Here is a 144,179-nt window from a genome sequence, read left to right as displayed (position 1 = left end):
TGGATTAGGTTGAGTTAGAGGTTTGGCTCCACTTGACTCGGCTCGAACCGCTAGCTCGACTCGATAGCTTTGGCAAACAAGCCATGCTTCAATGTTGAGCTCAAGGGTGAGCTTGAGGTCGAGTATAGCATGGACAAGTCAAGCCCAGCTTGGCCCACCTCGACTCGACTTGGCTTGGCTCAATGTACAGCCATAATGACTCTAGAGTGGGCAACGTTTAAAAATTGGAGATAATTCTTTAGCTGTACAGGTGGCATGGTTTTACAGTAATCACAACCGTCCAAATCGCTGAACCAAGTGTGGATGGAGTATAACTAAAAAATGACAAAGAGAAGATTATTAACCATGCACCTCATTTTTTTACTTTGAATTTGGACCACTCACTGCTTACTTTTAATAATTTATTTGATGTCCATTAATTGGATGGTCAAGATTACTTGACCTTGTGGTTCTAGAGATTTGCTTAATCTCACAATTTGGATGGTCTGGATAGTTGTACATCACTCTCACGTGTAAGGAGAATGAATGGGCGATCAGCCTATTTTTGGAGAAGGACAATCTTCATTGAGGGGCCTACCTTTTCATGGTACCGATGTCCTCCATAAATGACACAGTAACGCGAGCCATGGTACCGTTGCATGTAGGTGATCAGTTCTCTTTTTAAAATGTTGAAATATCAATATTGTATTATGAGCTTTGCTAAGCCCACATGCATGTGCAATACAGCTTGAGTACATGCCATATATTTGCCAGCATGGCACAATAGATCTGAGATCCAGTCCATCCATCAGAACAGAAACACAATAATAATAACTTAATTCAAGAATCCGATTGGTCCACGTGTTATGTGGGCCACAATTTGTAAAAAAAAAAAAGTACAGCTCTGAAAAACCTGGTTGAAGTTTTCTAACCCATCCGTTGTTTCCAAATTGAGGCCCACATACTCATTGGACTAGATTTTATTTTGAAGAAAAAAACATATACAAAGTAGGACCAACCTGATGGATGGATGAGATCTAGCATGTATGTGCCATGCTGGAATATGTGTGGCATGTACACGAGTTCAATTGCATGTGTGTGTGCGCTTAGCAAGCTCTACGATTTGCTATCATTTTCTACTATCAATATAGAATTTCAGAAGATACAAATCATACCAAACTCAAATGAATAATTTTAAAAGCTTCTCACCATCCGATTGAAATTATCATATGAATAATTTTGGAACCTCAATCAGGCTACATATGAGAAAGATATTGGGCATACAAGATTAATCAACAATTTCAGTGAAATTTGATTTAAACATCTGAAGTTATTTACTATTCCAGCCCAAGTTTCATACACATTCAAAACTCATGTGGGCCCCACCAATTAAATGCTTTTATATGTTTTAGGGATGTCTTCACATAGTTTTAGATGCTATGGCCCACCCGAGTTTCGTATACAACTGATTTTTGGACTCAAAGGGGACACATCAAATGCATGGTGTTGATGTTCTACACACATCATGGTGGGGCGCACACAGATTAACCTCATGGGAAGTTCCCATGAGGTGACCTTATAGTACCATTTCACTATTTTAGGTAACTCCTTCATGGGTGTTAGTACTCTAACCGTGTAGGGCCCACCTTGATATATTTTATGTATATCAACACCGTCTATATATTTTTTCATCATATTTTAGGATGTAATTTCAAATCATAAGAACTAAATAATCTTAGGTAGGCCATACCAATCAAAACAATATGATGAATAACCATTAAAAACCTTTTGAAGGCCATAAAAGTTTTGGATCAGGTAGGGGCTTCCCGTGGTGGGTAGTCCTACGGGCCTGAGTATCTGGCCCAAAACTGACCCAAGTTTGCAGCCACACCACGACCAGTACAGGGGCCCGATGGCCATGAAAATTTACAAGATGGTCCTCCCATAGGTGGACCACGAGTCCTCAAAATTTTGTGATTTTTGGACGATCAGAAGTATTTTAATTAATTTAATTAAATCAGACCATTAAGAAAATCTGGTGAATCGGGACACCTGGACGTGGTGAGCCATTCCAGCACTTGTCACGGTGTACACAGGGCTCCATTGGCCCCAAAAATTTGTAGGTGAGTCCCACCATGGGTGGAACACCTCTCTGTAAATTTTCATGATTTTAGGATACTCAGAAGTATTTAAATTAATTTAAAGAATACAATCTATCCAGGGTGAAATATTGCTGGAATATAACTGTCCTGAATTTGGGCCATCCAATGGGTGGGTTCTGGGCCTCCAAAATTCCTGAGATTTGGACCCAAGGTCCCTCATCAAGCCTAAAACAAGTTGGCATCCATAAATATGGCCCACCTTCTTAGAAATTATTTTTTTAATATTATTTTTATGGGACTATGCTGCTGGATTGCACAGCAGAAATTTCTGGCAGTCCAGTATGTTGGCCCACCCTTTTGGATGCCCAAATAGGATTCCTTGGCCCTGAAATTTTGTGGATAGGTCCTACTATGGGTGGGACACCTCCCTACAAAAATTTAGGATTTTTGGGATAGTAAAAATATTTTATTTAACTCATACAATTTATGGACAGCAAGGTCCAGATTTTTATTTTCCTGCTGCAGCAATGCTGCTGTCCCTGACTTTAGCACCCCATTTGAGTGGGCCCAGGTCTATGTAAGTTTGGAAAAAATACAAGGCCAACCTTCCTATACAAGTATACATTAAGGTGGGGTCCACCAAGGTGGCCCAGCATTTCAAAATCAGGCTGATATTTATGAGTTTCCAGCAAACAGTGTAGCTGGACAGTCCAGAAAAATCTGGACCGTCCACCCTCCTTGGCCCACCCTTTTGGGTGATCAAATAGGGACATTTGAAGCTGAGGTTTAGCATACTTTTAGGTGGGGTCCATACCTCAAAGAGAAGTCTAAGAAATCAGGAAAAATGAGACCACAAACAAGGCCTACAACACATACATTACAGCATAAAAAAAAATTCCAGCAATCTGGACAGCAACATGTTGCTGTCTAGATCAGCCCCAAAATTTAATAAATGGGAAATAAATCATAGATTCCATAAGGTGGGTTCCACCCTGATGTGTCACACAACTCCTAGGCCCAGCACCTCCCCAAGAAAATTCATAAAATCAGGCCCAAAGGCTTTCCAAATCAAGCAGCAAAACTAGGCAGCACAGTTGGGCCTGGGTGTCCAACAACTTGGGCCTGGATGTCCCAAAATTTAAAAATTCTGGTTGCATGGCACATCAGGTGGGCCACATAAATTACATCCAAACCATAGAAAGTGGAGAAGAGAGGAATAAAGGAAATCTCATCAAGATGGGGTCCATGGAGAATGGCCCCATCAAGATCACATGCATGCAAGTGATGGCTAAAATAAACCTTATCCAAGGAGTGGTGGACCTTCACCATTGATGTGGTGAGTCCTACACTCTCCATATGAAGCAACAAAAGATCTATGACAATAAGAATCATGCAATTTATCCTACATGCTCACCCACTTGTTGGATCTTCAAGATTCTTCAACCACCATGCTCCTTAAGCTACAAGGAAGGAGGTTCAATGGTGATGATGGATCTTTGATGGTTAGATCTAGGGGAGAAGAAGATGATAGAGGGCTGGAAAAATTCAGCAATGGAGGACATTTGCAAAGAGGAGAAGAGAGAAATGAAGAAAGAGAGAGGGAGATGAGAGAGTTTCTAAGGTTGAAATGATTGCTTTCTTAGAAAAAGATGAATTTTTGAAAAGAGAAATAATCATTGCTCATGGGATAAGGTGGCTCATCATTGCCTAGAGAAGCCAATCTCATCATGGTTTTCTTGAGAAAAGAAGTCATTATTGCTAGCCTAAAGGTGGCTTACATTGGGAATAGTGCACATGGGGAAATGTGCAATCAGGTGGGTCCCACCAAAAATGCAATCAACGGTCCAAATAATGCGCGGCCCATAACTTTTGATGGACATGCCGGATTTACGCATGAGACGCGGCACTGGAATCGCGGCGACGATGCGGTCGGAATAGCATAGGTCTTGGGTCAATCCGAGTTGGGTCTACATGACCAAACTCGAGGGTGACCGCAATCACTATCCGAAGGTCGCGGGTCGTTGAAATTTGACCGGTAGGACCGCGGGACCAAAATACACGAGATGCATACTCACACACACACATGCAAACATGTGAACTCGGGTCAGGTCTCACAGTTACCCTCCATTAAAACATTCATAATTATTTTTTGGGCCCACCGAGATGTGGTCCACAAATCCAGCCCATCCATTATGTGTGTGCCACTTGGATGAGGGGTCATACCAAGTTTCAGACGCATCCAAATTTCAGGTGGGCCCCACCAAGTGCTTTTATATGTTTTAGGCATTTCTTCACATGATTTTAGATGGTATGGCCCACCGGAGTTCCATATACGGCTGATTTTTAGGATATCCCATAATTTAGAGGGGACCCATTAAATGCATGGTGTTGATGTTTGACACATGTCATGGTGGGGCCCACATAGCTTGACCTCATGGAGACGACATGGATTAAACACAAAGGTCAAGCTGTGTGGGCCCCACCATGACATGTGTCAAACATCAACACCGTGCATTTGATGGGCCCCCTTTAAATTATGGGATATCCTAAAAATCAGCCGTATACGAAACTTAGGTGGGCCATACCATCTAAAATCATGTGAAGAATTGCCTAAAACATATAAAAGCACTTGGTGGGGCCCACCTGAAATTTTTATGCATACGAAACTTGGTCTGACTCCTCATCTAAGTGGGATACACATAATGGATGGGCTAGATTTGTGAACCACATCTCGGTGGGCCTAACTAATTGTTATGAATATTTTAATGGAGGGTAACCCCTCTCAACTTTTGTTTGTTGACTTGATTTTTAAGCCCTAGGCCCACCATAGAATGGTGCATCTGACTAACGGGGTAGATGTGGGCCCACTTTGATTTATATATTATATATCCATATGATCCATTTGTTTCCCTTACCATACCATGTCTCTCTTTTTTTCTACCCCAACCGCTGCCTACACGGCTGCACCCAACAATCCAACACGCTACCCGCCAGTCACCATCTTTGCCCCTCTATCTCTCTCTTTCTCTCATTCTCCCGGTCTCTTCGAGGCTCCAAGCCAACCTGCGCCCAATCCCGACTCGGCCTGATCTCTCCGAAGTAGGTGTTTAACTTGTTTTTTTATTTATTTAACTTGTATATTTATATGATTGTAGATTTATTTTAGATTTATGGTTGGGGAGCTAGGTTGGGTCAGGTTGGGGTTTGGATCGGGTTGGGAGGGCTGGATTAGTTTGAGTTAGAGGTTTGGCTCCACTTGACTCGGCTCGAACCGCTAACTCGACTCGATAGCTTTGGCAAACAGGCCATGCTTCAATGTTGAGCTCAAGGGTGAGCTTGAGGTCGAGTATAGCATGGACAAGTCAAGCCCAGCTTGGCCCACCTCGACTCGACTTGGCTTGGCTCAATGTACAGCCATAATAACTCTAGAGTGGGCAACGTTTAAAAATTGGAGATAATTCTTTAGCTGTACAGGTGGCATGGTTTTACAGTAATCACAACCGTCCAAATCGCTGAACCAAGTGTGGATGGAGTATAACTGAAAAATGACAAAGAGAAGATTATTCACCATGCACCTCATTTTTTTACTTTGAATTTGGACCACTCACTGCTTACTTTTAATAATTTATTTGATGTCCATTAATTGGATGGTCAAGATTACTTGACCTTGTGGTTCTAGAGATTTGCTTAATCTCACAATTTGGATGGTCTGGATAGTTGTACATCACTGTCACGTGTAAGGAGAATGAATGGGCGATCAGCCTATTTTTGGAGAAGGACAATCTTCATTGAGGGGCCTACCTTTTCATGGTACCGATGTCCTCCATAAATGACACAGTAACGCGAGCCATGGTATCGTTGCATGTAGGTGATCAGTTCTCTTTTTAAAATGTTGAAATATCAATATTGTATTATGAGCTTTGCTAAGCCCACATGCATGTGCAATACAGCTCGAGTACATGCCATATATTTGCCACCATGGCACAATAGATCTGAGATCCAGTCCATCCATCAGAACAGAAACACAATAATAATAACTTAATTCAAGAATCCGATTGGTCCACGTGTTATGTGGGCCACAATTTGTAAAAAAAAAAAAAAGTACAGCTCTGAAAAACCTGGTTGAAGTTTTCTAACCCATCCGTTGTTTCTAAATTGAGGCCCACATACTCATTGGACTAGATTTTATTTTGAAGAAAAAAACATATACAAAGTAGGACCAACCTGATGGATGGATGAGATCTAGCATGTATGTGCCATGCTGGCATATGTGTGGCATGTACACGAGTTCAATTGCATGTGTGTGTGCGCTTAGCAAGCTCTACGATTTGCTATCATTTTCTACTATCAATATAGAATTTCAGAAGATGCAAATCATACCAAACTCAAATGAATAATTTTAAAAGCTTCTCACCATCCGATTGAAATTATCATATGAATAATTTTGGAACCTCAATCAGGCTACATATGAGAAAGATATTGGGCATACAAGATTAATCAACAATTTCAGTGAAATTTGATTTAAACATCTGAAGTTATTTACTATTCCAGCCCAAGTTTCATACACATTCAAAACTCATGTGGGCCCCACCAATTAAATGCTTTTATATGTTTTAGGGATGTCTTCACATAGTTTTAGATGCTATGGCCCACCCGAGTTTCGTATACAACTGATTTTTGGACTCAAAGGGGACACATCAAATGCATGGTGTTGATGTTCTACACACATCATGGTGGGGCACACACAGATTAACCTCATGGGAAGTTCCCATGAGGTGACCTTATAGTACCATTTTACTATTTTAGGTAACTCCTTCATGGGTGTTACTCTAACTGTGTAGGGCCTACCTTGATATATTTTATGTATATCGACACCGTCCATATATTTTTCCATCATATTTTAGGATGTAATTTCAAATCATAAGAACTAAATAATCTTAGGTGGGCCATACCAATCAAAACAATATGATGAATAACCATTAAAAACCTTTTGAAGGCCATAAAAGTTTTGGATCAATTTGATCTTTGTAGTTTACCTTCATCTAGATCTTCTTTACATTATCAACAAGTTCGATTGCGAATAAACATTACTAAAACCTTATGATGGGCTCTTTATAATTTTTAATGGTGAGGTGCTATATTATCATTCTTTCCAGTGGTGTGGTCCACTTAAGATTTAAATCTACACAATTTTTTATACCCAGCCCAAAAATGGGTTGAAGAAACGTATGGGCGCAAGGATATACAACACATCATCAAAATCTCACTTTTGTTATCTAACTTTTCAATTTTTCTTGTCAAAATACAAAATCTAGTTTTCTTTTTTTAAAAATATATTTTTTTACAATTTAATGATTTTTTTTCACAATTTTGTTTAATTTTTTAAATTTTCTTTTTCAAAATATCATTTTTTATCGAAATCTCACTTTTGTTATCCAACTATTCAAATTTTCTTACCAAAATACAAAATCTAGTTTTCTTTTTTAAAAAATATATTTTTTAACAATTTGTTAATTTTTTCACAATTTTGTTTAATTTTTAAAATCTTCTTTTTCAAAATATCATTTTTTTAATCTCACTTTTGTTATATAACTTTTCAATTTTTCTTGTCAAAATACAAAATCTAGTTTTCTTTTTTAAAAAATATATTTTTTCACAATTTTGTTTAATTTTTTAAATTTTCTTTTTCAAAATATCATTTTTTTATCAATTTTTTTTTCAAAATTATCAACATTTTTTTTTTCAAAATTTAAATTTTTCTAAAACATAGTTAATTATTTTTCTAATCTTTTCAACTATTTTTTTTTCGAAATTCATAATTTTTTTGAGGCTCATGAATTTTGAGCAGAGCATTAGACCGTCTCTAATAGAAATAGTCTTTAACAGTCTCTAATAGAGACGGTCTCTGACAGTCTCTAATAGAGACGGTCTTTAACAGGGCTAGAAGACGGCTAAGGACCGTCTCTAATAGAGACAGTCTTTGGCAGTCTCATATTACAAGTAAAAGACGGCCAATGACCGTCTCAGATGACCGCATATAAGATGGTCCAAGATCGTCTTAAATGATTTGTGGACGTTCAACATCTTAAGACAATATTAGGGACTGTTAAGAGCCGTCTAAAATTTCAACCATCTCTAAACCATCTTTAAACCAAAGAATTTTAGAGACGGTCCTGGACCGTCTCAAAATCCGTCCTTTTTTTCCATTTTTCACGTAGTGTACCAGTGGTTGGCAGGCTACTGTACACACAGTGAAGACAGAACTTTGTCCCACATCGGAAGCATCGTTCGATGTTGTGGTGGCTATAAGTTGGATTCCTTAACTTTCGTGATGCGTTTTAAATTAGTGAGCTTCGGCAAAGCAATCTCTATCACCCCTTGTCGTAGACGGAAGGATATGCAGTATCAGGTTTGGTGTATCCTCTGTTTAGAGCCTATCTTGATATTTGGACTAGATCTATCGTCCTTCTGCGGACCCCCATCATTCGTATGCATGTTGTGAGGGATGATTGATTAAAGCATATGTCATTGGGCTGAGATGTTTATGGGACTCCTTGTGAGATGGAGTTGCCCCCACATGATCGCGATACGCGCAAGTTTGATGCATGGCCTAGATACGGCTGACGGTATTCGTGGACTCATCAGGATTTGCATATTGCATTGCATCCTCAATATATGATATTTAGCTATCTCCGCATTGCATAACTAATCTACATTGCTTCCTCAGTATATGATATTGGCTTATTATGTTTTTACATCGCATAGCCTAGATAAGGCTGATGATATTTATGGACTTACCAACATGTTTCCGCATTGCTCTAATATTGTATACTTAGCACCTGCGTTGCGCGCACACTTACACCATCCTCTAAGCTTTCTATAAGCTTATGCACGATAGATGCGTGCATGTGGCGTTAGGTCGCAGCAGCGTTGAGCTTGGAGTGTGCAGCTATCTTCTGGGTAAATAAATATGGATCATCCCAAAAGAACTTCCGAACCTCGGAGAAGAACTTTTTCTTATCTTGCGCAGTCTAATATGTCGACGTGAAACCTGTGGCAAGATAATCAGCAATTATATCAAACCAAGGTGAATGGGAGACTTTGAATAATTGTTCATCAGGGAACATGTCATTTATATGTGTCATCTTAAGGGGAATCAGATAAATCAAGACGGGAAAGATGGTTAGCCACTACGTTCTCTACTCCCTTTTTATCTTTTATTTCCAAATCAAATTCTTAAAGTAGGAGGATTCATCTTATCTAGCGAGGCTTAGCATCATTTTTAGAAAGAAGATACTAGAGCACCGCATGATCTGTGTAAATGGCAATCTTGTATCCGATCAAGTAGGACCTAAATTTGTCCAAAGTGAACACTACGGCTAAGAGTTCCTTTTCTGTGGTCGAGTAGTTCACTTGAGCAGGATTGAGAGTTCTACATGCATAATGAATAACATAGGGCTTCTTTTCTTTTCTCTAGCCTAAAATCGACCCAAGAGCATAGTCGGACGCATCGCACATAAGTTCAAAAGGAAGGCTCCAGTCGGGTGGCTATATGATAGGTGCAGTGGTTAACATGCCCTTGAGCTTAGTAAAAGCTTCTTAGCATTGCTCAGTTCACTCGTATGATGCATCCTTTTGAAGTAGATTACATAGAGAACGAGAGAGGTGACTAAAGTCCTTTATGAATCTTCTGTAAAACCCGACGTGTCTTAGGAAGGAACGCACATCTCGTATGTTCTTAGGTGGAGGTAGGTTAGAGATAAGATCAATTTTAGCCTTATCTACCTTAATTCTCTTAGACAAGATGATGTGTCCAAGGACAATTCTCTTACGAACCATGAAGTGGCATTTTTCCCAATTCAGTACCAAGTTCTTTTCCTCACATCGCTTCAGCACATTTTTAAATTTTTCAAACATTCGCTAAAGGATGGACCAAAGACCGAGAAGTCTTCCATGAAGACCTCTAAATATTGCCCCACCATATTAGAAAAAATACTCAACATACATCGCTGAAAAGTGGTGGGGGCATTACATAGCCCGAACGGCATCCTTCTGTAAGCAAAGGTGTCGTAAGGACATGTAAATGTGGTCTTTTTCTAATCTTTAAGGGCTATCTTGATCTGATTGTAGCCCGGATAACCGTCGAGGAAGAAATAGTGAGAATGATGTTCACAACCCCAAGTGTAGGGTCACGATGTATTAATAATCTCGGAGAGGCCGAGGTCAAATCCATAGGGACTAATCTCATGTGTATTCTGAATTTAACTAGAACTAAAACTAGAAGAAGATGTGATTCTAAATCTGAATTAATTGAGAGGGTAATTGTGATTTAAGTAATTAAAACAAACAAATTCAAAGGTGGTAACTAGGGTTTCCAAGGTTCTACTTGTAAAGATCAGGGAAATCTATGCTTGATTCAATGACACAACTGAAATTAGAGTCCGATCTTATCCAGTTGGAAGATATCTCAGTAAAACCAAATCTGAAATTCCTTTTACCTAATTCTCAATGGATGAGAGTTGTGATAATTGGAAGAGATTCCATCACCAAACTATGCCCATGGGATGATGGCTAACAATAGGATTAAATCAGGAAAAAAAAGATACTCAAAGCTATTGCAAATCTAGTGTAATTTGAGTCACAATAAACTATCAAGAACTAAAAGTATTCCTTTAAAATCAAACTAAAATCAAAGAAGGTTCAACATAAACATGAATCAAAGTAAAAGAAACATTCCATCATGCTACAAGCTTCACTCTTAGCCCTAGCTAAGAGGTTTAGCCAACCATAAACATGATTAAACTAAAATCTCTTACAAAAAGCATAAAAACAAATAAGGAAAAGGAAAAAAAAATCTTGGCGATAGCTTCTCCATGCTTTTGCTCCACTCCTCAAACCCTAAAAGATGCCTAGGGATGCCCTAGGAACTCCGATTTATAGTTGTGCATCACCTCTTTCCGCACCTGTCACACCCCTAAACTCAGAAACCGAGCTCATAAAATTTTCAATTACCGAATCCGGTGCCGACAGCCTCCGTAGTACCCCATTCTCGACTCCTGGCACCCATATACTAGGTTCCGATCTTGGGGTCCTACAAGGAGGATTTTTAATATAATTTTTTTCAACATAACCACAAGCATAACCCACAAACAATAACCAGAACACTATCAAAAAATTCACTATGATAAAAAACTTTAAGTACAATGCGCATAAAGAGAAATACAATGATAATAATATCAAAACTCCAAAAGCTTTGCAGTACGCTCCTGCTTTAGCTCAGCTACGGCCTAGCATCACCTGCACGCATCAATCGTGCATAAGCTTATAGAAAGTTTAGAGGGTGGTGTACATGTGTGTATAATATAAGCGTGGTCAGGATGCAATATCATAGTAATGCGGAAACATACTGGCAAGTCCATGAATGCTAACAGCCATACCAAGGCTATGCAATGAAAGGCATGAATGCTATCGACGATATCAAGGCTATGCGATGCAAGGCATGAATGCTATCGGCCATACCAAGGCTATGCGATGCAAGGCCTACATGGCCAATGTCATATGCGAGATGCAACTCAAGCATACCAGTCCTCCTCAGGGACTACATATCAGTACAACTCATCTCTAGAATATATAACACCGGGGTCTAGTACACTATATACCAGATTGCCTCCCACTAGTTGTGCAACCATGCAAGTGAAAGAGACCTCGCTATTCACCTACTAATATTAGCCCGGCATATTGATAGCGGACCCATTTATGAGCTGGTCAAACTCAGCCTAGTTATGCCCCTAAACCCTCAGGCGGATAAGGCCACACCCCCTTCCAACCGACCACAACATAGTGGGAGATACGGCCTACTAGTATACGGCCCTCGTGCGCTCATGTATCCACTCGGTCTCGATATTGGAGTCATCCTTTAGTACCATCGGGTTTAGGAATTTTCACCCAGGGACATCTATGGCGCCCAGATGCTAGTAACAGTATTTCTGGTGTCCAATCCTGCCATCCACAATATGCCTATGGAGGGTATGACCCTAATGTCGCTAAGGCGTATAGAAATCATATCACACAAATGCGAGATGCACGAATCATACTATTCAGTCATGCAGCAATCATGCGCGTACCGAGGGCTCATGTGGGCCAATTCCGCTTATCAAGGAGTCCCATAAATAATCTGCCCAATGGCATATGCGATGATCAATTACTCCTCATATCAAGCATACATATGATGGGCATGGGCATGAATCATGGAACTATACTAAGCATACTTGTACAATGATGATGTACTCTCCTCATATCAAGGTTAGGCCTAGGTGGCCTACCTATATTTCTAAGGATCTCGAACGGGCTTCCTTCTCTATACTATCATATAGCCCGCTAGATTCCCTAGGGGGCCTAAATAAGTTCCAGATGAATTCCAAGATTAAAATAATCCTACTAGCAACCAATAGGGGCCCAATAGGTTGGGTTAGCCCAATATGAATAAATGGTTCATGCAAACATCAATGGGGCCCAATGATTTGGTTTAACCCACTTAGAGAATGATAAGAATGGGTCTAATAAAGGCCTAAGGGACGGTCACAATGTGGACATGTAACCATCATTACCCATCAATATGGACATTCAACCAACATTGCTCCCAAGGAGTGGCCCACATAGAGCCAAACATATAGTGGGGCCCATGGCCTCACATACAACATAACGGGCCTCACACAAGAGCCCAATATAAATCACAATAGGCCTCACACAAGGGCCTAATATACTTCTCAATGGACCTCATCATATGGGCCTCATATACATCACATCAGGCCTCACCATATGGGCCTCATATACATCAAATTGGGCCTCACACATGGGCCACATATACATCACATCGGGCCTCATTATATGGGCCTCATATAATCACATCAAGCCTCATCATATGTGTCATAAATACATCACATTGGGCCTCATCAAATGGGCCGCAAATACATCACATTGGGCCTCATTCAAAGGCCTCATATACATCACTATGCGAAGTCCACGGGCTGGACGGCGCTGATAAAACACGTATATTAAAGCGGCCCCTAAGGCTGGACGGTGTGGATACAAAAAATATACATCTAGATGGGCCTCACCCATCCAGCAAATGGACGGTGTGGATATACAATACATTAAGGTGAGCCCCACGTCCCATGTGGACGGCTTCGATCAAACATGTACATCATGATGGGCCCACGTCCAGCCCATCTGGACGGACGGGATGGATATAACCCATACATCGAGGGGGTCCCATGGAGGAACGGTGTGTGTACAACACATACATATAAGGTGAGCCCCACCATCACATGTGCAACACGTATGGGGTGGGTCCCACACGTCCAGCCAACAGATGGACAGCGTGGCTGAAATACATACATCATTGTGGGGGCCACGAACGGATGGTGTGGATAGACCACAATATCAAGGTGGCCCCATGTGGACGACGTGGATGCAGGGCACATACATCAAAGGTGGGGTCCACGTCCAGCGGGATGGTGGGGACCCCACACGTGTAGCTGGGTCCCACCGTCCAGCAAGTGGACGGACGGCTGGGATACACATACCTCATGATCAACCACAGAACTTGCTGATGTCAAAACAGCAGCTATATAACTGGGTTAGCCAACAAATAGACGGTTTGGATTAACAGATACATCACGGTGGAGTCCCACCGTCCTGGGATGGACGGTGGACAGTGTGTATCATCAACGTGGGGTCCACATCCCACCCCTAGACGGTCGAACAGGGTGGTTAAAACAGATATATCATGTGGGACCCACCGTCCTGCTGCTAGATAGTGGAGTCTCCACGCACCGCGCATGCATACAAGTGTGGCCCACAACTTAGATTAAAGCTGATATTTGTGTTTCCACTTCACCAGGCCCTATCCAGACGGACAAGCAGTGGGCCTGCCGTTGGATGGGCAACAAGGTGGGCCCCACAGTCGGACGGCATGGATTTAGAATACATACATCACAACGGTGTCCATCAGGGTGGGCCACGCACATCATTACCATCAAAAAAATGAGAAAGAGAGAAAGAGAAAGAGAAGGAGATGTGTGGAGGGGAGGGGCTCCACCACTATGAGCCTTCCCTATCTTATAATGCATACATCAAATGGGTCCCACCGAATGTGGGCCCTCAAATCCTCAAATCTATGGTGGAAATCCTATATCACCCACTGATTTCACTCCTTCTTGGCTCCTTGGAATGCCAAGCTCATTGGCTTCCTCTTTGATGGTGGATGATGAAGATTGAAGGGTGGAGATGAGAGTTTAGGGGGTAGGAAGTGGGCCACACTAGGCTCTCCTCTTGGAAATGCTTGGACGGTTGGTCTCCTTGGATTGCTTGGAATGGGTAGGGAAGTGGGATGGGATGGAATGATGGATGGGAGAAAGGGATGGTGTGGTGTAAGAAAGGGATGGGTGGAGAGAAAGAGTTGACTTTGGGAAGGCTTGTGTAAGACAGGGATGGGTTGGGTATGGGTTTATTTGACTTGGTGAAGAGAGAGGTATGGGTGAGTGTGAAATTGCGGTAATGATCACTTTAGTTGAAGTAGGAATATGCCAATATGTCCTAGAGAGGGATGAATAGGACTTTTTAATATTTTATGACAATTTAAAATCCTATCACTCTAATCCTAAAAGCAAGCATACATTAAGATTACTGAAGAGTAACTCTACTGGCTTCCAAGCCCAGTAGAGGATCCAATCATAAAACTATTTGAGAGATAAACAATATACAAATCAGTTTATGATGGATATGACTGTGGGTGTGAGGCATGATCTTAGATAGTCAAGTATGAAAGTATTTAAGAAAATCATATAAGTAATGGAAGACAATGGCAATCTCAAACACAGTCATTTTTATAGTGGTTCGACTACTTGTCTACTCCACTTTCGGCAAACGCACTTAACCCTTGAGTGTATCGAATCTCACTAAGGAGGTTTTACAACAGGTTTACCTCAAAATGGAGGTTTTAAGTCAGGTTCACCTCTAACCAGTACAACCTACACTTAGGCTGACACAATGTGTCTACACAACACTGTTTATGCTCTTATGAGCAAGGGTCAACACACAGCACCCGACTTTTAGGCCCTCACTAGCCAAGGATTCACACAAGGAACCTAATGGAGGTTTCACAACAGGTTCACCTCTAACCGAAGGTTTTAAATAGGTTCACCTCTAACCAGTTTATGCTCTCCATAGAGCAAGGGTCCTCTCAAAGCACCTCCACGTACACTCCCACCGAAGACCTCCTACGAAGACTTGCAAGGGGTGAGAAACACCTTTAACCTAATCCTAGAAAGGAATGATCACAAGGGTCCTCTGGACTCTAATGACTTGCAGATAAGCAGATAAGTCTCTTTCAGTACGTTGTTAAAGATCACCTCATTGATGATGAAGAATCTCCATCTTCCTTAATCCACAACTTAGAAGATGTACCAATACATGGCGAAGGGTTGGGTCAAGGTTATAATGGAATCCTACTCTATTAAATGTTTTCCTTTAAGGGAGATAGAGCGATTCCAATCATCTATGCATTCAAGGCATCTCAGCTTAATGATTTGCCATTAAGATGGTAGCTGTAAGATCCTTGAATGCGGAAGTTCATTCCCCAATCCACTCTATTGAATGTCAATGATGAGGGTGGATTAGAGGATGAACTCCCATGAGAGAAAAAGGCTTGGGGTATATGATCTAAGGTTAAACACACAAAAGCACTCGCTCTTTTTCTCTAAGCAACAACCAAGGGCATGCTCGCATTAAATAGGCAGAAAGTTTCAACGGATATAAAATGGTCACATTTTTTATAGAGTTCGATATCATCGAGCAGGGCAGATATCATCGAGCATATACTCTCGAAAACATCGACTGGCCGCTGGATAACACAAACTCAAATGTCAAATGCTTTTAAAAGCTTTTGCTAGCTGGTCGAGGAAATTAAACATGCGTCGATGTCATTGGACTTCAAACTCTGATTTTATCTGCAAGAGGTTCAATTCCTCAACATTTGAAAATGTGAGAGACTTGTCTTTGAAGGTTTTTTAGGAAATAGATATGATCGAGCTTCACTCGATATCATTAGAATTTGAATATCGATGATATCGAGGGCAATGTCGATTCATCGATAATTCCAAGGAATTTTCCTATAAGCTTGTTGGACAGTTTCTATCCACTTTCGATGACATTGACCATGCCTCGATATGATCGATATTTGAATATCGATTTTATCGTGTGACCCTCGAACCAAGAAAAAATATCCTAAAAAACTTGCTGGATGTAAATTGTCCAAATCTGATATCAATGAAGGGCTTCTGATATCATCGAGATTTGAATTCCGAGGATATCGAGAAGCTCTTCACTATATCAAAGATTACATGATTTGCCTTAGCAGAACTTTGGACACAACAGACCTGATGTTGATTTTATCGAGTCTACTCGATGGACTCGAGATTCAAATTTCAATGATATCAAACCCTCTATCGATACATCGATAATTCTGTCTAGATATCTTTGTGGTTGCTGGACATCTTATGTCCTCATTTCGATAATATCGAGTGAGCTTCGAGGACATAGACAACAAGGTTCGATTTCATCGAACCACTTGTCGATAAATCGACAAAGGCAAAAAACTTAGAGATTTTTCTAAGTTTGAAAAAAGTTTTCTAACCATAATCCCTTAGGGTGTTCTAACCAATTTTAAGGGTTTTAATTACCTGGTGTTTTGGGACATGGGATGTGAGGCTCAAGATTTACCTATGACGAGTTCAGGCACACATCCAGTTGAGGCAGATGCTTGATCAATCTTCCTATGGGGCTCTTCTGCCTAGCTAACTTAACGTACACACTAATTGACAAACCAGGGCACTTTCAGAGTGATGGGTTATACTTGACTTGCACTTAATTAATTGATGTTATGTTTGGATAGAGATTCTCTCGGGATTCGTAATGCGCAGCGTTTCTTTGAAATAAAATACGAGCCTACAACTCCTGGCCTGGGTATCGCATCGGTGCGCAAGACGTGGCGCTAGAACCACGGTGACGGCGTAGTCACAATGGTACAAGTTTTGAGTCGAGTCGACTAAGATATACGAGATGCGACTTAAGGTCACGTGAAACGCTGTCTATAGGTCGCGGGTTACCGAAATTCGACGGGGAGGATTGTGGGAGTCTAAGGAATGGTACGACTATGATACAGGCCTTACAACTCTTGCTTCCTAATAAAAATTTTATCCTCAAAATTTACTATCATAAAGAATAAAACAAGAAGGAAGAGAAAACATGGGATCGCATATATAGATATATCGATCAATACAATACAAAGCATAATTAATTTATAAAAAGATGGGGATAGCACTCTCTAATCTCAGCCTCGGGCTCCCAAGACACCTCACCAGAACTATGATGACCCCACTGCACCTTCACCAAAGGGATGACATTGGTCCGAAGGACCTGCTCCTTCCGATCAAGGATACAGACTAGCTACTCAATGTAGGAAGCATCCTCACGGACCTCAAGAGGCTACCAATCAATCACGGGAACAGTGCCTGACCCACAATTCCGCAACATCAAAATATGGAAAATGTTGTGAATGCCAAATAACTCTGATGGTAAGGCAAGCCTATAGGCCATGGCGCCAATGCACCCAGTGATCTCAAAAGGTCTAATAAACCTCAGGGCAAGCTTGCCCTTCGCTTTAAATTGAATCAAGCCCTTCATGGGTGAAATCTTGAGATACACTCTATCCCCTAGTGTAAACTCCAAGGGATGACGCCGATGATCAATAAAACTCTTCTGCCGGCTCTAAGCTGTGCGCATCCTCTACCTAATGATATCGATAGCCTCTGACGTCTTCCGCACAAGCTTGGGACCTAAGAGACACTGCTCCCCAACCTCAGTCCAACAACTCAGTGATCTGCACGATCTGCCATATAATGCCTCAAAAGGATCCACGTTAATGGTCGCCTGATAGATGTTATTGTGTGCGAACTCAGCTAATCGCAAATGCTCATCTCAGCTACCTACGGAGTCAATCACGCAAGCTTTGAGAATATCCTCAAGGATTTTATTGATCCTCTTAGTCTGCTCATCTATCAGGGGATGATACGTAATGCTGAGCCGTAAGGCAGACCCCATCGCCCTCTAAAAGCTCCTTCAAAACTAAGACGTGAACCTCGAGTCTTGGTCAGAAATGATCGAAACTGGAACGTCGTACAGTCTCACAATCTCCTCGATGAATAATCTGGCAAGCCAGTCCAAATGCCAAGTCGCTCGAATCATGAGAAAATGTGCTGACTTCGTCAATCGATCCACAACAACCCAAATGGCATCATAACCGCAATGAGTCCTCAGCAAACCCATAATAAAATCTATGGATAGGTGCTCCCACTTCCACGTCGGGACGCTCAACGACTACAACGGACCAAGGGGTCTCTGATGATCAGCCTTGACACACTGGCACATGTCACACTCAACCATAAAACTGGCGATCTGGCACTTCATCCCCGCCAAAAAATATTGTCACCTTATTTCACAGTACATCTTCGTCGAGCCAGGGTGGATAGAAAACCGTGATCGATGTGTCTCGGTCATGAGATCTCTTCACAACTCTAGAACATCGAGGACACATAACTGGCCTCTGAAGCGAAGTCCACCATCAGAACCGATCTACCAATCTAACTGACTCTCAGATGCTGCCTCTGCCCGATAACTCTGAAACGACTCATCTGCCTGCTGAGCCTCAATCACCCTTGCGACAAGAGAGGGTTAACAAGCTCGATAACTGCATAATAGAATGCTATAAGCTAATCTTGAAGTCATATGCTGCCACATCCTCAAGCATCTTCCACTCCTAAATCATCATATGTGCCACCAGACCTCGTGGCTGACGGCTGATAACATCCACCACCACGTTCGCCTTGCCTGGGTGGTACCGAATATCAAAATCATAGTCCATCAGGAGCTCCATCCAACATCTCTGCCGCATTTCAACTCAAGGATGACTAGAATTTAGAGGATTTTGTCGCTAGACTTCGAGTCGAGGAATCTTTGACTAGTCGAGCAGGGGTCTTCGACTAGTCGAAGATGGGCTTAGACTACTCGAAGGATGTAGATTTTTTGGGTACTTTTTTTTCACTTCAAGTCTCTAATGTTCTTCATTCCTCACTTGGTTTTCTTGGATCTTTAGCATGTGAATTCTTCATTTTTGGTGTTCTAAGATCCAACCTTTTCTTTGGTGATTCTTGAGCATTATATCCATGCTTTTAGCATCCTTTTTAATCCAAGCTCCTAAATTCACCTTGCAACACAAACATGATTAAAATGAAACATTAAGCATTATCATGTTCATAAAATCAAGTAATAAATGGGGGATAATATGTAATTTTGACCCTTAATAAGTGACCAACTAGCCTTTTCAAAATTTGATCGATAAAGGGCAAAGGAAAGTGGTCCTTCCTTGTGATAGTATTCAACTTCATATAATCAATGCACATTCTCCAACCAGTAGTGATCCTAGTTGGCATGAATTCATTATTGGCATTAGTTACGATGATAATTCCAAACTTCTTGGGAACCACCTGAGTTGGACTCACCCATTGGTTATCAGATATTGGGTATATGATACCTACATCCAATAGCTTAAGAACCTCGACCTTAACCACTTCCTTCATGTTTGGATTTAATCTACATTGTGGTTGTTGTGAGGTCTCTGCATTATCATCTAGATGAATACGGTGAGTATAAATCAAAAGGTCAATTCCCCTTAGGTCCGCAATCGACCATCCAAGGGCTCCTTTTGTGCTCAATGAGAGTAGAGATGAGCATACTCTCCTATTCTTGCTCAAGGTAGGAAGAAATCACTACTGGGTATATCTCATCTTGACTTAAATAGACATATTTCAAATCAGAAGGCAGAGGTTTTAGGTCAAGCTTCGATGCCTTGAGGTTAGACGGTAGAGGCACTACATCAGTTTGGGGCAATTCTTCGAATTATGGCCTCCACTGGTTAACTTCAAGTACCAGCATGATATCTAGCATAGTCCCCATCTCCCTAATCATGTCATCATCAAAATCATAGGAGTGGGCAAGGCATGTCTCTAGAGGGTCAAAGGATAAGGTCATAAGTACTCTATTTTTCATGAAAGAATCAATCATATTAATATCATGGGAATCGTCTTCATCCTCTAACTATTTTCCTGTGTTGAAAAAGATATTCAACTCCAATGTCATATTGTCGAAAGACAAACTCATGACTCAATTCCTACAATTAATGATTGCGTTTGATGTAGCAAAGAATGGGAGACGAAGAATGACTAGAATTTGAGTGCTCATGTCTACGATGGGTTAAGTATCCAGGACAATAAAATCTATCGGCTAGTAGAATTTGTCAACCTAGACCAACACATCCTCAATTATCCCTCTCGATACTCGAACTGAGTGATCAGAAAGTTATAATGTGGTCTGGGTGGGTTTTAATTCGCCTAGACCTAGTTTTTCGTAAACCGAGTATGGGATCAGATTTATGCTCACTCCTAAATCAAGAAGTGCGTGCTCAATCCAGTAGTTCTCAAATACACAAGTGATGGTTGGGCTACCAGGATCCTTGTACTTTTGTGGCACATCTTGCTTTAAGATGGCACTTACCATTTCGGTTAAAAAGATTTTCTTTTGGATACTTTGCTATCTTTTGATTGTGCACAAGTCTTTTAGAAATTTGGCATATGAAAGTATTTGTTTAACCGCATCCAGTTGAGGGGTGTTGACCTTCACTTATTTCAGCACCTCTAGAATGTCCTGAGAGTTAGAGAGCGATTTTGGTGTAACCAACCATTGGGGAAATGGGGCAATCGGCTTGACTTGAAGTTTCGGTGCTAACTCTTGTGGAGTGTTGTTAGGTCTATCAGTTTCATCTACTTTTGGGTCCTTAGACTTCTCAGCCCTTACCGGAATAGATTTGTCAATTATCTTCCCACTCCTAAGAGTGGTGATAGACTTAGCTTGCTCAATTTGATTTGAAGAGCTTGGATCACTTATTTCGCATTGCGGTTTAGGATTGGAGAAAGGTTGAGCGGGAAGCATCCCCTCTCTATAAACGTAATATGTGAATCAATCTTTTGCATAAATTTTGTAAGTTCTCGTATTTCTTAAGTAAGCTCCTGATTTTTTGTGGAATTTTGAACCAGTTCCTCTTGAGATTTCTCTTGATTTGGAATTTGATTAAAGAAACATTGAGGGGTAGCAGTTTATCCATTCCTCCAACTGAAGTTTGGATGATTTCTCCAACTAGGATTGTATGTATTGGACGTAGGTCCATTGAAAGGTCTTTGGTAATTATTCACGGCATTGGATTGCTTATTCAATGCCTCTTGAAAGGTAGGTATTGTTGGACAATTTTCAGTTGTGTGAATGTTGCAAGCACAAATATCGTAAACAGTTTCCTTCACCTTATCCTTCTTTAGTTCATGGCCTCGAATTTCCTTATGAGATTAGCCACTTTAGCATTGATATCATCATCCTCTTTCAGAAGGTATAATCTGCCCCTCTCCTTTGATTGAGTGGGCCTAGAAATGGTGCTTAATTTTGGGAAGGTGTCCCATGATTATGCATTTTCAGCAAGTCTATCCAAGTAGTCCCATACATCATCAACATTTTTATTCATGAATTCCTCATTGCACATTGTCTCGACCAATTGGCACATGGAAGATGTCAGACCATTGTAGAAAAAGTGTGTAATACATCACGTGTTGTAAGTATGAACTGACAAGATCCTTGAACCACTCCCAGCATTAGAAGAATGTTTCAGCCTCCTTTTGGGCGAAGTTTATGATTGACTTTCTGAGGGTGTTCGTTTTATGATTTGGAAAAAAATTCTTTATAAACTCCCTTATCATGGCATTCCATTTGCTAATAGATTGGGGACGTAGTGAATGCAACCACGTCTTAGCTTTCTCTTGCAAAGAAAAAGGAAAGAGTTTTAATTTGATCGTGTCCTCAGACACATTAGGAAAATATAAAGTGGCTATAATCTCGTCAAACTCTTTCAAGTGCAAATATGGACTTTCAGATTCTAGTCCATGAAATTTTGAAAGTAGTTGGATCGCCCCTAGCTTAATATCCATATATGCCATATTTTCTGGAAAAAACATGTGTGAGGGCATGCTCACCCCCGTCAGTTGTAAATAGTTTCGTAAAGTACGAGGCGGGGGTGCTTGATGTACCTCATTCTCATCTTGGACTTCCTCAACCTGAGGTTGAGGTTGTCTTCCCGATTGATTGACTGGTTGATTGGCAGCCATCACTTCAATTGACTTTGAGGATCTCGAGTGGTGTCTAATCCTGTGATGGATAGATAACCGCTCAACTAATCCTCCTTCACTCAAAAGATGTCGAGTGTTGTCACGGACCTACTTGGCCATGAAACACTCTCAACCCTCAATTTCAGATTCCAACCTAAATCTAAAACAAAGAAGGAAAATAGAAATCTAGAAATAGAAAGAGAGAGGGAATTAGAAAGAAGTTACCAAATTAGAAGTTCCTAAATTAAGATCCTGCAGAACAAAAATAAATAAATAAATAAATAAGTTTCTAAAAATAGAAATTCTAAAATTAAAAAGTTTCTAAAAACAAATTAGGAAAGTAAACTAGTTTCTAAAAAGGAAAGTTTCTATAAAAAAAACGACCTAGTTTTTAAAAACAGAAAAATAGAAAGTTTCTAAAGAGAGGAAAAGTTGGTTTCTAAAATAATTCAAAAAAACCCTATCCTAAAAATAGAAAGTGGAAAAATCCTAATCTTAACCTAATTTCAAAACTAGTTAATCTATAAATAAAAAAACGTAACCGTTAGTCCCCGGCAACGGCACCAAAAACTTGTTCACAACCCCAAGTGTAGGGTCACAATGCAATAATAATCTTGATGAGACTGAGGTCGAATCCACAGGGACTGAACTTGTGTCTATTCTGAAAGTAATTAGAATCAAAACTAGGAGAAGATCTAACCTAAATCAGGAAAGTAGAGAGCAATTGTGAGATGATGAATTCAAAAACTTAAGAATTTAAAGGTGGGAACTAGGGTTTCTAAGGATTCACTTGTAGAGATAAGGGAGATCTATGCTTGATTCAAGGACACAACTGGAATCGGAGTCCCATCTTATATCCAATTGGAAGATATCTTAGTGAAACCAAATATGAACTTCATTTGACCTAATTCTCAATGGATTAGAGGTGTGAGAACTAGAAGTGATTCCATCACAAAACCATGCCTAGGAGACAAGGCAAACAACAGGATTTACCAATCCCACAACCAACATGAGAGAATTGTGAAAGTTATGAAGGATTCCATCATCCAACCATGCCCAAGGGACGATGATGAACAACAGTATTTCCTAATTTCACAATCTCAATACACGAAAAGAACATACTCAAAACCATTACAGATTTATTGTAATTTGAGTCACAACAAACCATTAAAAACTAAAAATATTTCTTAAATATCAAACTAGAATTAAAGATAGTTCAACTTAAATATGAATTAAAGAAATAGAAAACATCCCATCACGTTACAAGCTTCACCTCTTAGCCTTAGCTAAGAGGTTTATCCAACCATAGACATGATTGAACTAAAATCTCTTAAGAAAAGAATAAAAGTAACAAAATAAGAAAAACTCTTAGAAACGGCTTCTCCACACTTTTGCTCTACTCCTTAAACCCTAGAAGATGCCTAAGGATACCCTGGGGACTCTTATTTGTAGTTGTGCAACACCTCCTTTCGCACCGACTTGAAAAAATCCGGAAACCATCTCAAATTTACGCGGTCCGCGCAAAACCTACGTAACCCTCGACTGGTCGAGGATAGCCTTCAACTGGTTGAGAGTCTCCTTTGACTGGTCAAGGATGATAAGAATTTAGAGGATTTAGTCACTTGAGTTCGAGTCGAGGGATCTTCAACTAGTCCAACTGGAGCCTTCGACTGGTTGAAGATGGGCTTAGACTAGTCGAAAGATGCAGATTTTTAGGGTTCCTTTTCTTCACTTCAAGTCTTCAATGCTCTTCATTCCTCACTTGGTTTTCTTGGATCTTTCGCATGTGAATTCTTCATTCTTGGTCTCATAAGATCCATCCTTGGCTTTGTGATTCGTGAGTGTTAAATCCATGCTTTTAGCGTCCTTTTCAATCCATGCTCTTAAATTCACCTTGCAACACAAACATGATCAAAATAGAACATTAAACATTACCATGTTCATAAAACCAAGTAATAAATGGGGGATAATATGTAATATTTGACCCTTAACAATTACCTAGTCCGAATGACATCCTTTGGTAAGCAAAAGTGCCAAAGGGGATGTGAATGTTGTCTTTTCTAGATCTTCAAGGGTTATTTCTATCTAGTTGTAGTCTGAATATCCGTCAAGGAAGCAATAGTAAGAATGACCAGCTAGCCTTTCCAAAATTTGATTAATGAATAGAAAAGGAAAGTGGTCATTCCTTGTGATGGTATTCAACTTTCTATAGTCAATTCACATTCTCCAACCAGTAGTGACTCTAGTTGGCATGAGTTCATTGTCAACATTGGCTACAATGGTGATTCTGGACTTCTTAGGAACCACCTGAGTTGGACTCACCCATTGACTGTCAGATATAGGGTATATGATACCTACATCCAACAACGTAAGGACCTCTCTTTTAACCACTTCCTTCATATTTGGATTTAACCGACGTTGTGGTTGCTGGGAGGTCTTCGCATTATCCTCAACATGAATGCGGTGAGTATAAATCAAATGATCAATTCCCTTGAGGTCCGCAATCGACCATCCAAGGGCTCCTTTATGCTCAATGAGAGTAAAAATAAGCATACTTTCTTATTCTTTCTCAAGGTGGGAAGAAATCCCCACCGGGTATGTCTCATCTTAACCTAAGTAGACATATTTAAGATCAACAGGCAAAGGTTTTAGGTCAAACTTTGTTGCCCTGAGGTTAAACGGTAAAGGCACTACATCGGTTTGGGATAATTTCTCAAATTGTGGCCTCCACCGATTAATTTCAAGTATCAGTGTAGCATCAAGCAAGGCATTCATTGTTCACAACAAGGCATTCATTGTTCACAACTTTAAGTGTAGGGTTGCAATGTAGTAATAACTTGATGAGACCAAGGTCAAATCCACGGGACTAAACTTGTACGTATTCTGAAAGTAACTAGAAGTAGAACTAGAATAAGATCTAAACCTAACTCAGAAATAAAACAGAGTAATTGTGATTGGGATTTTAATAATCAAAAGGAAACTAGAGCGCTAAGGATCCACTTGTAGCTATCAGAATGTTATCTCACTTGATTCAACAAACACAATTGGAATTAGAGTCCTATCCTATCCAATTGGAAGATGAAGCAATTAAACCAAATCTGAACTTTTCATTGACCTAGTCACACATGAAAGAGTATTATGGTGATTGGAAGGGATTTCATCACCCTACCATGCCCAGGAGACAATGGTGAATAACAGGATTTACCAATCTCACAACCTCATAATGGAAAAGAAGATATTCAAAGCTATCACAGCATCTATTGTAATTTGAGTCACAATAAATCATAGAAAACTAAAAATATTCCTTAAATTCAAACTAGAAACAATGAGGTTCAACATAAGTAAGAATCAAAGCAAGATAATCATCCCAACATGCTACAAGCTTCACCTCTTAGCCCTAGCTAAGAGGTTTACCCAACCATAGGCATGATTGAAACTAAATATCCTAAATAAAACATTAAAAATAAATAAGGAAGAAAGAAAATATCTTGGGAGCCTGATCCACCCTTTGGCTTTGTTTCTTAAAACCTAATTCTTATTTAGAACTCCTCAAAGAACCCATATATATAGCCTTTGTTCAACCGTCTTTGAAAACTGCTTCAAATTTACGCACTTTGGCGTAACGCCTTTGATGTCATCGAACAGCCTTCGATGTCATTGAACATAACTCGAATAAGGAAATCGCGCCTTTTTGCACTGCGTAACACCTTTCGCAATGCGTAACTCTTCATGTCATCGAACATACCTTCGATGTCATCGAAGGGTGTTCGAGTAATCGAGAATGTGTCTAGAGTGCTCCAGCGAGTTGCTCCAAAAATCTGTAAAAATCTCGATGTCATTGAACTACCTTTAATGTCATCGAGCAGGTCTTCGAGTAATCGAATAGGGCTTTAATGTCAACGAAAACTACATCCAATTTGTCCAGCAACCAAACTTGATTTTCATGTAATTCTTCAATGTCATTAACCCGTGTTCGATGTCATCAAACACTGGCTTCAATGTCATCGATCGGCGGTCGATGACATAGACAGTGAAGTTCAGATTCTGTGAATTTCTGCACTTTGCACTTTTGACTTCCTTCCTTCTCCCCCTGGTATCCTTGACTCTTGGGGTCTTGAAATCTTCAATCTTGGTCTCCTAAGATTCATCCCTTGCCTTGGTAATTCTTAAGCATCAAATCCATGCTTTTAACATTCTTTTCAATCCAAGCTCTCAGATTCACCTCACAATACAAACATGTATAAAATATACCCATTAAACATTATTATGTTCATAAAACCAAGATATAAACAGGGGTAAATATGCAATATTTGACACTAAATGTAAGAACCCGTCTATTCTGTATGACTTTTTATGCTTATGAACACGATGATCGACGCCCTTAGCTAGACCTGGATTGGTCATTTAAAGTACACACCCAACTGACCGAAACCCAAAGACCTCGAAATCAATCTCATATCGACCGCCCCATCACCGCGATCATGGAGGTACCACCCGTGCGTCTGTACGATACTCCGTTAGTGGGATACGCCGTGAAGAATCGTTGTTGTATCATGTGCGCATGGCGCCATGTACCCCATTCCACACATGTTCACAATATGTGCCATGCACACATGTACATGCCACACATGGGTGAGAGAATCTCTACCCATGTGTGTGATGTCACACACCCATACCTCCCCTCTCTAATGTGTTCCCCAGTGTCAACTTCTCTCCATTCCATACCCTATGTATGACATCATCACACCATGCCATCCCATGCTCCTTTAATCCACCATTAACTATAAATCACGAATTAATTGCCATAATCCTAGTCTAAGCTAACCAAGATCACATTAATTGAATCTAACCACATTTTAACCATTTCTCTACAAATAGTCCTTCATCCCTTAGCATTTCACCATTTTTTTTCTACACAAGGAGAGAGAGTGAGAGAGAGAGAGAGAGGAGTGATCTTGGTGGGCCATCAACTCCAATTTCATCCCTTTCATCCATCTCAACCGTACATCTAGTCCATTAAGGTGAGTACACCCCCCTCCACTCTTATGGTTTGTTCTCTTTTTAATTATTTGGATAATTAATAGTGGTGAAGATTTGATGATAATGATGTGATCAACGGTGTGGATGTATAGGAGAATACATATAAAAAGATGATTAATACTTGTGATGATATGATGATAATGATGTGATTAATGGCGTGGATGCATAAGAGGATTCAAAAAAAATATATAATAATAATAAAATAATTCATTATAGACTTTAAGTGAGACCCATTGATAGTGGCCCCACCAGAACCTTTGTATGCCATCCAAACCATCCAAAGTGTGGCCCATTGGGCTGGCCAAACACACACACTCACACCCATGCACACATGTGCACACCACACCACAAAAATAAGTAAATAAATAAAAAAAATTTAAAAAAAAAGAGAGAGAGGAGTGGACGTTGTTACTGCCAGCATCCAAAGGACGCTGCAGCAAGCAACGTCCCTGCTGCTATTTAAAAGAAAAGAAGGAAGGAGCTGTGGGACCACAGTAGGCCCCACCCATGAGGTATGTATTCAATCCACGCTGTCCATTCAATTTCCAAGCTCATTTTAGCCATGGCCCCGAAAAATGAAGCCAATCTGAATTTTTGGCGGGCCACATTGTAGAAAATAATGATATTAGGTGATATTAACTATTACGGCCCGCTGTAATGTTTCTATACACCGAAACATATCGAATATTAGACTCATTGGACCCGTCACGAGTCAAGGAACCCAGCAGGTGGAGTGGATAGTCATGATGTGCACCCCGCCTACAAAATACCATGAAATCAAAAAAATAAAAATAAAAAATAAAATAAAAACAATAGCACTTGACGTTGTTGCTGTCAGCGTCCAAATGACATTGTAGCAAGTAGCGTCCTGCTGGTGGACGCTGGGGGGAAGTGGGCCCCACCACAGGCCCCACCTTGATACATGTCAAGCATCTACACTGTGCATTTGATGGGTCCTATTTAAAAATGGGTCACCCCAAAAATCAGCCGTACACAAAACTCAGGTGGCCCACACCATTAAAAAAATAACAATAATAAATAAATTTTGAAGCTATCAGCAAGATTTGTGGGTCTGTTTTGTTCATGAGGTATGTCTTATATCCAAACCGTCTATCCATTTTGCGAGTTGTCTTAAGGCTTGAGAAGAAAAATAAGATAGATCTAATAATTAGGTGGTCAACACTACAAAGAGCAGCAGGGGATTGAACGTTTACCATTGAAATCCTTTTTGGGTCATAGAAGTTTTGGACCAATATGAAAAAAAAATTTCCTCTTAAATCAGGTCTTTGTGACCTTATGAACAAATTGGATGGAAAATAAACATTATGGTGGGCTCTGTGAATTGTTTAATGGTGAAATCATTATCTTCACTGCTATTTGTGGTGAGGTCTAGATAATCTTTGGTTATGATTCATTTTTGGATAATTCTCTAAAATGATCTCTAAATATAGATAAACAGTGTAGATATAATACATACATCACTTTGGGACCCATGTAACTTTGATCTTCTTGAACTGTTTGTACAACTCGGAGCTCAAGCATATAAAAACGCTTGTCGAGGTCCACTTAAAATTTGAATGCATCAGAAACTTGGACTGAACCCTCAACCAAGTGGGACATACATAATGGATGGACTGGATTTATAAACCACGTCCCGATTGCCCAACAAATGGTTATGAATGTTTTTGTAATGACCAGGAAAATTTTGTGCCTGAACCCGAGTACTACCTCTATTTTTCCTTAGTAGTTAATTGGGGTAATTAGCACTAAACTTGATTGCTTCTGAAATTTGCATCAAGCACTTTAAATTTGATCTGCATGACTCAAAATCTGTAGAATAGTTAGCGCTAGGTTACTCTAAAATCTGGGATCCATCGCTAAATCCAGTTGCACTTGGGAATTTTTGGAAGTTCTGGATCGGACCTGGACCGTGCGTCGTAAGTCCAATAGCGATGATCTTAGGCTGTATTGGTCACCATGTTGGACTTGGCCATCACCTCAAAAATCAAGTCCAGATGATGTTCTGGGTCGATTTGATTGAGTCTGGAGTGAAGAGTGTGAGAACGATGGAAATTAAAAGGTGATTTTGTGAAATCTGAGTCGTGTCGCTTGCATGATAATTTTAAGCAATCTGACCGTTGGATTCTGACCCAATTTCACCCTCTGATCAGGAAAGATGGCCCAGGCATATCATAATGCTTGTGGACCTAATCGAGTTTCGGTGACCGTTGAATTGAGTGTGGTTCGCCACGGCTAATCTGAAGATCCGATCGGTATAAAAACTCAGCTTGACCTCGATCCACCTTTCGTGGAAAAAGGCCCACTAGAAGTGCTCTGTTGGATCGAGAGAGGCCTATTTTGGTTATAACCTAAGTATACCTTGGCCCTGGGTTATTTTCATCAATATTAGGCCTATATATAGACCTTAAAACCCTAGCTCTCTTTTCCATACGAATTTCCTAACCCTAGCTAAGAAAGAGAGAGAGGAAAAGAGAGAAAGTGAGAGAGAAGTTGGTGAATCATCTTAGATTCTTTCCTGTTCTTCTTCATCCTTAAACCTTCATTTTTGAATCATTTTTCCGACGATTCAAAGTTCATCCTTGGGTAAGTTAACCTAACCCTAATCTATTTTAGAGCTTAGAATAGTCTGTGTTGTTGTAGCTCATTTCTATGCTTGTCTTAGGTTATCTAGTCGCCGTTGACGAAGACATCTCGTCTGAATCAGTTCGGTGTTCCATTTCTGGTTTAAGGTGCGGACTTTAATCGTATAGGTTATGGTTTTCAAGGCTTTCAATGTCAGCTAATGGTTTATTCTTGTTATGGAGGATATTTCACATGCCAAATGCTATGTTTATGTTGCGTTCCTGATATGCATGTGATATATTGAGAGTTGTGTATTCTATGTATATGTAGAAAGTACCGTATACGTATAAAATATGCACATGTGTTTACCATGATTATTTATCGTGTATTTATGCTAGATGTATGTGTGACAACTCCTTGGCAAAAGGAATTGTCCAAATGCATGTATTTCAACATACGGCATGTATGTTGTATTATATATTCTAAGTGTTTGTAGAAATGTCTGAATGATCTAAAGTGTAATATATCAACCTAATTGCGGGCGTTGAGAAGCGATTCTCAACACTCCTATTGATGTGTATGATTTACCACATGCAAGTTACATTCCTTGTTGTTTAATTTCAAGTTTTACTTATGTGAAAATCCATGTTGAGTTGATATTCTTCAAATACTTATGTACCACATGATTTGAGTTGTTGTTCCATTACTATTCTAAATTGTCGATATAAATATCTATTGTAGTGGAATGTGTTTGGGACTATGGAATAGTCCAGGAAATCGGTAATCGGCCTTGAGATTGTGGCTGAGGTTGCTTTCACCATAAAGGACGTGTTTGACGAACTTGAGTCGTATTAGAGTTGTCGGCAGTGGTTTGGCCACGCGGAGTGTTAGCGCACTCTATGTCGTTCAACCCAACGTGCGCTCGTGCTAGTCGAGTTCGTCAAGTAACCCAATTGTCCGATGTATGTTCACCATGTATGGACGCCATTGTTTGAATCTAGGGTACCAAACTTACCAGTGCAATTCCTGTAAACCGTTGTACCTTGATCCACTAAGACTCATGAGCCGGACATGGTGGTATGGGACACCGTGGTCGAGCTGTTGGCCTACACTAGGGTGACGAGCCTCCCCGTAGTGATCAGTGAGCAACCAAACTCATGAGCCGATTATGGTGGTATGAGACACTATATTTGTGCTGTCGGCCTACATTGATTGGTGACGAGCCCTTTGTAGTGACCTCGAGCATGCTTGGATACCGCATTGAGGTGACGAGCCTTATTGTAGTAACGAAGGTATGATAGGCGTGCATTGATTGGTGGCGAGCCCTTTGCAACGACCTAAAACCATATGATCGTATGAGATGCCTAGGACTGACGACCCTAGAATGGATCACTGTTTGGATGGTGATATGAGAAAGGTACCTTAGCTTCCCAATCCTGCTGTATGAAAAGGACTAATAACAACTTGGTAATCATGTTCATGCACCGCATTTGCATGTGCTTTGTAGACATAGTGCACTTTGAGGTGATGTCATGCGTAACGTAAGATGAAGACGTTGAGGGTGTACGCGTGAGGGCACACATCATTCTACATACATCCTTACATTAACAAGAGTACTTAGGACATGTTTAATTATTTTGCTTTACCATTACTACTTGATTGAATTGATAACATGTTAACCTTTGCTTTATTGTTCCACTAAGTTGATCACTCATCCCCTCGTTCTGGGGCAGTGTTTAAACACCCACCAGACTCTGTCTTAGTTGCAGATGTTGATGCGACTTCTGAGGCTGAGCCGGAGTTCGATGATGATAAGGCTGCATTCTCTTTTATGCAGTTTTCAGATGGGTTCTAGTGAGCCTTGTTCTGATGCGCGGGATGCTGGGATTTCTTTTGGGATTAAATGATGTAATTTGATACTTGTAATTTTGTTAGTAACACTTGTAACACGACCTAGTATGTATATGTATTTCAGGGATTTGCACATGTACACATATATTTCTTTAAGTCTTCCGCTTGCGTTCTTCACTTATCCTTGAATTATATTTGCAGTTTGGCTTAATCTATTCCATGTTTTATGCACTCATATAGACAACATACATCCATCATTCAATATGTTGCATAAGTAATGTTTTGAAACTCGGGAGCTGAGTTATACTCAACCCCTGAATTTCAGGGCGTTACAGTTTTAATGGAGGGTAACCCTCTCAACTTTTGTATGTGGTGTGGCCCACATGAGCCACAGATTGACTTGATTTTACGCCAAGAGGCCCACGTAATGTCTACATCAGATCTGCACTTTACATTGTCTTTAATAGACCATTTTAGTACATGAGCCCAAAAAAAAAAATGATCCAAATTTTAGGTAGGCTGCACCACACGAATAGTAGAAATTGAACATTTGCCATTAAAGACTCCCTGTGGGTCTACCATGATGCATCTGATTTATTGAGTCCATACATCATCCTTAACCAACCCATTGCATGGTATGGTTTCAAAAATCAGGCTGATCCAAAGTCCACCTAGATTGTACCACCTAAAACAGTAAGGAACGAACTCTTATCACTAAAATTTTCCTAGGGCCGAGGTTAATGATGCAATGTATATCCATACCATCTATTAACTTCATCGGATTATTGGAGTGGATCCGAACTTCAGGTAGGTCACACATAACTCAACCTCATGTGAAATTCCCATGGACTCCACCACATAGGACCCATTGTGAATTCCATTGGTGTGTAGGCCCAAGAATGTTAAGGCCCATTTTAAGTGAATGCCACGTAGGCCCATCAGTGGTAGCCTTGTTTGGGCCAAGCACTGAGCCTCTTCGACAAGAGTTTGTAATCTCCATGTGTTGAATGTATAATGAACTGGAATTGTAATTTTTGAAGTAATGATGATTAATCCCTTAAATGGGCTGATTGTGGATAGCCCTTGATCACTTGGCACTTTGGTTAGAGTGCGGCCCCAAGTAATAGGATCATGTGACTTATGGGTAAACCCTTAAAAATGTTTAATTATAACAAATATGTAGACTCTAGTGGTGTGAGGGTGTGATATACCTGTTTGGCCCATTAATCATGTGGGTATTTGATGTATGTATAACCACCTAATCATAGGCAATGATGGAGTATATGTAGTATATGTAGTCATCTAACTGTATGAATGTGAAATACGTACAAGGCCACCTAACCGTATAAAATCAAGTGGCATTGATGGCCATTCAACAATGTAGGTTTGTGCTTATCGATATAGATACCGCCACTTGAATCACGTACGACTAAGTTGTACACTAGACCGAATGTGATGTTAGGGTTATGTTACCCAAGTTAATGCTATCAAGGTCCTGGATTCTATGCGATGTGATCTCTAAACCATAAATGGTAAGATGAAATGTGACTCTTGGTCCTTAACCATGCGACACCGAATATGAGTCATTAACTATGTGACGTGTGAAGTGGTTATAGTATAAGACTTATCATAATTGGTGTAGCCTTGTATTCATGTGTAGGATTATGATTGGTCAATTATGTTTGGATATTTCGAAATGTGGACACTAGATCATGATAGTAATCGTATACATACTAAACTATGTGAAATTGTGGTACTAGCCGCCTGACTATGTGAAAGTTTAAGTAAAGCGATTGCCCCATTAGTGTGGCCCATTGATGCAGTCCACTTGATGCATATGAGGCCCATTAGTGCGGCACATTGATGCAGCCCACTTGATGTATATGAGGCCCATTAGTGTTTATGGTATGTGTGTCGAGGCCCATATGATGTATTTACGGCCCATTTGACGAGGCCCGATGTGATGATTATGTGGCCCATGGGATGTGGCCCATTATGATGTATATTGAGGCTCATGGGTCGTAGCCCATTATGATGTATATTGAGGACCATGGGTCATGGCCCATGGTGATGTATATTAGGCCCGTGTATTTGGTCCGTCGTGATGTGTATTAGGCCCTTGAGTGAGGCCCAACGTGATATACATTAGGCTATTGTGTGAGGCTATTCGCCCACTATACGTTTGGCTCTATGTGGGTCACTCCTTGGAAGCGATGTTGGTTAAATGTCCACATTGATGGGCAATGATGGTTATATGTCCACATTGTGACCTTCCCTTAGGCCCTTTGTTAGGCCAATTATCGGTGTCGATTGTCAATACCGATTATGAGTATATGACAGCATAGCATTATATACATGCCCATACGCATCATCTGCATATTTATTATGAGATGTAGTTGACCATTACATATGTCATTGGGCAGATTATTATGAGACTCCTTGATAGGCGAAGATTGTCTCACATGAGCGCACGGTATGCGCAGGATTGATGCATGACTGGATTGTATGACTCATGCATCTGGCATTGTGTGTTGTGATTACTGTATGCCCTAACAACATCAGGGTCGTAGCCTCCACAGGTATATCGTGGATGGCCAGATGGGACACCGGAAATATGTTATTAGCATCAGGCTGCTATAGATGGCCCTGGGTGAAAATCTCTAAACCCTCTTGGTACTAGAGGACGCCCCAACGACGAGACCGAGTGGATATATATGAGCGCATGAGGGCCGTATACCAGTAGGTCACGTCTCTCACTGTGTCGTGATCGGTTGGGAAGGAGTGTGGCCTTACCCGCCTAAGTGAGTAGGCATAGCTAGGCTGAGTTTAACCAGCTCATGAATGGGTCCGCTATCGACGTGCCGGGTAGATATTGACTGACTCCTGGCTAGGCGAATGGTGAGGTCTCTTCCACTTTCCTAGTTGTGTGCTTGATGGGGCGGCAAGCTGGTTAGAGTGTACTAGACCCCGGTGATGACCCAGAGATGAACAGTACTGATATGTGGACTTATTAAGTAGGAGTTGCATACTCATTCATTCATTCATTCACTGTCCATTCGGGCTGGTGGTGCACAACTATTTGTTATGTGTACCTTCACAATGGCCAGGATTTTGGTTGGGGCACGCGACTAACTAAGATCAGAAGTTTACCACATTGAGTCTGACTATCCAAATTTAGGTATGGGACTGGTTTAGATAAAAGTCCTTTATGATGGACCCCAAAGCCTGCGATACTACATACTATCATCCCCACTTCATACTCCAGCATGGTTATTCCATTCACACCACATATTGCATTACATACGCAGCATATGACATTTTGGGTTACTGTGTTTCTGCATTTATATGGTCTAGATACGGCTAACAGTATTCGTGAACTTATCAAGAATTGTATATTGCATTGCATCCTCGGCATCTGATATTTGACTCTTTATGACTCCTCATTTGTATAGCTGATCTGTATTGCGTTCTCTGATATTGTATGACTCATGGACTTGTCAGTATTTCTACTTACTCTGATATCGTATGATTCATGATCTTGCTAGTATTTCCGATATTGTAAGATTATAGCATGACAATATGATGATGATGACATAATTACGGATGCGTGTAATACAGTTATGGCTGTGGTATAAGAGAAATGAAAATATGACTTAGTGATGCTAGTAGCATTGAATCGGAGTGTTCCTATGTTGCATATGCATTGCATTGGCATTGACATCATATTTTACATACTACACGTCTTTCACCATACATGATTTTTTTGTGGCATATTTATCTTGCTTGCATGTAGGACACACTGTACACGCAAGTGTACTCACTAGGCTTTTTGCCTAAGCTTCCTATTTCTCATTTTTTCTTAGGGCTGGAGTGTAACGACCTTGGAATTTTCTGTGCTAATCTTTCCTTAAGTAGTTGTTTTGGGGTAATTAGCGCCTTACTCGATTGCTTGTGAAATTCGCATCAATCACTTTAAATTGAATCTGCATGGCTCTAAACGTGTAGATTAGTGAGCGCTACGTTACTCTGAAATCTGGGATCCATCGCTAAATCCAGTTGTTCTGGGGAATTTTTGGAAGATCTGGATCGGACCTAGACCGCGCGTCGAAAGTCCGATGGCGATGATCTTGGACTTGGTCACCGAGTTGGGCTTGATCTTCACCTCGAAAATCAAGTCGATCGGATGTTTAGGTCGATTTGGTTGAGCTCGAGTGAAGAGTGTGAGAACGGTTGGAATTTAATAAGCTTTTTGTGAGTCGTGTCGCTTGCGCGACGATTTTAAGCATTCTGACCGTTGGATTCTGACCCAATTTCACCCTCTGATCAGGATAGTTGGCCCAGGCATATCCTAGTGCTTGTGGACCTGATCGAGTTTCCGTGACCATTGGATTGAGTGTGGTCCGCCACGGCTGATCTGAAGAGCCGGTCGGTATGAAAACTCTGCTTGACCTAGATCCATGGTCAAGGAGCTTAAGTCTGACCTTTCGTGGTTATAGGCCCACCAGAAGTGCTTCGTTGGATCGAGAAAGGTGTGCTTTGGTTATAACCTAAGTATACCTTGACCCTGGGGTTATTTCCATCATTTTAAGGCCTATATATAGTCCTTAAACCCTAGCTCTCATTTCCATACGAATTTTCTCTAACCCTAGCTTGGAAAGAGAGAGTTAGTGAGAGAGATTGGTTGGTGATTCATCTTGATTCTTCCTTGTTCTTCTTCACCTTTGAACCTTTACTTTGAATCGTTCCTCTGACAATTCTGAGTTCTTTTGGGGTAAGTTAACCTAACCCTAACCTGTGTTAGAGCTTAGATTAGACTTGGTGTTGTTGTATCTCATTTCTATCCTTATTTTAGGGTATTCTAGCGCCGTTGACGAAGACAACTCGTCTAAATCAGCTCGGCGGTTCTTTCTTCGCTTAAGGTGCGGACTTTAAGTGTATAGGTTATGGTTTTCAAGGCTTTCAATCCCAGTTAGTGATTTATTCTTGTTATGGATGAGATTTTACATGTCAAATGTTATGTTTACATTGCTTTCCTGATATCCATGTGCTATATTGAGATTTGTGTATTCTAAGTGTATTTATAAAGTACCGTATACGTATAAAATACGCACTTGTGTTTGCCATGATTATTTGTCATGTATGTATGCTAGATGCATGTATGACAACTCCTTGGTAAAAGGAATTGTCTAAGTGCATGTATTCCAACATACGTCATGTATGTTGTTCCTTGTATGCTAAGTGTTTGTAGAAATGCATGACTGATCTAAGTGTAACTAATTACACTAATTGTGGGCGTTGAGAAGTGATTCTCAATACTCCTATTGATGCGCATGTTTTCCTTTATGCAGTTACCTTTCAAGTTATTTAAATTCAAGCATCTCCTATGCTTACATTTATGTTAAGTTGATGTTCTTCAGGTGTGTATGTAACATGATTTGAGTTATTGTTCCATTACTATTTTACATTCCATATGAATATCTGTAGTAGTGTAGGATATTTGGGACTATGCCTTAGTCCAGGAGATCGGTAATTGACCCTATATTCGTGGTTGAGATTGCTTTCGCCACGTAGGATGTATTAGACAAACCCGAGCCGTATTAGAGTTGGCGGCAGTGGTTTGGCCACGCGGAGTGTTTGCGCACTCTATGTCGTTCAATTCAACGTGCGCTCGTGCTAGTCGAGTTCGTCAAGTAACCCGATTGTCCGATGTATGTTAACCATGTATGGACGCTACTGCTTGAATCTAGGGTACCGAACTTACCAGTGAAATCCTAATAACCATGGTACCTGATCCGCTAAGACTCATGAGCCGGACATGGTGGTATGGGACACCGTGGTCGAGCTGTCGGCCTACGCTGGGGTGACGAGCCTCCCCGTAGTGACCAGTGAGCAACTTAACTCGTGAGCCGATTATGGTGGTATGGGACACTATATTCGTACTGTCGGCCTACATTGATTGGTGACGAGCCCTTTGTAGTGACCTCGAGCATACCTGGATACCGCAAGGAGGTGACGAGCCGATCTGTGGTAGTAAGGGCATGAAAGGCGTACATTGATTGGTGACGAGCCCTTTGCTATGACCTTAAATATAAAATCGTATGAGATGTCTAGGATTGACGACCCTAGTATGGATCACTGTTTGGATGGTGACATGAGGAAGGTATCTTAGTTTCCCAATCCTGTTGTGTGAAATGGACTAATAACAACTTGGCAATCATATCCATGCACCGCATTTGCATGTGCTTTGTAGATGTGGCGCACTTTGAGGCGATGTCATGCGTAACGTAAGATGAAGACGCTGAGGGTGTACGTGTGAGGGCACGCATCATACCGCATTCATACTTGCATTAACAAGAGTACTTAGGATTTATTTAATTGTCCTGCTTTATCATTACTGTTTGATTGAACTGATAACATGTTAACCAGTGCCTTATTGTTCGACTGAGTTGATCACTCACTCCCACGTTTCTGGGGCGGTGTTACACACCCACCAGACTCTGTCTTAGGCCCTGATGTTGCAGATGTGGATGCGACGTCTGAGGCAGAGCGGGAGCTGGATGACGACGAGGCTGCCTTCTCCTATATGCAGTTTTCAGACGGGTTCTAGCGAGCCTCGGTCTGATGCGTGGGATTTCTGGGATATTTCTGGGGACTGAACTGATGTAATTTGATACTTATAATTTTGTTAAATAACACTTTTACACGATCTGGTTGTATATGTAATTCAGGGATTTACACTTGTACACATTTTACTATAAGTCTTCCGCTTGCTTTATTCACTTGTCCCTGAAGCATATCTGTGTTTTGGCTTAATCTATTCCATGTTTTATGCACTAATACAGTCAACATTCATTCATCATTAAATATGTTGCATAAGTGATGTTTTGGAACGCGGGAGCTGAGTTATGCTCGACCCTCGAATTTTAGGGCGTTACATGGAGTAGCTTGGAAGACATACTTGCCTAAGTGGATTTGGGAATGTTAACGTTGTGTACCTTTTGGAAAGCATTGTACTTGTAACTATCAAGATTTATAATGGAGAGGCTGCTTGGTAATTTGATCATGGATCTTCATGCTCAGGTATTAGTATATGCATATAAAAAAATTTAGTCAAAAATCTTCCTTGTGATGAGCTGAACTCAGGACTTGGTGTATGGAAGTCGAGTGTCGAATTCGATGTATCACGGAAGCTGTCCGTCCACGGATTTGAGGCATGACAGAAGATGGTATCAGAGCATAAGATTTAGGATCACTTACGAGCAAAGTCAGCAACTGGAAAACGTAGAAGAACCTAAATTAGGTCTCCCACCGTCATTGATCGAGAACCTAGATGCTATTAGTACCCCTGATTTGTATGAATTTAGAGACATGAATTTAAGATTCACAGTTTGAGAACCTAGTCAAAACAAGATCCTCTAGTTGAGAACATAGAGACTATACTTAGCACCCAACCATGTGGGAGATAGCTACGAGCAATTCTTGTGCGATAGATGATTGTATTGTATATGGTGATATGTATGTTTGAATTCCATGTTATGAGTTTGATAGTGTGCTTAGAACTAGAAATTTTGAGGATAAAATTTTTATTACGAGGGTATATTGTAAGACCCCGTCTATTCTGTACGACTTTCTATGCTTATGTACACAATGATCGACGCCCTTAGCTAGACCTGGATTGGCCGTTCAAAGTACACACCCAACTGACCGAAACCCAAATACCTCGAAACTTATCTCATATCGACCGCCCCGTCGCCGCGATCGTCGAGGTACTACCCGTTCGTCTGTACGATACTCCGTTAGTGGGATCGCCATGAAGAATCGTTGTTGTATCATGTGCACATGGCGCCATGTACCCCATTCCACACATGTGCATGATACATGCCATGCACACATGTATATGCCACACATGGGTGAGAGAATCTCTACCCATATGTGTGATGTCACACACCCATACCTCCCCTCTCTCATGTGCTCCCCAAATTCAACTTCGCTCCCTTCCATACCCTATGTATGACATCATCACATCATGCCATCTCATTCTCCTTTAATCCACCTCTTGAATTATGGTTCTTACTGCTGGAGCAGATCTGAGTGATCATGCCCCCTGTGGCTGGAAACCTTCAAGTTGATGCTCTTGTCCGTTTATCATGCCCATCGTTGGAGGAGCCGCTATCTGGGCCACGTTGTGTGTGAGAGTCACCATAGCTTCCCTAAGATTTCTACATTCTTCCATCAATGTTCTCTATGCTTATGCCATTTCATTCATATGGTCCTCCGTGGTCGGCATAGTTCCCTAATCTGTTCTAGCCATGTGTAGTGTAGCTTCTCTGCTTCCTGATGAAGCTATAGTCGGAGTGGGATAAGAATATGTTGATGTGATGGGGCTTATGAAGAGGGGAGTCCCGTTCGATTTTTTCGTACTTCCACTGCAACTGATTGATCGAGGTGATGCGGAAGTAGGTGATCCTACGAGTAGCGCCTTTCCTTTTTGCTCTTTTGTCCATCAGACTCTTGGAGCAATCAAAGCCGGGAAGTCACGTAATGCTAACTGCAGAACCGTTTGCCCGGGATATATTGCAGGAGGGGCTAATTCGGGATTCTTTTTTGTAGTGTTCTGTGTTATTGGTCCCCTGGCTCATGAGGAAGGTAGACTTGTTCTGAAGCTCCTCGCATTTTGAGCTCTCGTCCTTTGAGATGTCACGACAGTCCAGTTCTCATCATCTTCCAGTGCTCAAGGTGATGTAAACACGACTCCAACCATTGTTCGGGTTAAGTCATTTTTACTTACGGAAGACTGGGTTTTGCACCTTAGAGGTTGATCCGATGCATATTCCACTATGAATCCGATTGCAGTGAAATAAAAGTTTACCTTCTTCATTGAGTTTACCATTTGATTGTAGTTCACAATTTTATCTTCTTACCTTCAAAATAAGACAAGAAATTATAATTATTATTTAAATATCAATGTAATCTATCAGAGAGATGAAGGGGAGGAGTTCCCACTGAGAGTCACCATTTTGGCGTCAGGAAGACACCAAACTACAGTAAAAGTCCTTAAAACTTTCTCAATGTTAACATTAAATAAGATAATTCCCCAACAGAGTCGCCATTTTGTTTCGAACAAGAAACAAATGCATTCTATTTAGGAGATTATCTTATTCAAATATAACAAAGAGAGAGTACATCAAGAACTATCATTGTATTATTAATATTGAATTCATTTACAACCTCAAACATCCCTTGATTTTGAGATAGATTATTTAAGATACAGAAATTGACAGAGTTCGAATGTTGAATCTGGATGTCAAATTCGGCAGCACGTCAACTCATGATTTGAACATCTCTTTAAGAGGAATATTGTGCGGATCTGATCAGCTGATTTCTCTTTCTGAAGCTTGGACAGAAGAAGAACTGGAGCCTGATCATTTCGACAACATTTCGACCCCTTATCATTACTGACTGCATGGAGGTCTGGTTGCATGGACCCGCGCAACCAACATGGTTTGCAGGCGTCCACGCAAACCCGAGGCCTCTCTTCATTCCTACCTTCAGTCTTCTCCGCAGCTCTGCACTCCTTCTAAAATTCTTCAATCCTCTTGAATGAGAGGGAGAGGGGGGTATTTATAGACCTCCATACGTGCGAACTCTCGATCTTCGTGCCATGAGACCCACCTTTCATCCATTCTAACCATTTATGGACAACAAGTCCTGAAATCAGTTGCGTGAACCCGTGCAATTGGTATCACTGGTTGCGCGAACCCGCGCAACCAACATGGTTTGTACGAACCCACGTAAACCCCCTTAAAAGATACTCTTTCTTCTTCCTCTTTTGTTTCCTTCTTTCTTTTAATATTTATCTTCTTAATCTTCAATTCTTCCTTCTCTTTTCTATGCCTAAACAATGCACATCATGGTGGGCCACACACATCACAATTAGACCTTATATACATCACATTAGGCCTCACACAAGGGCCTCACATATATCTCAATGGGCCTTGCTCAAGGGCCTCATACACATCACAATGGGCCTCTCATGTACATCACATTGGGCCATATCTCATGGGCCTCAAATACATCTCAAAGGGCCACATCCCATGGGCCTTAAATGCGTCGCATCGGGCCTCACCCATGGGCCATACATACATAACATTGGGCCTCATGGGGCGGCCCATAATCCAGTAAAATAGATGGGCCACACGCACATCATATACCTCAAGGTGGGCCTACAAGATGGGCCTGAATACAATACACATCATGGTGGACTCCACGTCCCGTGGACTGTGTAGATATTCATTAACGTAGGGTCCACATCTAGCAACGGATGAACGGCTAGATGTAGGATACATGCATCAAGAGGCCCACCGTCCCCAGTAAATGGACGATGCGGATATAGAATATATGCATGAAGGTGGGCCCCACTCGTCCCAGCCTATGGACAGTGTGGATAAGACCCATGTAGCATGGTTGGCCCCACACGGCACCGCCCAGTGATGGACAATGTGAATATAGAGTACATACGTCAAGGTGGACCCCACCCACTGCCAGGAAAAATGGATGAACGGCGTTGATAAAATCCATACATCATGGTACCCCAGCACCGTCCTTTGCTGGACAATGTGGGAGCAACACATACATCAATGGGCGGGTCCCACAGATGAACAATGTAGATAAAACACATACACCATGATGAGGCCCCATAACTGCTGACGTCAAACAACAGCAATGGCTGCTGGGCCAGCCATCAAATGGACGACTTGGATATAAAACATACCTCACGGTGGGGCCTACAGAACGTGCTGACATAAATCAGTAGCTGGACAGCTGCGTGAGACCCATAGACCTTGCTGACGTCCCATACTGATGGACGGTAGAGATTAGGCCCACATAACTGCTGACGTCAATTACATCAGCTATATGGCTGTGTGAGGTACACTAGCCAATTCGTTTTCCACAGTAGGTGGGTCCCACGTGGGGCCCACCATAATATAATATAATATTATTATTATATTATATTATTAATATATTTACTATGTTTCCCTAGATAGTGGATAAAATACTTAAATCATGGTGGTCCCGAAATCTCGGCTTGACCTAGATCCATGGTCAATGAGCTTAAGTCCGACCTTTCGTGGTTATAGGCCCACCAAGTGCTTCGTTGGATCGAGAAAGGCGTGCTTTGGTTATAACCTAAGTATACCTTGACCACGGGTTATTTCCATCATTTTAAGGCCTATATATAGTCCTTAAACCCTAGATCTCATTTCCATACGAATTTTTCTCTAACCCTAGCTTGGAAAGAGAGTGGAAAAGAGAGAGAAAGTGAGAGAGATAAGTTGGTGAATCATCTTGATTTCTTCCTTGTTCTTCTTCATCTTGAACCTTCACTTTGAATCTTTCTTCTGACGGTTCTGAGTTCCTTTGGGGTAAGTTAACCTAACCCTAACCTGTGATAGAGCTTAGACTAGTCTTGGTGTTGTTGTATCTCATTTCTATCTTTGTTTTAGGGTATTCTATCGCCGTTGACGAAGACAACTCGTCTAAATCAGTCGGTGTTTCTTTTCTGGCTTAAGGTGCGGACTTTAAGTGTATAGGTTATGGTTTTCAAGGCTTTCAATCCCAGTTAGTAATTTATTCTTGCTATGGATGAGATTTCACATGCCAAATGTTGTGTTTACATTGCTTTCCTGATATGCATGTGCTATATGGAGATTTGTGTATTCTAAGTGTATTTATAAAGTACCGTATACGTATAAAATACGCACTTGTGTTTGCCATGATTATTTGTCGTGTATGTATGCTAGATGCATGTATGACGACTCCTTGATAAAAGGAATTGTCTAAGTGCATGTATTTCAACATGCGTCATGTAGGTTGTTTCATGTATGTTAAGTGTTTGTAGAAATGCATGAATGATCTAAGTGTAACTTATTACACTTGTTGCGGGCGTTGAGAAGTGATTCTCAATACTCCTATGGATGCGCATGTTTTCCTTTATGCAGTTACATTCCCAGTTATTTAAATTCAAGCATCTCCTATGCTTACATTTATGTTAAGTTGATATTCTTCAGATGTGTATGTACCATGATTTGAGCTGTTGATCCATTACTGCTTTACATTCCATATAAATATCTGTAGTAGTGTAACGTGTTTGGGACTATGCCTTAGTCCAGGAAATCCGTAATTGACCCTATGAATCGTGGTTGAGATTGCTTTCGCCACGTAAGACGTATTAGACGAACCCGAGTCGTATTAGAGTTGTCGGCAGTGGTTTGGCCACGCGGAGTGTTTGCGCACTCTATGTCGCTCAATTCGACGTGCGCTCGTGCTAGTCGAGTTCGTCAAGTAACCCGATTGTCCGATGTATGTTAACCATGTATGGACGCTACTGCTTGAATCTAGGGTACCGAACTTACCATGAAATCCTAATAACCATGGTACCGATCCGCTAAGAATCATGAGCCGGACATGGTGGTATGGGACACCGTGGTCGAGCCGTGGGCCTACACTGGGTGACGAGCCTCCCGTAGTGACCGGTGAGCAACTTAACTCGTGAGCCGATTATGGTGGTATGGGACACTATATTCGTCTTTGTCGGCCTACATTGATTGGTGACGAGCCCTTTGTAGTGACCTCGAGCATACCTGGATACCGCAAGGAGGTGACAAGCCGATCTGTGGTAGTAAAGGCATGAAAGGCGTGCATTGATTGGTGACGAGCCCTTTGCTACGACCTCAACTATATGATCGTATGAGATATCTAGGATTGACGACCCTAGTATGGATCACTGTTTGGATGGTGATATGAGGAAGGTATCTTAGCTTCCCAATCTGTTGTGTGAAATGGACTAAGAACAACTTGGTAATCATATCCATGCACCGCATTTGCATGTGCTTTGTAGATGTGGCGCACTTTGAGGCGATGTCATGCGTAACGTAAGATGAAGACGCTGAGGGTGTACGCGTGAGGGCACGCATCATATTGCATTCATACTTGCATTAACAAGAGTACTTAGGATTTAATTACTTATCCTGCTTTATCATTACTGTTTGATTGAATCGATAACATGTTAACGTGCCTTATTATTCCACCGAGTTGATCACTCACTCCCACGTTTCGGGCGGTGTTTCACACCCACCAGACTGTCTTAGGCCCCGATGTTGCAGATGTGGATCGACGGCGTCGAGGCAGAGCGAGCCGGATGACGACGAGGTCCGCCTTCTCCTATATGCGTTTTGACGGGTTCTAGCGAGCCTCGGTCTGATGCGCGGGATTTCTGGGATATATTTTGGGGACTGAAATGATGTAACTTGATACTTAAATTTTGATAAATAACACTTTTACACGATCTGGTTGTATATGTTATTCAGGGATTTACACTTGTACACATTTTACTATAAGTCTTCCGCTTGCTTCATTCACTTGTCCCTGAATCATATCTGTGTTTTGGCTTAATCTATTCCATGTTTTATGCACTAATACAGTCAACATACATTCATCATTAAATATGTTGCATAAGTGATGTTTTGGAACTCGGGAGCTGAGTTATGCTCGACCCCCGAATTTCAGGGCGTTACACAACTCAAATCTACAAGATGCGACTTAGGGTCGCACACAAACGCCATTACAGGTCGCAGGTTGCCGGAAATCGATGGGAAGGATCGTGGGAGTCTACAAAATAGTACAAACTAGGATACGGGCCTTACATAGACTGAGTGAAAGATATCTCGTTTCAACACTAAGGTCTTGGTATCGATTCCCTAGTGGGGGTGGCTAACAGTGAAGTGTGAACTGACAATGGGTGTACTAACAAGCTAACTAAAAAAAATTATTTAGGGTCAAATTCATCGGACACGAGTACGTATATGTTAATCTCCATAGGGAGCCTTTGATTGGATTGTACATAGGGCCTTGGATTAGGACAACTAGTGAATGTTGGTTAGCTAATAGAAAATCAAATAAGACTCCGCGGGAACCACCGACATAGGTGGAAATGTGTTCCTCCGACATGGGAGTGTACAACTAGGTTAGTGGTCAGCTTAGAAGAAACCATTGTAAAGTTTAAAGGTGAACCTAATTTAAAACCTCCAACTGTGAAATATCGGTACAGTCAAGGAGAGTGCGTTCACCAGGAGTGGAGTAGGCAAGTAATTGAACCACTATATATGCTTCTGTTTATCATTATGAATGTTTACAATTCTATTCATGCTTATGAGTTTAATTAGTAAAATTATATGTATGTTTGAATTAGATTATATGCTAGGTAGTAACTTATAAGCACACACAAGATCACTATCTCTCTATAAACTAGTTGTTTGTCTTATTGCACCTATTATAGTCTATGTGATTAGACCCACCATTTTGGCGTCAGGAAGACACCAAACTACAGTAAAAGTCCTTAAAACTTTCTCAATGTTAACATTAAATAAGATAATTCCCCAACAGAGTCGCCATTTTGTTTCGAACAAGAAACAAATGCATTCTATTTAGGAGATTATCTTATTCAAATATAACAGAGTGAGAGTACATCAAGAACTATCATTGTATTATTAATATTGAATTCATTTACAACCTCAAACATCCCTTGATTTTAAGATAGATTATTTAAGATACAAAAATTGACAGAGTTCGAATGTTGAATCTGGATGTCAAATTCGGCAGCACGTCGACTCATGATTTGAACATCTCTTTAAGAGGAATATTGTGCGGATCTGATCAGCTGATTTCTCTTTCTGAAGCTTGGACAGAAGAAGAACCGGAGCCTGATCATTTCGACAACATTTCGACCCCTTATCATTACTGACTGCATGGAGGTCTGGTTGCATGGACCCGCGCAACCAACATGGTTTGCAGGCGTCCACGCAAACCCGAGGCCTCTCTTCATTCCTACCTTCAGTCTTCTCCGCAGCTCTGCACTCCTTCTAAAATTCTTCAATCCTCTTGAATGAGAGGGGGAGGGGGGTATTTATAGACCTCCATACGTGCGAACTCTCAATCTTCGTGCCATGAGACCCACCTTTCATCCATTCTAACCATTTATGGACAACAAGTCCTGAAATCAGTTGCATGAACCCGTGCAATTGGTATCACTGGTTGCGCGAACCCGCGCAACCAACATGGTTTGTACGAACCCATGTAAACCCCCTTAAAAGATACTCTTTCTTCTTCCTCTTTTGTTTCCTTCTTTCTTTTAATATTTATCTTCTTAATCTTCAATTCTTCCTTCTCTTTTCTATGCCTAAACAATGCACATCATGGTGGGCCACACACATCACAATTAGACCTTATATACATCACATTAGGCCTCACACAAGGGCCTCACATATATCTCAATGGGCCTTGCTCAAGGGCCTCATACACATCACAATGGGCCTCTCATGTACATCACATTGGGCCATATCTCATGGGCCTCAAATACATCTCAAAGGGCCACATCCCATGGGCCTTAAATGCGTCGCATCGGGCCTCACCCATGGGCCATACATACATAACATTGGGCCTCATGGGGCGGCCCATAATCCAGTAAAATAGATGGGCCACACGCACATCATATACCTCAAGGTGGGCCTACAAGATGGGCCTGAATACAATACACATCATGGTGGACTCCACGTCCCGTGGACTGTGTAGATATTCATTAACGTAGGGTCCACGTCTAGCAACAGATGAACGGCTAGATGTAGGATACATGCATCAAGAGGCCCACCGTCCCCAGTAAATGGACGATGCGGATATAGAATATATGCATGAAGGTGGGCCCCACTCGTCCCAACCTATGGACAGTGTGGATAAGACCCATGTAGCATGGTTGGCCCCACACGGCACTGCCCAGTGATGGACAATGTGAATATAGAGTACATACGTCAAGGTGGACCCCACCCACTGCCAGCAAAAATGGATGAACGGCGTTGATAAAATCCATACATCATGGTACCCCAGCACCGTCCTTTGCTGGACAATGTGGGAGCAACACATACATCAATGGGCGGGTCCCACAGATGAACGATGTAGATAAAACACATACACCATGATGAGGCCCCATAACTGCTGACGTCAAACAACAACAATGGCTGCTGGGCCAGCCATCAAATGGACGACTTGGATATAAAACATACCTCACGGTGGGGCCTACAGAACGTGCTGACATAAATCAGTAGCTGGACAGCTGCGTGAGACCCATAGACCTTGCTGACGTCCCATACTGATGGACGGTAGAGATTAGGCCCACATAACTGCTGACGTCAATTACATCAGCTATATGGCTGTGTGAGGTACACTAGCCAATTCGTTTTCCACAGTAGGTGGGTCCCACGTGGGGCCCACCATAATATAATATAATATTATTATTATATTATATTATTAATATATTTACTATGTTTCCCTAGATAGTGGATAAAATACTTAAATCATGGTGGTCCCCTTAGATGGACGGTGTTGATAAAACACATATATTACTGTGGTCCCCACCGTCCAGATGGATGGTGGGAATAAAATACATATATCATCGTGGTCCCACGTGGATGGACCACACATGGATGGATGGTTTGGATATAACATTACCTCATGATCGGACCTACTGGACTTGCTGACGTCCAATACACAGCTATATAGCTGTGTGAGGTGCACTAGCCAATCCACCCACAAAGGTGGGTCCCACGTGGGGCCCATCATATGATATAATATATTATAATATATATATATATAATATCTATTTGTTTATATATATATATATATATATATAAATTAAAGAAAACAGTCCAGCGTCTAGGGGACTAGATGGTGCAGGCTACTACACATGCAGCAAGCCCTGTCGTCCATGATCCCACGGACGGTGTGGATCAAGTCCATACATCATGGTGGGGCCCACCAAGTTAAGATCTTTTCCCTTTATCCAGCCCTACCTGAAATGGACAGCAAGGTGGACCCCTATGAGGACAGCGGATCGGCCCACTTAAATGGACAGCGTGGATGAAATCTATACATCGGGGTGGGCCATCGATTAGGGAAAGAGAGAGAGGTAGAGAGAGAAAGAAAGAGAGAGGGATGTACGATGGAGGGACCCCGCCACTATGGGCCCTCCCTTCCATGCATTACAACATACATCAAGTGGGTCCATTACATATGGGCCCACTAATCAAAATCGACGGTGGAGATCCCTTCTCCACCAAAATGCAAGGTCTAGATGACCTTTACCTACTAGGAAAATAAACATCATGATGGGGTCCATAGAGAATGACCCCATCATGGGATGAACATATGAATTATGGTGGGCCATCGGCCACACCTAGGGTCCAAAGTGAGATCCATACCATCGATCGGTAGGCCCCACTTGGCCCAACATCGAAGTATAAATCTACTCCTACTAAAACACCCACCTTTAGATCTTCTTGGTCCGATGGAATGTCAAACTCATTAGCTCTCTCTTTGATGGAAGATGATGAGGATTGAAGGGCTAGGATGAGGGAGTTGGGGGTAGGGAGTGGGCCACACTTGGCTCTCTTTAGGAAGAGCTTAGACATCCACACTTGGTAGCTTGGAATGGGTGGAGAAAGAGAGAGAGAGAGAGAGAGAGAGAGAGAGAGAGAGGGTTGTAAGAGTGATGGATGGAGTGATGGGTGGAGTGACGGGTGCGAGTGACATGAGGATTGACTTAGGGGGGTTGCTTAACTTGGGGAGAAAGAAAGCATGGGCTAAAGATGGGATGTGTACTTAATTAATTGATTGATTGATGTGATAGATTAGGTTGAGCTTCTCTCAAAATTCGCAATGTGCGGCGTTTTCCTTAAAATAAACGGGGGCCCACAACTCATGGCTAGGTACCGCATCGGTGCGCAAGATACGGCGTTGGAACCACAACGATGGTGCGGTCGCAATGGTACAAGTCTCGGGTCGAGTCAACTCAAATCTACAAGATGCGACTTAGGGTCGCACACAAACGCCATTACAGGTCGCAGGTTGCCAGAAATCGATGGGAAGGATCGTGGGAGTCTACAAAATAGTACAAACTAGGATACGGGCCTTACATAGACTGAGTGAAAGATATCTCGTTTCAACACTGAGGTCTTGGTATCGATTCCCTAGTGGGGGTGGCTAACAGTGAAGTGTGAACTGACAATGGGTGTACTAACAAGCTAACTAAAAAAAATTATTTAGGGTCAAATTCATCGGACATGAGTACGTATATGTTAATCTCCATAGGGAGCCTCTGATTGGATTGTACATAGGGCCTTGGATTAGGACAACTAGTGAATGTTGGTTAGCTAATAGAAAATCAAATAAGACTCCGCGGGAACCACCGACATAGGTGGAAATGTGTTCCTCCGACATGGGAGTGTACAACTAGGTTAGTGGTCAGCTTAGAAGAAACCATTGTAAAGTTTAAAGGTGAACCTAATTTAAAACCTCCAACTGTGAAATATCGGTACACTCAAGGAGAGTGCGTTCACCAGAAGTGGAGTAGGCAAGTAATTGAACCACTATATATGCTTCTGTTTATCATTATGAATGTTTACAATTCTATTCATGCTTATGAGTTTAATTAGTAAAATTATATGTATGTTTGAATTAGATTATATGCTAGGTAGTAACTTATAAGCACACACAAGATCACTATCTCTCTATAAACTAGTTGTTTGTCTTGTTGCACCTATTATAGTCTATGTGATTAGACCCACTTGGCTTAGAAGCATAAGTGTTATTTGCCTTCTTAGTTTAAATTGGTAAATTATTTTAAGTAAGAATTTTTAAGCAGTCCTATTCACCCCTCCCTCTCTAGGACTTAGCCATAATTCTAAGCTTTGCTAAGCTTTTGCATGTTATGGTAGACAATTCATGCAGTTTTAGTATATTAGGGAAGGCCTCTAAGAAAGCACAAGTGTCACGCCCCAAACTCGAAAATCGGGCTCACAAAATTCCTGATCGTTGAATCCAGTGCCGACAGCCTCCGTAGTACCCCATTCTCGGCTCCCAGCGCGCAGGTGCCAGATTCTGATCCTGGGATCCTACAAGGAGGATTTTCCAATGTACATTTATCTTGTAAGAAGCATAACCACAAGTATACCCAAATTACAAGAACAACATTATCACCACATATCCACTAATATAATCATTTGAGTACAATGTTGAAATGGAAATACAATATAAAGATATCAAAGAAAACTCCAAAAGCTCCACCGCACGCTCCTGCCTCAGATCGGCTGCATCCTAACATCACCTGCACGCATCTATCGTGCATAAGCTTATAAAAAGCTTAGAGGGTGGTGAAAGTGTGTACGCAAGATAAGTGTCAAGCACACAAATACAACGCCATAAATCATACAATATCGGAATAAGAAGAAATACTTACAAGATCATGAATCATACGATATCAGAGTAAGTGAAAATATACCGATAAGTCCATGAGTCATACAATATCAGAATATGTAATGTAGATCGGCTATGCAAACGTAGAATCATAGAGAGTCAAATATCAGATGCCAAGGATGCAATGCAATATACAAATCCTGTTAAGTCCGTCTAGGCCATATAAGTACGGAAAACATATCAACCGAAAATGTCATATGCCTACAGATGCAAATGCGATGCGAATGAAATGACAAAGCTAGAGTGTGAGGTCGGGATGACAGTACATAGTATCATAGGCTACGGGGTCCATCACAAGGGACTTTTATCCAAACCAGTCCCATACCTAAATTTGGATAGTCAGACTCAATGTGATAAACTCCTGATCTCAGGTTAGTCGCACGCCCAACCGAAATCCTAGCCATGCAAAGGTACACGTAACAAATAGTTGCGCACCACCAGCCCGAGTGGATAGTGAATAAATGAATGAATGAGTATGCAATTCCTACTCAATAAGTCCACATATCAATATGGTTCCTCTCTGAAATCATCACCGGGGTCTAGTACACACCACACTTACTGCCGCCTCCCTAGGGGCATAACCCAGCAGGTGGAAGAAACCACACTATCCGCTTGACCAGTAGTCTGCCAATACCTACCCGGTTCATCGATAGCAGACTCATTTGCGAGCTGGTCAAACTCAACCTAGCTTACAGCCCCCTCACTCAGACAGATAATGCCACACCCCCTCCCAATGGACCACGACATAGTGGGAGATGCGGCTTACTGGTATTCAGCACTCGGGCACTCATGTATCTACTTGGTCTAGACATTGGGGCATCTCCTAGCCTCAAAGGTTTAAGTACTTTCACCCACGGACATCCAAAGTGCCCAGATGCTCGAATCAAATGTTTTTGATGTCCCATCTAGCCATCCATGACATGCCTGTGGAGGTCATGGCCCTGATGTCGCTAGGGCATACAACGATCATGTCACACATATGCGAGATGCATGAGTCACACCGTCTAGTCATGCAGTAATCTTGCACGTACCGTGCACTCATATGTGTAACTCCTATCAGTGAGTCCCATAAATAGTCTGCCCAATGGCATTTGCTATGATCAGTCACTACTCATATCAAGCATACATATGATAGGTATGGGCATGAGTCATGGAATTATACTAAGCATGTTATAAAGTGATGAACTATCCTCATAACAAAGATGGGCCTGGATGGCCTACACACAACAAGTATGGGCCTATCAATGGGCCCTAGAGAGAGTTATAATGTGGACATTTAACAAACATTATTCTTATAATGTGGACATCAAACCATCATTACTCCTAAGGCATAGCCCGTCATAAACATCATTACATAAACCATGGTGGAATCACACATTGTAATGGGCCTTATGTACATCTCATTGGGCCTTAACCCATGGGCCATCAAATACATCAAGTGGATTGCATCCACAGGCCGCACCAATGGGCCTCATATATATCGAGTTAGCCATATCAATGGGCCGCACCAGTGGGCCTCATATACATCAAGTGGACCGCGTCCATGAGCCACACCAATGGGCTTCATATACATCGATTGGGCTGCATCAATGGGCCACACTAATGGGCTTCATATACATCAATCGGGCTACATCAATGGGCTGCACTAATGGGCCTAATACATATCATAATGGGCCTTGTCCATAGGCCTTAAATTCAAGCAGGTGGGCCCCATCATATGGGCCTAAAATATAAATTACAGGTGGGCCTCAAATATACATCATAGTAGGGCCTCAAATGGGCTAGAAATATATCACAATGGGTCTTATCAAATGGGCCACAAATATATAACATGTGGGCCCTGCACGTAACCCTCAAATATATCAAGTCGAAAGATCATCTGGACCATACCACGGCTGGATTACACGGTGTGGCCCACCATGATGTATTTTGAGATCCAACCTATTCATAAATTAACATAGAGTTAGATGAAATGAAAACAAATATCAACTTAATTGGAAACTACTGTGGCCCTTAGAAATTTTGAACGGTGGATGTCATTGTCCCCGCTATTTCCAATGGTGGGGTCCGTGTGAACTATAGATCTGACTCATTCTTTTCTTATGCCATAAAATAATCTCTCAAAATGGTTGGAAGGTGTGGATATAACACATGCATCATGGTAGGGTCCACACACATGGCCCACCAACTAAATGGACGGTGTGCATTCACACCGTCTGGATGGACAGTTAGCGTGGATGGCATACATCACATGCTGCTGCTGCACTTCTATCTCAAACAGTAAAGGTGGGTCCCACGTAGGGCCCACCATAACGTTTATCTACCATCTAATCTATTGTTAAGGTCACACGGACCCGAATTGAAGAGGAAAGACAAATTTCATAATGATCCAAAACTTCTGTAACCCACACAGGGTCTCAATGGCAGATGCTCAATCCCACTGTTCCCTGCCGTGTGGGCCACTTGAGCTGAGTATACGGCTGATTTTTGGGGTGACCCACCAATTGCACAGTGTTGATGTTCTCACATATCACGGTGGGGCCCACGGCTGGGACTCGTGGTCCCTGCCCGTCCGTCCATAGCGCAGCAGGACACTACTACGCGTCCTCTGGACGTCAGCAGTAGTAACGTTTGTTGCTGTTTTATTTTTTTTAAATGTATTTTTGAGGTTTTTCGTAGGAATGTATTTTTGAGGTTTTTCGTAGGTGGGGTCCGCATCAGGTGAATCCACTCCACCCATTGGATTTCATGGCTCAAGACAGTCTAAATGAGCCCAATATTCGATGTGTTTTGGTGTGTAGAAACATTAAGGTGGGTCCTAACAGATGTAAATGGTAGAATCCACTGTTTTCTAAGCTATGGCCCGCCAGAGAATCAAATTGACTTCATTTTTCGGCTCAACTCCTAAAATGAGTTGGGAAATAGGATGGACGGTGTGGATTAGTCCCATACATCAAGGTGAGGCCTGCATGAGCGGCCCACCCAATTTTTCTAAATCAAACTGATATTTTTGTTTTCCTTCTAGTGCACCACACCGTCCGTGCACACTTCACGGCGTGGCCATGTCAACGTCCCTGGACGATTTGCATGCAACACATTTTTAAGGTGGACCCCACCTGCAGGCGTGCTGCCTAAATGGGCCACCAAATGGTTGGATGGTGTGGATAAGATATACATCAAGGTGGGGTCCATCCGAGTGGGCCACACAGCCACATCATCATACAAAAATGAAAAAAAAAAGAGAGGGAGAGAGAGAGAGGGACGTGTGATGGAGGGCTCTGCCATTATGAGCCCTCCCTTGCAATTAATCATACATCAAGTTGGTTCCAATAAATGTGGGCTCACCAAATCAAAAATCAACAGTGGAGATTCCTTCTCCACCAAAATGGAAGGTCTAAATGACCTCTATTCATGCAAGGAAATAAACATTGTGATGGGGGCCATGGAGAATGGCCCCATCATGGAATGATCATGAGAATCAAGGTGGGTCATCGGCCACACCTAGGGTCCAAAGTGAGATCCATACCATCAATCGGTAGACCTCACTTGGCCCATCATCAAAATGAAATCTAGGCCTATAGAAACACCCACCTTTGATCTCTTCTTCCTTCTTTCGCCAATGCATGCTACAGCTCCATATAAACAATTTCAATGGTTAAGATGAAACTTGAATGGTGGAGATGGGAGATAGAAAGTGGGCCACACAAAGCTCTCTCATGGAGCTTGGATGTTGGATGCTCTGTTGGGGTTTACTTAAAAAAATGAACACATGAGAGAGAGAGAGGATGGGATGTAGAGAGAGAGGGATGGGTGGTTTTGACTTTGGGGTTACTTTTGGGGATGGGACATGTACTTAACATGTGAAGTGATTGATTGGATTGGTTTGATATGTTGTAGAGATTCTGTTGGGATTGCAAACATGCGGTGTTTCCTCGAACTGAACGTGGGCTTACATCTCCTGGCCTGGGTATCTCCTCGGCGCGCGAGAAACGACATCGGAACCGCGATGACGATGTGGTCGCTAGGGTAAAAGTCTCGAGTCGAGCCGACTCTGGAATACGGGACATGACTCAGGGTTGCGCGTAAATGCAGTCTACGCGTCGTGAGTCACCGAAATTCGACTAGGAGGATCGTGGAAGCCTACGGAACAGTACGGGCTAGGATATGGGTCTTACAACAAGGGATTGTTGAGAGGGCGCAGACCACCGAGGGTGTGAGCCTCAAGGGCAACTAGCCTCTAGAGGGCATGAGATCTTTAAGGTAACTACCCACATGAGCGCATTATTGGGTGAGGGCATGAGCATAAAGGGCAATTGGCCACTAGAGGGTGCAACCTTTCTGGGGCTACTAACCACATGAAGATGCATACCTCAGGGATTTAGTTTTATAAGTAAGGAGGATACGGGCAGGGGCCTGACAACCTATCCTCAGCCTCAGGTTCACATGATGGGAGCTACAAGGTTCTTTATGGGGCATGGAGGGTGTGGAATAAGGGTGGTGGAGGAGAGAGAAAAGAGAGGGTTGGAGAGTGCCCTCCTTAAATGTTAGGGGTCTAGAGTATTTATAGACTTCCATAACCCACCTTTTGGAGTTCTACTTTGAGACACTGCAATTTGGTTAAGAATGCAGGGGACTCAGCCACGTTAATATCGTCAACAAGAGCTTGTCAAAGGGAGGAGAGGATATCTTCAACTAGAAGTGCGTCTTCACTCATTGTAGAGGAGGCCGAGGCATCATTAATGATCATCTACACCGATATGGGAATTGGGGTTGAGCAAGGTAGAGGGATATCAGTCGTGGGGATCTCCTCTGTTGCCTGATCAAAGATAACCACTTTGTATGTTGTATACAGTTGAAGAGGTTCTTCAATATTTGAGGGAAGAGATTCCATAGTTGAAGAGAGTTACTGAATGGATGGAGGGATAGGTCGAGGAGACAATTCTCTTTTTGAACTCTGAGGAGTAACTCGTAGGGGATGCTCACCTTCTTCTTCATCTTCTCGGTCGATGACAGTGGTTGGTGTCTAAGGGATATCGGCCATGTACTGAGACTCTGTGATAATATTCGTAGGCTCAGGAGAAGTATGAGAAGGAAGAACTTCATTGTTGATGGTTCCTTTAGAGTCAATAGTTTGCACGCCAATAATCTCAAGGATATCGGTCGCTGGCTGGCGTTGTTATAGCAGTTGCACCACGACGATTAGTTTTTCCCCAATCGATAATTCTCAAGTAACTATAAAAAAAGATAGAGTTAGCAAGAAAATGAGGTAAAAGACTCAAAGTAGTTATACGAGTGAAAATAGACTTCACTTAAATCAGAACAGATAGCGAGAGTGATGAATCGCCTATCCATAGATTGATGGTTTTTAATAACCATCATCATTGCTCGAGTAGAAGTGGGGAATGGTGGTGGATTTGGGTGATAAGGGGTAAGATATTTCTCATCGAACGGAAGATAAGGATTGTTTAATATTTCCATATCCCACCAGTATTCACAACCCCAAGTGTAGGGTCGCGATGAAGCAATAACTCGGTGAGACCAAGGTTGAATTCACAGGGACTAAACTTGTACATATTCTGAAAATAACTAGAATTAGAACTAGAAAAAGATCTAAATCTAAATCTGGAATAAAAGAGAGTAATTTTGAATAATGTTAATTGAAATGTGGGAACTAGGGTTCCAATGATCCACTTGTAGCTATCAGGGTGCTACCTTACTTCGACTCAAGAGACACAATTGGAATTGGAGTCATATCCTATCCAATTGGAAGATAAAACAATTAAACCAAATTTGAATTCTTCATTGACCTAGCCATATATGAAGGAGTATTATGATGATTAGAAGGGATTCCATCACCCTACCATGCCCAGGAGACGATAGTGAACAACGGGATTTACCAATCTCACAATCTCAAAACAGGAAAAGAAGATATCAAAGTTATCACGGTATCTATTGTAATTTGAGTCACAATAAATCATAGAAAACTAAAAATATTCCTTTAATATTAAACTAGAAATCAATAAGGTTCAACAAGAACGAGAATCAAAGCAAGAAAATAATCACAACACGCTATAAGCTTCACCTCTTAACTAAGAGGTTTAGCCAACCATAGATATGATTGGATCTAAAACCATAAAATAAAGCATTAAAAATAGAAAATAAAGGAATAAAAACTCTTGGGAGGCTCCTCCACCCTTTGGCTCTGCTTCTTAAAACATAATTCATGTCTAGAACTCCCAGGAAAACCTATATTTATAGCCTTGTCCATCTAATTTCGAAAAACTGCCTCAAATTTATGTAGTCCACGTAATGCATTCGATGTCATCAAATGTAACTTGAATCCGTAAGTCACGTCTTTTCACACTGCGTAAATTTTCATGTCATCGAATTGCCTTCGATGAATCGAGAATGTGTCCAAAGTGTTCCAACGAGTTGTTCCAAAAATCTACAAAAATCTCGATGTCATCGAACTGCCTTCAATGTCATCGAGCAGGTCTTCGAGCAATCGAATAAGGCTTCGATGTCATTGAGAACTGCATCTAATTTGTCTAGTAACCAAACTTAATTTTCTATAATTCTTCGATGTCATCAACCCGTGCTCAATTGCATTGAACACTGGCTTCGATGTCATCGAATAACAGTCGATGACATAGACAGTGTGAATTTCTGCACTTCGCACTTTCGACTTCCTTCCATCTCTACTTAGTATCCTTGGATATTGGGGTCTTAAAATCTTTAATCTTGGTCTCCTATGATCCATCCCTTACCTTGGTGATTCTTGAACATCAAATCCATGCTTTTAACATTCTTTTCAATCCAAGCTCTCAGATTCACCATGCGATATAAACATGTATAAAATATACCCATTAAGCATTATCATGTTCATAAAAACAATATATAAATAAGGGGAAATATGCAATATTTGACACTCAACAGACCCCTCAACTAGCATTTTGCTAGTCCTAAGCAAAACATGTGTGACATAATCTTCAATTCTCAATGTTCAAACCTCTTTCAGAAAACAATCTTTTGTGCAAACAATTATGAATGAGTAGAATCCAAGGACGTACGAGTGAAAACTTGAAAACCTAGAGCCAAATCACATGAGAAATCAATCAAATAAGTTCTTTATCAATTACCTAAGAGCATAAATTCATATATCAAGTTTTTCAATGTGCTCAGTGAATTTCAACTTACTTTCCATAAAACTACTATCGTTTCATAATGTTAGCCATGCTCATCAGCTCAAGATTGACTGAATAATCAAGTACTGATTCCGAACTTTTCCCCTTTTTCTTCGTTTTCCAGTTTTTTAATTTTGTATGAATGGTCACTTTTATTTATTCATTCTTTTTAGTCTTTTCATCCTCTTTCTTTTCAAACTTTTCATTCTTTTTCATCATATATGACCTTTTTGTTGATCTCTCTTATTTTTAACTGGTTCTTTTCATCTTTTTAAGGTGGATAAAATTCTCCAGACTTAATTCTCAACACCAATCATTGATTCACATACTAATAATTAGAAATTCTAACATAATTCATAGAACATAAACTGATGTGTCTTGTGATTTAGGCTAACATGATATTCAAACTTCCTCTTAATCAATTAGATGAGAGAACTTAACTGATAGTCTACTCTGTTGATCAAACTCCAACAATTCAAAATTCAATCTCTATCTTATTATCATACTCAAAGCATTCTTAACTGTACAGACTATCACTTTCCAAACAAATTTTTTAATTTAAAAAATTAAAAATTTTTACAATTGTTGCTCAAAGAGTAAGAAAATACTGATTAGTTTACCTAATCCACACCCCCCAACTTAAAATCTACATTATCCTCAATGTAAAAGAAATGAGCATGTAATGCACATGAGACAATGAAAAGAAAGGAGAAGTGATGGAAAGGTACCTGAAGAAGAAGAATTTGAAGCTTTTCCAAAGTTCTCAACATGTAGATGGATTAGCTTGAAAACTAAACTTATTGAAAAATAAACTATCCTAATCCTAAATCTTGTGAAAGCAATATACCTAACTACATCTCCATCAGACGAGGAGGTCAATCCTGATGCACCAGATCAATCAGAGACATGGACATGTTCTCTGAATCGAACTTCTCAACAAATGGCTTTAGTCGATGTCCATTTACTTTGAAAACATTACCATTCGTTGGGTTCTTTATCTCCACGGCCCCATGAGAATAGACATTAGTAGTAGTGAAAGGGTCAGTCCAACGAGACCGAAGCTTACCTAGAAAGGGATGTAACTGAGAATTGTATAGAAGGACTTTTTGACCAGGTGTGAATGATTTCTGAAGGATGTTCCGGTCATGGAACACCTTCATCCTGTCCTTGTAAATTCTCGAGTTCTCGTAAGCTAGCATCGTTCCAGATTTTCTCAAGTTCATTTAATTAAAGTTTACACAGCAAGCTAGCGTTATCTAAGTTAAAATTCAGATTTTTGATAGCCCAGTAGTCTCTATGTTCCAACTCAACAAGAAAGTGGCAAGGTTTCCCATAGACAAGTCTAAAGGGAGACATTCCAATGGGGGTTGTATTAGTTGTATGGTAAGCCCATAAAGCATCAGTCAATCGGATTGACCAATCCTTACGGTCAGGGTTAACCATTTTTTTCAAAATTTGTTTGATTTCCCTGTTGGAATTCTCAGCTTTCCTGCTTGTCTGCAGGTGGTATAGAGTGCTCACTTTATGAGAGATGTCATATTTCTTCATTAAGTTCTCGAATGGCCTATTACAAAAGTGTGAACCTCCATCACTAATGATGGCTCGAGGCATTCTGAACCGGGGAAGGATATTTTCTTTTAAGAATCTAATAATAGTTCCATGATCATTTTTCCAGCACGGGATCGCTTCAACCCACTTAGTGACATAGTCTACTGCTAACAAAATATAAATATTTCTAAAGGATTAGGGGAATGGCCCCATGAAATTGATGTCCCAACAATCAAATGCTTCAATGATAATAATTGGGTTTAGTGGCATCATATTTCGAAGGGACAATTCTCCTAATTTTGACAACGCTCACAAGGTTTGCAAAACTCATGAGTATCTTTGAATATAGTGGGCTGGTAAAAGCCGCTCTGCAGAATTTTGATTGTGGTCTTATTAGTAGAAAAGTGACCACCACAGGCCTAAGAGTGACAAAAGGAGATGACACTCTAATATTCATTGTCTGGCACACATCTTCATAAAATTTGGTCTTAGCAATATTTAAACAGATAAGGATCATCCCGAAAAAACTTACATACCTCAGCGAAGAATTTTTTCTTATCTTGCGCAGTCCAATATGTTAGCGTGAAACCTATTGCAAGACAATTCGCAATGTCAGCAAACCAAGGAAATTTGGAGAGTTTAAACAATTTTTCATTAGGGAACATGTCATTTATCAGGACATCAAGCCTAGAGAGATGGTCAGCCACTACGTTCTCTACTCCCTTTTTGTCTTATATTTATATGTCGAACTCTTGGATTAGGAGGATCCATCTTATTAAGTGGAGCTTAGCATCATTCTTAGAAAGAAGGTACTTGAACGTCGCATGATCATTATAATGATGATCTTGGATCCGATCAAGTAGGACCTAATTTGTCCAAAAAAAGCACTACGACTAAGAGTTCCTTCTTCGTAGTAGAGTAGTTCACTTGGGCGAAATTTAGAGTACTACTTACATAATGAATCACATAGGGCTTCTTCTCTTTTCTCTGGCCTAACACCACTCCAATAACATAGTCAGATGCATCGCACATAATCTCAAAAGGTATGCTCTAATCAGGTGGCTACATGATAGGTGTGGTTCTCAACATGCTCTTGAGCTTAGAAAAAGCTCTCTGACATTCTTCATTCCACTCGAATGGTGTATCCTTTTAAAGTAGATTGCATAAAGGATGAGAGAGATGACTAAAGTCTTTTATGAATTCTCTATAGAATCCAGCGTGTCCTAAGAAGAATCGCACATCATGTATGCTTTTGGGTGGAGGTAAGTTAGAGATAAGGTCAATGTCAGCCTTTTCTACCTCAATTCCCTTGGATAAAATTATATGTTCAAGCACTATTCCCTTGGAAACCATGAAATGACATTTCTCCTAATTCAAAACCAAATTCTTTTCTTCACATTACTTCAGCACATTTTTCAGATTTTCCAAACACTCGTTGAAGGATGGACCAAAGACAGAGAAATCATCCATGAAGACCTCTTAATATTGCCCCACCATGTCAGAAAATATGCTCAACATGCATCGCTGAAAAGTGACGGGGGCATTACACAGTTCAAATAGCATCCTTCGGTAAGCAAAGGTGTCAAAGGGGCATGTGAATGTTGTCTTTTCTTGATCTTCAAGGGCTATCTCTATCTGATTGTAGCCCGAATACCCGTCAAGGAAACAGTAGTAAGAGTGACCAGCTAGCCTTTCCAAAATTTGATCAATGATGGGTAATGAAAAATGGTCCTTCCTCATAATGGTATTTAATTTTTTGTAGTCAATGCACATTCTCCAACTAGTGGTAACTCTACTTGGCATGAGTTCATTACCAGCATTGGCTACGATTGTGATTCTAGACTTCTTAGGAACCACTTGAGTTGGACTCACCCATTGACTGTTAGATATAAGGTATAGGATACCCACATCCAACAACTTAAGTACTTCAGCCTTAACCACTTCCTTCATGTTTGGATTTAATCGACATTATGGTTTTCAAGAGGTTTTCGCATTATCCTCAAGATGAATGCAGTGAGTACAAATCAAAGGGTCAATTCCCTTGAGGTCCACAATCGACCATCCAAGGGCTCCTTTATGCTCTATGAGAGTGGAAATAAGCACATTCTCTTGTTCTTTCTCAATGTGAAAGAAATCACCACCGGGTATGTCTCATCTTGACCCAAGTAGATATATTTAAGATCAGCGGGCAAAGGTTTTAGGTCAAGCTTCGGTGCTTTGAGGCTAGACGGTAGAGGCACTACATCAGTTTGGGGCAATTTCTCAAATTGTGGCCTCCACTGGTTAACTTCAAGTACCAGCGCAGCATCAAGCATAAAATCCATCTCCCTAATTGTGTCATCATCAAAATCAGGGGAGTGGGCCAAGCATATCTCTAGAGAGTCAGAGTATAGAGTCAAAAGTACTCTATCTTCCACGAAAGAATCTATCAAGTCAATGTCGTGTATATCATCAACATCCTTTGATTGTTTGCTCATGCTAAAAAAGATATTGAGCTCCAATATCATATTTTTGAAAGGTAAATTCATAATTCTGTTCCTACAATTAATGATTGCATTTGATGTAGTAAGGAATGGATGACCAAGAATGACGGAAATTTGAGTGCTCATATAGATGATGAGTTGAGTATCTAAGACAATAAAGTCTACTGGATAGTAAAATTTATCAACCTGGACCAACACATCCTCAATCATCCCTCTCGGTACATGAACTGAGTAATCGGCAAGTTGTAATGTGGTCTGGGTGGGTTTTAATACACCTAGACCCAATTGTTCATAAACCAAGTAAGGGATTAGATTTACGCTCGTCCCAAGTTAAGAAGTGCATGCTCAATCTAGTTATTCCCAATTATACAGGTGATAGTTGGGCTATCAAGATCTTTTTATTTTTGTGGCACATCTTGCTTGAAGATGGCACTCACATTTTCTGTTAAAAAAATTTCTTTTGTATGTTTTGTCATCTTTTGGTAGTGCATAGATCTTTCAGAAATTTGGAATATGAAGGGATTTGTTTAATGGCATCCAGTAGAAGAATATTGGCCTTCACTTGTTTTAACATCGCTAGAATGTCCTGTGAGTTAACTAGAGGTTTTGGTGCACTCAACCTTAAGGGAATGGTACAAATGGCTTACTTTGAGGTTCCGATTCTAACCCATGTGGAGCATTGCTAAGTCTATCATTCTCAGCTTCTTCTAGGTCCATAGGCTTTTCAACCCTCAACGGAATAGTTTTGTCAATAATCTTCCCACTCCTAAGAGTGGTGATAGACTTAGCCTGCTCCGTCTAATTTGAAGAGCTTGGGTCACTTATTTCATATTGTGGTTTTGGATTGGGGAGAGGCTGGGCCAAAAGGATCTCTTTCTCCCTAATTGAATTTTTTATCTCAAGCCCTTATATGGCCTTTGTAAGGTCTTGAAAGGCTTGTAGCATACCCTGGTTAAAAAGCTTTTAATTTTGAATATGTTTTAAGACCAGATCCTTTTGAATTTCCTTTGATTCAAAAATTGGTTAAGGATCCATTGAGGAGTAGCAGTTTGTCCATTACTCCAATTGAAATTTGGATGATTCCTCCAACTTGAGTTATATGTATTTGAGGTGGGTCCACTGAAAGGTCTTTGGTAGTTGTTCACAGAATTTGATTGCTCATTTAATATCTCTTAAAAAGTAGGATTTGTCGAGCAATTTTCAGTTGTATGTATGTTACAAGCGCAAATACCACAAACAACTTCCGCATCCTTTTCGGGTTCTACCTTCTTAAGTTCCATGGCCTCGAATTTTCTTGCGAGTTTGGCCAATCTTGTATTTCCATCATCTTCCTCTTTTAAGACATAAAATCCTCCCCTTTCCTTTGATTGAATAGGCTTAGAAGTGGTAGTTCGTGAGGAGGTATCCTATGATTGTGCGCTTTTAATGAGTTTATCAAAATAATCTCATGCATCATCGGCTTCCTTGTTCATGAATTCCCCATTACACATCATCTCCACAAATTGGCGTATGGATGAGGTCAATCCCTCATAGAAAAAAGATTGTTATATACCATGTTTCGTACCCAAGTTGTGGACATGAGTTTATGAGATCCTTAAATCGCTCCCAACATTGGAAGAATATCTCATCTTCTTTTTGCACAAAATTCATGATTACTTTCCTTAAGGTATTCGTTTTGTGATATAGGAGCAATTTTTTTAAGGAACTTCCTTGTCATCTCAGCCCATATGCCAATGGATCGTGGTATTAAGGAATGTAAGTATGACTTAGCCTTTTCTTTCAAAGAGAAAGGAAACAATTTCAGTCTTACCATGTCTGTAACGACCTTGGAAATTTTGTGCTTATCTTTCCCTAAGTAGTTGTTTTTGGGGTAATTAGCGTTATACTCGATTGCTTGTGAAATTCGCATCAATCACTTTAAATTCGATCTGCATGACTCAAAACCTGTAGATTAGTTAGCGCTATGTTACTCTGAAATCTGGGATCCATCGCTAAATCCAGTTGTTCTGGAGAATTTTTGGAAGTTCTGGATCGGACTTGGACAGCACGTCGAAAGTCCGATAGCGATGATCTTAGGCAGTTGCGGTCACCATATTGGGCTTGACCATCACCTCGAAAATCAAGTCTATGTGATGTTCTGGGTCGATTTGTTTGAGTTCGGAGTGAAGAGTGTGAGAACGGTTGGAAATTTAATAATTTTTTTAAAAATCTGAGTCGTGTCGCTTGCGCGATGATTTTAAGCTATCTGACCGTTGGATTCTGACCCAATTTCCCCCTCTGATTAGGGAAGGTGGCCCAGGCATATCCTTGTGCTTGTGGACCTGATCGAGATTCCGTGACCGTTGAATTAAGTGTGGTCCGCCACGGCTGATCTGAAGAGCCGGTCGGTACGAAAACTCAACCTGACCATGATCCATGGTCAATGAGCTTAAGTCCGACCTTTCGTGGTTATAGGCCCACCAGAAGTGCTTCGTTGGATCGTAAGAGGCTGGTTTTGGTTATACCCTAAGTGTACCTTGACCCTGGGGTTATTTTCATCAATATTAGGCCTATTTATAGTCCTTAAACCCTAGCTCCCTTTTCCATACGAATTTTCTCTAACCCTAGCTTGGAGAGAGAGTGGAAAAGAGAGAGATAGTGAGAGAGGAGTTGGTGAATCATCTTGGATTCTTTCCTATTCTTCTACATCTTTGAACCTTCACTTTGAATCGTTATTCTGACGATTCTGAGTTCATCTTTGGGTAAGTTAACCTAACCCTAATCTGTGTTAGAGCTTAGAATAGTCTTGGTGTTGTTGTATCTCATTTCCATTCTTGCCTTAGGTTATTCTATCGCCGTTGACGAAGACATCTCGTCTAAATCAGTTCGGTGTTTCTTTCCTTACTTAAGGTGTGGACTTTAAGTGTATAGGTTATGGTTTTCAAGGCTTTCAATGCCAGTTAGTGATTTATTCTTGTTATGGATGAGATTTCACATGCCAAATGTTATGTTTATGTTGCGTTCCTGATATGCATGTGTTATATTGAGATTTGTGTATTCTATGTGTATGTATAAAGTACCGTATACATATAAAATATGCACTTGTGTTTGCCATGATTATTTGTCGTGTATGTATGCTAGATGTATTTATGACAACTCCTTGGTAAAAGGAATTGTCCAAATGCTTGTTTTTCAACATACGTCATGTATGTTGTACCATGTATTCTAAGTGTTTGTAGAAATGCCTGAATGATCTAAAGTGTAACTTATTACACTAATTGCGGGCATTGAGAAGTGATTCTCAACACTCCTATTAATGTGCATGATTTCCTTCTTGCTAGTTACATTCCATGTTATTTAAATTCAAGCATTACTTACGCTTACTTTTATGTTAAGTTGATATTCCTCAAGTGCTTATGTACCATGATTTGAGTTGTTGTTTCCTTTACTGTTCTACATTCAATTCATATATCTGTTATAGTGTAATGTGTTTGGGACTATGCATTAGTCCAGAAAATCGGTAATCTGCTTTATGATCGTGGCTGAGGTTGCTTTCGCCACGTAGGACGTATTAGACGAACCCGAGTCGTATTAGAGTTGTCGGCAGTGGTTTGGCTACGCGGAGTGTTTGCGCACTCTATGTCGCTCAACTCAACGTGCACTCGTGCTAGTCGAGTTCGTCAAGTAACCCGATTGTCCGATGTATGTTCACCATGTATGGACACTACTGCTTGAATCTAGGGTACCGAACTTACCAGTGAAATCCTAATAACCATGGTACCTCGATCCGCTAAGACTCATGAGCTGGACATGGTGGTATGGGACATCGTGGTCGAGCTGTCGGCCTACGCTAGGGTGACGAGCCTCCCTGTAGTGACCAGTGAGCAACTAAACTCGTGAGCCGATTATGGTGGTATGTGACACTATATTCGTGCTGTCGGCCTACATTGATTGGTGACGAGCCCTTTGTAGTGACCTCGAGCATACCTGGATACCGCGATGAGGTGACGAGCCGAACTGTGGTAATAAAGGTATGAAAGGCGTGCATTGATTGGTGACGAGCCCTTTGCTACGACCTCAAATATATGATCGTATGAGACGACTAGGATTGACGACCCTAGAATGGATCACTGTTTGGATGGTGATATGAGGAAGGTATCTTAGCTTCCCAATCCTGCTGTATGAAATGGACTAATAACAACTTGGTAATCATATCCATGCACCACATTTGCATGTGTTTTGTAGATGTGGCGCACTTTGAGGTGGTGTCATGCGTAACGTAAGATGAAGACGCTAAGGGTGTACACGTGAGGGCACACATCATTTTGCATACATCCTTGCATTAATAAGAGTACTTAGGACTTGTTTACTTATTCTGCTTTATTATTACTGCTTGATTGAACTGATAACATGTTAACCAGTGCCTTATTGTTCCACTGAGTTGATCACTCACTCCCACGTTCTGGGGTAGTGTTAAACACCCACCAGACTCTGTCTTAGGTTCTGATGTTACAGATGTGGATGCGACTTCTGAGGCAGAGCAGGAGATGGATGATAATGAGGCTGCTTTCTCCTATATGCAGTTTTCAGACGGGTTCTAGCGAGCCTTGCTCTGATGCGCGGGACTCTGGGATTATTTATGGGAATTTAAATGATGTAACTTGATACTTATAATTTTGTTAAGTAACACTTTCATACGACCTGGTTGGTGAATGTACTTCAGGGATTTACACTTGTACACATATATTTCTATAAGTCTTTCGCTTGCTTTATTCACTTATCCCTGAATTATATCTGTGTTTTGGCTTAATCTATTCCATGTTTTATGAACTAATACAGTCAACATACATCCATCATTAAATATGTTGCATAAGTGATGTTTTGGAACTCGGGAGCTGAGTTATGCTCGACCCCTGAATTTCAGAGCGTTATAGTGTCCTCAGACATGTTTGGGAAGTGTAGTGTAAATATTATCTCATCAAACTCTTTCATATGCAAGTATGGACTTTCAGATTCTAGTCTATGAAACTTTGGAAGGAGTTGAATAACCCCCGGTTTAACATCCACAGTTCCTGCATTCAATGGAAATATCATGCAGGAAGTGTACTCACCCACGCCGGTTGTAAATAATCTCGTAGAGTACAAGACGAAGGTATATTATGCACATTGTTTTCATCTTCAACTTCCTCAACTAAAGGTTGAGGTTAATTTGCAGCCATCACTTCTATTGACTCAAACGGTCTCATGTGGTGTCTAATCCTGTGATAGATAGGCAACCCTTCGACTAATCCTCCTTCACTCAAGAGACGGAGGGTATTGTCACGAACCCACTTGGGCATAAAACACTCTCAACCCTCAAGTAATTAAATCAAACTAAAGTTAAGAAGAAAGAAAACTAAAGCGAATAAGAAATCTAGAAAAGAAAGAGAGAATAGGGAAGAGGTTACTGAATTAGGGTTGCTATGTTAAGATCCTATAAAACTTAAAATAGAGTTAATCTCTAAAAACAATTTCAGAAAAATTCTAACCTAAAAAGCATAATGGAAAAATAAAATCTAATCATAACTTAATTTTAATACCAATTAATCTCATAAAAACGTAACCGTAGTTGTCACGCTGCAAACTCAGAAACCGGGCTCACAAAATTTTCGATTGCCGAATCCGGTGCCGACAGCCTCTGTAGTACCCCATTCTCGGCTTCCACCGCCCATACTCCAAATTCCGATCCTGGGATCCTATAAGGAGGATTTTTCAATGTACATTTATCTCATAAGAAGCATGACCACAAGTTTACCCAAATCATAAAGGCAACATCATCATCACATATCCACTAATAAAAAACAGTTGAATACAGTGCTGAAAGGGAAATACATATATCGAAAATCAAAGCTCCGAAAGACAGCTACATGCTCCAAGCTCAACACTACTGTGATCTAACGCCACCTACATGCATCTATCGTGCATAAGCTTATAGAAAGCTTAGAGGGTGATGAAAGTGCATGTGTAAGGTAAGTGTCAAGTATGCAAAATCAGAGCAATATGAAAACATGTTGGTAAGTCCATAAATACCATCAGCCTTATCCAGGCTATGCGATGCAAAAAACATAATAAGCCAATATCATATACTGAGGAAGCAATGTAGATCAACTATACAATGCAGAGACATAGTAAGTCAAATATCATATACTGAGGATACAATGCAATATGCAAATCTTGATGAGTCCACGAATACCGTCAACCTCATCTAGGCCATATAAATGTAGAAGCATAGCAACCTAAAATGCCATATGCCATGGATGTAATGCAATATGTGGTGCAAATGAAATGACCAAGCTGCAGTGTGAAGTCGGGATGATAGTATGTAGTATCATAGGCTATGGGGTCCATCACAAGGGACTTCTATCCAAACTAGTTTCATACCTAAATTTGGATAGCCAGACTCAATGTGGTAAACTCCTGATCTCAGGTTGGTCGCACGGCCCAACTGAAATCCTGGCCATTGCGAAGGTACACATAACAATTAGTTGCGCATTACCAGCCCAAGTGGATAGTGAATGAATGAGTAAAATGCTGAGTATGCAACTCTTGCTCAATAAGTCCATATATCAGTATCATACATCTCATTATCTGCCTGCCAATATCGGGTTCAGCTCGTCGATAGCGGACCCATTCCTCAAGCTGGTCAAACTCAACCTAGATATTGCCCCCTCACTCAGGCGGGTAAGGTCACACCCCCTTCCAACCGACCACGACACAATGGAAGACGCGGCCTACTGGTATACGGCCCTCATGAGCTCATGTATATCCACTAGATCTAGACGTTGGAGCGTCCCCTAGCCTCGGGGGTTTAGGGATTTTCACCTAGAGACATATATGGTGCCCGTATGCTAGAACCAAACATTTCTGATGTCCCATCTGGCCATCCACGATATGCCTGTGGAGGCCACGGCCCTGATGTCGCTAGGGAATATGGTAGTCATATCACAAAATGCGAGATGCATGAGTCATACCATCCAGTCATGCAACAATCTTGCACATACCGCGCACTTATGTGGACAACTCCTATCAGGGAGTCCCATAGTAATCCGCCTAATAGCATGTGCTATGATCAATCACTCCTCATATCAAGCATACATATGATGCTCATGAACATGGATCGTGAAGCTATACTAAGCATGTTAGATGATGATGATGTACGCTCCTCATATCAAGGATGGGCCTAGACAGCCTACTCATATCAAGAATGGGCCTAACGAGGCCTAAGGGAAGGTCACAATGTAGACATTTAACCATCAATGCCCATAAATGTGGACATTCAACCAACATTACTCCCAAGGAGTGGCCCTCATAGGGTCAAACATATAGTGGGGCTCATGGCCTCACATAAGGGCCTCACATATAACATAATGAGCCTCACACAAGAGCCTAATATATATCACAATGGGCTTCACACAAGGGCCTAATATACTTCTCAACAGGCTTCATCATACAGGCCTTGTATACACCACATAGGCCTCATATACATCACAATGCGTCTCACCACATAGGCCTCACATACATCACACTGGGCCTCATCATATGGGCCTCACATATCACAATGGGCCGCATCACATGGGCCAAATATACATCAAGTGGGTCGTATCACATGGGCCTCATATATATCAAGTGGGCGACATCACATGGGCTTCATATACAACACATCGGACCTCATCATATGGGCCTCATATACAACACATCGGGCCTCACTCATTGGCCACATATACATCATAATGGGCCTCATCACATGGGCCAAATATTCATCACAATGGGCCATAAATACATCACCTTGGGCCTCGCTAAATATGCCACAAAAACATCACAATGGGCCTCGCTAAATGAGCCACAAATACATCACAATGAGCCTCATAACTGGTCGGCATAGATATTCAATACATACATCACGGCAGGCTGCACAAATGGACGGATGGCTCAGATCAAACATGCATTCATTAAGGTTGCCAACTAGATTGAGAAAATAAATACATCATGGTGGACCTGCTGGCCCTAGATGGCCTTGATAAAGTACATCACGGTGGGCCTGCTAGCCTTGGATGGCGTGGATAAAACATCAAGGTGGGCTCTACAGGATCTAGACAGTCTGGATCAGACATGTCATCAAGGTGTCCCCATGGACGGGTGACATTGATAAAACACTTGCATCAAGGTGCCCCGGCACCGTCCTTTGTTGGACGGTGTGGGAGCAACACATACATCAGTGGGCGGGTCCCACAGATGGATGGTGTGGATTGCACATGTGCAGCGGGTCTCATGGACGGTGCAGATAATGTACATACATCATGATGCATCCCACAACACCATCCAGGGATGGACGGTGTAGATACAAAATACATACATCTAGGTGGGCCCCACCCCCACATGTGCAACACGTGTGGGGTGGCCCCACGTCCAAAATAGATGGACCGCTGGAAGAAATAGATACATCAGAGGTGGGTCCCACCGTCTAGAAATCTGGACGGTGTAGATAAGACCTATACATCATGATTGGCCCCACATAGTACGTCAGGAATGGACAGTATTGATATAGAATACATACATCAATGTGGGCCCCACCTCCACACGTGTATCACGTGTGGGGTGGGTCCCATGTCTAGGAAAAATGGGCGAGTAGCGTGGATTCAACACTGCATCATGGTAGCGTCCCACCGTCCTAACAAATGGACAATGTGGCTACAGAGTACATACATTAAAGGTGGGTACCACCGTCTAGCAACTGGATGGTGGGGATGAAACCCATATATCGAGGTGGGTCCACATCAGTGGATGGTTTAGATATACACAAGCCTCATGATCCGACCCTCAGGATTTGCTAACGTCAAATAGCAGCTATGCTACGTGGGACCCATCGTCCCTGCTGGACGGACGATGAGGATATAAGACACATGCACCAGATGTAGGTCCCACACGCACGTGGCCCACCTAGTTTGGATTCAACTGATAATTGTGTTTTCTCTTCATCCAGCAAGTGGGCCTAGAGGTGCAGAGGCCCTGCACGTCCCTGTTATTGTTATCGTACAACCCATAGACGTTAGATCTAGGTTGTGCAAATGGGCGGCTTAGGATTTAGAATTCATACATCAAGGTGGGATCCATGGATGGGGGTCCACACGGCTGGAAATCTAGCCTCTATTTGTGTTTTCCCCACTATCCAAGCCTACTCAAAAATGGGCAGCAAGGTGGCCCTGGATGGTGGCAGCAAGGTTGTCCCACTCGTGGACAGCGTGGATCTCACATACACAACAATGATGGGCCATCAAACCAGGAGAGAGAGAGAGAGAGAGAGAGAGAGAGAGATGTAGCAGAGGAGCTCCGCCACTATAAGCTCCTCTAGCAATTACAATGCATACATCAAGATGGGCCCCAAAAATCATGTGGACCCTAAATCAAAATTAAGATCTAGCACTATGCACACTCACCGTTAGATCTTCTTGGTTCTATAGAATGCCAAACTCCTTCGCTCTCTCTTTGATGGAGGATGATGAGATTTGAAAGGTGAAGATGAGAGTTGAGGGGGGTAGGAAGTGAGCCACACCTAACTTTTCCTTCTCCCTTGAAATGCGTGGACATTCCTCTCTCTTAGATTGCTTGGGATGGAGTGAGAAATGAGAGAGAGAGGAGTGGTGTTATACGGAGAGATGACATGGAGGGTATAGTGCTTGTTAACTTGTTGGTAAGAAAGGAATGGGATAGGTATGGTGTTGTTGACTTTTGGGTGAGAGAGGGATGAGTGAGTAATGACTTGTGTACTTGATTGATTGATGTGATGTTGGGGAGAGATTCTCTCGAAATTCGCAACACGCGACGTTTTCTTTAAAATAAACGCGGGCCCACAACTCCTGGTCTGGGTATCGCATCAGTGCGCAATTTGCGGCATTGGAACCACGGCGACGGTGCCGTCATTATGTACAAGTTTCAGGTCGAGTCGACTCAGATATATGGGACGCGACTTAGGGTCACGCGCAAATGCCGATTACAGGTCGCGGGTCGCTGGAATTCGATCGAGAGACCGTGAGAGTCTAAGGAACAGTACGGACTAGGATACGGGCCTTACAGCTCTCCCCTCCTAATAAAAATTTTATCCTCGAATTTTGCACTATTACATAACTAAATATAACTCATAAGGGGAGGGAGGAGAAATCATATTATATATATCGAAAACAAAATACAATCGAATAGTGCTTGCGAATCTCAGGCTCTTGCTCTCATGATGCCTCATCTATACTATGATGACCCCATTGATCCTCGGACCCCGGTTAAAAACGATCGAGACTGAAATACTATGCAGCCTCACAATTTCAACGGTAGGGAGCTATATCAGAACGTTTCTAAGTTATTCGAACTCAGGGATCTAATCATTTTAAGTTCTCAACAATCATAGAGTGTAGGGTAGCTATCAGCAGATATGTGATGTTATTCTCAGGTATTCCTAAGTTATACTCTGATACCAACTTCTGTTACGTCCTAAACTCGGAAACCGGGCTCACAAAAATTTTGATCTCCAAATCTGATGCCAACAGCCTCCATAGTACCCCATTCTCAGCTTATAGCGCCCATACTCCAGATTCCGATCCTGGGATCTTATAAGGAGAATTTTTCAATGTACATTTATCTCATAAGAAGCATAACCACAAGTTTATCCAAATCATAAAGGCAACATCATCATCACATATCCACTAATAAAAAAATAGCTGATACAGTGCTGAAAGGGAAATACATATATCGAAAATCAAAGCTCCAGAAGATAGCTGCACGCTCCAAGCTCAACGCTACTGCGACTTAACGCCACTTGCATGCATCTATCGTACATAAGCTTATAGAAAGCTTATGGAATCACTTCCAGTTCTCACACCTGTCATCCATTGAGAATTTGGTCAAAGGAAGTTAAGATTTGGTTTTACTAAGATATCTTCCAATTGGATAAGATAGGACTTTAATTCCAGTTGTGTCGTTGAATCAAACATAGATCTCCCTGATCCCTATAAGTGGATCCTTAGAAACCCTAGTTCCCACTTTTAATTTATTAATTTTTTCAATAAATCTCTCACAATTACTCTGTATACTTTCAGATTTATTTTTCATCTTTTTCTAGTTCTTCTAGTTGCTTTCATAATATTTACGAGATTAGTCCCTATGGATTCAACCTCGGTCTCACTGAGATTATTACTACATCGCGACCCTACACTTGGGGTTGTGAACAATAATGTTGATTGAAAGGTGGGAATTAGGGTTCCAAGGATCCACTTCTAGGTATCAGGGTGCTACCTTACTTTGATTCAAGAGACACAATTGGAATTGGAGTCTTATCCTATCCGAAGATGAAACAATTAAACCAAATCTGAACTTTTTATTGACTTAGCCATATATGAAGGAGTATTATGATGATTGGAAGGGATTCCATTACCCTACCATGCCCAGGAGATGATGGTGAACAACATGATTTACCAATCTCACAATCTCAAAATAGGAAAAGAAGATATTTAAAGCTACCACAATATCTATTGTAATTTGAGTCACAATAAATCATAGAAAACTAAAAATATTCCTTTAATATTAAACTAAAAATCAATAAGGTGCAACAAGAACAAGAATCAAAGTAAAAAAATCATCCCAACACGCTACAATCTTCACCTCTTAGCCCTAGCTAAGAGGTTTAGCCAACCATAGACATGATTGGATCTAAAACCATAAAAGAAAGCATTAAAAATAGAAAATGAAGGAATAAAAACTCTTGGGAGGCTGCTCCACCCTTTGGCTCTGCTTTTTAAAACCTAATTCATGTATAAAACTCCTAGGAAAACCTATATTTATAGCCTTGTCCATCTAATTTTGGAAAACCGCCTCAAATTTACGCAGTCCGCGTAACACCTTCGATGTCATCGAACAGCCTTTGATGTCATTGAAGGTAACTTGAATCTGGAAGTCGTGCCTTTTCACACTACATAGCTTTTCATGTCATCAAACACACCTTCGATGTCATTGAACTGCCTTCGATGAATCGAGAATGTGTCCAGAGTGTTCCAGTGAGTTGTTTCAAAAATCTTGATGTCATCGAACTGCCTTCGATGTCATCAAGCAGTCTTCGAGCAATCGAACAGGGCTTTGATATCATCGAAAACTGCATCCAATTTGTCCAACAATCAGACTTAATTTTCTATAATTCTTCGATGTCATCGAGTCATGCTCGATGTCATCGAACACTGCCTTCGATGTCATCGAACAGCGGTCGATGACATAGTGTGAATTTCTGCACTTTGCACTTTCGACTTCCTTCCTTTTCTACTTGGTATTCTTGGATCTTGTGGTCTTGAAATCTTCAATTTTAGTCTCCTAAGATCCATCCCTTGCCTTGGTGATTCTTGAATATTAATTTCATGCTTTTAACATTCTTTTCAATCCAAGCTCTCATATTCACCTTGCAATACAAATATGTATAAAATATACCCATTAAGCATTATCATGTTCATAAAACCAAGATATAAATAGGGAGAAATATGCAATATTTAACACTCAATAGCCACCATTTATTCCAACATTTATTATAGTGAGCTTCTTAATGATGTTTCAGATCTTCTTTGATTTCTTTAGAATGGTCTTCAATGGAGAAGCTTGGTAAATATTTGATTTTGAAGTATTTTTCAAATGACGATACAACTTAGGCCAATGAAGTACCTGATTGTCGTATTCTCTTGGATGAGGTCGGTAACTACTGATTTAATATGGTTGACTAAGGAGGTGGATCGAAGCATTTGAAGACTAAACTAGGAGGTTATGGATGTGGGCCGAGAGGAGTTCCTAAGTCAAGGATCCTCTTTGGAGTTGATAGAGATGGTCAAATCAGTGGATATATTGGAGCAACAGGTGCCTTCACCGTAGTTTTTTTGTGCTTTGGTTGAGGAGCTGTCCCGATCGCTGAAGCTAGAAAAACGGAGGTAATGGCTGATTTGGTCTTCGGCTTATTCGGTTTTCGGCTATGAGTTGTGGCCAATTGAGGTACTATTCTTTTCTTTCCTTGAAGTTCCATAAAAGAAAGTTGGGCTATGATAGCTTGAGGAGACTTATTAACCTGCTTTTTGTAATGACTCTCCAACCAAGTGATGAAAATGTCCATTAACTCAGGCTAATTCAGGTAGATGGGAAGATTGAGAGTTAAATTGGCCAACTGAAAGGTAGAGTTAAGAGAATGATAATTATCAATTCGATTGACAATTGGTTAAGTGAAGGGAGGTTGGTTGCAGGATGTCTGGGTGAATGGACAGGGAATGCACTGGACTAGACCAAACTGATAGGGGAGTAGGTTTGGATGGTATTGCTTGATGCTAGCTTTAACATTCTTGCCAGTGTCAATAGAACTACCATAGGGGAGATCCCTACAAATGAGGTAACTCTTCGAAGTGAGATGCATTTAAGAGGCCTCCTGATTGTTGTCACTCTTGTATCAGCTAGTGAACCAAGTTGGGTCGAACTCTGTATCATGAAAATGAGTGAACGACTGACTCCGTCTACCTCTGTTCATGGAAAAGAATAATGAGTCCATAGAGATGGAAAATGTATAGATCTCCTAGGGAGAATGGATGATGTGTTCACCATATGAAGAATAAGCAACATTAGAATGAATAATGACATGTACAAGGGAAGGACGGAAATATTCGTATATTCACATCTGAATAAGCCATAATGGTGGTTTCAAAAATACCTCTGTACTGATTTATAGACCTTTGGTGGTGGTTTCAAAAATACCTCTGTATAGGTGCCTGAGTACAAAAGGTGCCAGAGCAAGTTTTTGACTTTATGCATGCATCTCGGCCAGTTGAATATACTCATTTATGATATGAAGAGCATTCATGCAGGGTAAATGTCGGCAGATCTAGTGTAATAGGAAAGCCATTTGTTCTTCGTAATCAACCGAGACTTTGCATTTGCGGTACATTTGCATAAAGTGAGAATAGGCCTTGTTGGCCTTATTTGTAAAATGTCTTGGTTCTTTTTGAGCGAAACTCGGGAAAACAACCTCGCCGAAGGGAAGAAGTTGGGTCTGAGCTGCAACGTCCAAAATTGTTGGACTCATAAGGCCGCATCTAAAGAAGAATGTGTTGGTGGATGGACTCCAAAATGTCGATGCCATTTTAAGAAGAGTAGGGTCTGACGTATAATTGTAGATGGAGACTTTAATGCATTCATAAATGTCGGGGTTTCTCCATGTCACTCCGTGTTGAGATGAAACGTGAGCAAACCAAGCATCCCATTCCGGTAGTGGTCTTGACTAGGAGTGATGATTCTTCAGAGCATTGGTTGGTTTCGGGATGGATTCAGATTGAATCAATAAAGTTTCACCTTAACATATAGGAAACAGAGAGTCCATCATACTAACTCTTCATCAACATCAATCCCAGGGAAGAATGCTGGTCTCATATAGTAATAGTATCCAATCGGTGATTTGAAGACTATTTCATTGGAGTATTTCTCAAAAAGTGTATCCATCACGGTGACTAAATCATCTTGATGAAAAGATGGGGAAGAGGTGATGAGACAATCATTGTTAAGGTACAAGAGGATGAAATGGATTAAGATATTTTGGGAAGAATGATAAAGAAAGAAGCGCGGGATGAAAAGATTATCGAAATGACACTTATATGGGCCGAGGAGAGGGAGCATTTATTAAGGTATTGTTAAAATGTTGCTTTTTATGATACAAGTACATGGGCCAAAACAGGTTTAGCCCTTATTTTAAAAAAAGGTGATTAAAGCTAATATGTAGGGATGTATCGCTTAGAAACTGTAACCATGACATTGCCATGTGTATGGAAAGATTGTTGCATTAATGAGGAGTCACACGTCGCTTTAATTTTTTTCCAAAGGCGAAGTGACGTGGGGCTGATGTTTATCTCTATTGTCACCAATTCCTGCAAAAGACAATCAGAGTGAGTTACGTGTGATCTAGATGGATTTGCGTGGTGTATTTGAAGATCTGTGGAGATATACGAAGAGGATCCTACGATAGTACAAATGGATCATACGAGTGACATCGTGACATTTATTAAGCAATTGATTGTTTAGAAGCAGTTATAGGTCAGATGGTAAGAGTAGAAGCAAAAAAAAAAAGCCATGTAGTGTCAAATGGTTATAGCAGTCTTCAGAATGTGGAAAACATTTAGACGGCTAGGGTAAGACTATAAATAACATAGGAATTCAGTAACACAATTTTATCTCATACCAACGCAATATTATCTTTCAATTATCCTTTCAATTACCCATCATTTATTTTCTTTAATGTAATTAGTTTACCTTTTTTGCATTTCAGTTACATTTTCCAATATAATCATTTACATTTTATAGTATAATTCCTGATGTTAATAAAGCAGCGGGTAATCTCAGTGGTAATCTGAGTCATCTAAAAAGTGTCTATTGCTGTTCTGCACGACCAATCATGAGAATTCATTTCTTATTTATTTTTTCTAACCGTATGGAAATGTAATTTCTTATTCAAGGTAAACGTGCAACCATGCGGACGAACCCTATTACGAACCCTAGTACGAATATCACTTGATGTTATTTACATATTTAACGAGACGCTTAACAGCGGCTGACGATGAATGGATCTGATCTCGTAGTTAAGCGGCTGACGATGAATGGATCCGATCTCGTACAAATCTTCTTTATTTGCACGTGTTCAGTGAGGCTCTCTCTCCCGGACGCGGATTAGCTACTGACAGGTTGAGTAGCGAGACTCGCTACTCAAGTGACGTCACCAAGTTTTGTAGGCCACACCATGATGTATGTTTTGTATCTACACCGTCCATCCATTTGGAGAGATCATATTAGGGAATGATCCAAAAAATGAATCAGATCCAAAGCTCCGGAGGACCCTACCACAAAAAACAATGGGGAGAGTGACGCCCACCATTAAAAAGTTATAAGGGCCACGAAAGTTTTCGATCAAGCTAATATTTGTGTTTTCCTTCTTTCATGTTGCTTTAGCATATAAACAGGTGGGATCTCAAATAAACATCATGGTGGACCTTCGGAAGGTTTCAATAGTGGGTGTCACTCTCATCACTGTTTTCTGTGGTGGGTCCACCCCAGCCTCGGATCTGCCTCGTTCTTTGGACCATACTCTAAAATGATCTCTCCAAATGTCTGGACGGTGTTAATACAATACATACATCAAGGTGGGGCCCACATAAGTTGGTGAAGTCACTTCAGTAGCCAGTCTCACTACTCCAACCTGTCAGTATCCAATCTGCGTCCCTCTCTCCCCTTCAATCGCGAGACTCCCATTGGTGGGAGCAGATTGGCTACTCCCCATGACACCAGCCTCGTGGCTGGTGTTCGATGGTCAGTGGGCCCCACCATGATGTATGTGTTTCATCCATTCCGTTCATCCATTTTTAAAGATCATTTAAGGCTTCTTTTTAGAGATAAGAGGGATATAAATCTTAAGTGGACCACACCACAGGAAAACAATAGTGATTGGATATCCATCATTTAAATCCTCCTAAAGCCCACTGTACTGTTTATCTGACATCCAATCTATTGATTAGGTCATAAAGACCCAGATGAAGGGAAAAAACAAAGATCAGCTTGATCCAATACCTTTATGGCCCTAAAAAGTTTTTAATGGTCGACGTTCATTCAACACTGTTTCTGTAATGTGGTCCACTTGAGATTGGGATATACCTTATTTTTGTGTAATATCATAAAATGATCTATACAAATAGATGGAAGGCATGAATGAAACACATACATTATGGTGGGGCCCACAGACCACCGAACACCAGCCATTGGCTGGTGGCAGGGGGAGTAGCCAATCCGTTTCCCCCATTGGCGGCACTGGTTGGAATCTTTCCCCTCCGACTGCTATCCATTTGAATTTGAAAGGTGAAAAGCTTTGGTACTCTGAGATAGAGCAATATTCCAGACGATTTAACACAAGAACATGTGCACTTGCCATCCAAGTGCCTCAAATCAAACGGTCCAAATAACGGAACTCACAAAATATGTTTCAAGGTACACAATTACACTGAAATGAAGAACATTACTGACCGATGCTGAAAACATCTCAGCCCATTAAAATGGGATATATAGAACCGTCCAAATTCCGTAAACAAATATTGACAACTCAGAAATCATACTGATCCACTATATATATGTATATTTTTTGAAAATACAACTCATGTAACTGGGTCACACTACATGGACGGTTTGATTCGAGTAGAGAATATGTAGTATTTACAATTTCCGTGTGCGTTCGTATGGAGCATCACACACTACGAGACTACCACAGAAAATTGGCATGAAACGACACCGTCGAAGAGATCATACAGAGCGAGCGGGAAGTAACTTAATACTCTGGCACAGCGTCCCAGTTTGTACACATGCACTAAGATATCGTAAATCTAACATATAACAAATTCATATGAAACCGTTCAAACAGTGCGAAAAAAAAATCATACTTTTAATAAAATAAAAGAAGATTTATTGGACTATTCTAACCTCTGATTAATGTAAATTTATTTTTTAGGATCCAGACACCTGCATACTTATCATCTGGACCGTCCATTACATAAATATAATTTGTTGATTTAAAATATTATTTTATCTTATTTTATTTCTTGTGATCTATCTATAGCATTTATCACGATTTCGACAGTTTTCATTAAACTAAATATATGTAAAAGTATAGAAAATGGGAGTGCATTTGTACAAACTATTATATGCTGCCAGAGTACCAATTTATTTCTGAGAGCTAAATAAGCAGGAAAAACGCCTCGCGCGCTCCACTCTTTTAAAATCTCAAATCTCTCTCATTTGTTTCGCTTTCAAACCCTAGATCTACATCCGAACCTCCTCGGCAGATCATTCAATTTCGACTATGTAATGGAAGGACCCGATTCTGGATCTTTTTTAGATCGGTTGGTCAGGGGCCCTAGATCTCCTTCCAAGGTTAGTTACACTCATCGCCTTCTATTTTTTAAATTCTTAGTTAAGAATTCTGTAATTTTGGTAATTTTCTTTTTCATTCTATCCCTTTTCCTGAATTTCTGTTATGCGTAGTGTAGGCGGTGGGTGGAAAACGTAGTCCGGATTGGGATGGCAGATCGGAGATTGCTTGTAAGCGGGTCAAGATGCGGGATCTGGATTCGGTACTCCGCAGCTCTGGAGGTGATTTTTTCTGTTTTTGCATAAGCTGTTTAGATGGTATGATTGGATTTTGTAAGCTTACTATGTATTAGTTGGAGTAAAATGCTTGGCCCAAGTTATTGACAAGTGCATCGTGCGGGTGGGGCCCATCTTTCAGCGAACCAGATTGTTCTTCTGGTTGTCCCCACTGTGTATTGCAATTGGATGGATGCGTTCTCCATTGAATGATCCCGCCTGTCCGATTGGTAGACTTTTGCCTGTTGCATGTGGACTCTGTTCCTTATGTTTTCTTTTTGACCATGCATCGAACACTTAGGCTTAGTTCTGAAACAGGGGCCAGACTGTAGTTTGATTTTGCTACACTGCAAGTCCCTACTGCACTCATGACACTATTAACCATCTGAATCAGCCTGTCGAATCTGGGGTGCCTACCGTCTTCTTTTCAACTATCCATTTGATGGGCACCGATTGGGTCGCGAGTTTAAACATATGCTTAAGACAATCGAATCATTGCGATTATGCTTGAACCACAATGGGGCTGACAATATATGCAGTCTTGATTGCTTATATAAATTTTAACAAAACAATCAACAAACTACATTAAGAGCGAATTAATTATTAAAAGCTTTGAACATAGAAATTTTATTGATAAATGGATAACTTGAAACAAATCACAAGTTACGACTTACAACGTAATTTACAATTACAAATGACAAAAGTCAAGCACAACTTATAAACAATAAAAAATAAACATACTTGAAATAGTTGTAGAGAGATTAAAGTAAGAGAGAAGGAGGTGTAAGAGAAAAAGTGAGAGATTTAAAACTTTAGAGTAAGAATAGTGAAAATGGAGGGGATATGAGTGCCTATTTATAGGCAAAAGTTCCCCAAATTGAAAAATAAAAAATAAAATGCCCTCCATTGAAGGGTCATAAATATAACCGTTGGGAAATATGTGATCGCATATTGTTCCATACAAAAGTATGCCATGACATACTTGTCAGGATCGCATATGTCATGATAGCATATGTGATTTAATCTATAGTATGCGCATATGCGATTGCATTTGATAACAATCATGAAGGTATTCTATTTTGGTAACAGTGGTTATAACGGTTACCACCATTACCAATACGAGTATCGGCCGTAACGGCTGATATGGTGGCTTGACGACCGTTACGACCCCCATAATGGTTTTTTTTTTTTTCCCCAAAATTTTTTGAAAAAATATCTAGAAAATCTAAAATAATGTAAATGTTCTAAATGTGTATTTATTTATTTATTTATTTATTTTAAACATGTTTATGGTAACATAATGGTCTGCTCTTTGGTGGGGGTGTTGTATTAGGTTGCTGGTGAATTTATGAACATGCTTATATATCTCTAATGTTTACACATTACAATCAAGCATTAGAACTAGAATCGGAAAAAAAAGGCATAAATACAACTTTTTTCAATTTTTTGAGAAAATGGCCCTTGGAGCTTTTATTTGGTCAAATTGCTTCAATCTAGGGTTTTAATCTTAAAAACTATAGTAAGAGTAGTTGAAATCTGTTGTAGAATGATTTAGTAGATTTTTGGAATGAGAAAAAAGAAAAAATGAGGAGAAAAATGGATTTAAATATAAAAAAAGTGGTGTTTTATTATTATTATTATTATTATAATTACCGTTATGGGGTAATGGTTGTTATGCCCCGTAATTACTGTTGCAGTCCTCCGTAACGGCCAATACGGTTTAAAAAAACCAACTGTCACGTTTCACCCCCCTATCGCATATTGGTCAAAACCGTTACCTATACTTATCGTAATGGATATGGGACACCTTGTTCATAGTTAACTAGCATAGGCATTTAGGTCCAACACATAGCTAAACCAATATTGGGGGAAGGAGCCATGAAGATATTGAGAGTGGAAAGAAATACAGGGAGCTTAGGGTTGTCTTTAATAATAGTGCAGAGCTATTAAAGGCAGACAGCATGGGGCTGCTTTAAGGCAAGTAATGAGAGTTCAATGTATGGTCCTGTCCCAAAAAATGGATCAACTGTTTTTGGTCCCTGTGCTAGGTAAATAAGGGAAAGCTACACATGAACATGGCTTGCTCATTAAGCGGCAAATGAGTAGAGCTCCCCTAGCTGCATCTTGGATCATGAGCTCATTTCTGTTAATGAGACGGTGAGTGTGGGGAGAGACATGTGCTAGTGACAAGCATGTTCCTGACAACAAGGGCACGAAATGTGGACTGTACAAAGACGAGGAGTGCAGAGTGCCACCCTCTTAAGTAAGGTAGTAATGATAGTCATCTGATCAACCAATGCTGAACGTTGATGATGAAGCGACACCATTCTTTGGATGGGTTAAACCAAGTAGCACTGTACAGTTGATCTGCATCAAGTAGAATTGACACTTTGACCCACGCCAAGTAGCTCATGTACGTAGATAGGCCACACAAGGTAACATCTACCTTTGAGTAGGTATGAGGTAGCACCAACCCTTTGACAGCTGCAAAGGTGTGCCATTCTCTGGCAATCCACATGAAGTAGTGCCACAGCTCCTGGGCAGCTACAAGGTAGCGCCACTGCCTGCCGACCCACATGAAGTAGCATCCCGCTACAAAGGAGCACCACATGCTGGACTTCAGCACTAAGGAGTGCACTTGCTGGATTGCAGCACCAAGGAGCACCACCTGATGGACTTCAACTCAAGGAGTGCCGGCTGTTGGATTGTGGTACTAAGGAACACCACTGATGTAGGATGGCCTAATCCAACCTTAAATGAGCATGATATTGGAAAGGGGCAGATTCATGCAATCTCAAAAAACAAATAAATATTAGCCTGCTTTATACATCATAAACACAAGAAAGAAATAAGGTTAATAGAGCATTGATTAGGGCCATCCGTCACAAACACGAAGTATTGAATCTTAAAATCTGAATTTAGTTGGATCCGGCGAAAGATAGAACTTTCGTCTTGCAATAGGTCCGTCTAACGATCCAAGTGGATTTTCTAATTTAGAAAAATAGGAATTTCCTGGATTGGAAAATTTGAAAAATTCAGAAAAAAAAAATGGTGGTTCTTCAAATTTAGATTTGGGTGATGGGTTTTATGGGGGGATGAAAAGGGAATGAAAATCTTTTGAGATCTAATGATTTAGACAAAAAGAAACAAGATTTGGCTTCTAGATCTAAATATTCTAGGAGAAAAAGAAGAGAATGGGGTTAAAGAAAAGAATACCTTGAGAAAAGAGAGAAGGAGAAAGAAGCAGAGGATGAGGAATCGTTTACCTGGGCCTCACGTCCTCTTCCAAGCACTGGAAGTCGAAGACGAAATCGTCAGAGGCAAAAAAACTCTTTTTTTTTTTTGTCAGAAACATAACATAACATGCTATGGGTTTAGGGCAACCCTTATAAATTTGTAATTACATGAAATTACCAAAATACCCCTACTAAAAAAGTTTCAAAAAAAGAAATTCACACAAAATTGTGCACAAACTGTCTCAAAACTTAAATAAGTTAAATGTTCATAAACTAAATGCAAATTGAAAATGCCCGATGGGCCCTGATGATAGCGCCGTGAAGGTGGTGTAATGAAAGTGGGTCGTGACGATCCAACGGTCCGATCACACCATCCTCGCGATCCAACGGTCCAAGTGTCTCCTATAAGCGACTTACACATGTTACGAACACATGTATAAAGTCTTCAACCTCTAGAGACCTGACCAGTATTCGTCATCCAACCACATTGACACAGGTAACGCACACCTCCTGTGTTGATATACTTTGAATGGCCTGGTGTCCGCATCAACTCCCCTCGGCTGAGAAGATCTCGACTCTGGCTAGATAAAACTCTTATGCTTTTCTAACAAATCTGGATCTAGTCGCTGCAATTCTGCTTCTGTCAACCATGTATAGTCGGATGATGGTCTGTTCTTCCACTTCACTAAGTACTTCTGAAATCCACTGTCTCGAGTGGAAACAATTTGCTCATCCATAATTCTTTTAATTTCTTCTCTTATCTCAGGTATAATAGACATAGGTGGTGTAGGTTGGGAAGAAAATTCAGAAATTGGCCAATGGTTTGGAACAAAATTAGGGTCTATTGGATAGTTTAAACAAGGCATTAGATCCTCCACATTGAATGTTGAACTAATCCCCATGCGAGGTGGAAGATCGATTACATACGCATTGGACCCAATCTTTTTCAGAATCTTAAATGGTCCAGCACTGCGTGCTTGTAACTTCTTAACGGTACCTTGTGGGAACCGTTCTGGCCTCATCCTAACCATTACATAATCACCCTCATTAAATTCTTGAATTCTACGATGTAAGTCAGCTGAAATTTTGTATTGTTCATTACTAGCATTTATCCGCCTCCTAATCTCTGCATACAACTCATGAATGTGATGGGAAAATGCATCGGCTGACTCTGAGGTCCTCTAGGTGACTGACATAGGTAACAAATCTATGGGTAGTCTAGGTTTATAACCACTAACAATCTCGAATGGACTCATACCCGTAGACCTATTAACTGAACTGTTATATGCAAACTCGGCGACTGGCAGGACTAAGTCCCAAGTTTTAATGTGTTCACCCACCAAACATCGTAGTAGATTTTCGAGACTTCAATTCACAACCTCAGTTTGGCCATCAATTTGAGGATGGTAGGCAGACGAGAACTGGAGTCTCGTACCCATCATATGCCATAATGTCTTCCAAAAATAACTAGTAAACCGGACATCCCTATCAAACACTATGGTCTTAAGCAAACCATGTAATCGAACCACCCCTTCAAAGAAGATCTTAGCTATGTTGGACGCATTTGAGGTTTTAGAACAAGGGAGAAAGTGGGCCATTTTTGAGAAACGGTCCACGACTACAAAAATGGAATCGTGCTTTTTAATTGTCTTAGGAAGTCCAAGCACGAAATCCATACTGATGTCTTGCCACGGTATGTGTGGCGCTGGCAATGATTTGTACAATCCAGTATTCTATTTCTTCTGTTTTGCCAGTTGCCATGTTCGACATTGTCCTAAAATTTGGCTATGTCTCGTTTGAGACTTGGCCAATAAAATCTATCCTCCACTAAGGTGATGGTTTTATCTCGACCAAAATGGCCAGCAATACCTCCAGCATGAAGCTTTCAAACAAGGAAATCTCGGAGGGAAGTGCAGGGAAGACAAAGTCGGTCTCCTATGAAAAGGAAACCATCTTTCAGCACGAACTCACCCGAACTATGCTAGGCACCTAAGAGTGACACGTATGTTCTCCCAAAATCTGGACACATGGGATACTCGTCTTTCAATTGCTCAAACCCGACAACTTCTAACTCAAGGAGTTGAGCAATGTCACTCTCCTACTAAGGGCATCGATTGGTTTGTTCTTGATCCCGGCTTTATGTTTTAGGACAAATGAATATTCCTGAAGAAATGTTACCCACTTGGCATGCCTTGGGTTAAGCTTCTTTTGGGAATTCAAATACCTAAAAGCCTCGTGATCAGAACAAAAGACAAATTCTTGCGGTAGAAGATAATGACGCCAATGACGTAGCGATTGCACTACCGCATAAAATTCTTTGTCATAGGTGGAATACTTTTGTTTTGCCTCATTCAGTTTCTCACTGAAATAGGCAACTGGATGACCCTCTTGGCTTAGTACTCCTATACCTACGCCTGAAGCATCACACGCTACTTCAAAGACCTTATAAAAATCTGGAAGACGCATGACGGGAGCCTCTATCATCTTGCCCTTAATACTTTGAATGCCTGAGCTGCAGCCTTAGACCATATGAACTCTCCCCTTTTAATGCAATCAGAAATGGAAGCCATGATAGTGCTAAACCCTCGAATGAACCGATGATAAAATATGGATAAGCCATGAAAGCTTCTCACTTCATGTATGTTCCGCGGTTCAGGCCAGTCAACTATGGCCTTAACTTTTTTTGGATCTGCTCGCATCCCTACAGACGACACTATGAACCCTAAGAAGACAACCCTATCAGACAGGAACGAACATTTCTTAAGGTTTGCACATAACCTCTTTGCCCTCAGGACACTACAGACTTGTCTCAAGTGGTCGAGATGCAGTTCTTTAGTGGTACTATATATGAGTATGTCATCAAAATAAACCACTAAGAACTTCCCCATAAAGGGTCTCAAAACTTGGGTCATCACACGCATAAAAGTATTAGGTGCATTAGTCAAGCCAAAGGGCATGACCAACCACTGGTACAACCCATCCTTTGTCTTGAAGGCTGTCTTCCACTCATCTCCTGGGCGTATGCGTATCTGGTGATACCCGCTCTTGAGGTCTATCTTGGAAAAAATGGTGGATCTGGCCATCATGTCTAACATATCATCAAGCGTCGGTATCGGAAACCAATACTTGATCATGATCTTATTAATGGCCCTACTATCCACACACATCCGCCACGTACCATCTTTCTTAGGCGTTAATAACGCTGGTACGACAGATGGACTCATGCTCTAACGGATGAAACCTTTTTGCAGGAGCTCATTTACTTGTCTATGCAACTCTGCATGCTCTGCAGGATTCATCCTGTAATGAGGAAGGTTCGGTAAAGTAGATCCCGGGACGAAATCAATGGCATGCTGGATGTCCCGCATAGGTGGAAGCTCATCCGGTAAATCCTCAGGGAATACATCACTGTACTCCTTAAGAAGCGAAGTCACCTCATGGGGTAACTCTACATAAACCTCGGGTGGAACTTCCCTAGCCATTAGGGCGTACACCGTCGAATCATCCTCTGTCTCTTTCTCAAACTCTTTTGCATTTATGATATATAGAGACTTCATAATAGATTTCCTCACATCCTTCCTTGACTCACTCGTTTTCACATCCCTAGCCTTGTCTATGTGGCTCTTTGATGCAGGACATGGAAAATTAAATATGATATGCAAGATTTCAGGCTTAGATCCTACCAATTCAGAAACAATCACACAAATTCCACGTCCCACATGAAAATCCAAACATTCAATTAAAAAGGGGAATCTATGTGGGTCCAAGTCGACACAGGCTAGGACTGGTCCAATAAAAATTATAAACCAAACGATGTCAAAGGGAAATAAAATCAACTACTCATGTATAAAAATCAGTCCCTAATCCAAGGGATTCCCTAATTTCAATTCAAGGAACCCTAAGGTGATAAAAATGGGCAAATTAATTAGGGATCATGTAATCTAGGGTTAGGATTCATGAAAAACGGCTATGAGAGGATAAAAAAGGATAAAAACCTAAGCCAAAAGATGATCCCGCGTGTGGACAGCAACAATGGCTCAGATGGACGTGCGTGTGATCCCGACCGCACGTGTGTCGGGCCCACTATTCAGAAAAAGGCCACCTTAGCCCTGGTCGGCCAGGGATGGACTCCAAAACCCCCAAATCTCAGCTTGATCCGATGTACGGTTTGTGCGTGGTGCTCCGCCGAAGTTTCAGCTCGCCTGTGGGCTGAAATTTGAAAACCTGCTGTAATGAAGAAATCTAATGCAATAAAAGGACAAATTCGAAGTACGGATGGTGGGGGAAGATGGAAAAAAAGATGAGGGAAGATGGGGGTGAATTGGGATCGATGTGGCTTCGCACCACGGTAGTTAGCTCTTCGAAAAAGGAGGGCTTCGCACCCACTTTTGAATTCTTCCATAACTCACGAAGAGCGCAGAAAAATAAAGCAGGAATTTTTTTATTAACTTCAATGAATGAAAAGAACTACAAGGGGTGCCTATTTATAGGGAGAATCCTATACCCAAAAACTTGCACCATGTGCGACACCTATTACTTGGCGATGAAGTAAACTAAAATAAAAACCAAACAAGGAAATCTAAAGCGTTCAGGATGTTCTAAATAATAACAATAAGCAAAACCTAAAATATAAAACCAATCTGACGAGTGGGCCACGATCATGAGATCTCATGGTGGGCTTTTCTTGACTATTGGGCCACTTTTCTGAACCAAAACTTAACTTCTAGCTAGGAGGCCCTCCCTGGACGTCGTCATCGAGCCAGATCGATGGTGGGGTCCTCCTTCTACGTACGTACGTGCGTAGGGGGGGCGGCGTGAGTGCGCGTGATGTCCTCATCACTCTTGGGTGGCAACGGATTAATCTTGATTTTCTTGCCCTCATGCGTGAATGTACACACGTTCGAGCGATAAAAAAGCGTGACATCTCTATCATATAACCACGACCTCCCTAGAATGATGTGACCTACATCCATAGGTAAAATATCACACCACAACATGTCTTTATATGAACCGATTTGGATGGGGATTAAACACTGCTGGGATACACGCATAGAAGACGTGTCAACCCAAGAAACCTTGTAGGGTTGAGGGTGAGGGATGGGCTTCAAACCCAAACGAGTGATTGTGCTAGTTGAGACCACGTTGGTACAACTACCACTATCCACAATGACTATGCAATTTTTGTTACCGCTCTTGATAAACGTGTAGAAAATTGTGCTTCTGCGCCAATCATCACTCTCTTTGGCCTGCGCTAAAGCACATCTAACTACAGCTAGTGGTGCAGTCTCTGGTTCTTCTTCTTCATAATCACTAACACCTATCTTTGGATGATATTCCTCAACTTCATAATCACCCATGTCATCCGCATTTTCATTTGACTTGTCTATGACTAAGGCTTTCCCGCGAGTCTTTGCCATGCACTGGTATGCGAAATGACCTGTACCTCCGCACTCATAACATCTCAAGTGACTACCACTGCCAGGATTGGCACCAAGGACACCTTTGCCCTTATCATCCTTAGGCTTAGGCGGTGCACTAGCCTGCGCCCTAGGCTGACTTCCAATGTTAGGTTTGGTTCCTTGAAAACCAGATCTAACAGTAGAGTCTTGGGACTCAAAGTGCCTCGTGACAGGAGACTTTAGGTAAAGCTCTAACTCCTGTATAACTTGGTAAGCCTGATCCAAGTCACTCACTACATGGGTCATAAGCTCACGTTGCAGATCCATGCGAAGACCCACCTTGAAATGCGCCAGCGTTACTAAGGGATCCTCTTGAATATCACACCGCATCATATACTCCTCAAAATTTGCGATGTAATCTGCAACTGACATAGATCCTTGGCGTAATGCTTGCCATTGATCTATGAACTTTTGACTGTAAGAGAGGAAGATATTTTTCCTTTAATAACTCCTTCATCTCTACCCAATGTGCGACTAGGACACCTCCTGATCTCTCGATCCTATGCTCTGTATTTGTCCAAAACAATTTACCTTGACCCACAAGTTTCATTTTCACAAACCGCACCTGTTGGTTCTCAGACATCTCATACCATTCGAAATAATGGTCCATGTCTGCTAACCAATCAAGGAATGATTTTGGGTCAAGACGTCCATCAAAACTAGGAGCATTTACTTTAACACTCTTTAAGACCCTCTCGTTGACATCATAATGGTCATGATATTCGACAGCGGGCTGCGGATTTCGCGCCCCTCCATGTCCTACCCCTCCGCCACGTGCTCCACGACCTCTACCACGATTTCCTACCCGTTTCTCAACTACTCCCCCTACGTGAGACTGTTCATCCCCTCCAATGTCGGAGATTTCTCTTAGGGACGCTTCTATCTGACCCATACGGGTATTCGTGTTCCTAGATTGTGCCTCAATGGTGGCCAAACGTTGGTTGATCGTGTTCATCATCTCAGTCAACTGTTCCATATTGAAAATTGGGTGTAGACCAAATCCTTTACCGGTTCGAGTGGGCATACACAATAAGACTCAACTTAGGTTTCCTAAAACACGACTCTAGGAGATTGTTTTGACACAAGACTATGGACACCGATGATCCTAACCTTTAGAATGATGCAAATGTGGAAAAATTCAGATCTAGACTTTTTTTTTTCTTTTAAATGAAAATCTGAAATTTTTAGATCTAGACTCTATATACGATGCATGAAACCCTAGAAAAAAAATAAAATAAAAATCTACACTCTTGATAACTCGATCTAAGACAACCTAATGTAAGAACCTGCTTTGATACCAAAAATTGATGTATGACGGCCTAATCCAACCTTAAATAAGCATGATATTTGAAAGGGGCAGATTCATGCAATCTTAAAAAACAAATAATTATCAGCTTGCTTTATACATCATAAACACAAGAAAGAAATAAGGTTAATATAGCATTGATTAGGGTCATCCGTCACAAACATGAAGTATTGAATCTTAAAATCTAAATTTAGTTGGATCTGGCGAAAGATAGAACTTTCGTTTTACAATAGGTCCGTCTAACGATCCAAGTGGATTTTCTAATCTAGAAAAATAGGAATTTCCTGGATTGGGAAATCTGGAAAATTCAGAAAAAAAAATGGTGGATCTTCAAATTTAGATTTAGGTGATGGGTTTTATGGGGGGATGAAAATCTTTTGAGATTTAATGATTTAGACAAAAAGAAACAAGATTTGGCTTCTAGATCTAAATATTCTGGGGGAAAAAAGAAGAGAATGGGGTTAAAGAAAAGAGTACCTTGAGAAAAGAGAGAAGGAGAAAGAAGTAGAGGATGAGAAATCGTTTACCTGGGCCTCACGCCCTCTTCCAATCACTGGAAGTCGAAGACGAAATCGTCAGAGGCAAAAAAGCTCTTTTTTTTTTTTCATAAACATAACATAACATGCTATGGGTTTAGGGCAACCCTTATAAATTCGTAATTACATGAAATTACCAAAATACCCCTACTAAAAAAAAGTTTCAAAAAAAGGAAATTTGCATAAAATTGTGCACAAACTGTCTCAAAACTTAAATAAGTTAAATGTTCATAAATTAAATGCAAATTGAAAATGCCCGATGGGCCTCGATGATAACGCCGTGAAGGTGGTGTAATGAAAGTGGGCCATGACGATCCAACGGTCCGATCACACCATCCTCAGGATCCAACAGTCCAAGTGTCTCCTATAAGCAACTTACACATGTTACGAACACATGTATAAAGTCTTCAACCTCTAGAGACCCGACCCGTATTTGTCATCCAACCACATTGACACGGGTAACGCACGCCTCCTGCGTTGATATACTTTGAATGGCCTGGTGTCCGCATCAACCACATGGTAGACTTTAGCACCAAGGAGCGCCACTTACTTGGTAGCATCAAAGGAGAACCACTTGCTTGGTAACATTGAAGGACCACCACAACCTTGGTTGTATCAAAGGAGCATCATGGCGCTCTCCTTAGCATCATTGGTGATGTGGGCATGAATGAAATGAGAAAGGAGAAAGGGAAGGAAAGGAGGAGAGCTTCGGAAATAGAAGTCCAAAATTCCTAAATGAGACTCCCCATGGGGTATTTATAAGCGAGGACCGAGGGTCTTGGGACATGTGGGGCGTCTCCATCGGCTGACAGAATGTGAAATTACAGCTATCACACATTAACCTCCCCAAGTGCCACATGGCACACCTTAATTGGACACAAAGATGAGCCCCCCGTATTAATCTACATTGTCCGACACTACCTTGTGCATCACGTTAACACTACCATGCACATGCCCATGGAAAACAAGGAACACCACTTCCTAGCGGTACCTTGTGTAGTAATCAGAAGGGAGCACCACTTCCTGGCACTACCTTGTGGCGAAGAATAGAAGGGATTGCCACTTCTTGGCGCTACCTTGTGGCAGCTTGCGTGACTTTACAAAAATGTTCATATCTTCTTTGTTATAAGTCAGTTTCGAACGATCCTAGGTTAGTTGGAAAGATAATTTGAGAAGCTTTCCAATGAGATATAGAATACTTTATTTGGAGACCATTTGAACCTATAAAAGTGGGCCCAAAGGTCTCTGATGTCGCGACTGGCGCTACTTGTAGAATCAACTACACACCTTTTTAGTAAATTGGCCGTATCTCTCTCGATACTTATTAGATCAAAGTGATTTTGGTCCCATTGAAATGATAATAATAAGCTTTCCAATGGAATATAAGTCATCTCATTTAGAGGCCATTTGACTAGTAGGCTACTTTGAGAAGGGAGAGTAACAAGGAGCGGTGAATGTAGGCCAACATTGTGCAACATAACGAATGCGGCCGTATCTCATTCGTTACACCTCTGATTTGAGTAATCTTGAGCTCGTTGGAAAACTTAAAGTCTTTCCTTTGTTGCATCAATCCCACTTCAACTCTTGCTCAGGTATGCGGAGACTTTCATACTAACCTTGATCTTCATGTAACTTAAAAAGATGACTGTTACAGTATCAACAATAATATATTGGGCAAATCAACTAGTTAAATTTCCTTGGGGCGAGTCATACATGTGAGTGAATTGGTTGTTACCACTTGCCATGAGGTGGAAACCAAAACCATAGAAGTTTCATAGTATAATACATTGAGTTTCAACAAGCCAACAACATTTCAGGTGAATTTACTGAAATGGTAGAAATAAATACGTATAGGCTGCCTATAAAAAAACTATGCAACCCATAACCCCATTTTTGTTATTCTTTTGCTCCATTTCAGGTCTTTTTTCGTGGGTTATCTCTATGGTAAGTGGGACCAACATGAAATACAGCAAGTAAACTCAGTTCCACTCCCGACCGAGTTGCCTACTTTATCAAATGCTATATCCTTAGGTTGAATGTAGTTAAGTCTAGCCATGTGTATAGTGGATGAGTGCATGAGCATGGGTCTTTTCATGGGAAGTGGTTTATTTCTATTTTTACGAGCCTTTTGATTCTTTTCAAAATTTAATGCTTTCAAGATTTTTACTTTAATATTCCTATTGGGTTAGTATGCATACTAATGATGGATTAGTGACAAACGTTGAATAAAAACACACTTATTTTATCGTGTTTTATTTGGGAACACATTTTTTCCTCTGAAAAAATAAAACACACGATTAATTCATTACTTCAAAAATAGGTGATGTTTGTAACAATGATTCCAACCCAATGAAATAGATTGAAATTGGCTTAAGTTGCCACCAATGTTCAAAATATCGGTATCGCACAATGTATCGCAATCTTGGGATACGGATATGTATCAATTATCGCATAGGTATATCGTTTATATTGCGTAATTTATCACACTTTTTGGGAAACATTGGAAAAATGGTTGAATTTTTCAATGAAACTTCAGGATTGTTAAAAAAGACCTTAATACACACTTTTAAATCATAAAATCTCAAAAAAGAAATGCACATAATAGGTTTCCTTTGTATAGGGTCTTAAGTTATGCGTTGTTTGATTGAAAAAAAGGCAACTATATTCAAATATGATGCATAACATTTATAAATGTATCGAGACATGTATGAAAACAGAACTAATGCATTCAAAAGCAAAGGATATTGTAGAAATAAAAAAAAATTAATATTTTAATAATTTTTTCAGGTGGACCATAATACAGGAAATAGTGGTAATCAACCATTATAAACTTTTCATGGGCCACAAAAACTTTGGATCAGGCTAATATTTGTGTGGTCTCTTCATCCAGGTCTTTGTGACCTTACCAATAGGTTGGATGGCGAATAAAAATTCTAGTGGACCCCATGAAGTTTTAATGGTGGGGATTCAATTACTACTGTTAATTGTGTTATGATCCACCTAAGACTTGGACTTGGACTTGCTTCATTTTTGGGATCATGCTCAAAAATGAGCTTTTAAAATGGATGAACAGTGTGGATATAAGGCACATACATTATAGTGGGCCCCACAGGTAGGGATCCACCAAAATAGCGCCCAGAGTGCACACAGATTTAATGCGAAATCCTTCCCCAGGAAGTTCCTGTGCTGAGAACCTAGATGGGGCCCACTATGATGTTTTTGATGAATCCACCCCATCCATACATTTAGCTTGATCATTTTAGGACATGCAACCAAAACTCAGTTTGGTTTAATAGCCAAGTGTGCCACACGAGAGGAAAGAATGGATATTGAAAAACAATAGTTAAGCCATTCGTATGGCCATAAAATTTTTGTATCAAGCTAAGCTTTTAGTGTTTTCAGTTCATCCCAGTGGGAATGACCGTATAAACAGTTTGGATGTCATACAAACATCAAGCTAGAGCCCAGAAAGGTTTCAACGGTAGGAATTTCTTTCCCTAGTTTTCCCTCTCGTATGGCCCACTTGACTCTTAGATCTGTCTCAATTTTGGCCGCATCTCCTAAAATGATCACACAAAACGGATGGACGAGGTGGATTCATCACAAAAATCACAGTGGGCCCCACATAGGTTCCCAACACAGGAACTCCGAAATTCGTGTCTGCCCCGAGTTGGGGTAGTCCCCCAGTCCATGCAGGATTGAATTAGGTGTTACCCGGGGAATAACTTAGTGGGTGTTACCCCTACCAATTGTCCACATGAGTAGTATTTTTGTATATCCACACCGTCCATCCGTTTCCCATTTGAGGATGGGGTTCAAAAAATTATGCAGATCCAAATAACAGGGGGACCATACCATTGGAAACAGTGGTGATTGAGTGCCCTACCATTAAAAATTCTAAAGAGCCCATCGTAAGGTTTTAGTAATGTTTATTTGTAATCGAACCTGTTGATAATGTCAAGAAGATCTGGATGAAGGGAAAATATAAAGATCAGCTCGATCCAAAACTTTTGTGGCCCACAAAAAGTTTTTAATTGTCATTCTTCATTGTTTCTAGTGGTATGGTCCATCTAAGATTTGAATCTTCTTAGGGTTTGGTATATCACGTCCTAAAATGAGATGGAAAAGCAAATGGATGGCATGGATATATAAAAAATACATCAAGATGGGCCCCATACGGTTAGGGTAACATCCACTAAGCCATTCTCGGGGTAACAACTAATCTGCTCTCAGTCCGATCTAAGTCTGCTGCACACGGACGGGCAATGTGAGTGGGACCTTGACTGTGGGCCCCACCATGATGTATGTGTTGTATCCACACCATCCGTTCATTTGGATAGATCATTTTAGGTTATCAGCCAAAGAATGAGGCCGATCCAAAACTCAAGTGGATCCCACCACAGAAAACAACGGGTACAGTTTGCCCACCGTTGAAACTTGAAACCTTCATAGGGATCATCATAATGTTTATTTGTGATCCAACCTGTTCACAAGTCCAGGAAGATATGGACTTAAGGGAAAACACAAATCTCAGTGTGATCGAAAATTCCTGTGGCCCTTAAGAGGTTTTTAATGGTAAGCGTTCAATCCACACAGTTTTCTGTGATGGGGTCCACATGAACTTTGGATTTGCCTCAATTTTTGTCGCATGACCTAAATTGATACCTATAAACATATTGATGGAATGGATATAAAATATATATATCAAGATGGGCCCCACCGTAAGGGCCATACTGTCTTAAATGCACCGGATCGCATTGAATCCACTCCTTAGTTAAGGAGATGATGAGGACATCGTGCATACGCACGCCCGCACACCACCACCCCTACGCACGTACGTACGCAGAAGGAGGACCCCACCATCGATCTGGCTCGATGACGACGTTCAGGAAGGGCCTCCTAGCTAGAAGACAAGTTTTGGTTCAGAAAAGTGGGCCCGATAGTCAAGAAAAGCCCATCATGGGATCTCATGATCGTGGCCCACTCGTCGGATTGATTTCATATTTTAGGTTTTGCTAATTGTTATTATTTAGAACATTGTGAATGCTTTAGATTTCTTTGTTTGGTTTTTAATTTAGTTTACTTCATCGCCAAGTAATAGGTTGCGCACATGGTGCGAGTTTTTGGGGTATAGGATTTTCCCTATAAATAGGTACCCCTTGTAGATCTTTTGATTAATTGAAGTTAATAAAAAAATTCTTGCTTTATTTTTTTGCTCTCTTCGTGAGTTGTGGAAGAATTCAAAAGTGGGCGCGAAGCCCTCCCTTTTCGAAGGGCTATCTACTGTGGTGCGAAGCCACATCGATCCCGATTCACCCCCATCCTCCATCATCTCTTTCTTTTTTTCATCTTCCACAACCGTCCGTACTTCGAATTCGTCCTTTTCGTTGCATCAGTTTTCTTCATTACAGCAGGTTTCTAGATTTCGGCCCGCAGGCGAGTTGAAACTTCAGCGAAGCACCACGTACAAGCCGTAGCTCGGATCTACCCGAAACTTTGGGGTTTTGGAGCATCCCCTTGGCCGACCAGGGCTAAGGAGAGCTTTTCTGCAAACGACACCCCCTCGCACGTGTGGCCGGGTACCTGCGCACGTGCGAGCGCCCCAGGCCCGCTGCCCATACGTGGGATCGTCTTTCGCTCAGGTTTTTGTCCTCTTTTATCCTCTCATAGATGTTTTTTATGAATCCTAGCCTTAGATTACGTTTTCTCTAAGATATTTATTAATTTTCTCACCCTAGGGTTCCTTGAATTGAGATTAGGGAATTCCTTGGATTAAAGACTGATTCTTATGCATGTGTGATTGATTTCTATTTTCCTTTGAGTATTGTTTAGTTCATAATTTTCATTGATCCAGCCTAACGTGTGTAAGCCTGTACCCGCATAGATTCCCCTTTAATTGAATGTTTGGATTTTCATGTGGGATGTGGAATTTGTGTGATTGTTTCTGAACTGGTATGATCTAAGCCTGAAATCTTGCATATCATATTTAAATTTATGTCCTGCATCAAATTTGGTATCAAAGCTAGGGTTCTTGTAGGGGAATTCACCACACATTTAGGGTTTAGTTTATTTGAGTCCTTCATGCATTCAGTCCATCATATATAGCTGAATTTTAGTAACGGTGTGTAGTCTCTTTCATATAGAGTCTCGTAGGGTCATTTAGTTTTTAGACACATATATTTGCCATAGCAAGTCCTTAGGTTGAGCAAGTTAGTGTATGCCCACACGTACAGGTCGTGGTTTCGGTTTGCACCCCACACTAAACATGGAGCAACTGCAAGAAACAGTGGCCAAGTTAGCCCAGCAGGTTGAGTCCTTGAATAAGCATTAGGAATAACGCATAGATAAACGCCTCGAAGAAATAGAAGCCTCCTTCAAGGCAAACCCCACCACTGGGGAGGATGCCTAATCTCAGGCAGTTGGTTAGGAGGTTAGACCAAGGAATGGAGGTGGCTATGGAGTTGGTCATGAGCACGTACCTGTGCACCCACCCCGTGAGGGACATCATGATCAATATGACCCAGGTGCACAACTCCTCAAGGGAGTTAGGGTAGATGCCCCTACATTTGATGGCCACTTGGACCCTAAAGCCTTTCTAGATTGGCTGGCAGATATGAACCACTATTTTGAGTGGTACGATATGTCGGATGCTCGACGAGTCCGATTCGCCAAGATGAAGCTTGTGGGTCAAGCAAAGAGGTTTTGGGCGACGGTTGAGCAAAAGAAAGAAAGAGCGAGGGAACTCCCAATAGTCCATTGGGGAGAAATGAAAGAAACGCTGAAAGAGAAGTACCTCCCTTTCTCTTATCGTCTGCGGTTGATTGAGGAGTGGCAGTCTCTTCGACAGGGTTCCATGAGTGTTGCTGACTATATTGAGAAATTTGAAGAGTACTTGACCCGCTGTGAGGTTAATGAGGACCCCGTACTCACCCTTGCTCGTTTTAAAACGGGCCTCCGTCCTGACATTAGGAGAGAATTGCTCGCCAAAGACATAGACACTATCGAACAATTGTATCAAGTAGTGTTGGACGTCGAGCAATATCTCAAAGCGTCTGTGGGAAGGCGGTTTGATTTTCACGATTCTAGTGCTAAGGCCAATCCCTCTGGGGCTAAACCTAATATTGGAAATCAAAACAAACCTTCCAACAATTTACAGCCTAGGTCCAAGGATGATAAGGGGAAGTGGAGCCACTAGGTGTTTTAGGTGTTAGGGGTTTGCTTATTTTGCTCACCAGTGCAGCACGAGAGAGGGTACCAAAGTATTCTTTATTGATGGACAGGTAGAAGTAGTGCCCCCAGAGAGTGATGGCGAAGAGGAAGAATATGAGCCCGTAGAGACCATTAGTGATGAAGAAGAGGGAGCGCAAGAGTATGTGACCTTCGCAATTGTGCGTTGCGCTTTGGCTCAAGTCAAGAACACTGATGACTGGCGCCGCAACACGATCTTTTACACTTATGCCAAATGTGGAGAAAAAAGTTGTAAATTGATCGTAGATAGTGGTAGTTGTGCCAACGTGGCATCGACTAGCACTGTGAGCCGTTTGGGCTTGAAGCTGGAAGCTCATCCTCAACCCTATAGAGTTTCCTGGGTTGACGAAACCTCCATTCCAGTATCACACTGTTGTCTTGTTTCTTTTAAGTTTGGATCTTATAAAGACACGCTTTGGTGTGATGTTGTTCCCATGGACGTTGGCCATATTATTCTGGGCAGACCATGGCTCTACGACAGGGATGTCACCATATTTGGTCGTTCAAATGTGTGTACATTCTGGTTTGAGGGCAAGAAGGTCAAGCTAAACCCTCCGCCACCCAAGAGTACGAATGGAAAGGAGTCCACCACACAGAGTGGTGTGAGTGGCTCGAAAGAAGCAAAGGAATCAAAGTCCAAGTCCAAACCGCTCCATATTCTGAATGCCAAAGACTTTGAGTGAGAGACGGAGGCGGACACGATGGTATACGCCCTCGTGGCTAGGGAGAGTATACCAGAGGCTAGCGTAGAGTTACCTACTGAGGCCATTTCGGTAGTACATGAGTTTCGTGATGTCTTCCCTGATGATCTACCGAATGAGCTTCCCCCTATGAGGGATATACAACATGCCATCGATTTAATCCCTGGGGCGACTCTACCAAACCTCCCACATTACAGAATGAACCTGAAGGAGCATGCTGAGTTGAAGAGGCAGATTGATGAGCTTCTAGAGAAAGGTTTTATTCGAGAAAGCATGAGCCCGTGTGCTGTGCCCGCCCTTCTTACACTTAAGAAGGATGACACATGGAGAATGTGTGTTGATAGTAGGGCCATTAACAAAATCACAGTCAAGTATCGGTTTCCCATACTGTGTCTTGATGACATGTTGGATATGATGGCCAATGCTACTATCTTCTCAAAAATTGACCTCAAGAGTAGTTATCACCAAATCCGTGTACGCCCTGGTGATGAGTGGAAGACGGCGTTTAAGACAAAGGATGGGCTATATGAGTGGCTATTGATGCCTTTTGGGTTAACTAATGCCCCAAGTACTTTCATGCCTGTGATGACCCAAGTGTTGAGACCCTTCATGGGGAAGTTCTTGGTCGTATACTTTGATGATATCTTGATTTATAGCATGACTAAGGAGCAACACCTTAACCATTTGAGGCAGGTTTGTCGGATCCTTAGGGCTGAGAAGTTGTATGCCAACCTAAAGAAGTGCGCGTTCTTGTCTAGTAGTGTGATCTTCTTAGGTTTTATTGTGTCTGCTGAGGGTGTATTGGCGGATCCCGAGAAGGTCAAGGCCATCGTTAATTGGCCTGAACCCCGTAATATTCATGAGGTGCACAACTTTCATTGCTTAGCCACTTTTTATAGGCGGTTCATTCGAGGCTTCAGTTTCATTGTGGCTCCTATCACGGACTGCATAAAAAAAGGAGAGTTTCAATGGACAAAGGCCACCTCGAAGGCCTTCAAGGAGATAAAGGTTAAGATGACCGAAGCTCCAGTCATGCGAATTCCAGATTTTTCAAAAGCTTTTGAAGTCGCATGTGACACGTCAGGAGTCGGCATAAGAGGAGTACTTAGCCAGGAAGTGCACCCTGTCGCCTTTTTTAGTGAGAAACTGAATGAGGCAAAGCAAAGATATTCCACCTATGACAAGGAATTCTACGCGGTAGTGCAATCACTACGCCATTGGCGACATTACCTGTTACCGCAAGAATTCGTTTTGTTCTCAGATCATGAGGCCTTGAGATACTTGAACTCTCAGAAGATATTAAGCCCCAGGCACGCTAAGTGGGTTTAATTCCTTCAAGAGTACACTTTTGTGTTTAAGCACAAGGCCGGTGTAGAGAATAAGCCTGCCGACGCGTTGAGTCGTCGAGTTGCATTACTCAACTCCATGAGCGTTGAAGTTACGGGCCTTGAGCGCATCAAAGAAGAGTATTCTAAGTGTCCAGATTTTGGGGTTGTGTATACGTCTTTATTAGAGAGTCCATCAGTAGCTAACAGTGAGTATCTGGTTTTGGACAGATATTTGTTTAGGAGTGACCGCTTGTGCATACCACGCACTCTCTTCGCGATTTTCTTGTCTGGGAGTTACATTCAGGTGGGGTCGCGGGTCATTTTAGTCGTGACAAGACCATTGCTCTAGTGGAGGATAGATTTCATTGGCCAAGCCTCAAGCGGAACGTGACCAAAATTATAGGGCAATGCCATACTTGTCAATTGGCAAAGCAGAGGAAACAGAATACAGAATTATATACTCCTTTACTAGTCCCATTCATCCCTTGGCAGGACATCAGTATGGACTTCGTGCTTGAACTTCCCAAGACTATTCGAAAGTATGACTCCATATTTGTTGTCGTGGACCATTTTTCTAAAATGGCCCACTTCATTCCTTGTTCTAAGACCTCCGATGCCTCGCATGTTGCCAAGCTGTTCTTTAGTGAGGTCGTCAAATTGTATGGGTTACCAAAAACCATAGTGTTTAAGCGTGACGTGAGATTCATGAGTTACTTTTGGAAGACACTATGGCACATGATGAATATTAGGCTCCAATTTTCTTCTGCGTACCACCCTCAGACCGATGACCAGACTGAGGTGGTTAATAGGAGCCTCAGGAGTTTACTTTGATGTTTAGTGGGGGAGCATACCACGACATGGGACGCCGTACTACCCATAGCCGAGTTTGCATACAATAGTTTTGTCAACAGGTCCACAGGTCTAAGTCCTTTTGAAGTCGTTATAGGTTACAAGCCTAGGAAGCCTATTGATCTTATCCCTATGTCATTGTCCCATAGGCCATCAGAGTCTGCAGAGTCTTTTGCGCATCATATACATTCATTGCATCAATAAGTCAGGCGAAAGATCACTACTAGCAATGAGCATTACAAATTTTCTGCAGACCAATATAGACGCTTCAAAGAATTCAGTATTGAGGACTCTGTGATGGTCCGCATCAGGCCCGAGCGGTACCCTCCAGGGGCCGTTCGTAAGTTACACGCGCGTAGAGTTGGGCCCTTCAAAATTATAAAGTGAAACGGTCTCAATGCGTATGAGGTAGATCTTCTACCTTCCATGGGAATTAGTTCCACATTCAATGTGGAAGATCTAGTTGCTTTTCAGGGACCCACGAATACTTTGTCCGGCCCTTCGCCCACCCATCCTGATTCCCCAAACTTACCCTTTGATCCATGGCCTCTTCCCGAATTTTCCTCCCAGCCTCTACCTCCCATACCTAGCCTTCACATACACAGAGGAAATAGAAGATATCCTGGACCATGAGATAATTTCCACGTCGGATGGCGGGTTTCAGAAATACCTAGTTAAATGGAAGTCACGCTCAACTTCAAACAGCACGTGGCTTACTGATGAGGAGCTTCAGCGACTTGATCCTGACATCCTAGAGCGGTTCAAGAGTTTTATTTCGCCAGTGGCGAAATCTTCACAGCCGGGGAGAATTGATGAGGACATCTTGCACATACACGCCCGCACACCACCACTCCTACCCACTTACGTACACAGAAGGAGGACTCCACCATCGATCTGGCTCGATGATGACGTCCATGAAGGGCCTCCTAGCTAGAAGACAAGTTTTGGTTCAGAAAAGTGGGCCCGATAGTTAAGAAAAGCCCATCATGAGATCTCATGATCGTGGCCCACTCGTCGGATTGATTTCATATTTTAGGTTTTGGTGATTGTTATTATTTAGAACATTGTGAACGCTTTAGATTTCTTTGTTTGGTTTTTAATTTAGTTTACTTCATCGCTAAGTAATAGGTTGCGCACATGGTGCGAGTTTTTGGGATATAGGATTTTCCCTATAAATAGGCACCCCTTGTAGTTCTTTTGATTCATTGAAGTTAATAAAGAAATTCTTGCTTTATTTTTCTGCTCTCTTCGTGAGTTGTGGAAGAATTCAAAAGTGGGTGCAAAGCCCTCCCTTTTCGAAGGGCTAACTACTGTGGTGCGAAGCCACATCTATCCCGATTCACCCCCATCCTCCATCATTTTTTTTTCATCTTCCACCACCATCCGTACTTCGAATTCGTCCTTTTGTTGCATCAGTTTTCTTTATTACAGCAGGTTTCTAGATTTCGGCCCGCAGGCGAGCTGAAACTTTGGCGGAGCACCACGCACAAGCCGTAGCTCGGATCGACTCGAAACTTCGGGGTTTTGGAGCATCCCCCTGGCCGACCAGGGCCAAGGAGAGCTTTTCTGCAAACGACGCCCCCTCGCACGTGCGGCCGGGTACCTGCACACGTGCGAGCACCCCAGGCCCGCTGCTCATACGCGGGATCATCTTTTGGCTCAGGTTTTTGTCCTCTTTTATCCTCTCATAGCTGTTTTTTATGAATCCTAGCATTAGATTACGTTTTCTCTAAGATATTTACCAATTTTCTCACCCTAGGGTTCCTTGAATTGAGATTGGGGAATCCCTTGGATTAGGGACTGATTCTTATGCATGTGTGATTGATTTCTATTTCCCTTTGAGTATTGTTTGGTTCATAATTTTCATTGATCCAGCCTAACGTGTGTAGGCTTGGACCCGCATAGATTCCCCTTTAATTGATTGTTTGGATCTTCATGTGGGATGTGGAATTTGTGTGATTGTTTCTGAACTGGTATGATCTAAGCCTGAAATCTTGCATATCATAGTTAAATTCATGTCCTGCATCAGGAGAGAGTCGATGAAACCCTTGGGCCTGGTCTTCTTCTCCGCAGGCTCCGGAAGGTCCTACAATTTCGAATCCATTCAAAAGTCGAAAAATCTCTCCTGAATTCCATCCTTTTTCCAAATCCCTATAAAAATCCCCATAACCTTGGCAGGAATCTAATTTTTTCCAGAGAATCTCTTCGGAAGAAAAAAAAAAGGGTTTTAAGGTTTTTTTACTTGATCCAGCTTTAGTGAGGCCCACTATCAATGGGTCCACAAGAATTCTAGAATAATTTTATTTGATATATACATATATATATATATATATATATATATATATATATATATATATATATATATATATATATATATATATATATTCGAATTTGTGGGGCAGTAGAGAGGATTTTGCCTCATATCGCCGAAAACAATGCCTGCTTTATCATCGATATCGCATGATATTTTGCGATATCTTGCGATATATCGTACAATACACAAAATTCCTTATTTATTTATTTTTTCATTTCTGAGCGAGTTCTACTGAATTTCGTATCGCTAGCCAGTGATAACGATAATATCGGCCAATATATCATCCAATAGTATTGATATTACGAACACTGGTTGCCACATGTAGTAATCAATACAAATGGAGCTTACATTCATTCATCCATGTTCAAGTATTTTTGTAATCCTATTTGTTTTTCTCCCCACAATTCATGGTTGGCTTTTAATTGGTAGAAGTTATACAATAGATTGCCCACCCAACATTGACCTTTTTCTTTTGCATATGCACTTGGAAGTTGGAACCAACCATGGCAAAGGCTCAAATTGGCACCACTCACATACATGGTCCCACCCAATAGTGCAAAATATTGTTATCATTACACGTATTGCAGACCTTGGATACTAAAACATGTATCGCTATCTCTGATAATATTACCGATATTGGGGAATATATTGCAGTCTAAGGGAAATACTAGGGAAACATTAGGAAAATGGTATTATTTTTCAATGAAACTCTAAGAGATGTTACAAGACGTACGGCGAATCACTTATGACTCAACATATTACATCAAACAACTATACATTATAGGTTTCCATTGTGTAGAGGCCCAAACTATGCTCCATTGGACAAACATATTTAATTAAGAAAATCGGATCTTAACAGAGTAATTTTTAAGTAATAATGCAGTAGTTCAGCACATAAAATGCACTAATTTAAAACAATCATGGAAGAGATCCACTTTTTTTTTTTTTTTTGTTTTTTGTTTTTTAAATGGGTTTTTTGTTCTGTTTAGATTTTTTATCATTTGGAATTTTGCAGGTATTAATGCTGCTATAATAGATATTATAGATAATATAAGCGATATTATCACAAGTATTGATGATGTGTTGTTTAAATGATTGTTGCCATATCTCGTGATATTGAATATATCGCACTATATCGGCCATACCATTGATAATATCGATACAAGTATTGACGATATGTTGTTTAAACGGTTGTTGCCATATCTTGCTATATAAAATATATTGCACAATATCGGTGATGCTATCGATAATATCGATTGATATAGTGTATTTTTTTAAATTACAACGTTTTTACTATTGACCTGTGACACAAATAATATCGGGCAATATTATCGATTTTATCGGTTATACCAAGAACACTACAACCCAACATGAATCCCCAGCCCAACTATTACATGCTTTGAAGGGCAAACAAGCAAAGAAGGGTCATGGAGGGACATTTGCTAGGTAAGCCACTAAGCACATAGAACCCATAACACAAGAAAGGTCATTCTTAAATTAGGGCCTACAAAAGTAGGGGTGCACACGGGTCGGTTCGGTCCTGTTCTGGGGTGAAACTGGAACGGAACCGTTCCTAACGGTTCTAGGATATTCGGAACCGGAACCGGACCGTTAGCACCCTAGAACCGAACTGGAACCGGACTGTTAAAACCGGTTCGGTTTCGGATCAGTTCCACGGTTTTTGGGCTTTTTATAATCCAGCCCAATTACATGTTTTATTTTATAATCTAGCCCATGTACATTCGTGTTGTGATCCATTTGATGAATGGTTTAGATATTGTATAAGGTGTGCAAAAATACATTTATGGAAACAATCAAATGGTGCATTGTAAACCATAAATCATGAGTCAAATATGGAAACAATCAAAGGGTTCCTGGTTTGGTTCCAGGTTCGGTTCCAAGTTCAGTTCCACAGTTCGGTTCACGGTTCGGTTCGGTTCTACATACCCCCAAACCGAGAACCGAACCGATGTAATCGGTTCTTTAATTTTTGGAACTGGAACCGGAACCGGAACCGGTGCACCCTAGAACCGGACCAAACCTGACTGTTTGGTCGGTTCCGGTCTGGTTCCACGGTTCTACCGGTTCAATGTGCACCCCTATACAAAAGTGTAGAACTCAGTGATGCATGTTTACCAACATGATCTGTACTTCAATCTGATCAAACCCCATTTTGCATCTTAGTAAAACTATTGCATGCTACCCACAAAGGAGATTTTGCAACCAATTGATGTCTAGAGCATGCAATGCTAGAGACATGAATCAGGCATTGAATCCTTTGGCTACTTTAAGAGTTGGAAAACAAAAAATGAAACGTACACATAAAATCTTTGATCTCAATGAAACAAAATTGATAAAATACCCAAATTAAATCATGAACCACATTCAAATCTTATAAAAGGAAAGCTATATAATTAAAGCACACATCTATTAAACCATTTACTCTTTGGGTGTATAAATCTAATGCAAGCAACTAAACATCAAACCAAACTTAATGTTAAGTACACATTACATTGTACGGTTCATCAGAACTTTAAAAATGTGAAAGTAGGTTCTCCGTAGAAAATATGTTTTGATCTTTTAGACTTCAAAATGTTGATACTTAGGAAGGATAGTGTTTGGATCATGTTGCTGGGTGCAAGCAGACAGCCTGATGGGTTAAGTTTAAGTTATTATTATTATGGATCAGTGACACGATTATCTAGCCAATGGTATGCCGATATACATGGAAGAGAGGCAGTTGAAGAGGTTACTGTGGAGCTACTACGTGTGGGATAGGCTCCACTAGCTGTTGCCACACCCTGACACATATCAGCTACATGTCACACGTGCAAGCTTCCAACACATTTAACCCATAAACCCATTCCCACCATTTTTCAGGTAGTAAAATGAGGAAAAAAAAAAAAAAAACCACGAGATATAGCATTGGGTTCACCTGTCATTTTTGTGGGGTGTGCTCTGAGTCCAAGAACTAGGTGCACACTGCTTGCACCTAGGAACATGCCCAATTTTGTCTTCCTACCACTCTTCAGGGGCGTGTACCTAGATGGTTCCAACGACAAAATTCAACCTCAGGTCAAATTCTCCAAACAGCCCAAAACAATTGAAAAAATAAAATAATACAGATTTCAAAAATGGAAATAAGAAAAGAAAAAGAAATGGAAAAAGATAGGGTCTTACATCCAAACTGAGGGTCCCATAGATGATCCTAACCAGAAAATCCAAAATCAGATAATCAAATGTTCCAAATAGAGGGATGGAGGGAGAGTAAATTAAATCTGCACAGCTTATTCATGGAAAATGGGTTAAATCTTGTCTGTTCATCGTCAAGCATGCACATTTTCCAAAAAATCCATATATACCGCTGTGAAAATTTAGAACTCCATTCAATGTCCTAGTAAAATTTCAGAAGTTCACACTACTCTTTAACCTAATAGCAGGGGCAAAGTAGTCCATTGGTTGCTCTGTTGTATTAGTAGGGATTTCTTCAGTTACCTATCGATATCAATCATTCATATAGCACACCTGGGGTGCTTTTGGATGCACAACTGATTTCAATTGTGAATGCTATGTTCAATGAAGATGAGAAAGAAAAATTATAATGGTATTTCCTAGTATTCATAATAAGTAGCCCTCCAATTGTAATTCCATTCCTTTCAAGTCCAATTTCAAAGTAATGTGATTGCAATTTGGACTAACCTTTAGTCCTGAACAAGGATACTTGGCAAGGTAATTGCAATTTGCTCATTTCCACATTATTGAACTGATTACGGTTATCAATTTCTATTGTGTATCCAAAAACAACCTTAATTTCAAGGATTTTAGAAATCTCAACTCAATATGTCCCATGTTTTCATGTGGCATTCATGGTGGCTAGGTTTATGCCCATAATTGTCATATGAAAGTTTAAACCTAAACTCCTATCTGTATGGAGCTCTGCTACCCTTGTTTTCTCACAGAATCAGCTACAATGGAAAGGATGCCACAGATTTCCATTGATGTTGAGTCAATCTTCTTCGTGTTTTTTCACTTATTCTTTGCAATGTCTCTAGTTTCAATTTCAGCCCATAAATCTAGGTCTAAGTCAAGCTTTCCGTTGCAGGTATCAGAAACCATCATTCGGAGTCGCCTATAGTTAAAGAAGCGGCAGTTCATACTCACCTCAATAACAAAGAGGAGACTTCCCAAGTTACCGAAGCTCTTGCATCGATGCATTCAGAAAAACAAAAAGTAACAATAGCCTCAATTGCTCTATCTCATTTGCAGACTGCTGCTTGTTTGAGTACGGGTCATGTTGACTGCAGCCACAGACCTCTGAATCTTTACACCAATGTTTGTCTTGTAAGAGGATCTACCTGCAGTGCAACATCAGCAATTGTCAGCAATACTAGCACAAAATCACCTGAAGACAAGATATCAGGCAAAGACCTTAACCTCAATACTACCACCCCGTTGGGCCTTGGTTTGGATCTTAACGCAGAAGATGGCCATCAGATTGCAGACCACAACCCATTTTATCCTTATAAAAGCTTGGGTCATGTGAAGCCTGCAGAGCCTTCGGAGTGTGGGAGCTCGATTGGCCCTTTGAAGGAGACTGAATCCTTGAGAAGGTGGAAAGCAATGAAACAAAATGGTTTCCTTTCATCTTTACATGGAGGCATACCAATGCCTAAGCAGCGGGGCCCATCAAGGAAGAACAAGACTAATGCACTCAAGAAGAAAATGGACCTTGCGAGGAAAGAGCAGGTTGACAGGTTCACAAAGATTGCAGCCCCGAGTGGACTGCTCGCGGGATTGAATCCAGGGATCATAAACCATGTGAGAAACAGCAAGCAAGTCCACTCTATAATCGAGGCTTTAGTTAGATCAGAAAAGCTTGACAACGAAGCTCAAAATAGATCTTCTATGCCTTGGAATAGACCATATATTCATTCATGCTCAGAGCACAAGTGTGACGATGTTGAATCAGATGTAGGTGAGAGAAAGGTCCAATGTGAGCCGTTTGTTGCTTCACACTTTGCACCAGAATGCGAAGATGATAGGCTTACGCTGAAACTGCCATCAGCAATAACTATGGCATCAGAGAACACCAGCTCCGTGTCAAATGAGGATTTCTCCATGAACCAGGACAGCATCACTTCACTTTCTTTAAAAGGTCATTATCTTTCTGTTTGCTGCCTGTTTATGTAGTTTTTCTCTGCACTATTGCATATAGCTTTAACAATACAATAAGAGAAGGGCATCCGAAAGAATCATAGAAAGACTGAGCACCAAAAGGAGGCAGTTTATAAAGTGCAAGTGAGCAATTTGTTGAGACCAACAAACTGTATTATGGGGTCCAATATTTAGGTGATCCAAATCGTTCATACGGTGATCTCCCATCTTTTATTAATCTCCTGTCTGATTGGGCCCCATTAAATGTGGACCATTGGATATACTTGTCCATTTCAAGCTACCAATCAGATGGATAAGATCATCCAATAGAAGAGATTTTGGGGCATGGCCCATCTTATTGTTGGCCACACCATATGAATGGCTTAGATTGCCAGAAGGTAGGTCCATCCACACCATATAATACCTCCACAAAAATTTTAGAAGGGATAATTGACAATCTTATACACCATCCTTTTGTAGATGAATCTGAAGATGCATTGAACTGATTTATATATATATTTTTTCCAGCTGCAACTGTCGCTTCTCAGTGGTTGGAACTTCTTCATCAGGACATCAGAGGACGTCTCATTGGTAATGATCAGCTAATCTTGAACATATAACAGGGGGTGGGAAGAGTAGGGAGAAGCCTTCTACACTGTTCATTTGTTTACTCTATTTTGTGCAGCACTGCAACGAAGTAAGAAAAGAGTACGAGCTGTGATTCAAACAGAAATTCCTTCTCTTATGTCGAGAGAATTCTCATTGAACCAAGAGAATGAATCAAACTTTGGGCAATTCTCTGGTGCTGAATGCTGCAACAATGCACCTCTAGACGTGCATCATGTTGAAAGGTGGTGGTCCCTTTTCAATCAGATGGACAAAGCACTCTCAGAAGAGGCAAATCATCTTGTGAGTCTGATATGTACACAAAGTTGAAGTTCTGTTGCTCTAATTTCTAATTCATGTTTATTTATGTGATTTTCATGGTTTTGACTGGCTACTATGTTGACCTGGTGTTGGTGGAGGACATTAATTGATTCCAGCCGAACAAGTCGTAACAGTTTCAGTTCATCCAAGTCGCACTAGAAAACCAATATTTAAAACACGCACTGGATTACTCAAAGTTTTGAGACCATGTGAAATTTTTTGTTTTACTATTTGCATACCATCATCCTTTTCTAAATGCCTAAAGCTAGGGTTTGGAAGTGCCTCAAAATTGAGGAGTCACCGTGTTTTGAACATACCAAGAGTGTTTGAGATAGCAGAGAAAGAAAGTCCCGTTGCATGAATTATCAGGCGAATCATCTTGTGAGTCTGATATGTACACAAAGTTGAAGTTCTGTTGCTCTAATTTCTAATTCATGTTTACTTGTGTGATTTTCATGGTTTTCACTGGCTACTATGTTGACCTGGTGTTGGTGGAGAACATTAATTGATTCCAGCTGAACAAGTCGTAACAGTTTCAGTTCATCCAAGTCGCACTAGAAAACCAATATTTAAAACACGCACTGGATTACTCAAAAGTTTTGAGACCATGTGAAATTTTTTGTTCTACTACTTGCATACCATCGTCCTTTTCTAAATGCTAAAGCTAGGGTTTGGAAGTGCCTCAAAATTGAGGACTCATTGTGTTTTGAACATACCAAGAGTGTTTGAGATAGCAGAGAAAGAAAGTTCCGTTGCATGAGTTATCAGGTTCCCCCTCCCCTCCAAATTAATAGTTCGCTTCATCTCAAGTACTACTAAAAACACAAATGAAAGAATGATTTGGGGATAAAAGCATTCTGCCTACCCTTGAATGAATCCTTTGGTACTTCCAAACATATTGTTAGAGTTTTCCACTCATTTCAGTTGATTTTCTGCTCCTCTTGATAGTTCTCTTGAGGTTATATCTAACTTGCAGTCTTGGGACTTTGATTCAGGAAACCTGGTTGAGACAAGTGAAAGAAATGCAATCGCACTGTGAACAGGGCCTGCAGTATGTCAACTCTACAGGAAAAGATGGTCTCCAACATCTAGGCTTATCAGGAAAGGACTCCAGGTGCAGTGCTTTTTGTGCAAGATGAGACACGAATGGTTTTCAGTAGATGTTTTTTGTTTGTTTGTTTGTTTATATATATATATATATATATATATATATATATATATATATATATATATATATATAAAATTTAAATTTTTGAGAAACAGGCTGGTTGTGCAGGGACACATGGGCAACCCCAGCAACCCCCCAATCGGTCTGGCTGCTCATTAGGTCCAGCCTGCACTTCATGGGCCATGATGCAAAAATTACACTAATCGAAAGATCCTATCCATCTGAAAGTTGGCTTTAGTTTTTGTAGCAATTCATTTTTTCAACTCATGGATGGGATGGTTAAGATAGTCTAACAAAAGTGATTCTTAAGAGTCAGAATCAATCCATGATTGATTCCACTAGGTGAATGGTTCAGATTGTTTACTAGGTGCATTTTCCCATACAATCCTGTCCTTAAAAAAAATAAAAGAACTTTTTGTAGACTAGATGGTTAGCTTATACTCTACCCAAAAAAGAATACAGATATAGGTGCAGATACAAGAACAAGGGTTTGACTCTTCATTTATCAATAATTCAGGACACATATACCAGCATCTTATCTGTAACATGATATCCATGTTTAGTTAAAAGATGAAATACTTGAACCATTCCTTTAACTTTTAGTTCTATTTAACATTGCGGTATTTTTTTATTTTTTAAAATCTTTCTAACATGCTTAGTTTATTGAAATCGTTAATATTTACAATTTTTACAGTTCCAATTATGGCAAGAATGTGAGAAACTTGTTAGAATTTCATAACTTATAATACAACAGGGTTCAGTACTTCAGTTAGAATATTTTTGTACACGTATCCTAGAGTATCTAACGCTAGTATTGGTACCATGTCATGTCTAGCATGTTACATCGATCATGTATTTGTTTGAATTTGGTTATCATAGTTTGAGTCTAAAAATTGGTGTGATTTTTGCATGGTTGGCCATGGAAGTGTGATCTGGACAGACCTGGCATCTCCGATCGATCAATTGGAGTGTCCGCATTTCTCCTTGCAACATGCACCATAACTTACAGTGCTCAGGGAGCATTAGACTTTTTCTCATCTTTTGGTCCTGTTGTTTCCTGGTTGCCTCTGCAGATATTTTTTACACTAAAAGATTATCTCATGGAAGAGGGACTTTGGCTTGAAAGCTAGAGATATAAATTAAATTCATTCATCTACTGAAGAGTAGTTTGTAACACAATGACGTAGACCATTTTACATCTGACATCGATGAGAAATGCTACTGCTCCCCACAATGCAGTGGCAAACATGTATGGTTATCATGACCTTTGATCTGGTGAGCCATCGTATGTATGACCAACATATCAAAATTTGCAGTGACTAGATGATCCCAACCTCCAGTTGTGAGTTTTACCCTCCTGATGTGGACTGCTGCTGCTGCTTTTTTTTTTTTTTTTTAAAGCTCAACTCCTGAGGTAACAGTCCTAATCACATCCACATGATGACCCACCAAATCAGCTGTCAAAATCACCTTACGCAATTGTGGCACGTCTACAGAGATGTTGCTGCACGCATCTCATGAAATTCCACAAAGCATGTTCGTAGATGGATGAATGTAACATTACTTGCTAAACCATGTATTTCTTTATCTGAACAGATCAAAGAAAGCAGAGATGTTAGAGAGGGAATGTGCAGTGCGGGCTGCAGCGGCTTCAATCTACTCCACATGCAATCTGGTGATGACAGCAGAGAATGTATCATGCTTTTGACCTCAGCATCCTCTAAATGGGGTGTGCTCATGCTATTTTTACTAATTTGTTAACCATCTTTGCTAATCCACCTCATAATCTGTATGTTGTGCATTGACTGACTTGTGATAGTGTAGTTTTCGCCTATTTTAAATGTACAATTTTATTATTGACGATGTGTTCTCATTTTAGATTATTTGATGCTAGCTTTGCAGATTATGAGTTGGGTGTCTGAATTTTGAGTAGTACATTGCAGAAACTGTTGTGAGTATATTCAATTGAAGTGGGAGTCTAACCATCCTTTGAAATTTCAGGAAATGTAAATAGCTAGTTGGTTTGAATTTCCAGGCATATTCATTTAGGTGAGAACGCAGCATGGAGAGGCCCACCTTTCAGTAATCCAGACCATCCATATGGTGGGCACCAGCATTGGATGGGCCATGCTTTGCAAACTACCCCAAAAATTGGATTATCTTAGGTATCTAATGATTGACATGTGGATGGATGGTTAGGAAATGTAGCCAATGGTGCATACGCAACAAGAAGTCCACTTTTGGATGGCCAGGACTGTTCATTCTTTTGTTCCGTTGCCATTAAAAAAAAAAAAATGTTTAGGGCGTGTTTGGATTGCCTGTTACCACGGTAATGAAATGTAAAACCGTCATGATTGTCCCTCAAGGTATTCGGTGGTACTCCCATCCTCCCCCATCTGATTATATTACATTCCCTAATAAGATGATGTAAACGCATATAATTCTTTTTGAACTAGTAACTACGGTGATTGGATATTCAACTATGGGGATTACAGTCCTGGTGTCATCGTCATGTAGGTGAATATAGTGGTTCGGCATATATAATGTGCGTGGTGTTATTAGGATAGGATTAGGTGAGACCCCAGATCTGCTGAGGTAGATGGGTTCCTTGTGGGGCCCACTGATGTATTTGAGTACATCCATGCCGTCTCTCTGTAGTGATAGCTCATTTTAGGGTATGATCTAAACAATTGAGCAGAACCAAATCCCAGATGGATCATAATATAGGAAACAGTGGTGATGGACCATTACAACATTCCGTGTGGGCCACAAGATTTTGATCAAGATGATATTTCTGTGGTCTCGTCATCTACCCGTGGATGAAAAATAAACATTCCGGTGGTATCTACAAGTGTTTAATGGTGAGGATCCGATCACTGACTGTTTCCTGTGATGAGGTCCACCTAAGATTTCAGTCAGCTTCAATTTTGGGATTATGCCATAAATTGAGCTTATCTGGAATGGTTGGATGTACATCACAGTACAACCCCAATGTCCGATATGGGTCTTGTGTCTTTTGTAATAGTTGCTGGGTGCAAACAAATATAGCCATATATAATAAGTTAAAAAATATTATCATATAAATAATCCATAATTAGAAAATTCCCACCATAAGTAGCTACCCTCCTATACCAAAAACGCAAAAACCACATGTCCAAAACAAGTATTAATCTTTAGCTATCAAAGTCGAAAGAAGATTAGCTCAAAGGCCAGCACCATGACAAGAGTGGCAATGGACAAGCGGATAAGTGCTTCAAGGTCACCAAATGCATCCTCTGTCGTAATTCTTTTGGACGAGCCGAATCTGGATCGAGCGTGTTGGGAACATTGGTCGAATGGCCTCCAGATTGTGCATCACAAATGTACACGTGACTGCCATCCTGAATGACAGACTGAAGGCCAACAGGCAGAGAATGAGGAAATAATGATACTCCGCCTGCCCGTTTCAGTATCACACTGTTCGGGAATGTTTGATAAAGGGTCTGCACTTCCGATTGGTTGATTGCATCAGCTTTGTTCCAGGCGTGAATCACGTCTTTGAGGGTCCTGAAAGATTGGTAATGGTTGCCATTGTAACGAATAACATGTTGTTCACACTGCTCCCACGTTTGATAAATTCTTGGAACATGGCCAACGAATATGACATAATATCTTCCCATATTGACCTGTGGAAGCAAATATAGATACATGTAGTTAGAATACGTGAAAATGACGATTGATTGTGATGTTAAACATACATACTGTATGTCCATATGAACGAAATTAGCAAACTGTATGATGACAAGGACGACACCTCCTGTGGGGGACTCTGGATATTTACCTTGTATCACTGGAAATTCTACTAAAAAAAATGTAATAAAAGAAATAAGAGAATCATAATAACTACTGTCCAAATTAGTCCAGGATTTCAATCCTCATATTAGGGAGAAGGCAGGCAAATGCTATCCGTCGTGCTTACTTGTAACATGTATGTGTGAAATTTGTAAATAATAGCCCTGAACAAACCTGTTTCTTTTTCTGACAACTGTGCATGGTAACTCATACATCAGACGAGATAATAAGTCAAGTAAAGTAATTTAGACTGACAATTCAATATACGCATTAAATTTACAATTGTGTAACCAAAATAGAGATGTCATAGTCTAAAAAACAAAAGTTTAGCTCTCTGTATATACAGACTACGTGGAACTTAGATAGTGTATTTTAGGCACCTCCATGCCCGAATGACAGAAATTCTTGTATTAAGTTTACAATATACTTTGGAGCAAATGATACGACAACAATCAATCATGTTGTGATAAAAATAGAAAATAAAAAATATCATAATCCATCTAAGTTATGTGCGCCACCCCCAGATCTAGTGGTAACCCATATCGTACACTTCGATCGGCATAAACTTTTTCTTTAGCCATACTAACCTCTTGATGGGTGGTAGGCTTAAAAAGGGTTATGTATTGTGCTTCTTTTGAGATAGGAGTTTACAAGCGTATGAGTATAGGTCACCACTTCAGCCGTCCAACTCTTCTAATGCTTCTATAACACAACCCATTCGTGTCATTCCTTTTCTAATGGACTGAGCTTGCGCTAGGTTATTTATAAATTCGACAACATTTTCTATTCCCCCATTTAGAATTACGGTCGGCTTCTCAACCCTTTTTTCTTTGAAGAGTTGGGCCCATATTCAGAATACACCACTGAAGACAATTGGACTATGTCATCGAATTGTTCGCCTAATACTTGTGTATTATCTTTCTCATGTAAAATTCGTCGTTTGCCCCCTTCCTTTGAGACTTAGTAATCGGATTTAGCTGTACACCCTGACGCCAATTGAACTTCAAAGAGAGTCACTAGGTCGTTGTATATTCGAATTTTCTTCCCTCGGAGTGTTCCCACATATTTATGATACCAATAACATGTGAGTAATTGTTATTTATTGGCAGTCCGGTATAGTAAGCTCGCATACGTCGTCGGAAGCAATAACCACTTCTTTATTGGCATGTCTAGTAGGATAAATAGAAGTTTGATTAACCAATAAAGAATATTTATACATTTACGTATTGCTTCTATACTTCATCGGAAGCAACTACTTCCTTTTCGAGATCCCAACCAAATTTGCTAGCTGAAGGCATGTCCTTATATTCATTATACCATTTTTTAGAGTTCGTATCCTATTCATACATTTTTCATGTATTAACTCTATTCTGATGACGTTTTTAAGTTCCGAGCATATACTGTTTTAAGAGTTGTTTATGGTAACCATTATTGGCTTTCCGCCCTAAACTTACAACCTCCAGCAAACCGTTGTTCAAGATGTTATCCATGTCAACAGTCCACTCCATTGGCTTGTTCGCGGATAGCGACCTTTTGGCAAGGGATTTTTGGGTATGCTTGATATATAGGTGATCTTCTTGGCATTGGTTCAACTGTGTAGTTGTAAACATCATGTGGGGCCAATTCCAGATCAATCATTTAGATACTTATATTCGTGGCTGTAGTTGAAATGATTCCTATAATAATGCCGGGGATAAAATGCATTGTTATATATATCTAACATACTCAGAAATTGCTACAAATACAAAGGTTATAAGAATTGTAAAATGTATCCGCAATTATGAAAAAAAGATGCTCAAAGAAACTAAAAAGTAATCATGTATCTATAAAGAGAATAATTCCAAAGAAATAAATAAAATCTGATTTAACAGTTATTATAGTCCAATTGAGTATAGAATAAAAAAAATCTTTCAAATAGTTTCCCTATCATCCAAAGGATGGGAGTTATTCCACATCCTCTTGGCGATCTTATCTCGCTTTTGCTACCATGCAGTTCTTTCGGCTTGAGTGTCATTCAGAAATCCATTCCCGCATTCATTATTGTTTTCATCATTGGGAGAAGTTATCTTCAGGGTTACTTTCTACTCCACCATCCTCAACAACATCCCAATATGAATTGTCATCAATTTAAATGAAATTGTGAAGAACACAACATATGATGACAATCTTCACTTGTGTGTCAATCTTATACTATGGCGTGATTTGTAAGATTAGAAACCAAGATTTCAGAATCCCAAAACAATGTTCAATGACATCGTGCTAAGAATGCTGATAATTGATTAACTCTTTCGAATTATGTGTTTCTTCCTATTCAATACTCTTGAAGATGATACCATACACCATGATAAGGTTCCACGAATCTAGGAAAGTGTGCATATCCAACATCTACAACGTAGTACTTACCTACATGTTCATTGTTTACTTGAAATTTCTGAGCCGCAATATTTTGTAATAATCAGCAACAGAGTTTGGTTCTTTACCATTTGGCACAAGGAAGGTGTCAGGCTTACAAGTGAGTGCATCACGCAATGCACGTTCATTTGAGGTAGAACCCTCCCAATCCGCCAGCACATATAAATTTCATATTGAATGTACATGCTGCAAGCACATTTTGAGATAAAAATCCCTTCTTATTCCAATAGCTTGCACCCCTGTATTTTGGTAGGTGGGTGGGAATGTGGGTTTCATCTATGGCACCAACACAATCCTACAACCAACGTTGATTAGGAATGTTATTTATGTTTGGACGATGGAAAGTATATAAAAAATTTATGTAATTTAATTTAATGAACTTGAAAGTATTGGCTCTAATTTGGATTCGACAATATCTCCGTTGGTGTTTCAAGACTTGGGAACTTCACAACATCTAGGTATAGACAGTATATTGCGTCAAAACTCTGTAAAAATGTTGACTAATAGTCTCACTCAATCGTACGAAATGGTAGGCGATTACTCTATCTCTAACATTATGCCCCACGGTATGTAGGAAGAAGACGAGTTTTTTCTTCTAAACTAATTCTCTTCGTATCATTGAGAAGATTTTTCTCCCTCAATACCACGCATAATCGAAAGAATGTCGGCTTTGACATCCTCAGTTAAGAAAGACACTTAACATGTCTTCCCAATAATTCAAAAGATTGGGAAGAGGTTTTAAATTTTGAAGATGAAAGATTATTTCATGCATATTTTGCTCGGGACTAGCAAAACACTAGTTGGGGAGTGTGTTGAGACTCAAATATTGCATATTTTTCCCCATTTATATCCTAGTTTTGTGAACATGATAATGCTTAATGTTGTATATTATGCATGTTTGTGTTGCAAGGTGAGTTTAAAAGCTTGGATTGAAAAGAATGGTAAAAGCATGTATTTAATGCTCAAGAATTGCCAAGGCATATAGTGGATCTTTAGAGACCAAGATTAAAGATTTCAAGACCCAAGATCCAAGAAAACCAAGTGGAGAAGGAAGGAAGTCGAAAGAACGAAGTGTTGTAATCCACTTCATTCGTCTGTGTCATCGATCACTGTTCGATGACATCGAAGACAGAGTACAGCTCAATGACATCGAATTTTTACATGAAAATCAAGTTGGTCACTGGACATATTGTGTGCCATTCTCGATTACTTAAAGACTATCTTGATGACATCGAGGAGTTGCTCGATGACATCGAATTTTCTGAAGAATTATGAAGTAACTCGCTGGACTATTTTGGAGGATTTTTCGATTGCTTAAAGACCTGTTCGATGACTCGAAGCTTTGCTCGATGACATCGAAGGAAGGTTTGATGACATAGAAGCTTACGTAGTGCGAAAGGAGAAAAAGCGCGACTTTCGGATTCAAACCCCTTCGATGACATATAAGGCATTATGTAGAGTTATGTGGACTGCATAAATTTGATACAATCTTACGATTTTGCTGAAACTAATATATAAGTTTGGGTTTCCTAAGTCTTTATAGGATATCTAGGGTTTGGAGGAGCAGAGCAAAGGGATGGAGCCGTCATCAAAGAGTTTCTTCTTCTCTTCTTCATAGTTTTTAATGCTGTCTTTTAGGGTTTTGAATCCAAACATGTCTATGTTGGCTAAATCCCTTAGCTAGAGCTAAGGGGGCTTGCAACGTGATTGAGATATTTTTCTTGTTTGATTCTTGTTCTTGTTGAACTTCTTTGATTCTAATTTGATATTTAAGGAATTCTTTGAGTTTTTAATGGTTTGTTGTGACTCAAATTACAATAGATCTACGATAACTTGAAGTCTCTTTTCTTCCTGATTTGAGATTATGAAGATAGTAAATCCTGTTGTTCACCATTATCACTTGGGCATGGTTGGGTGATGGAATCTCTTCTAACCTTCACAATTTTTTTATGTTCGGTTGTGGGATTGGTATATCATGTTGTTTGCCATTGTCTCTAGGGCATGGTTTGATGATGGAATCACTTCCAATCTTAATAACTCTCATCCATTGAGAATTAGGTCAATCAAAGTTCAAATTAATTTTATTGATACATCTTCCAATTGGACAGGGTAGGACTCCAATTCCAATTGTGTTCCTTGAACTAAATAAGGAAACATCATGATAGCTGCAAGTGGATCCCTTGGCACCCTAGTTTGCACCTTTGAATTTACAAGTTTTTATTAAATTACTCACAATTACTTCCTTATATTCCATATTTAGGTTTAGATCTTTTTCTAGTTCTGATTCTAGTTACTTTCAGAATACACATGAGTTTAGTCCTTGTGGATTCGACCTCAGTCTTATCGAGATTATTACTACATCGCGACCCTACACTTGGGGTTATGAACTGTTTCTTCACTTGATGGACACCAAAATCAATGCTTAAGGGGTTGATCTATCAATTGGGTCACTTTTACAATGATCTAAGGGCAGAATTTTGATGCGTATGGTTAATTTATGATACATACATAGGTATGGTATAAAATTTCACATTAAACGGATAGTGGGAACCATGTGGTCTAGAATTCAGGGGTCTAAGTTAGTGGCATTTTCATAATTATTATTGATCTAAGACTTTTGTGAAATCTAATGGTTCTACATGGATGTATGCACATTTCCAAACAGTTCTTACAAAAGAACTTATATCTAAATCATTATGGATAAAGAGTTATTTGTCAATTCATTTAAAGGAAGGTACACACATCAAATCACATGATTGATGGTCTTGTCTCAAAATCAACGGTTAGATTGTTGGATCTATGAATAGAGATCATTCCCAATGGTTAGATTCGTGTTAGGGAATAGATGTAAGGTTAAGATAGTTAAATTTGTAGCGTACACATGTACATATTATGTTACTTTCTATAGTAACACTCGAGAACTTTCAATACTCGGGTATTGAAATGTTCGGAGTGTTACAGCTCATGAATTCGCTGAATTGACGAAATCTGAATTCGAGATGAGCATGGTTGGTGAGCTAAATTTCTTTTTGGGATTGCAACTGAAAAAATTGGCAATTGGTATATTTGTATGTCAGTCCAAATATGCAAGAGATCTGGACTTGACTCTAGCCGCACTCAGAATACTCCCACGAGCACCACACTTAAACTTTCTAAAGATGTTAATGGGAAGAGTGTGGATCAACACTTATATCGCAGTATGATAGATAGCTTACTCTACCTAACCATGAGTCAGCCTGACATTGCTTTTAGTGTTGGTGCATGTGCTAGATTTTAGGCCGATCCTAAAGAATCACATATATCCGCCGTAAAGAAAATTATACAATTTGTGGTTGGGACTACTGACTTTGGCTTGTGGTACTTGTTGGGGGAAAAATGGACAAGTCGATAAGTCAACTTATGGAATGGACTAACTCTATTGAACCAACGCGGGCCCAGTGAGACCTAAGCCTGATAAGACCTCTACGTCTAGAAACAGGCCGATCTATAAGGAGGTCGATACAACTGTAAGGACACTCAAAGAACATGGCTACAAGCCCATCTGAATGGCCATGTACCGACCTAACTCGTAGGTTGGTCATAGGTTAACTATCGATCAACCATAGGTCGGATATAAATAGACCACGGGTCAACCCAAGATCAGATACGACCCAGCCGTAGCCAGTAATAGCTTGGCTATTGAACAGGCATAGATCGGCTATCATTTGGTTGAAAGTCAGGTGACACCCCCTGACATGGTTACGGACCATTGACACCTAGCTAAAGGGAATATAGACCCCCCGACCTAATTCTTAGTCAAAGATGGTGAATGCTGATCTATCAAAGAGACCGACATTGCTTATTCCTGAGTCATCACCCGCCAAATGGGAGCCGACCCAAGACCGACCAATAGATTCGGATAATTCCCTAACATCCCGAGTATCTCTCCCCATATCTTTAGGGGATATGATTGGATCCCGGTAATCTTAGAGGCCGGTAATCTCTAGGGATCCCGGATTTGGACGAATCTCCAAGATATCTGGAAGAATCCTCGTTCAATCAGACTCCCTCTCCTATATATATAGAGGTATCCCCAACCTTCAAAGGTACGCTAATTCTTACCTTAGTATTCAACTGTTGTCTCTTTTCCGGAGACCCTACCCTACAAAAAATAAGACCCCATTCCTAAATTAGGCATCAGAGAGTCCCCTATACTAGCCAGGGTCTCCTTTGTTTCTCTTTTACACCTATGCAGGTACAAGAGGGTCAGCTGCGGAGGGTTTGCCGGAAACCTGCATCAATAATTTGATGTGGTCTGCGGGAAACAACATTTTAAGCTATTCTCAGTTCTTTTACTAGCAACGTCTATAATGGCTAAGGAAATAAGAAAGCTCAATCTCCCCCAGTAGCAATTCCGATCGCAACGCTACCTATGACTAGTCGCGTTCTAGAATCTCTAGCACAACCAATGCAGCCCGAGCCACAGGAGAGTCATCAAGGCCCCTCCTTTGGCTCAGGTAGGCGCAACTTGCGGACTCATGCTAGGAATGGCCGCTTGAACAACCTCGAAAGTGAGTTCAGGGAAATGAGGGTAGACATGGGCTATGTGAAATGGATGCTGGAACATATGCCGCCTCAACATGCACCAAGAGTCGACGAAGAAAACGGGCAGCCTAGCCATGGACATTCCCAACCTTCCTACTTGCATATTGCACCCCCGCCGAGCTAGCAGTGTAGTTCGGCTAAGCATATCCCACCTCACATTTCTAAAACTACCCCTTTACGTGCCTCCGACCTGCAACACAAGCTGGATCAGAAGAGGCACAACAAAGCCCCGGTCGAAGCTATTGATGAGAATGGGGAGCCATGGAAAGCCGAATTGAAGAGCCTACGGGACCAAATCGACAACATGTAATAGGCATACCAAACCAACGCAACAATGATCACAATGAAGAAAACTGAGTCTCCGTTCATTGTCGAGATTCTGTAAGCACGACTTTCGAATAGGTTTCAACTACCTTAAATTACGCCCTTCATAGGGAATACTGACCCATCAGAGCACGAACTTCATTGGAGGAAAGAAAAGACTTAAAGCACCCGCTCATCTCCCTCATATAATTCAGAAAGAAGGTGAACTCTTGAAGGACTACATCAAGCACTTCAACTTAGAAGCGCTACAATTTCAGAAACATTCAGACGAAACCACCTTGAACGCCATCATGAGCGGGCTAAGAGATAAGCCCTTCCTCCTCTCTCTGGATAAGAACCCTCTTACTACTCTGGCTGAGTTTCCAAACAGATTGCAAAAATATGCTAACGTTAAGAAATCCTGGATTATAGGATGTTGCCCAAAGCAAAAATCCTTTGGCCAAAGAGTAGGCAAAGACCGAGCCCAGTTCAACCGATAAGAAGAGAAAGGATGATCGATCTTGGGATGACTGAAAATTAAACAAACAGCCCGACCGTAAGTTCAAGACTTACACTCCTCTAACCAAGACGCCGGAACAAGTCCTTGTGGAGATCAAAGACAAGCATCCTCTTCGTTCACTGAATAAGATGAAATATAACCCCGACAAAGGAAGCAAAAATAGATATTGCCTCTTCCATTGAGATCATGGACATAACACGACCGATTGCTTCGACCTCAAGCAAGAAATTGAGGCAACCATTTGCAATGGTCATCTTGAGGACTATGTCGACAAAGGAGGAGATCAGATTAAGATTGTAAAGGAACAACTAATCAACAATCAACCAATTAGAGAAATCTACACTATTTTTGGAGGCCACGGATGAGGAGGTGACTCAAATCACGCTCGAAAAGAGAACGCTAGGAGTATTAGTCGTCCTGAGGAAGAAATCCTACTCCTAAGATGACCTTCGAAAGAGAAAAAGATGGAGAGTTACAACATAGCCTTTACCAAAGAGGACGCCCGAGGTATCCACTTCCTCTATGATGATACACTGGTAATCACTTTAACCATCGCCAACTGAAAAGTGTTTCGGATCCTTGTCGACATAGGATCATCATTGGACGTGCTCTTTGTTCAAGCATTCGACAAAATGGGAGTTGGTTGATCTCTACTCTGACCCGTCAAAACTTCATTAGTCAGATTTTCAGATGGACAGGCCGTACCTGAAGGAGCCATCCAGCTCCCTCTCTTGGTTAGGGAAGGATGGAATCAAACCACCGCGATAGTCGACTTCCTCGTAGTCGACCAACCATCTATCTACAATGCCATCCTTGGATGACCATCAATGTACCTCCTGTGGGCTATGGTATCAACCTACCACTTGGTGATGAAATTCCCGACCGAGCAAGGAGTTGGTATCATGAAAGGAGATCAACACGACACTCGACAGTGCTATGTAATGGCACTGAGAGCCTCGTGTGAACTAATGGTCATCGAATCTCTGGATCCATGTGAAGAATCTCAAGAGAGAGGCTGACCCATGGAAGATCTCACTCCGATCTCGTTGGACGAGTCTGATCCATCTAAGACTGTTCAAATAGGGTCATCCTTAACATCATCACTGCGTGATAAGATGATCGCGCTCCTCCAACATTATGCCGATGTTTTCGCGTGGTCTCACGAGGACATGCCCAGAATTGACCCCACCATCATGACTCACTGACTAAACATCAACCCATCCTCCTGACCAATTCGACAGAGGCGATGTGCCCTTGGTCCTAAAAGGTATGCCGTAATTGAATAAGAGGTTAGCAAACTCCTTAAGGCAGGTTTCATTGAAGATGTCTACTACCCAGACTGGGTGGCCAACATCGTATTGGTAAAAAAAGCTAATGGGAAGTAGTGAGTTTGTGTAGACTACACAAATTTGAACAAAGCCTGTCCTAAGGATAGCTTCCCTCTCCCTAGAATCAATCAGTTGGTCGACAGTATAGCAGGTCATGAATTACTTAGCTTTAGGGATGCATATTCAGGATACAATAAGATTGTAATGCATTCTAACGATAAATTTTAACCACCTTTGTCACTAACAAAGGTCTTTATTGTTACCATATGATGCCCTTCGGTTTGAAAAATGTAGGAGTGACTTATCAGCGGTTGGTCAAAAAAATGCTCTCCCACCAAATAGGGCTAACTATGGAAGTCTATATCGATGACATGCTCGTCAAAAGCATCATAGCTACAGACCATGTAGCCGACATGGAAGAAATGTTCCTCATCCTTCATAAATACTGAATGAGATTAAATCCAAGCAACTATGCTTTTGGTATTAGCTCGGGAAATTTTCTCAGTTTTTTGGTCAGCCAGCGAGCATTCGAGGCAAACCAGAAAAAATTAAGGCCTTGATCGACATGCAGTCACCAAAGATGATCAAAGACATATAGAGGCTTATTGGAAGAGTAGCGGCCCTCAACCACTTCGTGTCCTGAGCTACGGACAAGTGTCTCCCCTTCTTCAAATAGTTGAAGGGGAGACAAATAGTAGACTGGATCGAAGAGTGTGAGGCTGCCTTCCTGCAACTCAAATAATACCTCGAATTGTCGCCCTTGCTTTCTAAACCCAAGCTAGGAGAGACTCTATTGCTATACTTGGCCGTGTCCGATGCAGCAGTTAGCTCAATGTTAATTAGAGAGCATGAGGAGAAACAGTTCCCGATTTACTACATCAGTAAAGCATTGGTCCCTGCAAAAACAAGATACCCCATATTAAAAAAGTTAGCTCTAGCATTGGTGATCTCTTCCCGACGCCTGCGGCTGTATTTCCAAGCTCATATAATCGTCTTTCTAATCGACTACCCACTACGTCAAGTCCTCCAAAAACCCGAAGCCTCAGGTCAGCTGACTAAGTGGGCAATCGAATTAACCGAGTTCGACATAAAATACCAACCTCACACTGTGATCAAGGGTCAGGCAGTGGCCGACTTCATTGTTGAACTAACATGCTCTACTGAGCAAGATCCGACCACTGACCAAACTACAGCTGACCTACTTAAGCCAGAACTCGCCCCAAACACGTCCGACCCCCAAGCAGTACTGGACCCACCCTAATGGATGCACTACATTGATGGCTCATCCAATTGTAAGGCAAGTAGGGCCGGGATAGTCCTGGAGACTCCTGACCATACGTGCATACAATATGCCTTGAGATTTGGATTTCAAGCCTCCAATAATACTGCGGGATACGAGGCCTTGCTAGTCGGACTCAAATTAGTGGCAAACATGGGGGCTCGACACGTTGAAGTTTTTAGTGACACACAATTGGTCAACAACTAAATAGTCGACGCCTATTAAGCTAAGAAGGAAAGCATGAAAGCCTACCTCCAAGGAGCCAAAGAATTAATCGGCAAGTTTTGGAAATGTAGCGTCGCCCTGATTCCACGTGCCGAGAACTCGAAAGCTGACATATTAGTGAAGCTCTCTATGATAGATGAAGACCAAATCCTGAGGTCCATCCCAATCAAATTCGTAGCCAGACTGAGCATCAATGAAGCCGAGCTGGTCGCCATGCTTCCAATTAGCTTGGAGTCGACCTGGATGGATCCGATCATCAAATACCTCAAGAAAGGCAAGCTACTTGAAGATCGAATGAAAGCACGTCAAATGAAGATCAAAACTGCCTGATATACCATACTCAATGATATACTCTATAAAGAAGGATTTTATCTTCCTTACCTGAGATGCATCCGACTAGAAGAAGCAAAATATATCCTAAGAGAGATCCACGAAGGAATCTGTGGGAACCACTCTAGGGGACGAGCTCTAGCACACAAATTCCTTCGACAGGGTTACTACTAGCTAACCATCCATCATGACGCATGGAAGCTCATCCAAAAATATGATAAATGTTAAAGATTGACTAGTATACCTCGACAACCCCCAAAAGAGCTCACCTCAATAGTCGGGCCATGGCCATTTGCCCATTGGGGAATCGATATTATCGGACCGCTCCCCATTGGTAAAGGTCAAACCAAGTTCGTCGTTGTGGTCGTCGACTATTTTGCCAAATGGGCAGAAGCAAAGCTGTTAGCAAGGATAATCTAGTAAAAGATCCCAGACTTTGTTTGGAAAAATATCATATGCAAGTTCATGATCCCTCGAACTATCGTCTCCGACAATGGGAAACACTTCAATAACAAACAGTACCAGGAGATGTGTAAGAACCTTAGAATTTGTAATGTTTACCCTTCACCACAACATCGACAAGTGAATTGACAAGTCGAAGCAGTTAATAATATCATCAAGCATCGGCTTTGTACCAAGCTCGAGGATGCCAAAGGAGCATGGGCCAAAGAACTCCCAAAAGTCATTTGGGCGTACTGAACTACTGCCGACAGCTATCGAAGAGACCCCTTTCGCCTTGGCATATGGAGCAGAGGCAGTCACTCCCATAGAAATTAGACTACATATAGCCCGAACAAACTCATTCAATGAACAAACCAATACCAATCTTATGGCCCTCAATCTCAACCTCCTCGAAGAGCAAAGGAAACTAGCTTTGACTCATATTATCATTCGCTAACAGCAGGTATCACGCTTTTATAATATGCGGGTGAAGGTCAAAAGATTTCGAGTCAGAGACTTGGTTCTTCGGAGAACGTTCTAGAATACCAAAGAGATAGGATCAAGAACCTTAGGTCCGAACTCGGAAGGGCCTTATGTGGTGTCTAGCAGAGCCGACCTGATTCATATCGACTAGAGGACTTAACTGGACAACTGCCCCTACACCCTTGGAACGCTGAACATTTGAAGATCTATTACCCCTGAATTGGGTCGGTACAACGTTCATTATGTATTGTTTAATTCTGAATTATATTAATAAAGTGACACCATGATTATCCGATCAATTCCCAATTAACATCTGATGTCTGGGCAATATTGATCTGATCAACAGCCGACTAAGGCCCGACCAACGATCTAACTACATCTGAACTAACTAGTTTGGACAATTTCAGCAATTCTCCACGCGATAGTCGACTGACACTCGAGCTACAACTTAGGCTTGTACTGACACACTCATATGAAGTAGAAAATGACCTACTTAGCCCAGAAGTCCAAAATTTAAGAAAAAAAGTATTTTCATTGATAAAGGCCCAAAGGGCATAATTACATCAATAATGTCCCAAAAAAATACATGTACATTGATCTACAAATGGCTAAGTGTAGAAAACCAAAAAAGGCACGGGCGAAGTGCTCTTGAAGTGCTTGAAGCTTAAAAAGCATGGACAAAGTGCGCTTGAAGTGCTTGAAGCTGAAAAAGGGTAAGGCAGAGTAAGATGAAGGAAATTTTTCTCTACAAAAGCCGAACATCAATCCTCGGAAGGTGGCTCAGGAGCCTCCTCAGGAGCTGCTCCGTCGCTCGACCCATCAGAGCTCGATTCTGGCTCGTTAAAAGCAGAGAGATCAAGCTCCATGAAGGACTCTTTCATCACCCTCATGCACTTGGCATAGCCTTGATGAAAGAGGTTATCCCTCTCGTCCAAGAACACCTGAGATGTTACGAACTCCTGGACCGCCTCCTTCCGAGCTATGGCGTTCGCGGCCTTGGTCTCCTTCCTCACCTTCTCCAGCTTCACCTCGGTCTTAACAAGTCGAGTGTGACACTCGTCATGCAATCCCTTGGCTTCCTCTAGTCATGTAACTACCTAGACCTTCTCAGCAAAAGACACCTCAATAGCCGTCTTCGCATCTTGCAGCTCAGCTTTGGAATGAGCCACCTGTTGCTCGGCCACCTCTGCCCGAGTTTGCTTCTCAGTGAACTTGACCCGCGCCCTCAATAAGCACGGGGTGAACTATAAAAAAAAATAATAAGGTGAAGTCGAGCAACCAGAACTGAAATTTGGATCAGTTTCTGATGAGATACTTACCCCAAGAAGAGTCGTCGACACATGTCTGAGGAGCGTGTCCATGGGAGAGCCGAATAAGGCGGCGTATTCTTGTTCGACCCTATGGCCATCTATCCATAGGAGGATCTCCTCCATGGTCTAGTGAAGGGTCCCTTGCCTCTCTTCTGCCTCCACCCTTCCCACATGTAGAGCCTCGGCAGGAATGACACTTTCAGGAGCCGCTGGTCCCGCCGCTCAAGAGGAGTTTTCCACCTCCATGCCCTCATCCTCGACCTCTAGGACATCCCCTTGGCCTTAGAGGGGGTCTTTTACTTCTTCTTCTTCAGCGCCACTGTTTCATCTCGGGGAGGCACGTGACCCTTTGAGGGAGGACGAAGGAGGGGCCGAGCTTCAGCCATCTCTGTGACGACATATGAGCAACATGTCAGAAAAATTCTCAAAAATTTCTAAGTCATAAAGCTCAGCTAAAGATCTTACCAAAGCTCTTACCGTTGAAAGGGGAATCTAAGCCCATTTTAAGGATTAGCTCGGTCTAAAGAAGTACTCTCTAAGACCTCTTCTCATCCTCGAGCGCCCGCAAATCACGGATTCGAGCTAAGGATCCGCTATTAAGTAAAGGAGGATGTTTGGGTGTGACTATAACAAAAGACACATGCAAAAAAGGTCATGTGTTAGTAAATACTGACCAATCAAAGCACAATTACTACAATGCTAACTTGGATTGGAGAAAGCTAGGGGAATAATGGGAGTCAATTTTTGCTCGGCCGTCTCCTTGCACCCGAAGGCCCAGATTCATTTATCTCTCCAATTTTTGTTAGAGGATGGAGGGTCGGTTATAAGAGCCCCGCTAGTATTCCGCCAATCGGAGAAGTAGTACCAGCCAGGCTGGAGATGGTTCGACTTCAATTAGTTCAGGTCAAGGAACTCGTCCATAGATAGCTCGGGCTGGTCTAGCTCGGCCCAGAGGACTGCATAGCAGAACAAAGCCCTCTACCCGTTCGGGATCATCTGTCCCAAGGCCAAGCCAAGGCAAGCTATTAGACGCCTGACTATTCCCTGCAAAGGAAGTCGTAGGCCGCACTAAAGCTCAAGCTGGAAGATTGCGACGACCCCCTCTGAAGGCCACTCTCGAAGCTCGTTCGGTGTGGGAAGCCAGAGGACCACTGACTGAGGGACATGATATCCAAGCTTGATCCGGGCCAACTCTTCCTTAGATAGGGTCGAGGGCACCGACCCCCTCGGTCCCTCCTCATCATCGAGTTCTTTCGGATCGACTTCTCAGGAAGGGTCGCGCCCCACGGCCACTGAGCCCATAGTCGGGGATGTGCTTGACGCCCTAGGTGCAGGCACTATCCTCTGCAATGGGGACAGATTTAACGACCTGGCTATAGGTGCCAACCTTTGGGCGGGAGACTGTTCCAACACCAGTGATGATAGCGATCGAAAATTGGACTCCGCCATCATCGCCAGTGGCAACAATGGGTTCGACATTACCCTAAGGTGAGAGCTCGCCCCGCTGTCACCGCCAAAAGCCCCCTCTCGCGAGCTCAATGAGGTGGACATGGTATTGGCGAGTAAAGCTACTTGAAAATTGAAAAGACGATGGGAGGGAGAGATGGAACTCACTGGAGAAGAAATGAGCGAGTCGCTGGCCTGATTGCAGAAGAAATGAACGTCGAAAATCGTCCAGGGAGAAGCAGGGAAATGAAAGAGGAAGGAAACGAAAATGCAGAAGGAAAGCCTCTAAGGGCTAGGGATTCCCTTATATAGCCATGCCACGTGGCAGGTGTTACAGACACCCATCAATGTATGTCCATACGACATCCCCTCGGCTACCCCAACTAGACATGTGGCATGACCCTATGCATTGCTCGACCCCAATATCGAGTACAACGCCATGTGTCACAATCTCATTGGTCCGTAATTGAAAAGACGACTTGACGCCCCACGTGACCTCGAGTCACGAAATGACATGTCATGATATCGGGCTGATAATGCCTCGATTACCGCATTAGCCACCATACTAGGCATTAATGACAATACAACTCGACCTAGTCCACGCACAACCCAACCTATCTCCGACCAGCTTACTTCTCGAACCTCCATATGTTAGCCTGAGAAGTAAAGGGGGCTCACTATTGGAGGAAACATGGACAAGTTGATAAGTCGGCTTATAGAATGGAATGACTCTACTGAACTGGCATGGGCTCGGTGAGACCCGTGCCTAATAAGGCATCTATGTCCAGAAATAGGTCGACCTCCAAGGAGGTCGATGTAACTATAAGGATACTCAAAGAACATGGTTACGAGCCCATCTGAATGGCCGTGTACTGACCTAACTCATAAGTCAGCCATAGGTCAATTATCAATCAACCATAGGATGGATATATATAGACCATAGGTCAACATAAGATCGGATATGACCCAACCATAGTCCAGTAATAGCTTGTCTACTGAACAGGCATAGATCAGCCGCCATTCGGTTGAAAGTCAGGTGACATCCCCCGACAAGGTCAAGGACCATTAACGCCCAGTTAAAGGGAACATAGACCCCCCCCCACCTAATTCTTGGTCGAAGATGGTGAATGTTGATCTGTTAAAGAGACCGGCGTTGCTTATTTCCAAGTCATCACTTGCCAAATGGGAGTCGACCCAAGACCGAGCAATAGATTCGAATAATTCCCTAACATCCCGAGTATCTCTCCCTGGATCTTTAGGGAATAAGATTGGATCCCGGTAATCTCAGAGGCTGGTAATCTCTAGGGATCCCAGATCTGGATGAATCTCCATGATATCCGGAAGAATCCTCGTTCAATCGGACTCCCTCTCCTATATATATAGAGGTATCCCCAACCTTCAAAGGTATGGTAATTCTTACCCTAACATTCGACTGGTGTCTCTTTTTTAGAGACCCTACCCTACAAAAAAAGACCCCATTCCTGACTTAGGCATCGGAGAGTCCCCTGTACTAGCCAGGGTCTCCTTTATTTCTCTTTTACACCTATGCAGGTATAAGAGGGTCAACTGAGGAGGGTCTGCCGGAAAATTGCATCAATAGTACCCATTTGACACATCTACCATCATTGCTGGGTACTCAGATGCTGATTGGACTAGGAACATTGATGATCACAAGTCCACTAGTGGAGGTTGTTTCTATATCAGAAATTGTCTTGTATCATGGCACAACAAAAAACAAAACTCAATCTCATTGTCTACTGCTGAAGCCGAATACATTGCAACTGATAGTTGTTGTGCACAACTTCTATGGATGAAGCAAATGGTGATGGATTATGACATTAAGCAATCTACAATGACATTATTTTGTGATAATACAAGTGCCATCAATATCTCAAAAAATCCAATTCAACATTCTTGAACAAAGAACATAGATATCCGACATCACTTTATACGTGAACTTGTCGAGGAAAACATTATCATGCTAGAACATGTGCCTACCAAGCAACAATTGGCTGATATATTGACAAAACCACTGGATGCTAACAAATTTAGGGATCTCCAAAAATCTGTTGGAGTTTGTGTGATTTAAGATTACTTAAGGGTCCACTGCTTTTAACTGTCATAATTGAAGAATCTTAGCCTCAATATTATTCTTTTTGAACATATATGTATATTCAATTTTGATCCTTGAGTTTTATTCATATTTTTTGGACATATATGTTATCCATTTTGGTGTCTTTTGGATGTACAAAATACATATGAGAGATATATACTTGTATGTCATCCTGGAAATACTTGTGAATATCTTCCTTAAGTACCTTTGGTAGCACCGAAGTGACTATCGGTGGTACCGAAATCACATGTGCATGCCTATATAAGTCAGTTCTCTAAATAACCCCTTTTTTACCTAACTTTTTGTTGGTTTCCCTTAACCATCGACTGGCAGTTTCCCTACAGAAATCAACCATTTTCAAGGCATTCCTCAGGTATTTTCCTCCATTTATTCATTTCATAATAGGTTATTCTTCCTTTGCTTTACCCTTGTCATCTCTACTCCATTTTTTTTTTAAATGGAAGGTCAAGAATACACTCCTCCAAGGGAGAGACAAACCAAAAAGAAACATGATGGGGGTGAATCTTCTGGAACTAAGTCTAAACAATGTGCCCTAAAATGATGTCGAAATATTTGTCAAAATACTCGACCTTCCGGTTTCTAAGAAGATCCCCCCCCCCCCCCCCTCGAGTCCTGTCGCGACCCGATTTGCTTATAGGAAAATCATTTGTGAAAGGAATGTCGACGCTTCCTTTCTTGCAGCATACAATGTTTTTGATATCCTTTACAACCATGGTTGGGACACCATTTTGTCTCTCGAAGGGGAAGTGGATGTATACCTGGTCAAAACCTTTTTGTCTCATTGCACCTAGCCTGAAGACCATGACTCCTTTGCCATTATGGTCAACTATCACAGGAGAACTTTTCATGTTACCCCTTCTAGGATTGCTTCCCTAATAAAAATTCGTATCTGCTTGGAACAATCATCTGAGCTTGATATGACCACTAGTGAAAAAATGCATTGTTTGGACTGAATTTCTCTACAATGGTTAGAATATTGAGTGAAGCAAAGGCAATGCTCTCCACGCTACTGTAATGTCCAATGACTACCGCATCCTGCATCTTATCTTCGTGTCAAATGTATATCCTTGGTCAAGTAATTACATAGAAATTACCCCGTTTATGGTCGAGACTTTATAAAAACTTGGAACGGGGGAACCAATGCGTCTTCCCACAATGATATTCCATCAGATTGTATTTGCCTTTGAGTTGAATACCTATGAAATACCATTCAGACGGTTGCTATGTCGGTTGGCTAACCAGTTCGAGATAAAGGAAAACAAGGGTGAAGTGCTCATAGCCCCCAGAGTCACAACTCTTGGCATTACAAGAATGCAACTTCCAGCCGGGCATGGGACAAGACCTCAAGCTAAGGATGATGGACCTCTAAAAGAGGTTCCTGCGCCTACTGAATATGATGCAGATGCACATCCTTCTCCTCTTACCTCCTTAGACGAAACTCTCACCTTGCTCAGAGAGCAGCAAAAGGAAATAATCGAATGCCAGTCCAAATTGGAAAGAATAGTTCATTCTATTCAGAGGAGCATGCAACACATTGCAGCTCATCTGTCCTATCGCTAGGATGATTTCATGGAGGCTAGGGAGCCCAGCCCTTCTTAATCTACTTATTCTATGAATGTGTAATGATGACTTGTTGTGTGGATAGTTGTTTTCATGACTTAGTTTACACTGACCCCTACAGCCTGAGATTTTGTTCCTTAGGCTTTATCTTACTGATTTTTGGGATTTTGGATGCCCTTAAGGGCTTTTTTTTGGATGATGGATGATTCTACCCAAACTTGGGGTAGTAATTTTGATGTATTCATGATGATATATTTTCTCCCCATATCATTTAATCTACTTCCTGGTTATAATTATTATTTTTTAAAAAAAATGAGTTTATGACATTATGTTTTTATATTTCCTGCTATTTTATTCTAAACATTATTTGCCTTGAATGTCTTCTCTTTACTACACTGAATTTTATCATCTATTATGTTATTAGCATGCTTCTTGGTACATCCTTTGCCAATAAATGACAAAAAGGGGGAGAAGAAACCTACCCACCAAAACAATGACTTTTCCTGCAGAGATTGCCTTTTCCCTGTTACAGGTTGTTCATGGAAGAAACTAAGGGGGAGCAGCATGTTTATGTGTGTTACATGTCAACACTTTGAGTTGTAAACTTTGTATATGAACATGTAATCTTTATTGTTTTGGTATGTCATTAGTATGGACCATGACAATGTCTTATGTTAGGTTATTTTGTCACGTAATTGACAAATGGGGAGATTCTTAGTGCACTGACCGAGCACACATGTTTGTCAATCACGTGACCAGTTGTGTCGAGTAGTAGGACGGGTCCTTAGCAAATGAAGACTGACGATGTGACCGAAGTAGAAGCTCAAGCTACAAGTTCAAAGTACAAAGAAGCTTTTACAATCTTGATCTCACCTATAGATGACATTGACCCTTAATAGGATCATCATATGCAAGGTACTTGATCATGAAGTTGATACAACAGGAAAATCACAACATCATGATCGGGGGAGCATCAGGGAGTTGACTCAAGTACGAGAGAGTGAAGATCAAGCAACTCAAGACAAGCTATAAAAGAGGACTCATTCCGAAAAGTGTCATTGTTAAGAGTCCACAAGTTAGTCTCTATCCTCGTATAGGATTGAGGCTAAGAGTTTGCTATCCACAAACTCCATTAGGTGCCTAGTATGGGACCTTGGCCTGTGTGCCTAAACGTAGGTGCCTTATATGGGGCCTTAGCTTGTGTACCTAAACGTAGGTGCCTTGTGTGGGACCTTGGCCTGTGGGCCTAAACGTAGGAGCCTTGTGTGGGACCTTGGCCATGGGGCCTAAACATAGGTTCTTAGTGTAAGACCTTTGCACGTGTGTAGAACATAAATTATTGAGTCCTTTGTGTAGGGCTTTAAAGGTTAATGGTGAACCTAATTTAAAACCATTCATAGTGAAATTCGATACATTCTAGGAGAGAGTGCGTCCACCGGGAGTGGAGTAGGCAAGTAGCCGAACCACTATACATGCTTGTGTTTGGAAGTGTCATTTGCGCATCTGTTTAGATTATGTATATGATTTGAATGCTTAATTATATATGTATGATTAAATCAATGCCTAAGAGTGATAGGTAACATATTCCACACACACATGTTCATTATACGATAGGCTAGTCGCTTAATTTGCATATCTTAAGTAGCATATGTGATTAGAACCTCTATTGGCTTGGAATCCTTTAGATTTATATTATCTTACTTAATTTAAACTGAAGGATTGGTTAAGTTAGGCAATTAGAAGTTTTAAATAGTCATAATAATTGAAAAGTCCTATTCACCCCCCTCTGGGACTCTTGGACTATTCCATACTTCTACTACAACGGTCTAAACCACAATTTCAGCCTTAAAGTGTTGATTTTATGAACTAGGAAGAACTTTTTAAGAAATTCCTAGGTCATCTCAGCCAATGTGCCTATTGAGCTCGATCTCAACGAGTGAAAAAATGACTTGGCTCTCTCTTTCAGATAGAAGAAAAATAACTCAAGTTGAATTACGTGTTGGGAGACATTATTGTAATGCAAGGTTGGTATAATCCTATGAATTTCCTTGAGATGTAGATATGAACTTTCTAAATAGAGTCCATGGAATTTGAGAAAGAGTTGGACCACTAATGGTTTGAAATCTAGATTACCTGCTATTAGGCAACCTCAAGTGCAGGGCTGTAATGTAGTAATAACTAAGTGAGACAGAGGTTGAAGTGCAAGGAGTGGGAAACACACTAGAACTAGTATGATGCTAATGGTTTGTCTAAAAATAATATAAATAAAGTGCTAAGGATTGAGGGATCTACTTCTAGCAATCACAATGCATAATTCATCGATTCAACTTTTATAACTCATCTAGAACCGAACTATAAATCATTTTAGTTGTAAGATCAAATAGTTAAATCAATCACAAAATCCAACAAGGTATGACATCAATTGAAAGATTCTCTCATGAAGCACTTGGACATCAATCGCAGGGAATTTAAAGCATCTATTATGCCCGGAGTTTACAATAGATTAATGAATTTTACAGATTGATTCCTTCTCTGAACAAGCATTGTAATTACACTTCCAAGCATCCAATGGAATCGGAGTTAACAATGAATCAACGATGAAACAAGACAAAAGATTTAAAGTAAATTCAAATCTATTTCAATTAACTATCATCATTCAAATTAAAAAGTGTGAATCCATAAACTAAAATATTAAAATAAACTAGAAATCTTTACTCCTTAGCCTTAGCTAAGAGATTAGCTAGACATAGCTAACTCAAAAATAAAATAAAAACTAAAGATAAATTAGAATCCATGAAGAAATCAAAGGGGAAGAACGTTTTCGGCTCTCCACTTAAGCATTCTCTCCCTCTCTAAACCCTAGAAGATCATTTTCGACATCCTAAGGACCCTAATTTATAGTTTTAGAAATCTAACTTTCGCACCTCTCTAAAAAATTCACAAACTGACTTTGATTTATGCACTTGCCGCTTCTGTTGATGGGAGCTTCGATCATATCGACAGGTTGTTGATAGTTATCTATGGGAGTTCGATCAGATCGATTTGGAATAGAAGTTTTCTAACAACTAAACTTGAAAATTCATGAATTTCTCAATCAGATCGAAGTCATCTTCAATTGGAAAAAAAAAAACTGTCATCAATAGGGTTAAATTGTCCTCTATAGGATCAAATGGCCGTCTCTTCAGTTTTCAAGATTTTGTCTTTCTGACCCGGAATTCTAGGATTTGATTTTCCTTACTTTGAATTTTTAGGACTCATTTTCCTTGGTTTTTTCACTTGTTTTCAAGCACCGTTCGACTTCCTCTTGATCTCCTTTAGTCCACATACTTGAATATCCTTGATCATTATCCCCTTAGCTCTTAAATCTTTAATCACTCCACTCTTGATCATCTTTGGGCTTTAATTTGACATTTTTAGTGCGTATTCTTCTTTGGTTCTAAAAGCACCCTGCATATAGAAAACATATCTTATTAACTCAATTTAACACTTGAGTGCATGGGAAAATAATGTATATGAGAGGATAAATATGCAATATTTGAGTCTTAACACACCCCCAACCAGCAGTTTGCTAGTCCCAAGAATACCATGTGAATGTTATTTCATATCTAAGTTCAAAACTCTTTAGAAGAGTAACTTCTGTAGATCCATGTGATCTTTTAATTATCCAAATAATAGAATTCCAAGGAACATCTCTAAAAATAAATCAACCAAGAGTCTAGTATACTTAGCAAATGACCTAATTGAGTTCAAATCATTAGTTGCTCAGAAGAAAAATCTAAACATTGAGTTCCATGGTCTATAATGAAATATAAACTTAACAAATCTACAAGTTTTGTTATCAGCAATCACGTTAACATTAATAATCAAAAGGAATGATCAGATCAGCCAAAGACTAAACCAAAACTTGCCTTATAGTTTAATTAATTTTCTTTTAGCTTTCGATATTTTCCATCTACAACTTTCGCACTATTACCTCTCTCTCTCTCTCTCTCTCTCTCTCTCTCTCTCTCTCTCTTTCTCTTTTCATTCCAAAACAATCATTTTATAGACAATTTTGAATAGATAGCCCTTTTTGATGCTTACTATTTTTTAGTTGGATATTATCCTCTTCTTTTTATCACTTGAACATAATGGACAAATTCTCCGGGCTTGGTTCCTAGCATTCTCAATAATCATCAAGTTAATACCACAGTGTCAAACTTAAAGTCTAGAAATATAAGTTAGATGTGAAATGTGAAATTCATGACTCAATCAATGTTTAAAACATTCAAGGAGAAAAATTAATAAGAACTCAACTTTGAAATTTACAAAATAACTAGATTTAGGCTTAAAAAATTCTCATCACTAAGTGCCTTATCATTCTATATTCAGATTGCTTTTAAAAATCACTTAAATTCACAGAATTCAAACTTCAAATTTATTTATTTTTTAAGATTCAGCTCAAATCATTTAAATTAAACTCAATTAAAGAAATTTCTAAAGGAAACCCCACCCCTAACCTAAATGATACATTGTCCTCAATGTTAGAATATCTATGCAATAAGATCTACATGAGGATAATGAAATTGTAATAAAGTAGATGGTAGAGAGTACTAGAAATGGTGAATATGCAAAAGCTCTTGAATTCTCAAAGTTGGTATAAAAAAAAAGGACTTCCTAAACTATTAAAAATAAACTAATTCGAAGTAAGCAATTAAACTCCTAATATAAGAAAACAAAGGAAAAAACTGCTCATTTTGGTAGAAATTTTCCTCCTCTAGCCTGTATCTCAATAAATTTCTCAAGTGGCTCCTCAATAAGATCATCGAAATGCCCATTTTACAGTAGGCTTGGATATCCTGGAGCATGTATATACAGAGAAATTTATAAACCTCAATAAAAAATCTTCGATCAATATTTTGAGGTGTTTAATTTGTATAAAATTCACCTACGATAGATTTTTTTAGTATTAGTACACCACGGTGAATTAGAGATTACAATTAATTGTATTTTATAAAATTTGTTGTTTATCGAAGTAATCTCAATAATTTTTGAAGTTCCAAACTTTGGTTCAAATTTTATCTCCTCCAACCATAATGATAAACATTCAGGATTGGTGAACAGAAGTACTTTAAAACAGATTTCTCCCAATCAATGTCAGGTACCGGGGTAGGGTCTTACAAGGCATTCACTATTTTCATAACATATCATCGTTAGAATTCTCAAAGTGTGACAAGAAAACTTCTGGAGAGTTAGAACATTCAGTTAAAATGGACTCATTCTCTATAGTAGAATCAAGCAAGTCATGTTGGTGGATTGTATCAACAATATCATGTTTAAAAATTTCTTGTATAACTTAATCATTAATTAGGGCCTTAGATGAGATAAGCCTTTAGAGAAATTGGACCATAGGTTTATGAACACACTTTGGCTCATCATGTTGAAAATTACTAATAAATCTCATTATCAGTCTTACCACTTATAAGGGTAATGGTAAATTCAATATGCTTAACAAGTGTGTTGGGAGAATTGAGATCACTCACCTCATGGGTTAGGCTAGAAAAGTTCATTCCTCCCTAATGAGGTATGACTCAATTTTCTTAACTGACATTGTTAGCTCTTGTATGGCCTGTGAGATGCTTTAATTAATTTGTAGTTGTCCTTGCATAAACGCTTGCATTCTATCCTTAAGGGTCTTCACCAGTGGGATCTCATAAGTTATAGGCCAAAGGGGATAGTTGTTAGCATCCATGGTTGGTCCATCAATCCAATTGAAATTCTGATGAATCCTCTAGATCATACACATTATATGTTGGAGCACTCAATGGTTATTGATAGGTGTAATCTCTTATATAATAATCATGCATCATCCTAATTGGTGGAGCATCATATATCTCATTTTCATCATAAATATGTCAGTTCTCAATCGTAGTTCCGATTAATTTAGAAGACATAGGACATTTACTAACATAGTAATCAGACAAACCTTTAACTAATATCACGTTTCTTAGAAGTCGATTATAATAATCTCATGTCCGCTCAGACATGAACATGACAAAACCCTAACTTAAGAACTTAAGCATAAAAGATAAAATCCTACAACAAATTAATGAATTAGAAAAGAATTGAAAGAGGTGAGGAGAAGATGTTACCAAACGGGAGAAACTAGAATTAAGGAGATCCGACAAAACAGAAAATAACATTAGTTATTTAAAACCCAAAAAATAATAATAATCAAGAATAGCCCTAAAATTGAAATTTTAAAATCAAACCCTAGGACTAAATTGTAAAATTAGAAATTTATGAGAAGAAAAATCTGAAATTAGAAAATCCTAAATCAAAACCCTAGGTTAGTTCAACAATTTAGGAAAAAAATAGAAAAGACCTAACTAAACCCTAATCTAAGAACATGAATTAAACCTAGAAACTGAAAACCTAATGTGTTTGTGCCTCTCCCTAACAACGGCACCAAAAACTTGTTAGGCAACCCCAAGTGTAGGGTTGCGATGTAGTAATAACTTAGTGTGATCGAGGTCAAACCACAAGGAGTGCGAAACATAACTAGAACTAGTATAAACCTAATCATTTGGATGAGTTTTTAATCCAACGAATATGCTAAGGATAAAAATAATAAAAATAAAGCACTAAGGATCTAGGGATCCACTTTTACCAATCACAATGCATAATTCATCAATTCATTTTCTATAACTTAACTAGAATCGAATTCTAATTCATTCGAATCAGAGGATCAAACAGTTACATCAATCATAAAATCTAATAAGGTATGATCTAATTGAGCGATTCTCTCATGAAGCACTCAGACATCAATCATAGGGAATTCAAAGCATCTATTATGCTTGAAGTCTACAATAGATCAATAAATTTTATAAATTGATTAATTCTTTAAACAAGCATTGTAATTGCACTTCCAAGCATTTGATGTAACCAGAGTCGACAATTGAGATCCACATGTGGGCAATGAAGTTGTAATCAAGTAGATGTAATAATCCACTTCCAAGCATATATAGGTAGGGTGATCGAGTCACTTGTGTTAAAAATCCCTAAAGCCTAAATAGGTGGAGCGATTGAGATCCTTAGGCTGTGAGTCCCAAAAACCCAATTGGTACTATTTGGAACCTCTATTAATGAGGTTGGGTGGATGCACTAAACCACTTATGTAAGCTACGTGGAGTAGTAGTCTAACCAATTAACACACGAATGGGTTACCCATTAATTGAGGCCAAGTGGGTGTAAAAGACCACTAATGTAGATCAAGTTGGTTGGCTAGGGTGTTGGCCAACTAGTGTTAAAATGGCTTTAGCGTTTAAAAAGTTTAAATATACTGATTATTGCCCCTACCTTATATATAAATTGCATCTACATTTATTCATAATGATGTTCCATATAAAAAATGCATTGAATTTTATCACTAATAGACTTCTTAAGTCATGCATGTGACTTTTAGGAATTTTCATTTGATGAGGTCAACTTGGATTGGACATATTTTTATTCAAAAACTTATATTGAGATATTCTTATTAGGCTTTTGAGGTCACCCATGTTGTATTGTTGACGTTCAAGAGAAGGACCTCATCAAATGTAATGACCTGGAAAATTTCGTGCAAAGACCCGAGTACTACCTTAAATTCTTTAGAAGTTAAATGTGGGTTAACTAGCGCTAAACTCGATTACTTGTGCAAATAGCACCAATCACTTTAAATTTGATTTGTAAGACTCAAAACTTGTAGAATCATTGGCGCTACGTTACCCTGAAATCTAGGATTCAACGTTAAATCCAGTTGCTCTCGGGAGTACTTGGAAACTTTGTATCGGACCTGGACCGCGCGTCGAAAGTTCGATAGTGATGATCTTAGACAATTATGATCACCGTGCTGGGCTTGACAATCGCCTCAAAAATTAAGACCAGATGATGTCCTGAGACGATTTGCTTGAGTTCGGAGTAAAGAGTATGAGAAAGGTGAGAAATTAAATATGAATTTATGAAATCTGAGTCTTGTCGCTTGCACGCCGATTTTAAGCTTTCTGACCATTGGATTTTGACCCAAATTTACCCTCGGATCAGGGAAGATGGCCCAGCCATGTCATAGTGCCGGTGGACCTGATCGAGTTTCGGTGACTGTTGAATTGAGATTGGTCTGCCATGAGCGATCTGTAAATCCGATCGGTACAAAAACTCAACCTGACCTAGATCCATGGTCAGTGAGCTTAAGTCCGATGGCACATGGGAAAAGGACCACCAGAAGTGCTCCATTGAATCGAAATAGACCCGATTTGGTTATAACCTAAGTATACCTTGGCCCTGGGGCTATTTTCATCAATATTAGGCCTATATAAAGACCTTAAAACCCTCACTCTCAAATTCCATACGAATTTTCTAAACCCTAGCTAAGAGAGAGAGAGAGGAAAAGAGAGAGAAAGTGAGAGAGAAGTTAGTGAATCATCTTGAGATTCTTCCCTGTTATTCTGCGTCCCTAAACCATCACTTCTGAATCGTTATTCTGGCGATTCTAAGTTCATTCTTGGGTAAGTCAATCAAACCTTAGTCTGTTTTGGAGCTTAGAATAGTCTAAGTGTTGATGTAACTCATTTCATTCATGCCTTAGGTTATCTAGTCGCCATTGACGAAGACTTATCATCTGAATTAGATCTTTTGCGCATTTTCTGGTTTAAGGTGCGGACTATATTTGTATAGGTTATGGTTTTCAAGGCTTTCAATGTCGGTTAATGATTTATTATTGTTGTGGGTGTAATTTCACATGCCAAATGTGATGTTTATATTATGTTCCTGATATATATGAGCTATATTGAGATTTGTGTATTCCTTGTATAGGTAGAAAGTATCGTATACGTATGAAATACGAACATGTGTTTGCCATGATTAATTGTCATGTATTTGTGTTAGTTATATGTGTATCAACTCCTTGGCGAAAGGAATTGTCCAAATGTGTGTTACAACCAACATACGTCATGTATGTTGGAATATGTAGTCTAAGTGTTTGTAGAAATGTCTGAATGATCAAGTGTGTAATATATTATCCTATTTATGGGCGTTGAGAAGAGATTCTCAACTATCTTATTGATGTGTATGATTTCCTACATGCAATTTACATTCCTTGTTGTTTAAATTCAGGCACTACTTACGTGTAAATCCATGTTAAGTTGATATTCATCAAATGCTCACATACTGTATGATTAGAATTGTTGATCCATTACCATTTTGAATTGCTAGTATGAATATCTGTTATACCTGAATGTGTTTGGGACTATGAAATAGTCCAGGGAATCGGTAATAAACCTTGAGTTCGTGGCCGAGGTTGTTTTCGCCATGTAGGACGTGTTTGACGAACCCGAGTCGTATTAGGGTTGTCGGCAGTGGTTTGGCCACACGGAGTATTTGCACACTCTATGTCATTCAACTCAACGTGTGCTCGTGCCAGTCGAGCTCGTCAAGTTACTCGTTTGTCCCGGTGGATGTGCATCATGTATGGACGCTATTGTTTGAATCTAGGGTACCAAACTTACCAATGCAATCCCGTTAACCATTGTACCTTGATTCGCTAAGACTCATGAGCTGGGCATGGTGGTATGGGACACCGTGGTCGAGCTGTTGGCCTACGCTGGGGTGACGAGCCTCCCCGTTGTGACCAGTAAGCACACCAGACTCGTGAGCCAATTATGGTGGTATGGGACACTATATTCGTGTTGTCGGCCTACATTGATTGGTGATGAGCCCTTTGTAGAGACCTTGAGCATACCTTGATACTGCATTAAGGCAACCAGCCTTAGGGTAGTAACTAAGGTATGATAGGCATGCATTGATTGGTGACGAGCCCTTTGCAGCGACCTAGAACCATATGATCGTATGAGATTGTCTAGGATTGACAACCCTAGAATGGATCACCGTTTGAGTATTGATATGAGGAAGGTACCTTAGCTTCCCAATCCTGCTGTATGAAAAGGACTAATAACAACTTGGTAATCATGTTCATGCACCGCATTGCATGTGCTTTGACGTCGTGGGCACTGCGGGAGGTTGTCATGCGTACCGTAAGATGAAGACACTAAGGGAGTGCAGGCGAGAGCATGCATCATTTCTACATACATCCTTACATTAACAAGAGTAATTAGGACGTGTTTGATTGTCTTGCCTTATTATTACTGCTTGATTAATTTGATAACATGTTAACTTTTACTGTATAGTTCCATTGAGTTAATCACTCACTCCCACATTCTGGGACAGTGTTTCAACACCAACCAGACTCTATCTTAGATGCAGATGATGATGTGACCCCCGAGGCAGAGCAGGAGTATGAGGATGACGAGGATGCATTTTCTTTTATGCAGTTCTCATGTGGGTTCATGTGAGCCGTGCCCTGAGCTTTGGGGATTCTGGGTTTTCTTTTGTAATAGATGATTTCATTTTGATACTTATATTTTGAAACAATCACTTGTAATTATGACCTGGCAGAGCTTACATATCTCAGGGACTTATATAGATATACACATATATGTTTCTTTAAGTCTTCCGCTTGCAGATTTCACCTATCCCTGGATTATGTTTGCAGTTTGGCTTAATCTACTCCATGTTTTATGCACTCACACAGACAACATACATCCATCATTGCATATGTTGCATAAGTGATGTTTTGAAACTCGGGAGATGAGTTATGCTCGACCCCCGAATTTCAGGGCGTTACATCAAAGTAGTTGAGAAACACCGTTAGACACAAACTATTATTGGCAACATGCAAATGACGCTTATGTGGGACTAGATTACTTGCAGATGTTATTTTATAAGTTTAGTTTCTTTTTTAAAAAATGGGTTAAAATGTTTCTACTTAAATTTAGATGGTGATACTTTAGTATATGGATGGAGTTGATGTTTATTTCTTTTATTCAAAAGGAAATTTTTTTTCATGGATGGATGCTAAGTAGCAGTTATGTGATTGGATTATGGGTTGTGAAGATATTGATTTTGAGACGCACCCTCGGGAGCAGCATTAGGGTCGAGTGAATAAGGGCACTGAGCTTAGGGCATCGTATGGTGCATAGTCTATTTGCAGAGGAATGGTTATATTAATGATCTTCCTTTGTTGAATGTGGTTTGTTTGTACATTTCTTCTTAGCTA

General features: G+C 40.7%; 1 protein-coding gene and 1 non-coding gene across 3 annotated transcripts; both read left to right on the top strand.

Annotated features, from left to right (window-relative positions):
• The first annotated feature begins 64,011 nt into the window (after positions 1-64,011).
• LOC131224455 (small nucleolar RNA R71) lies at positions 64,012-64,119 on the top strand. Its single transcript, XR_009160938.1, has one exon. It is a non-coding gene; the product is annotated as a small nucleolar RNA R71 (small nucleolar RNA).
• Positions 64,120-80,280: 16,161 nt separating this feature from the next.
• On the top strand, positions 80,281-112,771 carry LOC131223850 (uncharacterized). 2 transcript variants are annotated; one of them, XM_058219376.1, is made up of 7 exons: positions 80,281-80,426; positions 80,543-80,645; positions 107,719-108,771; positions 109,299-109,361; positions 109,456-109,679; positions 110,693-110,811; positions 112,462-112,771. In XM_058219376.1, exons 1-7 carry the CDS (start codon positions 80,361-80,363, stop codon positions 112,571-112,573), a joined length of 1,740 nt encoding a protein of 579 aa, XP_058075359.1. In that variant the 5' UTR covers positions 80,281-80,360; the 3' UTR covers positions 112,574-112,771. The 2 variants fall into 2 exon arrangements, with proteins under 2 accessions (XP_058075359.1, XP_058075360.1); XM_058219377.1 differs by having other exon boundaries at positions 80,287-80,426; positions 80,538-80,645.
• The last annotated feature ends 31,408 nt before the right edge of the window (positions 112,772-144,179 follow it).

The sequence above is a fragment of the Magnolia sinica genome, chromosome 13, assembly GCF_029962835.1.
Source record: "Magnolia sinica isolate HGM2019 chromosome 13, MsV1, whole genome shotgun sequence".
Taxonomy (NCBI): Eukaryota; Viridiplantae; Streptophyta; class Magnoliopsida; order Magnoliales; family Magnoliaceae; genus Magnolia; species Magnolia sinica.
The sequence above is the reverse complement of the archived record's forward strand: the minus strand, read 5'-3'. Positions and strand labels throughout refer to the sequence as shown.

Excerpts from the sequence above, each read along its gene's own strand:
- LOC131223850 (XM_058219376.1), top strand. The coding sequence starts at position 80,361 with ATGGAAGGACCCGATTCTGGATCTTTTTTAGATCGGTTGGTCAGGGGC. Across the intron at positions 108,772-109,298 it reads CACTTCACTTTCTTTAAAAG|CTGCAACTGTCGCTTCTCAG; the intron begins GTCATTATCTTT and ends TATTTTTTCCAG. Across the intron at positions 109,362-109,455 it reads CATCAGAGGACGTCTCATTG|CACTGCAACGAAGTAAGAAA; the intron begins GTAATGATCAGC and ends TATTTTGTGCAG.